This window comes from Leuciscus leuciscus, assembly GCF_965113295.1.
Source record: "Leuciscus leuciscus genome assembly, chromosome: 2".
Lineage (NCBI taxonomy): Eukaryota > Metazoa > Chordata > Actinopteri > Cypriniformes > Leuciscidae > Leuciscus > Leuciscus leuciscus.
The window spans coordinates 18,355,797-18,495,761 of record NC_138726.1 but is presented as its reverse complement, the minus strand read 5'-3'; the positions used below and the strand labels follow the sequence as shown (position 1 = coordinate 18,495,761).

Sequence of the window (139,965 nt, the reverse complement as noted above, 5' to 3'; positions counted from 1 at the left end):
CATTTAATAACCAAAGTGACAAAGGAACTGCATTAAGTGTTGTATTACAAATGTTTGTAATTTGGGCAACTTCAGAATTATCAGTAGTGTCAGACATCAACAATTCATGTGTGTTTCATATTTTCAAACGCAATACAGCATGAGATATCTTTATTTAGATATAGTTTATTTTGCGTTTAAATTATTTCTGCCCTTGAGCGGCCTGGCCCGCATTTGTGTCAGCTGTTGCAGTGCATTGTGGGATTTGTAGTATGAGTTTGTGGTGGTGGAGTGCGATTTACCGCGGGCCATTAATAGGCTAATAGACGTATGAAATTATCCGGCTAAAAACTTTTAGTCCCTACTGCAGATTCTATACAACAACCCATAACGTTACTTCATAGCTCCAAGTTGATTTCTGTTTATTTTACCACTTTTCTTAATGTAGCCTAGCTCCTATCTCATTTTGATTCTGCTGCAGTGACGTGATTTTGGAATCAATAAATATTTCAATTTAGGCTATATCATTCTGACATCGGTTAGCACATTGCTGCCAACTGCAGCTAACGTTAAATGTGGTGCTAGCCTAATGCTGAATAAACCCATATGTCATTGGACACATAAATTCATGGTGATATATAATAAACGAATGATGGCTTAACTTTATTATTCAGGTTCAGTTAGCATGTTGATTTCAGTAAGTTAGGCTACGTGTATTCAATACCTACCTTTCGAGGATGTCGTACAGTATGAACCCCTCATTCACTTCTGCTGACCTCGGTGCCTCTGATAAGGCAACCCACGTGTCAATTAGCGACATCGCAGCTACGTTGCGCACACACACACACACACACACACACACACACACACACACACACACACACACACACACACACACACACACACACACACACACACACACACACACACACACACACACACACACACACACACACAATTGTGTTTATAACAGGACATCATTCAAGCTTCAAAGTGTTTAGGCCTAGGCCTACTTATATTTGTGTAGCCTACACTCAATGCAATGAAACAACATTGTGCATTAGTTTTCAATTCTGTTTATTTTATTAATTATGTTACACATACTAAATTGATTAACAATTAAAAATATAACAAATTAATTTTAGATTCACGCAGGTATACCCAATATCAAGGTCTTTTTGTCTATCTATTCATTTAATTTGTAAATTAATTTATCTTGTTTTCATTATTTTAATTCTTTCTTCATTGACCCCATATTTCTAAGAATGTGTGGTCACTTATTTGCTTTTATTAATGTCTTACTGTTGTAGTATAATGTGAAGCACTTTGGGCTACAACGTTGCAATTAAATGTGCTATATAAACAAGTTAATAAACAAATTATATAAAACTTGTCACTGCACTACAAATAAATAGGTTCAATGCCTTTAATTTATATAACTTGTTTATTAAAAAAATGCAATGCCTAAGACATTTATTTTCCTCTCGTGGTAAAACCTGAGTCTTCTGCATTTTTGTTTTGCTTTTTCCTCCATTGTACCGAACTTGTACCAAACCCTGATGCTTGAACCGAGGTATGAACCAAACTGTGACTGTACCATTCCACCCCTACTGTCTACCGTAAACTGAACCCAAAGACCACTGTATCTGTAGGCATATTATAATCTGTGATTGTAAAATAAGATTCATTCATTGTAGGATATTTCCAGCAGGGTGCCTGGCTATAGAGGTTATGCCATCCAAAAAGGTGTAAATGGTGTAAAAATAAAGAAATCACCCATTGAACAAGACAATATTTAAAGTCTGATGCCAAAAATGTGTTTGTTATCCCCTCCGACCCATAGAAAGCCACCAATTAAGTATTTACAACTTCCAATAGGGAAAACCCTGTTTTTTAAAAAAAAAACTACAACTCCCTAGACCCCTCTTCAGTACTTGTGTTCTTCCGTTTTAGGGTTGTGAAAACATATATCTACCCAATATATCAAATATCACACACTGTCTAGTAAATAATTATACTACATGTATATGATCTATGATAAGAGGAGTCAAAAATATTTGTTTAATGCCGATATTTTTACTTAAACAGGAGACCAGCTCCTCTGCTCACGTGACGCAAAGCTGAGTGTCCTCATCTCCATAGTTACGGGTGTTGCCACTTCCGCTATCAATAATGTGAAAACAAAACACACATTTATTTTTATAAAACTGCGGTATTAAACACAAATATCTTAAAGACAAGAGATATTAATTTTACACATAATCCGCGTTTTTGTTTTACCGACGAGAGTCACATGACTGCTCACGTCAGCAGTTGACAGCCAAATGAATATGAAGCCTAAAATATCGACATTAATTAAAAATAAAACATAAAAATGAAGTGTAAAATATAATTTTCACCCTTGTGGGTTGCTATTGTACATGTAAAATGAGTTAACACTGACAAAGACAAAAAAAAATAACATACATTTTGATATATTAAATATTATTAATATATGAAATAATAATACATTACTTATACAATATTCATTTTAATTTTACAAGAGCGTCTGGCCCTGATAGTGTCTGCCGAGCAAAGTTCTGGCTGATGATCCCTGCCTTACAATATGGGCTTAATACTTACTAAAGACTGACTTGAAAGGAAAAACTTACACTCATTGGATACAACAGGAAAACTTACTTAAATTAAAATATTCATAAATCAAACAAAAGAGACATGACTATAGTTGAAACAGCAGTTTCTTTACTGGGTGAAAATAATAAAGAATAACGTGTGTGTGTGTACTCGTCTATCTATCTAACTGGGGACCTTGGTGTCGTTACACACTCACTAACAGGGGACCGTCGAGCCAAGTGGGGACATTTTTCAAGTCCCCTGTTGGTCATGCTTTAAAACATGTTAAAATCAGCCAAAACACGCTCTGGTTAATTTTGTACATTTTTGACCAAGTGGGGACTTACATGTGTGTGTGTGTTTAAGTCCATACTCAGCAGCGCTCCTGTAGGCTGGAGCAGGAACTGCAGTGGCCCATTAACACACGTCGTTCACACTTCTCTATTGTCTGAATGGCTGCTGTCCTAGAGAGGCTCTGAGACTGTAGAGTTGCTGTTTAACTGCTTCAGTAACACTTTATAATAACTCCACGCTATTAATCATTAGTTAAGCATTAGTAAACAGTTAATTCATTTATAAAGCATTAATATACACTAATAAGCAGTATATAAATGCAGTTATAAATGCTTTATTCCTGTTTTAAAAGCATATCTATATTTGTGTTTAATAATTGTATTTTCATACTTTATTAATGATCAATTTATAATTTCTAAATGAAGTATAGCATCATTTACAAAGCAGTTATTTAGGAGTTGTCAGTGGTTCATAAGATCCCTTAGAAAGTGTGAGTAAATGATTAAACTATTTCAATGTACATTCATACATCATACACTTATTATTCAGACATATAGTAATAGTTACTTAGTGTGTTAATAAATGCTTTAATAACATGTATTTCTACTGTAGTTCAGGTAGTTATAAAGCATTTAGTAGAGGTCAGTTCACTATTTTTTGTGAGCTCATCTAAAGTGAGGACTAGTTATGCTAGTTATGTAGGAGATTTAAAGGCTGTTAATATTTCTATGTTCTCTATCATTGTGTTGTGTTGTGTGTGTTTCCTTTTTCTGTTTAGAAGATAAATGAGTCTTTAAATCTCCTTTATAAATGCTTTAGGCATAACTAGTCCTCACTTTTGCTCACAAAATAGTGAACTGACCACTACTAAATGCTTTATAACTCCCTGAATCTACTAAATTTACTCTAAGTGATCTTATTAATCACTGACAACTCCTAAATAACTGCTTTGTAAATAATGCTATACTTCATTTAGAAATGATAAACTGATAATTAATAAAGTATGAAAATACAATTATTAAACACATTATAGATATCCTTCTAAATCAATAATACAGCATTTAAAGCTGTATTTATAAACGGCTTATTAATGTCTGCTTTATGAATTATGATTTAACTGTTTACTAATGCTTAACTAATGATTAATAAGATGCAGTTATTATAAAGGGTTGCCATATATATTATATTATATTTTTCATAATATAACTTCAAATATGCATTTTTTTTATAAAAAAATAAAAAAAACATGCCAAGAGGGGATCTGCAACTCAATGTCATAATTATAATGTAATTATTATTATATTATTAAGATATTAATAATGTGACTGATAGTATTGGCTGCCTATTAATTAAAACATAATTTCTACTCTTAAAAAAAAATCAATAGACATGTCCTTATTTTTCTGTTTCCTTTGTTTCTAGGATGTTGATGTACAGAGATATTCAGTGTTTGAAATATTGCTCAATTTAAATGCAACCAAACATATGTCGTTCGTTACCATCCAACAGTGGACCTTTCTTTAAGATCTAATTCAAAACTTTTGAGTTGACTTGTTGCATCTGGTCATTTTGAAGAAACAAAAATGAAATACACAATTTTCTTTTAAGGTCTTTTTTCATAATATAACTTCAAATATGCAAAAAATAATAATATTTTAAACATGCCAAGATGGAATATCATCTCTGAACGATTTCTACCTATACAAGAGGGGACTCGCAATAGCCTGCAATGGAACTGTGTGTGTGTGTGTGTGTGTGTGTGTGTGAACAGTTAAGTCTGTCTTTATTTTGTAACTATAGTTACAAAATAAAGACAGACTTAATTGAATTGAATTGCTTGAGGAAAGACCATTTAAATCTACAATGGGGTAAAAAATACAGACCGTCCGGCAGCAACAGTTCAAAAGCAGAGGCGAGAATATCCTCTTATCATTCATAATATAATTTTTTTACTTTCTATGCTTGGTTATGCAGTCCCTAACAATTTACTTGCCATTGTTATGTGTCATTGCACACACACATACATATCTATATTACTAACAGACCAATGTCGCTCTACACTGGCCGAGTGAGGACTCAATGAACGATCTCTATCTATACAAGAGGGGACTTGGCTGCAATGGAGCTGTGTGTGTGTGTGTGTGTGAACAGTGAAGTGAACTGGCAGTGAAGTCTGTCTTCATTATGTAACTATATATATATATAGTATATTATATAGTATATTATATATTACGCCTTTTATCATTCATAACATTATTTTTCTTATTTAACGCTTATTTTCTCTCTTCATAGATACTTTCTATGCTTGGTTATGCAGTCCCTTTAGGGTTTATAGGATTAATCAAACAGAAATAGCTCTTTAAGGTAACGATTTCAGGTCACTATAGTGACCTATATTTAGTATAGCGTAAAGCATACTTTATACAGTGAATAATGATTTTATTAATCAAAATGAACTTCGCGTCCCCAGTTGGATGGTAAAGAACGATACGTGTTTGGCTGCTTTGTACATTTCTTGCCATCCCAAACACACTGTAAAGATTTTGGAGGTCAATCTCAAAATGTTATGTCGACTTGCTGCACTGAACATTTTTAGTTGGTTCAGTTGAAATATATGAAGTAGGGATGTTCATTTAACATTTTGTTTTCTGACTGAAAGCTGATGGTTGTTACCCAGTCATCATTAACTGACATGATTTGAAGGTTAGATTAGAATTAAATGGACTTAGAATAGATAGGTGTCTGTGACCAATTCAAAAACCTAAAAAATGTAGATTTACATGTGCAAATAGCAGCATAAACAACAGAACATGAGGATTCACACATCAAGCACCCGCAGTGCTTCTGTGAACACAGTAAACCAGAATAAAAGTGTATATATAACTGTATATATAGTAAATAGGCCAACTTAAATGAACAATTAACAAAACTAAAGTGCAATAAAGAATGGACACTTCAGGGTCTGTTTACACGACATAATTTTCAATTTTCACCTGACAATGCAAGCTTTTGAAAACGAGTTTCAAAGTGCAAGGTTTTGAAAACGATGCCTTTACCATCTGCATGTAAACAACATAAACGTGAATTTGTGAAATTGGTATGTCATTCCAACCCGGTCACACTAAATGTGTCTCTATAGCACACATTGTGTTTATTGTACAATTTATACGCGAAAAGGAGTTTCTGTGTGCATATGATACGCATGGGTGGGTTTAGGGTAGGTTTAGTAATGGTGTGTAATATGTAATATGTATTATATGTTTGGTTAGGATTAGTGTTGTAGGGTGCATGACGTGTGTATTCACCTTATTTTCCACGAGGGTGACGCCATTACGTTCGTTTTGTCATCTTACTTCCGGCTGAGAGGGACCTCAACTTCCGTCTGAAAGGACGCTAGTTTCTAGACGTAATTCTATTGTTCTAACGGTAAAATATGTCAAGTATTATATGCTCAGTTAGGGGCTGCCATAACAATTGGATTAAGAGGATAGAACAATTTAACCAACAGTGTTACGAACACAATGTAAAGCGATCGGAATGTTGTGGAGTACTTTACGATTTACACCCGGATGTGCCGTGTCAGTTTAGCGGAAGTCGGATGACAAATTGCGGAAGCGCAAAGTATTAAAAGTGGGCGGGGCGGAATAAGGTGAATTACACGCAATAAAGTGCTATCATATGAATGTATTGAATGCATGAATAAGCCTTTCTGCATCTGACAGGGATAAAGAAGTTTGAATTCAGGCAATATTTTTAAGATGGAAAAATGCAGATTTTGAAAACATTTTGATATGGGCATCAAATGACAAATGCGGATCAAAGATAACACCTAGATTTCGCACTTGTGATGCTGGAGACAATAATTCAGAATCAGAAAACAGACTTAGACAGTTATGTTTGTGCAAATCTGTCAGCATACCAAAAAGTAACAGTTCCATTTTTGATTTGTTAAGCTTAAGATAGTTGTCATGCATCACTTACCTTTATTTCTTCCAGACATACGGTAAGAGCTGTAATTGCGAGATTTGGATCAGGGAGTGAGCTAACATAGATCTGCATGTCATCAGCATAACAAGGAAAAACCCCGTACCGTACTTTCTAATAATGTCACCAAGCGGCAACATATAGATGCAGAAAAAAGTAGGTCCTAGTACTGACCCCTGCGGGACGCCCTGCTGTACTAATGTTGCCTCCGATTTGTTCTTCCCCAAATAAATATACTGCAAAGAGATGCCAGAGGTGCCTAACAAAACACGCAACCTGTCAAGGAGGATCATATGACATATAGTGTCAAAAGCAGCGCTAATGTCTAGCAGAACCAAAATGCTGCAAGCACCCATATCAGCAGAAACATTAGGCGTTTCTCAATAGCAAGTACGCACAGTTTGGACTTGCCAAGTCCAGCTCAGGAGAATGACTCCCGAGGACGCGAGTCCGGTAATTCTGCTAATGGAACAGCACGTTCTTCAAAGCGTCAGTCAGCTCGCTCTGCTACTCCGGTTATCTCTGTATGTACATTTTAGGCAACAATAAAACAAAATATGTTATAAAACACCACACTGCCTCTTTTCGTTTTCATTTAAAGAAATCTTAAACATTATAGCCACACAAATGGTGATTGCCTGGATCTCACAACCTGGATCAAATTTTCATAAATCTTTATAAATAAACCACAGATTTGAGCTTTAAACAACTACATTCTCGCCTGAAAAACTCTTAAATTTACATTTCGTGACACAGTAACAGTAGTATTATATTTCAACTGTAAATTAAAAGATGGCGCTTCTTATGTTGTCATTCCCCTTGTAGCACGTGCAAGTGACGATTCTCTGTCAACCAATCAACGTCCTGCAGTTAGTCTAGCTCCACCCTTTAGTACCATACCACTGTGCTGGTACCCCAACGGAAGGGTACGCAAAAAGTGTTAAGGTTCGGCTTTTTGGTACCATTCACAACTTTTGACAGTGGAAACGGAAATAAATGCATACCGTACCGTACCGTACCGCTCAGTGAAAACAAGCCATTAGAGATTAGAGTCGAATCTTCCCTAACAATTTTTAAGTCTCTTTTAAAAAGGTATTTGTTTTCTCTGGCGTATTGATTTTTTTTTTTTTTTTTTTTATGTATATATTATATTATATTTTTGTGTATTAGAGTGTGTATATTTAGGATACGTATTTAGTTGTCTCGTACAGCACTTTGGCCAGTCTTGTGGCTGTTTTAAATGTACTTTATAAATTAATTAAACTTGAAACTACTGATTGTAATAATAGATCAAAATTCTTACTGTCAGTTAACCGGTTAGTCATAGTATTCTCAATGTATTTTAACACTGGCACTTTAGTTGAACCATCTGAATATTTTAAATGCAACAATCAACATAAAATTGAGTTTTGACCTTTGTGTATTTTTTTTACAGTGTATTTTTTAGGGCAATAAACCCAGACAGCAACATAGTGTTGGCCCAGATCCGGCCCACATCCGGGCTGTGTGGATTCCAGATGTGGGCCAGATCCGGGCCGATACTATGTAGCTGTCTGAGACTGGTGTTTTAGTGTTATTATGAACATCGCCATCACATTCAGAGATACTGCTAAATGTAAAAGCAATCAAACGTGTCATTCTTTATTATCAAACAGTGGACAAAATAAGTAAATTTGTGTAATGAAATGAATATAACATGTGCATGCATACTGCTGCTGCTTATCTTTAGCATGTACACTAACTTGTGTGGAAATGGGCATGGAATGGTGAAAAAATGCTGGCCTAAAAATGGTTACACTTAATTTAAGTGATATTACTTAACATTAATGAACCAACATACAATAAAACTACCAAAACACATCATTCATGTCTCAAATTAAGGCATTCTTTCAGAACTCTAGTGAAGGTTTCAGCCAACAAACATAAATTAAATATACAAAACAAAAAACACACAAACAACAGGCAGCAATATGCACTATTTTCTGCTGTTCAGAATTCAATGCAGTTTATGTTACATGGTTCATGTTTACATTAATGTACAAACCTTTTGTATAGATGGTGATGAAAATGAATAAAAATATAAATGAATATAAAAATGGGCTCTGAGTTTTGGCAGTGGTTGTGTCTAAGTGAAATATGTAGTTTGGAAGATGTAGTCACTGAATGCATTAATACAACATTGAATGACACAGACATTTGCAACACTTCTACAGTAATACTGTAGTAAAATATATTCAGAATCTAAAAAATTAAATACTATCAAAACAATTAGATGTAGCTGAACACATACAGGTATTAATCTTTCAGTTTCATCACCATCTATAAAAAGGGGAAACTTGGGGGAAAATGTGTACTGTACTGTAAACAATGACCATGTGACATATAATGCTGTGAATTCTGAACAACAGAAAACAGCAGAAATATTTTATAATGCTTCCTGTTATTTTTGTTTTTTTATTTAACGTGTGTTTTTTGGGGGTAAAACCTTTTCTAGTGTTCTGGAAGAATGAGTTGATCTGAGACATGAAGTTTCAGTGCATTTTGAATGTGAAATGAACTGCTGTCAAGCTGTAAGTTGGTTTGGAGAAGATATCATGGTCTTTTAACCTGATATCATTTAAGACATCATTTAAGACTGTGGTATAAATGATTGAATGATTTAACCATAACTGATATTCTAAAATAGGTATTTTTCATGTGTATGTAGACTCTAGTGTGTGTGAATTGAGTTGTTGCACTTCCCCCCCCACACACAATTTACATATCAATACAGGAAGGCCTTAAAGGCCAGTGTTTTTCTTAGGTGAGAAAACTGGCCAACAACCCCCAGAGTCCTGTTACCAATCTCTGTGCAACTTCTCAAATACACTAGAATAAACTAGAGAAAACGCTGGGATTTACCCTGCCAAATTTATTTTGTAAAGTTTTCTTTTGTAAAAATGTATTTAAAAAATAAATAAAACAAGAATTACACTATCTACTGTTCACTGCAGTTAATGTTACATTATCCACGTTTACAATACTGTACAAAAATATGAAACTGAGATTAACACTTGTATAGGTGTTTAGTTAAATATAATTTTTTTTGTTTTTGTTTTTTTTTAGATTCAGAATTTAAAACATCTGCAAATTGGCCTGTAAAGAACATAAATGTCTGTTGGTGTTTGTGTTAAGTGAGAAATAAATAAAAAAAATTGCCAAAGCAATAATAAATGATCCACAGTTTGGCTCACATAAGCCCCGTTCACACAGAGATTCCGGAAAATACACTGATAATTTGTCCCGCGATTGTTTGTTTTCTGTTCATTCACACTCCCAGGGATTTTCTGAAATCAGTATTATATATTATAATATAATATTTAAATATAAAATCTTGTTTACTTGTTTAGCACTATGTTTACAATGAAACTAAATTAATGATTATTCCAAACACAAATAAAATGTAAGTTTCTCAATACTAAAGTCACTTTTTCAAAACTCTGTTCACACAGTGATCACACCATCCGTCTATGTGAGCTAAACTGTGGATCACTGCTTTGAAAGATGTCATTGAATGCATTTTGTTCCATTTACATTAATTATTCTTAAACACAAACACCAACAGAACTTTATGTTCTATACAGGCTAATTTGCACATGTTTACATACTCTTTTTAAAACTGTTAATAATAATAGTACTGTTAAACTGTTAAAAATAACAAAGTAATTTCAATCACATTGAAATAGATATTCTGATTCTAAAATATAATATAATCAAAATAATTAGATGTAAGTGTTAGTCTTTCAGTTTCATCACCATCTATACAAAAGGGGAAACTTAGGAATATTTTAGGACAGTAATGTTAAAAAGTTAGTTTGTTAGTATACTTTACTTTATTGCCCTTTTTCAGGAAATTTGTCTTGGACTCAAAGCTGCATTAGTACACAACATATACATACACACACAAACCAAAAAGAGTTTTAAAAAAACGGCATTACTACATCTTGCTATTTAACATATTAATAGATACAGGAATAAATGATTTTTTTGTAACGGTTCCTCTTACTCAGTGGGACTCTATACCGTCTCCCTGATGGCAGCATCTGATACATTGGAAATAAAACATGGCTTGAATCACTCACTATTGTCTGTGCATTTAACAAAAAATCCACGATTCATAAATTGATTGAAGTGATGAGTACTCTCTTACACCCATAACTTACATTGCAGTTTTCACAAGACGTACAAGCTGTGATTTTAATTGGACCAAAAGATTGCCATATGAAGTGTGCATCCAATAATTTAAAAGACTACCTAAAACGGCATAATGAAATAATTCTCTGATTTACACCAAACAGCCTAAGTCTTCTTAAAAAATACAATCGTTGCCGGAATTTTGAACAAAGATAATCAATGTGGGCTTTCCAAGTAAATGAACGATCAATGACCACACCTAGATACTTATAGGTATCCACCTGCTCAATATTATCATAGATGATAACTGGGCTGTAATCAAAAAGGATCATGTAACATCAACTGCAGTGAATTATAAACAGTAGATAGTGTCATTCTTGTTTTATGAAAGCATTTTACAAAAGAAAACATTGTGTAATGCTCCTGTTGTTTGTGTTTATTTTTTATTTTTATGAGTGACAAAGTGTGTTTGTTGTTAAATCTTTTCTAATGTTCTGGAAGAATGAGTTGATCTGAGACATGAAGTTTCAGTGCATTTTGATTGTGAAATGAACTGCTGTCAAGCTGTAAGTTGGTTAGGAGAACTGAGTAAAGAGTTTTGAAAATGTACCTAAATATTGAGAAATGTGTCCAAGTGATTGTAAAAACCTCTAATTTAATTTGGCAGGGTAAATCCCAGCGTTTTCTCTAGTTTATTCTAGTGTATTTGAGAAGTTGCACAGAGATTGGTAACAGGACTCTGGGGGTTGTTGGCCAGTTTTCTCACCTAAGAAAAACACTGGCCTTTAAGGCCTTCCTGTATTGATATGTAAATTGTGTGTGGGGGGGGAAGTGCAACAACTCAATTCACACACACTAGAGTCTACATACACATGAAAAATACCTATTTTAGAATATCAGTTATGGTTAAATCATTCAATCATTTATACCACAGTCTTAAATGATGTCTTAAATGATATCAGGTTAAAAGACCATGATATCTTCTCCAAACCAACTTACAGCTTGACAGCAGTTCATTTCACATTCAAAATGCACTGAAACTTCATGTCTCAGATCAACTCATTCTTCCAGAACACTAGAAAAGGTTTTACCCCCAAAAAACACACGTTAAATAAAAAAACACAAATAACAGGAAGCATTATAAAATATTTCTGCTGTTTTCTGTTGTTCAGAATTCACAGCATTATATGTCACATGGTCATTGTTTACAGTACAGTACACATTTTCCCCCAAGTTTCCCCTTTTTATAGATGGTGATGAAACTGAAAGATTAATACCTGTATGTGTTCAGCTACATCTAATTGTTTTGATAGTATTTAATTTTTTAGATTCTGAATATATTTTACTACGGTATTACTGTAGAAGTGTTGCAAATGTCTGTGTCATTCAATGTTGTATTAATGCATTCAGTGACTACATCTTCCAAACTACATATTTCACTTAGACACAACCACTGCCAAAACTCAGAGCCCATTTTTATACACTCTTTTATACACTCAAAACTGTTAAACATAATTGAAAGATCTTATAAACATTGAGATCTTTCAATTTAAATGAATTAATTTCTCACTTAAACACAAAGACCAACAGAACTTGATTTACTATACAGGCTTATTTGCACATGCTTACATATTATTTCCAAGACTGTGTTATTTAATTTAAAAACCTAAGCTAGACTGAAATGTGTAATATTTCTACCGTATACCACATTGATATATATTATTCTGAAATATAATTTTTTTTAAATCAGAAAAAAATAAGATGTAGCTAAACACATACACAAGTCTTAGTCTTTCATTTTCATCACCATCTATACAAAAGGTTTGTACATTAATGTAAACATGAACCATGTAACATAAACTGCATTGAATTCTGAACAGCAGAAAATAGTGCATATTGCTGCCTGTTGTTTGTGTGTTTTTTGTTTTGTATATTTAATTTATGTTTGTTGGCTGAAACCTTCACTAGAGTTCTGAAAGAATGCCTTAATTTGAGACATGAATGATGTGTTTTGGTAGTTTTATTGTATGTTGGTTCATTAATGTTAAGTAATATCACTTAAATTAAGTGTAACCATTTTTAGGCCAGCATTTTTTCACCATTCCATGCCCATTTCCACACAAGTTAGTGTACATGCTAAAGATAAGCAGCAGCAGTATGCATGCACATGTTATATTCATTTCATTACACAAATTTACTTATTTTGTCCACTGTTTGATAATAAAGAATGACACGTTTGATTGCTTTTACATTTAGCAGTATCTCTGAATGTGATGGCGATGTTCATAATAACACTAAAACACCAGTCTCAGACAGCTACATAGTATCGGCCCGGATCTGGCCCACATCTGGAATCCACACAGCCCGGATGTGGGCCGGATCTGGGCCAACACTATGTTGCTGTCTGGGTTTATTGCCCTAAAAAATACACTGTAAAAAAAATACACAAAGGTCAAAACTCAATTTTATGTTGATTGTTGCATTTAAAATATTCAGATGGTTCAACTAAAGTGCCAGTGTTAAAATACATTGAGAATACTATGACTAACCGGTTAACTGACAGTAAGAATTTTGATCTATTATTACAATCAGTAGTTTCAAGTTTAATTAATTTATAAAGTACATTTAAAACAGCCACAAGACTGGCCAAAGTGCTGTACGAGACAACTAAATACGTATCCTAAATATACACACTCTAATACACAAAAATATAATATAATATATACATAAAAAAAAAATAAAAAAAAATCAATACGCCAGAGAAAACAAATACCTTTTTAAAAGAGACTTAAAAATTGTTAGGGAAGATTCGACTCTAATCTCTAATGGCTTGTTTTCACTGAGCGGTACGGTACGGTACGGTATGCATTTATTTCCGTTTCCACTGTCAAAAGTTGTGAATGGTACCAAAAAGCCGAACCTTAACACTTTTTGCGTACCCTTCCGTTGGGGTACCAGCACAGTGGTATGGTACTAAAGGGTGGAGCTAGACTAACTGCAGGACGTTGATTGGTTGACAGAGAATCGTCACTTGCACGTGCTACAAGGGGAATGACAACATAAGAAGCGCCATCTTTTAATTTACAGTTGAAATATAATACTACTGTTACTGTGTCACGAAATGTAAATTTAAGAGTTTTTCAGGCGAGAATGTAGTTGTTTAAAGCTCAAATCTGTGGTTTATTTATAAAGATTTATGAAAATTTGATCCAGGTTGTGAGATCCAGGCAATCACCATTTGTGTGGCTATAATGTTTAAGATTTCTTTAAATGAAAACGAAAAGAGGCAGTGTGGTGTTTTATAACATATTTTGTTTTATTGTTGCCTAAAATGTACATACAGAGATAACCGGAGTAGCAGAGCGAGCTGACTGACGCTTTGAAGAACGTGCTGTTCCATTAGCAGAATTACCGGACTCGCGTCCTCGGGAGTCATTCTCCTGAGCTGGACTTGGCAAGTCCAAACTGTGCGTACTTGCTATTGAGAAACGCCTAATGTTTCTGCTGATATGGGTGCTTGCAGCATTTTGGTTCTGCTAGACATTAGCGCTGCTTTTGACACTATATGTCATATGATCCTCCTTGACAGGTTGCGTGTTTTGTTAGGCACCTCTGGCATCTCTTTGCAGTATATTTATTTGGGGAAGAACAAATCGGAGGCAACATTAGTACAGCAGGGCGTCCCGCAGGGGTCAGTACTAGGACCTACTTTTTTCTGCATCTATATGTTGCCGCTTGGTGACATTATTAGAAAGTACGGTACGGGGTTTTTCCTTGTTATGCTGATGACATGCAGATCTATGTTAGCTCACTCCCTGATCCAAATCTCGCAATTACAGCTCTTACCGTATGTCTGGAAGAAATAAAGGTAAGTGATGCATGACAACTATCTTAAGCTTAACAAATCAAAAATGGAACTGTTACTTTTTGGTATGCTGACAGATTTGCACAAACATAACTGTCTAAGTCTGTTTTCTGATTCTGAATTATTGTCTCCAGCATCACAAGTGCGAAATCTAGGTGTTATCTTTGATCCGCATTTGTCATTTGATGCCCATATCAAAATGTTTTCAAAATCTGCATTTTTCCATCTTAAAAATATTGCCTGAATTCAAACTTCTTTATCCCTGTCAGATGCAGAAAGGCTTATTCATGCATTCAATACATTCATATGATAGCACTTTATTGCGTGTAATTCACCTTATTCCGCCCCGCCCACTTTTAATACTTTGCGCTTCCGCAATTTGTCATCCGACTTCCGCTAAACTGACACGGCACATCCGGGTGTAAATCGTAAAGTACTCCACAACATTCCGATCGCTTTACATTGTGTTCGTAACACTGTTGGTTAAATTGTTCTATCCTCTTAATCCAATTGTTATGGCAGCCCCTAACTGAGCATATAATACTTGACATATTTTACCGTTAGAACAATAGAATTACGTCTAGAAACTAGCGTCCTTTCAGACGGAAGTTGAGGTCCCTCTCAGCCGGAAGTAAGATGACAAAACGAACGTAATGGCATCACCCTCGTGGAAAATAAGGTGAATACACACGTCATGCACCCTACAACACTAATCCTAACCAAACATATAATACATATTACATATTACACACCATTACTAAACCTACCCTAAACCCACCCATGCGTATCATATGCACACAGAAACTCCTTTTCGCGTATAAATTGTACAATAAACACAATGTGTGCTATAGAGACACATTTAGTGTGACCGGGTTGGAATGACATACCAATTTCACAAATTCACGTTTATGTTGTTTACATGCAGATGGTAAAGGCATCGTTTTCAAAACCTTGCACTTTGAAACTCGTTTTCAAAAGCTTGCATTGTCAGGTGAAAATTGAAAATTATGTCGTGTAAACAGACCCTGAAGTGTCCATTCTTTATTGCACTTTAGTTTTGTTAATTGTTCATTTAAGTTGGCCTATTTACTATATATACAGTTATATATACACTTTTATTCTGGTTTACTGTGTTCACAGAAGCACTGCGGGTGCTTGATGTGTGAATCCTCATGTTCTGTTGTTTATGCTGCTATTTGCACATGTAAATCTACATTTTTTAGGTTTTTGAATTGGTCACAGACACCTATCTATTCTAAGTCCATTTAATTCTAATCTAACCTTCAAATCATGTCAGTTAATGATGACTGGGTAACAACCATCAGCTTTCAGTCAGAAAACAAAATGTTAAATGAACATCCCTACTTCATATATTTCAACTGAACCAACTAAAAATGTTCAGTGCAGCAAGTCGACATAACATTTTGAGATTGACCTCCAAAATCTTTACAGTGTGTTTGGGATGGCAAGAAATGTACAAAGCAGCCAAACACGTATCGTTCTTTACCATCCAACTGGGGACGCGAAGTTCATTTTGATTAATAAAATCATTATTCACTGTATAAAGTATGCTTTACGCTATACTAAATATAAATATAGGTCACTATAGTGACCTGAAATCGTTACCTTAAAGAGCTATTTCTGTTTGATTAATCCTATAAACCCTAAAGGGACTGCATAACCAAGCATAGAAAGTATCTATGAAGAGAGAAAATAAGCGTTAAATAAGAAAAATAATGTTATGAATGATAAAAGGCATAATATATAATATACTATATAATATACTATATATATATATATATAGTTACATAATGAAGACAGACTTCACTGCCAGTTCACTTCACTGTTCACACACACACACACACACAGCTCCATTGCAGCCAAGTCCCCTCTTGTATAGATAGAGATCGTTCATTGAGTCCTCACTCGGCCAGTGTAGAGCGACATTGGTCTGTTAGTAATATAGATATGTATGTGTGTGTGCAATGACACATAACAATGGCAAGTAAATTGTTAGGGACTGCATAACCAAGCATAGAAAGTAAAAAAATTATATTATGAATGATAAGAGGATATTCTCGCCTCTGCTTTTGAACTGTTGCTGCCGGACGGTCTGTATTTTTTACCCCATTGTAGATTTAAATGGTCTTTCCTCAAGCAATTCAATTCAATTAAGTCTGTCTTTATTTTGTAACTATAGTTACAAAATAAAGACAGACTTAACTGTTCACACACACACACACACACACACACACACACACACACACACACACACACACACACAGTTCCATTGCAGGCTATTGCGAGTCCCCTCTTGTATAGGTAGAAATCGTTCAGAGATGATATTCCATCTTGGCATGTTTAAAATATTATTATTTTTTGCATATTTGAAGTTATATTATGAAAAAAGACCTTAAAAGAAAATTGTGTATTTCATTTTTGTTTCTTCAAAATGACCAGATGCAACAAGTCAACTCAAAAGTTTTGAATTAGATCTTAAAGAAAGGTCCACTGTTGGATGGTACCGAACGACATATGTTTGGTTGCATTTAAATTGAGCAATATTTCAAACACTGAATATCTCTGTACATCAACATCCTAGAAACAAAGGAAACAGAAAAATAAGGACATGTCTATTGATTTTTTTTTAAGAGTAGAAATTATGTTTTAATTAATAGGCAGCCAATACTATCAGTCACATTATTAATATCTTAATAATATAATAATAATTACATTATAATTATGACATTGAGTTGCAGATCCCATCTTGGCATGTTTTTTTTTTATATATATATAAAAAAAATGCATATTTGAAGTTATATTATGAGAAATATAATATAATATATATGGTAACCCTTTATAATAACTGCATCCTATTAATCATTAGTTAAGCATTGGTAAACAGATAAATCATAATTCATAAAGCAGACATTAATAAGCAGTTTATAAATACACCTTTAAACGCTGTATTATTGAGTTAGAAGCATATCTATAATGTGTTTAATAATTGCATTTTCATACTTCATTAAATATTAATTATCAATTTATCATTTCTAAATGAAGTATAGCATTATTTACAAACCAGTTATTTAGGTGTTTACAGTGATTAATAAGATCACTTAGAAAGTGTGAGTAAATGTAGTAGATTCAGGCAGTTATAAAGCATTTAGTAGTGGTCAGTTCACTATTTCAGGACTAGTTATGCTTTGTAAATAATTTATAAAGGAGATTTAAAGACTCAGTTATCTTCTAAACAGAAAAAGGGAACAAACACAACACGATAGAGAACATAGAAATATTAACAGCCTTTAAATCTCCTTTATAAATGCTTTACAAGGCATAACTAGTCCTCACTTTAGATGAGCTCACAAAAACTCGTTTTCAAAAGCTTTCATTGTCAGGCCCCCAAAATGGCATTTTCGTTGAAATGAACGGCCAAAATGTTTTCAGTTTTCAGTTGAAAATGATGTCGTGTAAACAGACCCTAAAGCGTGTATTATTTATTGCACTTTAGTTTTGTTAATTGTTCATTTAAGTTGGCCTATTTATTATATATACAGTTATATATACACTTTTATTCTGGTTTACTGTGTTCACAGAAGCACTGCGGGTGCTTGATGTGTGAATCCTCATGTTCTGTTGTTTATGCTGCTATTTGCACATGTAAATCTACATTTTTTAGGTATTTGAATCGGTCACAGACTATTCTATTCTAAGTCCATTTAATTCTAATCTAACCTTCAAATCATGTCAGTTAATGATGACTGGGTAACAACCATCAGCTTTCAGTCAGAAAACAAAATGTTAAATGAACATCCCTACTTCATATATTTCAACTGAACCAACTAAAAATGTTCAGTGCAGCAAGTCGACATAACATTTTGAGATTGACCTCCAAAATCTTTACAGTGTGTTTGGGATGGCAAGAAATGTACAAAGCAGCCAAACACGTATCGTTCTTTACCATCCAACTGGGGACGCGAAGTTCATTTTGATTAATAAAATCATTATTCACTGTATAAAGTATGCTTTACGCTATACTAAATATAGGTCACTATAGTGACCTGAAATCGTTACCTTAAAGAGCTATTTCTGTTTGATTAATCCTATAAACCCTAAAGGGACTGCATAACCAAGCATAGAAAGTATCTATGAAGAGAGAAAATAAGCGTTAAATAAGAAAAATAATATTATGAATGAAAATAGGCATAATATATAATATACTATATAATATACTATATATATATATAGTTACATAATGAAGACAGACTTCACTGCCAGTTCACTTCACTGTTCACACACACACACACACACAGCTCCATTGCAGCCAAGTCCCCTCTTGTATAGATAGAGATCGTTCATTGAGTCCTCACTCGGCCAGTGTAGAGCGACATTGGTCTGTTAGTAATATAGATATGTATGTGTGTGTGCAATGACACATAACAATGGCAAGTAAATTGTTAGGGACTGCATAACCAAGCATAGAAAGTAAAAAAATTATATTATGAATGATAAGAGGATATTCTCGCCTCTGCTTTTGAACTGTTGCTGCCGGACGGTCTGTATTTTTTACCCCATTGTAGATTTAAATGGTCTTTCCTCAAGCAATTCAATTTTTGATAACTGATGATGTTCGTCATTCTTTTCTTTTTTTTACTATGCATATTGTGATCTCTGATGCCTAGGCCTATAAATATATATTTTATTTAATTTAATTTTTTTTGCATATTTGAAGTTATATTATGAAAAAAGACCTTAAAATAAAATTTTGTATTTCATTTTGTTTCTTCAAAATGACCAGATGCAGCAAGTCACCTCAAAAGTTTTGAATTAGATCTTAAAGAAAGGTCCACTGTTGGCATGTCTATTGATTTTATTAGAGTAGAAATTATGTTTTAATTAATAGGCCACAACAGAGAATGAATTTCTTAAAGCAATAACTTTGCTGTAATGTCCACAACATAACGCTTCTGATGTTTTATAGTGCTTTCATTGAAAGTGTGAAAATGAAAGAAAATGAAAAATATCAAATAATATTCTGTATTATTTATTGGTATGGAACTGCTACTGAGGTACAGACGAAATTATTAAGAAAAGTAGTAACAATAAATTGTTAGGGACTGCATAACCAAGCATAGAAAGTATCTATGAAGAGAGAGCGTTAAATAAGAAAAATAATATTATGAATGATAAGAGGATATTCTCGCCTCTGCTTTTGAACAGTTGCCGTCGGGCCGTCTGTATTTTTTACCCCGTTGTAGATTTAAATGGTCTTTCCTAAAAAAAATCATATTTTTAATTTTTTGATAACTGATGGGTTATATATACAGTATATATATATATATATATATATATATATATATATAGTTACATAATGAAGGCAGACTTCACTGCCAGTTCACTTCACTGTTCACACACACACACACACACAGCTCCATTGCAGGCTATCAAGTCCCCACTTGTATAGATAGAGATCGTTCAGAGTTTCAGGTCCCCACTTGGCATGTTTTTTTAAAAATAAAAAAATGCATATTTGAAGTTATATTATGAAAAAAGAGCTTAAAAGAAAATTTTGTATGTCATTTTTGTTTCTTCAAAATTACCAGAAACACTAGTCCCCTCTTGGCCAGTGTAGAGCGATAGTCCCCTGTTAGTAATATAGACGTGTATGTGTGTGTGTGTGTGTGTGTGTGTGTGTGGTGTGTGAGAGAGGGAAAATGTTAAACTACAGTAGGTACAGTATATACAGGTTTCACATACAAGTTATTAGAGCACTGACATTTGAGTTAATCTGAGAACATCTTCTTAGAGTCATACACGTCTTTTCCCTAATAACTACTCTACTCCAGTTCCTCATCAGTTGAGGAAGTATATTCCAAGTCTTCCTCTTCAGAGAAGTCATGTAAGGACAATGTTTGCAGTCCAAGAATACTTTTGTATGTTGTGCGTGCTGTAGCCAGCTGTGCTTCAACTTCACACAATCTTCTCTTCAAAACACACAGTAGTCCCTCACGGCTTGCTTTAAACAAATTAACCAATCGTATTGATAGAGCGTGACATGATAGTTACAATGATTCTATTTTGATGTGTCTGGCTTTATCCTATATCCTGTTGTATTTTTATATGTGGAGAGAATCGAGAGAGTATTGCTTGAGAGACTCCCGTCCGTTTTGAATAAACCCTCTGATGGACATTTACTGAAGTCTGTCTCATTCATTATATATGCTGCGCAAAAAAAAAAGTTAGGTTAGGTTATTAGACTCGGCTAGTTGATGACTGAAAACGCGAGAGCTGGAGTATAAAAGTTATTTAGTGTCGATTGTAGTGCTGTCACTTTTGAGAAAAATCTCATTCGAACAGATATCGGATATCAAGCAATGTATCCGATTATATTCGAATATCTATGAGCCTTGCTTATTTCCTTAATATTGTTTGGATCTTAATATTGTGGAGAATGTTCGGAGCTCTCACACATGTGTCTGGCGCACGTGCACGCACACGCGGCACACACACACACCTTATCTTTAACGGTTACTTTACCATCTTCGTTCGGTGTAGAACCCAAAATATTTGTCAACACTACTTTTTAAATGAGTTTGGGTTGTAATTGCATGTCTGCTCAGGCTGGCCGTTCTGTGCATTATCTCCAGAGCTAAAATCTCACGCATTGGATTGGTTTCACACGCCCACACCCTCGATTTATCATGCTGTAGTGTCAACCCAGTCGGTCTAATACCAGTTCCGGGACCGGGAATATCTCCCTCATATTGATAACGGCCTCCTGAAGCACACAAATGACTTCAAACAAAGCCCTTCATTAGACTTTCTCTGGTTCAAATCTCCCGGAATCTAGAGGGAGCGTGCATGTGAGACACAGAGACCGCTACAAACCGGGCAGCGCGCGCACGGCAGTGAGGAAGGATGGAATTACTAATTATAGACTGTAAAAATGCGCTATTACACGTCACTTTAAAAGCCGGATAGTTTATTAATAGTTCGGTTTCGGATATTTCACGTCATGTCCGAATGTATATTCGAATATCGAATAAAAAGTGACAGCCTTAGTCGATTGTGGACGCTCTGTGTCGATTGTAGATACAACAGTTTTATTTATTCAGTGTTGATTGTAGACGCAACATTTTTATTTTGGATAGTCAGATTTAGCGAAAATCCATTACAATTTCATAGGAAGTACTTACATTCCCATGGCCAAGAGTAGTTATCCACAGCCAGTAGTTCATTGGGAGGAGGCAGTTTTTCAACTTCCCCCACAGAAGCATTGTGGTCATTGATGGCAACTTCCAAGGCTTTCTTCTCAACAGCAATCTTTTTTCTCAGTTGATGCCTTCGCTTATTCCCACCTACAATGAAAAACACAAAAACGAGTATGCATTCACACGATGACTACACAACAACACCATACAAAATAAGACTTCACAATATGCATGTATGTGTTATGATTATTGTGAAAGAAGTTGTGTGATCATTTTTGCATCACAAGTTTCATTATCATTTGAAAAATTGTGGATTTTTTTTTAAAAAACTGAATCTTTTTTAAACAATCATATTATTTTTAAATAAAGGACAAAATTGGTATGTCAGGACAGACATATTGGAAAAATTTGGATATTGCACTCAACCTTGTTATGATTTTGACAGTCAAAAGATGTTTTTTATATAAATGGCATTGCTATTTTTACTATGTATAAATCATTACTGAATTGATTTTTTTTTTTACAAATCTGCATTACAAGTGGACTTTTCTGCTCTCACCAGACTGACGATACAGCTGAAATTTTCGCTGTTTGATGCCCAAATATAGCCCCTCGATGGTCCTCTGCAGGTCATTTTGGATTGTTGCACCTTTGGACAACAACAACAAACAAATGAATGAATGCCCATTTCAATTTACAATCAGTCTATTTTCAGATCCCCTGTACAAGAGCAGAGACAACAATTCTTTAAAATATGCCATCAAATCATTTTTTTTTTCAAACTACCTGAGGTCCACTGCTGAACATCAGACACCCACTGCTGGACTGTGTCTTGCTGTAGAGATAACTCTGCGGTGAGGTTCTCCAGGTCCTTTGTTGCCTCTGCAATCTTTTGTACAGTCTGTCCAAAATAAATATATGTGTTAACAAATGCTAAGACACATTTAAAAAAAAAAAATGTTATTATACATATTTGCCTAGTTAGTACCTTGACGTATCTTTTGGCCAGTGTCCGGTCAAGGTTTTCTGCCTTTCGCTTGTTCCAGCCACTTGCCTGGATTGTTAGCATGTCTGTACGAACTTGACACACAATGTATGTGCAGAAATTTAGGTAATTCATTCAAAATGAGGACCAAAGGTCAGATACTACATTGATAATTCTCTAATATTGTCACATAAACCTGGAAATAATCATACACTTAATCAGAAGTTAAATTATTATAAAGAAAATCCTGATCAGTGTAAAAGTGCTGACTAGACAGTTGTTTTCTAAGGGAGCAGCATGGAACTCTAAAATGCAAAGGCCAAGGATCAGTGTTAAAACCTCTTGGTCTCAATTTGGACAACTACATGAAAAATCTTACCGGCTTTTGACATGTACTTGGAACAAATGGCTGCTCGGGAGAGGAAGCTATTAACCTGTTCAACCTCCTCCCCGATTGTTGTTCCAGCTCCTTCTTGATTGCGCCCCCCCCCCCCCCCCATTTTAACTGTAACAAATTTACATGAATGTTATCACTTAGAAAACAACACGTAGAGTCAGAGGACAGACAGTCATAATGTGTGGTAAAAATGGTAAGAAATACATCTAATTGTCATTATTGGACATCGGTGTTTTAAGCCCCCAACGGGGCTTTCCAGGCAGCAAGGGGATGGTTAGGTTTAGAGTTGAGGTTAGGGTTAGCTATCTGGAAGGAGCCATTTGGGGCTTAAAACACCATTGAGCGTCATTATTACCTCACACATCCAGGAATGCGCTTTTGCATGCATGATGGAGTGAAATGGGCGCATATTCAGCAAGTCCTTCATCTCTGGACAGTGGTCCACAACTCTCTGCAGATATGGCCAATATTTGCAGACCACATCAGAGCAAAAAAACTGGACAGTCTGTGAAGCTAGCTGTTTCTGGAGATATAATGGGTATGCAAATATTTCTCCTCGGAACATATTCAGTGCCTTCAGCAAAACCCCATGACGGCAGACAGCAACTTCAACACCTTCCTCGTCTAGTTTGTTTGCAGACTTGTTAGCGGACTCTCGTGCTGCGGTCCACTGACCCAAACCACATCTCCCTTTCCCTGGATTCTAAAACAGATGAGGGCAAATACAGACATTTACACAGTTACATTTTACAAAATAAGCTGTACATCATGGTATTTTGGTATTTGAAGCAGTAATGCCACTCATTTACTTAAACCAAATAATGATTACATAAAAAAAAAAGGCAAGCATTCATAAAAATTTTAAACTGTGTTGTTACACAAAAAATTTATCTTACATGTCCAGTTGTTCCATGGATGTGGTCAACAAAGGAGGACACCTCAGCATCATTCGCCAAAAATACTCCATCGAAGAACCCATCAGGTCTTGAAAGAAATATACAGATTTGGGTTAAATTTATAAAAGTCATTTGTGGCTCACTAGCATTTTGTTGTACATGAATGTTACACACCCTGGTTGGCTTTTAAAACGGTACAATTTGCGATTCCCATCCACTGACACTGCCAGCATGGAGGGTGTGCATGCAGGACACTGAAAATGCTGGACCTGAGAGAGCTTGTCAACCTCGAATTTGGCATAGGCCCATTCAAGGAAGGCCCTCTGCAATGTGTCCCCACATATCTTACCACTCTGAGAGCAAAAGTGAAAAACAAAACAGTAAGTAAATGTTTTGAAGGTTGCCTTCAGATCTGTCAAGAAATATGTGCTGAAACTTTAGGGATTGTAAGAAGTCCTAACAATGAATTATTTATTTAAAGGTGATCCAAACAAGACAACTTAAATGATGAGTCCACTCACTCGCCCAAAGAGTTTTGTGCGACACTCGAGCATGCTGACAAAAGCTTGTCTCGACATCCCTGGCGCAGTGATTTTTAGATCCTCATACGTGGTGAACAAGTCCACCATATATAAGGTCTCAAAATTGACAGTGGCTGGCCAGTAACCACTTTCAACCAGATCGCTTATGGTCACTGGCAAGGTTTTTCCACAGGAGCAGTTCACTGATGGAAGGAAGAGGTTGTACCTTCCTGAAATTTCAGAGATTATTAAATTATCTCTTGTTCACAAGAAACAAAAAAAACACAATATGAATAAATAAATAAATAAACCTTACCATTCATTCCAATTAAAATGACTGGCTTTCCCTTGGAAAAACTTGTTTTACCAGTGGAGCAGTCACAGCAGGGAGTAACAATCGGTAACATGCAATCTAAAAATTAGAATTAGTTTACATATTAGAGTAAATGAAACCAAAAACTCAATGTGGTTGTTTCTATCAAACAAAACTTCATCCAGCATGTTTGTTGGAGTAAACCAGGGTGTGTGTAAAATGTAAAACAGCCTATATAATCTTAGACTTAAAAACGACCTTTTTCATGATAGGAGAATTTCCCTCCCTCATGCTGCTGAACAAAAGTGGATGGTGGCAGGTGTCTGAAGAACCCCTCCACCATGGATGCTCTGTTATGAAGCACCAGGGCCTCATGTGTGGAAAGGTCACAGGCTGTGCAGTAGAGTGATCGAGGTAAGCAGTCCCTACACATCACTACTGCAGCCTTGTGTCCACAGTGATGGCAAACTCCCTCCTTGGGCTTCTCTGATGACAACATATTGTTGACCATGAAGGGCCTCATTACGGTCCAATTCTCCAGGGAGGAAGTTTGCCTGTTTCTCCAGTGTGATGGGAGAGGTTTTTCAGCACCTCCACTTCCCAAGAGGTCTCTGACGTCTTGAATGAGGGAGTCTGAAAATGAAAATTGAAGGCAGCAATGGAAAATCTGGGCAATTATCACATCACAAATGAGAAAACAAGTAATAAGGGAGAAATACCAAAATTTTCTATGGTGACAGTGTCAGTTGTACTAGTAGAAGGATCACAGGAGGGCGTAGTAGCGCTTGCTGAAGAAACTGCAAAAATATGAATGCTGATTGCTCAATGAATAATGAATGCAACTAATGATAAAAAAACCATACAAAATACCAACCAGTAGCTGAATTGCGCTTTTGTTTCTCCCCAGCTCTACATCTTTTTGGATGAGGTTGTCCGTCTTTGTCCTCATCAAGCCAAACAATCTTTGTGGATTGTTTTGATCCACTCTCAGTGTGTCCATGCTGATCCACCTAAATAAACAATTTAGCCACAGAATAAACAGTTAAAAAAAAGAATAAAAGTTATTGCCACCTACAAACATCTCATTATAAAACCAATGTTATAATATTAAATTGAAAAAAAATCAGTCTAACAGTTGTGGTCCTGTACTGACAGATCTAGAAAAACCTTTATACATAAAAAAAAGGAAAGTGAAACGTTTTGACAGCATATTGAATGATACTCTAACTGGCTCTAACATGTGAACTAAGCTCAGCACTATAGCTTGCATTTGAATAAAGACATTAAACCAGTTAACTTACTATAATAATTGCACTTTGTTTGTAGTGTTTTTTGCACCTTAATACTTCTTCCCTGCTATATCTCAGATTGTGGTCTTAGACATTGTAATTAGTATGCATTTTCCTCCATTTATAATGTTATTTAGGTTAATTTGCTATATAATGTTATTTACCTTGCACTCATCCAGGAACGCATCGACCAGGAATATGGCATCTTCGGGGTCAAGGTCATTCATTTTTTCAAGTTATTTTAGATGCTTCCTTTTCCTCCTTATTTATAACTTTTCCTGCTTATTTTCCGTCGCTTCTTCTTCTTCGTCTTCTTCTTCTTCTTCTTCGTGGGGCCACGAGGCCATGACGCGACCAAACCCATAAAAGCAGAGCGCACCACACAGCGGTAGATTAAAAAATTAGTTAAACACAGCGGACGAAATCTCGGGCCAAACAAAACGTTACAGTTTCACATTATTCTGGCAAGATCTGAAAAATATTCGCAACAACGAGCAAGCGAGGTGATTCACTGAGTGAATATTATGAAAATAAAATATATATTTTTCGCTAGAAATGTAATCAAAACTTATTTTTATGCAGAATCTAACTCAAAATATGATAATTTTCACAAAAAATTAGAGAAATGTCCCCCATGTTTTTTGTTTTCGCAGCCGGAATCTTGAAAGTCACGTGATTTGGACGGAAAATAATAGACAAAGCAAAATGTAACAGTCATACAATTCAAGTCCCATAGGAAAAGAATAGGCAAAAAAAATGTAACAGTCATACAATTCAAGGAGAGCCGCTAGGGCAACGATAGCAGGGTCCATAGCAACCAAACAAAACGTTACAGTTTCACATTATTCTGGCAAGATCTGAAAAATATTCGCAACAACGAGCAAGCGAGGGTTTATGTACATTCACTGAGGGAATATTATGTAAATAAAATATATATTTCTGGCTAGAAATGTAATCAACACTTATTTTTATGCAGAATCTAACTCAAAATATGATAATTTTCACAAAAAATTAGAGAAATGTCCCCCATGTTTTTTGTTTTCGCAGCCGGAATCTTGAAAGTCACGTGATTTGGACGGAAAATGTAACAGTCATACAATTCAAGGTCCATAGGAAAAGAATAGGCAAAAAAAAATGTAACAGTCATACAATTCAAGGAGAGCCGCTAGGGCAACGATAGCAGGGTCCATAGCAACCAAACAAAACGTTACAGTTTCACATTATTCTGGCAAGATCTGAAAAATATTCGCAACAACGAGCAAGCGAGGGTTTATGTACATTCACTGAGGGAATATTATGTAAATAAAATATATATTTCTGGCTAGAAATGTAATCAACACTTATTTTTATGCAGAATCTAACTCAAAATATGATAATTTTCACAAAAAATTAGAGAAATGTCCCCCATGTTTTTTGTTTTCGCAGCCGGAATCTTGAAAGTCACGTGATTTGGACGGAAAATGTAACAGTCATACAATTCAAGGTCCATAGGAAAAGAATAGGCAAAAAAAAATGTAACAGTCATACAATTCAAGGAGAGCCGCTAGGGCAACGATAGCAGGGTCCATAGCAACCAAACAAAACGTTACAGTTTCACATTATTCTGGCAAGATCTGAAAAATATTCGCAACAACGAGCAAGCGAGGGGTTATGTACATTCACTGAGTGAATATTATGAAAATAAAATATATATTTCTCGCTAGAAATGTAATCAAAACTTATCTTTATGCAGAATCTAACTCAAAATATGATAATTTTCACTAAAAATGAGAGAAATGTCCGCCATGTTTTTTGATTTCGCAGCCGGAATCTTGAAAGTCACGTGACTTGGACAGAAAATAATAGGAAAAAGAAAATTTAACAGTCATACAATTCAAGGCCCATAGGAAAAGAATAGGCAAAAAAAATTTAACAGTCATACAATTCAAGGGCCGTTATTGTAACCACTCTACGTTTTGCACTTTGGACCAATGTAGTCAGTGTACGTTTTTATATGAGACTGGGTTGCTGTCTTCTAGCCAGGTTTCATTTAGAAGCATAAAATCCAGGTTGTTTGTGGTTATTAAGTCATTGACTAGAAGTGATTTATTTTTAAGTGAGCGGATGTTTAAAATTGCTAACTTAACAGTCTTACTTTTTTTCCCTACACCAATCTTAGTTAGACGTGCAATAGGCACCAGATTAGTTGAGTTTGCTGTACGGCTATTGAAGGCCTTAGACTTTCTATCTTGTAATAGAACAGCAATAGAGAAAGATACAGGCACACTGGGTTCCCGCTTGTTCTGTAAACATTTGAGAAAGTTACTGTTATCAAAGCGGGGACCCGACACACATCACTGAGAGCTGGTATCAGTTGTTTTTGGTTCACCTCGAGCAGATGGAGGAGGGTGTGGGCCCTGGCGTTGTGGCAGAGGCCGAACAGCTCTCACAGAGGCAGGGGGAGGGTGAGCTGGGCCTGCAGGCTTTGGTGGTAGCGGTGCCCGACGTTTTTTGGTTGATATCTGGGGGCTTGCAGCAAAAGAGTGTGATAGTCTGGTTCCAGCATGCACCAGTTCTTCCATTTTCTGTGAGAAGCACAGAAGTGGAGTTGCTGGCGAGAGGGAGAACGTGTCTGGTGAAAGGGGCTGTTGCTCTGGTGTTATAGGAGGCTGTGATATGCTGTCCTGGCTTCCCTGGCTGTTTTCCAGGAAGTCGTCCTTGGGTGCTGAATCTTGGAGCAGTTCTGATGTGTCTGTCTGTGGTGAGCTCTGTGGGCATGGCTCAGCTGAGATTGTGTCCGTGAGCAGAGGTTGTTGTGGCTCAGTGGTGTTATCATTGTCCTTGTGTGATATGTCAACATCATGTCCATTCTGAAGTGAAGTCCTGTGGTCATTCATACTGTGTCCAGGTGTGTGTGTGCCATTCTGATTGAGTGGATTGGCACACACTGCAGAAGGATGATTGAGGGAGAAGTAGATATTGTCCTTTAACACTCTTGAACCAAGTTTGTTTGGGTGATGGCCATCCCGATGAAATAGTTGTCTCTGACTCCAGAAGAGATTGAAGTTGTCAATGAAGTTTACTCCTTTTATATTGCAGGTTTTTTGCAGCCATGTATTAATTCCAAGCAACCGTGAAAACCTGTTTGTCCCTCTTGCTTTGTCCCTCCTGTTTGTCCCTCCAGTGGTCCACTGATGAATGTCTGAACTTTCAGTTTTTTAAGTGTTTCAAAAAGTTCATTGAAATCCTTCTTAAGGAGTTCTGACTGCTCTTTATGAATGTCATTCTTCCCCACATGAATGATGAGTCAATTTGCAGTCTTATGTTTCATTAGAATGTTCTGAAGTTCCCTGTTTATATCAGAAGTTGTTGCTTGTGGAAGGCAGCATGTAGTTGTATCCCTGCTGCTAATGTTTCTGATTATGGAGTCCCCCACTATCAGAGTCCTGGGCTCGGCTGCGCTCTGAGCAGAGTGCCGCTGTCTGCTCGACCTTGAGCGCCAGTTAGCATCAGTGTTAGCTACTGGCTGATACAGTCTGTGTTCGATCACATTCATCACGTTTGGGGATTCCTCATTTACATTCATTAGTACTTCAAATCTGTTCTCAAGATGTATAGGTGTTGGTAGGAGACCAGTGTTTGCAATCTTTGTCAGAGCTGTATCTGGGGTAGAGGATGCTACTGCGGCAATATGTGGGGCTCGTGACAATCTGATGTCTCGAGTGTCTTTGGGTCTCGCTCCCTGTTTGTGCCATCGATTTGTAAGTCGATCGGCTTGTTTCTCTACCTGTCGAGGAGCACTAGTTTCATGGGACTCACCGGCTATATGCTGAGGGCGTCCATGACGAAGCTCTGTTGTGTGTTCCGTCTGGTTTGGTGGTCCCGTAAATAACTTTGTTTCAAGAACTGCAATCCTTTGTAAAAGTCTGTGGCAGTTAGTGCAGCAAGTAGATTCCAGAAGAGGCATTTTCTCTCTTATCCTTGTAGGCAGTTGTGTTTTCCTTTCCCCGGAATGTAAGCTGGTCGGGTAGAAGAATTCTGCGTTTTTGTAGTAATCCAAACTTTGTCGTTTGAGCACTGTGCTGATTTGCTGAAGTTAAAATTAGGTGATAAAAGGAGCTAAAATTATAAAAGTATAGAAGATAAAATATAAAAGCGATAGAGCAAAGCGCGGAGCAGTAAGCAAGAGCGTCCGAACAGTAGCTGAGCAGGAAGCATGTCTGGTTTGTAAACAAACCAGCCTAGGTGGCTAAGCTAACCCAACCTAGCAGCCCTTCAGCTTAGGCTAAGCTAACTAATAACTTCAGCAGTTAACTGTTAGCATCATTTATATGAAGCCTTTAACTAAAGCTTGTGTGTATGCAGTGTGAAGTGATCTAAACCATTTTCCTTTAACCCCATTTCTGGTTTCTGAATTCTCACTTTCTCTTTCCTTAACTTTAATTCTTCTCATTTAATTTCACCTGCACTTTTCAGGTGCATTCCTTACTGAACGCTGTTCAGCTAAATTAACAGTTACTTTGTTAATTAATTCTAAATTTAATTACATGCAAACTGTTTAGCTAGAGAATCATTTTTATTGTTATTGGGAACTTTCAATGGCACGTTGACTAAACTTTATGGAGGGACAAACACATGTTGTGGTCTTGAACACGCAGCAGCTGTGACCAACTATAGAATGATGTCCAAAGCAAATCTAATAGTTGATCATAAGTGCTATTGATTATTCCCAATACCAGGTCATTCAGCTGTTTTAACCCTCTGAGGTCGAGAAACGCGCCGACGCGTTTTGCTGGATTTTTTTCACATAGCAGCAACATAAACTTAAATTACTCCGTCATTTATGGTTATACAGAAAAAAGAAATATAAAAAAATAATCTGTGATATTTCTACTTTTGTATGTGTCCACTTACAATCAAATCAAAACATTGTGCTTTTGTAAAATAAAGAAAATAAACAGGGTGTGCGTTCTGCCTCTCCGGCGCGGTGAACTTTTTTTTCTTGAGCACGTCTATAAACTGAAACAAAACTCAGCGAATACTTCTCACACATTTATGAGCCATATACCTTTATACACATTTAAGTGTGTACTTTTAAATGATCGGATTCAAACTGAAAACAAATATTCTCTGTTTAAGTAATTTGTATAAAACCAACAGGATGTCCAGCTTCTCAAACGCTTGCTAATTACTTTTAAATTCGACACGCCCACTCGCGCAAAAGAGATTCACATGCAAATCTCCACATGGAACGCGAACGCCCTTGTTACCTCAAACACAAAACACCAAAACACTTCACAAGTCTCTGCTTTTCGTCGAGTTTGGAAGACACGTCTGAGCTTATATTGGATTTACCTCAGAAGAAGAAGAACGCGATTTGAAGACAAGAAAGATGTAAGGTAAGAAATTCTTACTTATTAGTTTATGGTATTGTTGCATAAACTTCACATTGCAGTTGAACTGTTGCTAGATATATGGTGAATATTATACTATTTAGACCCGTGTTTCCTGTTAAATACTGTTTGTGGATATCTGCTCAAACATAGATATGTATAACCATAATGTTTAATATTTTGGAGCGCGATGGCGTTTGAATGTATCATATTTTGGAGCGCGCTGTGGGTTCTCTTACGAGAGGTCTCTCGTACTTGCGTAAGATATCTTACGCTAGGGGAAAACCTCTTTTCCTCGAGATATTGAAGCCAAAAATTATTCTTAATTTTGCAATAATGTAAAACGCATTGCAGCAGCATGCAGACATGGGCGAGACAGCTCGCGCGCCCATTGGCTGCTCTGCGGCAACTGCACCAGCCTATCGATAGAGGCTCCTCATGAGTCCCATGCCGACATGTTACGTCATGTCCCGCCAAAATCGGGTGGGGCCAGGGCTATAAATACGGCCCAGAGAGGCTGGTTTGGTCAGTTTTTCATCTCTTCAGCGGGCCTTCACATCGCTGGATCCTGAGAGGAAGCCGCGCTGTCTGAGTCAAGCACCCAGCGGGATTAGTGCATCTGAAGCTGCTGGTCGACATCTCGCCGCCTTCAGTCGCCGTTTCTGCTGACGCTTTCTGGCGTACATATCCTTTTCTCTGCTACTGTGTTTTGTGTATGTGTTCGCCGCCATGACACACACTCTCATTGCACTAAAAGAGCCGGGCGTCTTTTTCAAGACGCCCCTTTCCCCCCCAACCCGCAAAGCTCGCCGGTGCGCCCGCTTGCCTTGCCTGCTTGGAGGATGATACCTGCTCTCCCTCTGTTCGAGCCGCGCAAACCGCGCCGTTCACAGGGGATGTCAGGAGCGGACGGTCACGGGGCTAGCTTTCTCTCTCCCTCTGTTCGAGCCGCGCAAAATGCGCCGTTCACAGGGGAGGCTGGAAGCGGACGGTCGGGGTTAGTTTTTCTTTACGTACAAGAAAGCTACCCTGCCTCTGCGCCCCATTCACGCGTCAATCACCAGCGAAAGGAGAAAATAGCGTTTTAGTCCCGCCGAGGCTGGACTGACCTGAATTTTCTCACACATTTCTCAGTTCCCTGATCAGGCGACTGGAAATATAAATATTGCAGCGCCGGCAAGCAAACGCCGAAGAAAACATGTTGCTCGCGCACATGAACCCAGATCGATTGCGCATTAAATGTGGTAAATGTGCCCACTGCCCAGTGCCCACAAACACTACGTTCTGCATGTCTCAAGGTTTCTGTAAAACGAAACCAACATGCATTCGCTCTGCTCAGGCAGACAATGCTCTCAGTGTTGTAAATGTGCCCGCTATCCCACGCCCACATTCACACATAGACATGACAGGTCTTACGGGACTCGCCCAGCCCTCCCCTTCTCGGTTGACCACCGCAGAGGAGTCGAGCGCGGGCAATCTGCCCGCTGTTATCAGCGCGCCCCCTGCCTCAAATGTCATAAGCGCGATGCTTATGTTGCAGCACACTGAAGCCCCTCTGTCGCTGAGCGACCAGAGCGCGCTTCGCATTCAACCCCTAGCCATTCGTGCAAACGCATGGGCAAGGCTACCCAGGGTTTCGAAGTGGGTGCTAGACATTATAGAAAGAGGCTATTCGCTACAGTTCGGTCGACGCCCGCAACGCAAAGCGGCGCGAATCAATACTACGGTGAAAAAGGAAGTAGCACACCTACTTCGGGCCGAAATAGCGAAGTTACTGAGCAAAGGGGCTATAGAACCCCTATCACAAGCTCAGAGCGAAGGGGGCATGTACAGCAGATATTTTCTGGTACCCAAAAAAAAAAAAAGACGGGGGTCTCAGACCCATTTTAGATCTAAGACGACTAAACAAAGCACTTCTGAAACGACGGTTCAGAATGCTCACGACCAAGAAAATCCTCTCGCAAATTTGCCAAGGGGACTGGTTCATGTCGATAGATCTGAAAGACGCTTATTTTCAAATACAAATAGCGTCATGTCACAGGCGATTTTTGAGATTCGCCTTCGAGGGCCAGGCATACAGAGGTGGACAGTAACAAAGTACATTTACTTGAGTACTGTACTTAAGTACACTTTTTGAGTATCTGTACTTTACTTGAGTATTATTTTTTCTGGAAACTTTTTACTTTAACTTCACTACATTTGAAAGACAAATATCGTACTTTTTACTCCACTACAATTCTGTCAAGGTCCTTGAGTAGAAAGTAACATCAGTCAGTGGATGATATTGGTTGCAGGGGTTGCATTTTGGTTGGAAATGAAAGTCGGGTTGACGTCAGAACCCTGCATCTGATTGACATCAGATTGACGTTGGATATTGATTGAAAATAAAAGTCGGGTTGACGTCAGAACCCGACTGATGTTGGTTTCTGACGTCAACCCGATTTTCATTTTCCACCACAATACAACGTCTGTCCAATGTTGGAGATCAACGTCAATCTGACATTGGATTCTGACATAAACCTGATTTTCATTTTCAGCGTTCAGGTTTGGTCTTCTAAATGCGACTTTTGTCACTTTTTTGGAGCACACAAGCTTATAGATAACAGTAAGGCTAACATATTCATACTAAAAGCCAAAAAAACTTTAAATAGGGCAATATTTGAGGGAACAGCCATTTTGGTGTCCGAAACCATTGTGGACGTTATTGAGTGCATTTATTCAATCTCACATTCAATCCCACTACTGGAACTGTGTTCTAGAGATAAATTTGATATTGATATGAGGGTAGGTAGGCAGGCGTAGATTCAGAGGCATACGGTACTTTAAGTATTACATACAACAATGCAACAATAATAAAACAATGCATTGACATTTACTTTTTACTTTTGATACTTAAGTATTTTTAAAAACGAGTACTTCTGTACTTTTACTTAAGTAAAAATAGGTCTTTACAACTTTTACTTGTAACGGAGTAATATTTGACCAGTAGTATCTATACTTTCACTCAAGTAAGGAAGTTGTGTACTTCGTCCACCTCTGCAGGCATATCAGTACACAGTCCTGCCATTCGGCCTATCCCTGGCACCTCGCGTATTCACGATGTGCATGGATGCAGCGCTTGCACCCCTCAGGCTCCGAGGCATACGAGTGCTGAATTATTTGGACGATTGGCTGGTTCTAGCTCGATCACAGTCGGAGCTCATAGAACACAGGACCATGTTACTCGATCACCTCGAGAATTTAGGTCTCACAGTCAATTGGGCAAAGAGTTCACTGTCTCCCAGTCAGAAAATACCGTTAACCTCCCAGCGGGAGTGTTAAACACGATCACGCAGGCTAGAGCTCCATCTACGAGGCGGCTCTATTCCTCAAAATGGTCTGTGTTCACTAGCTGGTGTACAGCGAGTGGCACTTCACCCTCACGCTGTGGGGTGCCGGATGTTCTCTCCTTTTTACAAGAGCTTCTGGATAAGGGCAGAACCCCATCCACGCTCAAAGTTTATGTGGCGGCCATAGCAGCGTTCGCTGAACCACTGCTTGGCCAGTCATTAGGAAGGAACGATCTGGTCATTCGCTTCCTTAGAGGAGCTAAGAGGCTGAACCCTCCCAGACCTCCCTCAGTTCCCGTTTGGGACCTTTCCACGGTTCTGGAAGCCATGAAAGGTGCCCCATTCGAGCCAATACAGTCAATAGACCTGAAACTCTTGTCTTTCAAAACAGTGTTTCTTCTGGCTCTCGCTTCAGTGAAGCGCATAGGGGATTTGCAAGCGCTCTCAGTGAGCGCGACGTGTATGGAGTTTGGGCCGAATGACTCGAGAGTCATACTCAAACCAAAGCGCGGATATGTTCCTAAATCCCTCAATACACCGTTTAGGGCACAGGTGATCTCCCTGTCGGCCCTGCCGGTATCTGAAGAGGAAGGGGACGCAGGCTTCCTTTGCCCGGTCAGGGCGTTAAGGGCCTATGTGTCTCGCTTATCTGTTTTCAGACAGACAGAGCAGCTCTTTGTTTTGTTCAGCGGACGTTCTAAGGGACTAGCTGCGTCAAAACAGAGTCTATCCAGATGGATAGTTGATGCTATAGCGCTAGCTTACACATCCAGGGGCCTGCAATGCCCGATAGGTGTCAAAGCGCACTCCACAAGAGGCATGGCCTCGTCGTGGGCTTGGTCCAGTGGGATTGCCTTGCAAGATATCTGTATGGCGGCAGGCTGGGACTCCCCGTCTACATTTATAAGGTTTTATAACCTCGAGGTTCCCGCTTTGCAAGCTAGGTTGCTCTCGGTTTAATTTTTCAGTATTTCCCGCCCGATGCTATTGGCTCGGGATGCTGAAACTGCTAGAGCGTCGATCACGGATCGTCTGTATACTTCTGTGGGCAGTGCGTAAGTCCCCCATATTTACCAGTCCAGGCCGAGATCGCCCTGGCTGTGTGGAACACTTGATATAACATGCTCTTATCAGAGCTCCATATTACAGGAATGATGCTATTCTAGCCCCTCTTCCCGGATTCTCTGTGAGTCCCTTGTGATTAGGCACTGTATGAGCCCCGGGCACCTGCCCTTGGGACTTTAGTGTTATGTCTCAAGCACGCACGGCGTTTTACATTGTGTTCCCCTAGCGTAAGATATCTTACGCAAGTACGAGAGACCTCTCGTAAGAGAACGTACTCGGTTACTAACGTAACCTCGGTTCTCTCTAGAAGAGGGAACGAGTACTTGCGTATCTTGCCGTGCATGCGTCATGTTCTGATTCGCTTCAGTGATGAAAAACTGACCAAACCAGCCTCTCTGGGCCGTATTTATAGCCCTGGCCCCACCCGATTTCGGCGGGACATGACGTAATGAGGAGCCTCTATCGATAGGCTGGTGCAGTTGCCGCAGAGCAGCCAATGGGCGCGCGAGCTGTCTCGCCCATGTCTGCATGCTGCTGCAATGCGTTTTACATTATTGCAAAATTAAGGATAATTTTTGGCTTCAATATCTCGAGGAAAAGAGGTTTTCCCCTAGCGTAAGATATCTTACGAGGTTACGTTAGTAACCGAGTACGTTTTAATGTATCATATTTTGGAGCGCGATTGCGTTTGAAAGGAAAAATGCACCAAACATTAGGCTTTATGTTTTTACTATTATCTCATTTCATATCATCATAACGAATGGAAACATTTGAAGTAACATATGATAATCAATATATTTTTCTCTAGCGTAGTTGTTCTTGAAATCTTTTGGAAGATTTAATTTATTGTTATTATTATTTTATGCAGCACTGCGTAGCCTATGCCTACAAGGCACAACAAACCTGGTGTTCATTATATATTGTTGGAAACGTGTGTGTGTGTATTCTGTGAATTTTAAAAAGAAATTTTAACCAGAAAAATCTAAAATCTATCCCCAAAATCGTGCAGCCCTATAGTTTCTCTTGATATCAGTATGTTCACAGTTTTTTTCTTTTTTCTTTTCTTTCAGGGACCAGATGCAACTGAGTCCTGCTGACTTCAACATTCACATGAGTCTCTGTACATGAACATGGTAAAGTGAAAATCAAACACCTTGGAAATGAAAGGTATGTACAATGTTTTTAGGAATGGCACAAAGGTCTCTGTCTTTGGATCATTGTTTTCAATGTGCTCTTTTGTCATTTGTATTTTTGGATTGTGTTGTGTTGTAAATAAATCCAAACAATCTAAAAGCCATTCTTTTTTAAATCTCCTCATTCTTTGTGCAAGGTTGCTCTGAATGACAGGGCCTGATCGCTCCTTAATAGGGCAGTTAGGGGAGTGTCTTTGTCTTTCTCAGGTGTTAAAGGCTTACATATTAATGAGATGATCACGCCTCTTCGCATATGGCTTTGTCACACAAAACACGTCTTAGAAATTTTTAATCAATATATTGTCTTATCTGAACGAGCAGTCAGGGTGATTTTCACATAGTTTTGGAGCAAATATTCTAGGCTATGTCATACAATTTTCAAAAGTCTTGTGAAGAAATAATCAGTATGGGTTTCATGGCCTTATTTCAGTGAGAATTTTTTTGAGTATTTTCACAAACCACGCATAAATGTCATTATCTCAAAACTACAAACTTTTACATACATGCTGCTGATATGTTATTGTAGCAGAGTTTGTGCTGAATACTGTGTAATTAGACTTTAGCCATGAAAATGTCACTAGTAACAGAAAAAAACACAAATGTCAGAGCATGTCAGAACACCTCGAGCGCCCAGAAAACAGCTCAGACCTCAGAGGGTTAATCACTCCTTTAAGTCTTTTTATTAATTTGAATCATAATAGAAGTCAGCTATTCATTTTTTCATTTAACCCTCTTGTTCTAGTGTGGTTTTATTTCCCCATAAAACCGCAAAAGTAACTAGACAACTTTCCATATTGATTTTGTTTATTTTCAACAGTTGCTTCAATGTTATGAGCCAGCTACACAAGTAATCTAGACGATTGCTATGGCATAATTTTTGAGCACCACTAATAGACACAATCTAATCGGAAAGCTCTCTTCTTCCTCTTTCTTTCTCTTCTTTATTTGTTCAGAGATCAACCCTGTTGTATGCTATCAGTAAGTTCTGATAAAAAATTTGACCATAAGAACATCTTAAGTCATTTATTAAATCTAGGCTTACGCTGTTTTAGCAAAGCCACTCAGATCCACACAAATCTGAGCATCCTGCTATTTGCAGCTAAGATAGTAATAATCAGGTACACATTTCACTTGCTAACCACACCTGGCAAAACCTAGCTGTGCATTATACACCTTGCTGTCTCACTTTGCCTTTAGCTCCAAATTCTGTTTGATCTTGCATTAGTCTCTTGCCCTTACTCTCACCACAAGTGTGCCAGAATGTTGCAGATGCTCAGCCTAACTGCCCAGATGGCAGACCAAAAGGACTGGCTAGGTGTTTTGAGGAACACACTTTTACCCATGGCTGCTGACAACCTTCAGCACAAGAGCCAAAAGCAACTGGAAAACAAGGGAAGATAACTAATGACAGATGACTCAAAGCAGAGGTATGACCACAAATATCTGACTGAGGTTATCTTCCTGGCCCACAACTTCACAGGTTTGAAAAAGGAGGTAAACAACCTCATACGCCAGATCACAGAGTCCCAAAAGGAGCTGACAAATGCTAAAAGCCACATTGACCAGCTAGAGATGGAGGCTCAGGACAGACACAAGGACCCTGGCAGAAGGGAGTCACAGGAGGAAATCCACAGTCTTCAAACGGCACTGACAGCTGCTAAACAACAAGAGCAGTTTGAAAAGACTGCCAGAGAGGACCTGGAAAAGAAACTCTTTCACAAAGAGTCACTGTTAAAAGCAGCAAATTCTGAAATCTTGGAAAAAGATGCTAGAATCATGGCCTGTGAAGGTCAACTGAAGGTGCCCAGAGCTAGAATTGAGTAGCCGACCCAGCAGCTGGACAACACCAAAGATGAACTTGACATGGTCCAACGAGAACTGAGACACTCTTACCTGCTGCTAAAAGAACCACAGCAGGAGAGACATCTCACTCCCCCTCTTGCAATCAGCAGAGAAACCTCCCCCAGCCAAGCACAGAGCTACCAAGGGGGGAGACAAACCCCTCTGCTTAACACGTCATCGGATGGTTTCCTGAAAGCTTCTGCAGCCGCAGAAGGAAAAGGATTGATTCAGACGAATCCTAAAACGACACGTGTAGTGACACTCAAAGACCTCAACCGAATGACCAGACAGATCCCTGTATTTACACCAGAGCTTGCAGGAGACCACGACGTCCACGCTCACCTTTGAGACATTGACTTTCACCTGCAGTCTTTGATGAGTGTGCACCATCAAGATAGACTCTATCTGATCTGGATCACATCCAGCCCAGAGGTGCGATGCTTTCTGGCTCGACAGCCAGAAAACATCCAGTCTAACTACCAGCAGCTGAAACAAGCCATCATAAAGGAATTCTCAGAGTCTGAAACCGGACTGATCGCTGCCCTAGACACCAAACAGGGTCGGCATGAAACTCCCTATGTTTACTACCACAGACTCAGACAAGCTTACTTCGGAGCTCGCAACGAACCTGGGATGGAGGAGGACACCAGCTTCAAGAGCCTTTTCCTCCGAAACCTCCATCCTGTTGTAACGACAATGACTATGACATGCGGTCACATGCTGTTCAAATTAGTAAATCCCGATCTCCAAACACGGCGCCTCCAAGTCTGCTTGAACGGTCACAATTGCATCTTTGTGGCTCCCCCGAGGGACATTTGAGTCACATAAGGAAACCCTGTTTTGGAGAATCCCCTCTAAAACCCCCACTTCAGCATGGACTCCCTGTGACTTTTATAGACTCGTGACATTCCAGAACACACACACACATACACATACACACACACACACACACACACACACACACACACACACACACACACACACACACACACACACACACACACACACACACACACAAACACACACACACACACACACACACACACACACACACACACACACCAACATCCTTTTGTGTTTAACTTTTAAGTATGTAACTCAGACTTGTATCTGAACTTCCTGTATGCATGTGTGATTAATGTTGTTTTGATCATATAGTTATGATCTTCGAGTGTTTGGATCTGAAATGTATTTTTGAAGAATGTTCTCCCAGTAGAATCGCATTCCGTAACCCGAGCTCATTGGCAGGTCATAAAATTTGACCACAGAGCTATCCAGCCCTATGCATGAGATAACAGGGTCGCAACATCCCAAACACACAAACACACTCTGGACTTTGAAACAGAAACCCCCTACAGAAAAGGACTTTTACCCATAAAGTCACTCTTAAATGTACTAAATATATATATTTGTGTGTTAAGAGGTGTGTGTAAACCATAGGAAAATACATGTCCTATTTGTAACATTAATAGAACTGCAAATGCCTATACAACTGCATAATAATGTATCTTTGCCTCGCTACAACGCCTATATTCTATTTTTTATATCTCTGTAATCCTCTCCAGCTAACGGAGTTGAATTCCGATAGCAGAATTCAGTGATGCGCATTGTTTTATAAGTTCATATGTCTGGAGAAAATCCTCTCAAGTTAAAGTAAATCATGACTCATTCGAGTGGGCGTGTCTAACCGGACAAAGGAATCTTCCCGCTCGAAAAATCTCGACAGCTGATTCGTCCTACACGAAGGAGGGGACGGCACATGGGACACTGATAAAAGTCCAAACCTTCAGTTTAACACTCTCTCTCATCCAACTCAGCTCTCTCTCTTCCAACTCAACTTCCTCTCTTCGGACCTTCTTCTCCCCGGCGCAGCGCTTCTCCAAGGAACATCTGGAGGAGGCCCTGGCCTTCTCCATCGAGCGAGCACATGTTCGAGTCGTAGCTGCGTCCCTTGCAACAAAGACCTTAAACCTCTCCCATCCCAGGAGATGAACTTTATTTTCCGGTAACATTACATTCAGTGAGCCTTTCAAGCTTCCCGCGACACCGGAAGACGCAGCAGAAACAGGACACCATCCTCGCTTCCTGCATCAGCTTCAGCCTGACCAGAAAGAGCACTCGCAAGTATATTGATTCCTATAAAAGCTGTTCCAGGTGTCTAGGTCTTAGGTCTGTGAACTAAGTTACCCTCTATCTTCCCTCTATATCTTTCTCTCTTTCATTTCATTTTCGTTCTGATCACGCTATGTTTATGTTTTTGTTCGGTTAAATGTTTATTTGTTTGTTTGCATTTTTACGTACGTTTATGTTTGTAGTTTATATAATCTCTAGTGTGTGCCATTTTATTAATAAATCCATTTATACTTTTAATTGTCTCTGTGTTTGAAAACCCACCTTATAAAGTCAATGAAATTTTAAAGATCTAAGCTACAAGCTCGATATAAACTACATTTAGTAGTTCTTAATTCAGAAACTCAGTAAGTTTGATATTTGTGGCCAGAAGATAAAACTTTCTTGGAGTTTGAAAAGGGATACCCCCTTCTTAACTGTAATGATCAGACAGTACAGAACAAGGTAATCTCGATAATTGATAAAATAAATGTACATGCGACTTATGAATTATGACCATGAGTCATATTTATTAATATTTCCAAAATTCCCTATATTCTTGAGCTAATTCACATTTACCCAGAGTCGTTATTGTTACACTGTTGTAAGTCACCATTTAGGCATTATGGCCTGCCCCTTCACAATGCCTATCCAACAACTGCGTGACCTGACACAGAAGGCCTTTAACAAACACAAGGCCTCCTCAAAAAGGGTTTGTAAGACCCCAGCGATTCTGAACTGCAAAATCCAGAATCCAAAGCTGGCACCAGAAGTCACCCACCATTGCCAGGATGCAAGAGCCTTTAACAAAAAGCGTACTCGGTTGCTAACGTAACCTCGGTTCTCTCTAGAAGAGGGAACGAGTACTTGCGTAAGTATCTTACGCTAGGGGAAAACCTCTTTTCCTCGAGATATTGAAGCCAAAAATTATCCTTAATTTTGCAATAATGTAAAATGCATTGCAGCAGCATGCAGACATGGGCGAGACAGCTCGCGCGCCCATTGGCTGCTCTGCGGCAACTGCACCAGCCTATCGATAGAGGCCCCTCATGACGTCAGAACCAATGAGGGTGCTTCGCGCCCATTACGTCATGTCCCGCCGAAAGCGGGTCGGGCTAGGGCTATAAATACGGCCCAGAGTGGCTGGTTTGGTCAGTTTTTTCATCGCTGAAGCGAATCAGAACGTGACGCATGCACGGCAAGATACGCAAGTACTCGTTCCCTCTTCTAGAGAGAACCGAGGTTACGTTAGTAACCGAGTACATTCTCTTACGGGAGGTTCTCTCGTACTTGCGTAAGTATCTTACGCTAGGGGAACACAGTGTAAAACGCCGTGCGTGCTTGAGACATAACACTAAAGTCCCAAGGGCAGGTGCCCGGGGCTCATACAGTGCCTAATCACAAGGGACTCACAGAGAATCCGGGAAGAGGGGCTAGAATAGCATAATTCCTGTAATATAGAAAAACCTTATAAATGTAGACGGGGAGGCCCAGCCTGCCGCCATACAGATATCTTGCAAGGCAATCCCACTGGACCAAGCCCACGACGAGGCCATGCCTCTTGTGGAGTGCGCTTTGACACCTATCGGGCATTGCAGGCCCTTGGATGTGTAAGCTAGCGCTATAGCATCAACTATCCATCTGGATAGACTCTGTTTTGATGCAGCTAGTCCCTTAGAACGTCCGCTGAACAAAAACAAAGAGCTGCTCCGTCTGTCTGAAAACAGATGAGCGAGACACATAGGCTCTTAACGCCCTGACCGGGCGAAGGAAGCCTGCGTCCCCCTCCTCTTCAGATACCGGCAGGGCCTACAGGGAGATAACCTGTGCCCTAAACGGTGTATTGAGGGATTTAGGAACATATCCGTGCTTTGGTTTGAGTATGACTCTCGAGTCATTAGGCCCAAACTTCATACACGTCGCGCTCACTGAGAGCGCTTGCAAATCCCCTATGCGCTTCACTGAAGCGAGAGCCAGAAGAAACACTGTTTTGAAAGACAAGAGTTTCAGGTCTATTGACTGTATTCACAATCCAAGATGGCAGCATGTCCGCGTTTGTGTGCAGCATGTCTCAGTTTGTCTTAATTTTATGTCAAAGATAATTTTATTTGTTTTATGTTTATCGACTTTTACCTATGGAGTTCGTCGTCTTATGTTAAGACAAGCCGGGGATTGTTTATTGATCGTGTGTGGTCTTTTACCTCCACCAATGGAAGAGAAGAGCTGATCTGCCGATCGTGCTGTGATTTCTTTACTAACGGAGGGAAGACGCCGACCCACTGGATTAATGTATTAGGCTCTATTTCGCTAAGGAAAGTGCTTATTTCATTAACGCTTGTGGCCTTGTCCACAAACTAGCGTTTCGAGAAATTGGTCGCTGTTTGTTGATCTGGCACTGATCCTTTTTTTTTTTTTTTTTTTTTTTTTTTTTTTTTTTTCGGTGCGGGACGCGGTTTGATGTTGCGTGGATCCCTCTTTCTGCTTCGTGGTGTCGGGCTGGGCAGCGCTCTGTGAAAAGAGTTGGAGTACCACAAGTCTACACGTCAGCAAAGAAACCTTCATATTTTATTTTGGTTGTCGCTCAGCTGGACTTTGAAAGGACTATGCGGTTTGTTTCTTCTAATCGCGCAGCTCTGGTGGCATTTCTGGTTGTGATACTCTACCAGGGAAACATCGGCTACAGGTATGACTCAGACTTTTCGTTACATAACGATACATTCTCAATTTTAAAATGGACAAATTTGACGGGGATTGGTATATGTACAAACTTCAACGTTCTCTCGGACTGCCGTTTGAAGTCACTACTTTCAAACTTTGTGTACGAGGATTCCATAGTTTTTGCTCAAACAAATAAGGAGCCCAGCATCAAATGTTCCATTTGTTTGAATCTTTCTGTTGGAAATATAAGTGAAACAGTAAGGCGTCGGAGTTTTATAATTCTTATGTTACTGATATCAGGAAATGTATTACCAAATCCTGGTCCTTTTAATGACACTTCCCTAACGTTCAAAGTTCCTGCAGATTTTAAATCTAGATCAGGACTAGGTTTTATTCATTTGAATGTGAGAAGCCTGCTTCCTAAGTTGGACTTGGTGCGTATCTGGGCAAAAAATACCAGTGCTGATGTTATAGTAATATCTGAAACATGGCTTAAAAAAACAGTTTCAGATAATGCCATAGACATTGATGGTTATACCGTTTATAGGACCGATAGACCAAAAAGGGGAGGGGGGGTAGCAATTTATGTTAAGGACAGTTTTGAAGTTTCTGTGTTGCTCTCTGAGTCAGTAGTTAAAAAATATGAATTATTAGCTTTAAATCTTATCGTTTCCAAGACTTTACATCTTACTGTTGTTGGTTGCTACAGACCCCCATCAGCTAGTACTGATGCCATTTCCTCTCTGATGCACTCGGTGTCTTCTTTGAATTATAAGGAGCTTGTTCTCCTCGGTGATTTTAATGTGAACTGGCTACAGTCAGTATCTGATTGTTTCAAAGCAATTTGTGACTCTTTAAATCTCTTTCAGCTAGTTGAGACATCTACTAGACCCAATTCGAAGGATCACAAAAAGTCCACATTAATTGATCTTATTTTCAGTAATTTGCCTCATAAGTACTCTTTGGCCTCTGTATTTGCTAATGATGTTAGTGATCACTGCGTCGTTGCTGTAGTCAGAGATACCAAATTACCCAAGCACAAACCACGTATTATCACTAGACGATGTACACGGCACTTTAATAAACAAGCCTTTCTTTTTGATGTAGCACGCTATGATTGGGACAGGATTTTTCTTATTCCCGATGTTGAGTCTGCCTGGAATTACTTTTATAATGGATTCTTATCAATCATCAACAGGCATGCACCTTTTAAAAAATTCCGTGTTAAAGGTAGGGATAATCCCTGGTTTTCTGAAGCCCTTTCTCTTCAAATTCGTGAGCGGGATGTGGCTTGGGCAAAAGCTAGACATTCGGATGTTGGCTCCGATTGGATCCGTTTTAGGCAGCTCCGGAATAAATGTACAGTGGCTATTAGAAAAGCAAAGGCTGATTATTTTATTGAAAAAACCACCATTAATTCAAATAATCCCAAGAAATTCTGGCAGAATATAAAACTGATATCAGGTAGTAAAAACAAGTCTAGCTTCCCATCATGTATAAAAATGAATTCCACTAGCATATCAGATAAAGAACTTATGCTCAATTGCTTTAATAAGCATTTTGTTGCCTCTGGGTTTCTATTTCAACCACTAAATCTTACAGGCTCTGATTCTGATTTTATTAATGCAGAAAGTCATCTAGAAAAGGAAGAGTTTAGATTTAAACAAATTAAGAGTACTAACGTTTATAAAGCACTCTGTCTGCTTGATATAAACAAATCTTCAGGTCCTGATTGTGTGGAGCCTGTGTATCTGAAACTGGCAGCAGATTATATTATACCTGCTTTAACTTATATCTTTAATCTTTCTTTAGACACTGGTGTTATTCCAGAAATTTGGAAATCAGCATTTGTTGTTCCTTTACTAAAAGGGGGGGATCCCACTATAATGAATAATTACAGACCAATCTCAAAGCTCTGCGTTTTATCAAAGATATTAGAAAGCCTTATTAGTGAACAGTTGACATGCTATTTGAACGTAAACAAAGTGTTGTCTATTAATCAATCAGGGTTTCGCAAAAAACATAGTACTACAACGGCTATTTTGAAAGTTTTAAATGATATTGTAGGGTCAATGGATAATGGTAAATTTTGTGCCTCGCTTTTTATTGATTTATCAAAGGCCTTCGATACAGTGGATCACGGAATCTTGCTGCACAGATTGAAGGTGGTTGGTTTATCAAGTCACGTTATTCCTTGGTTTAAAAATTATCTGAGTGGAAGAACCCAGTGTGTTCAAGCCGAAGGTAAACAATCTGATTTATTAGAGATTTCCAAAGGTGTTCCCCAAGGATCGGTGCTGGGGCCCCTTTTATTTACCATTTATATAAATAGCCTTGATTATGACATTCAGGATGCCAACTTTCATTTCTATGCCGATGATTCTGTTGTGTATAGCAGCGCTTCCTCTGGACAGCAAGCCTTGTCTAAGCTTCAGTCAGCCTTTGATATTATTCAGTTAAGGCTTCACAGTTTAAAACTTGTTCTGAATACTGATAAAACCAAGTATATGTTATTTACCCAATCAAAAAAACTTGAAAATAATTTAGTATCTCTTCAGACCTTTCAAGGTACAGTGATTGAATCAGTAAAAGAGTACAAATATCTAGGCATCATAGTTGATGATGCCCTATCTTTTAGTTCTCATATCACTCAACTGAAGAAAAAGTTGAAAATCAAGCTTGGGTTTTATTTCAGGAACAAGTTTTGCTTCTCTTTTAATGTAAAAAAGAAATTAGTCTCTGCTACTTTTCTCCCTGTTCTCGATTATGGTGATGTTGTATATCAATTTGCACCTTATTATCTTCTTTCTTCCTTAGATGCCGTTTATCATGGCGCTCTAAGGTTTACATCAAATTGTAAATCCTCAACTCATCACTGCACCTTGTACCATAGAGTAGGTTGGCCTTCTTTGTCTACCAGAAGAAAAACGCACTGGTACTTAATTATTTACAAAGCCATCTTGGGGTTGTTGCCTTCTTATCTCTGTTGTTTTGTGCAGCAGAAAATTATCAAGAACTATTCTCTTCGTTCGCAAAACTTTTATACTCTTTTTGTTCCTTTTGCTCGAACTGAGTTTGGTAAGAAGTCTTTTATGTATGCAGCGCCGTTTGATTGGAATCTCCTCCAATCTAAATTAAAATTAGAAAATCTACTGACTCTGGACCGTTTCAAATCAGTTATCCGGCAAATGGAAGTTGATCTAACATTATGCAATTGCTTTTAAGGTTTTTTTTTTTTTTCTAATCTGTTTGTGTGATGTTTATCTGTGATGTAACTGAATGTATTGCTGCACATTTTGGCCAGGACACTCCTGTGAAAGAGATTTTTAATCTCAGAGAGCTATTTTCTGGTTAAATAAAGGTCTAATAATAAAAGTATTGGCTCGAATGGGGCACCTTTCATGGCTTCCAGAACCGTGGAAAGGTCCCAAACGGGAACTGAGGGAGGTCTGGGAGGGTTCAGCCTCTTAGCTCCTCTAAGGAAGCGAATGACCAGATCGTTCCTTCCTAATGACTGGCCAAGCGGTGCTTCAGCGAACGCTGCTATGGACGCCACATAAACTTTGAGCGTGGATGGGGTTCTGCCCTTATCCAGAAGCTCTTATAAAAAAAAGGAGAGAACCTCCGGCACCCCACAGCGTGAGGGTGAAGTGCCACTCGCTGTACACCAGCTAGTGAACACAGACCATTTTGAGGAAGAGAGCCGCCTCGTAGATGGAGCTCTAGCCTGTGTGATCGTGTTTAACACTCCCGCTGGGAGGTTAACGGGTACCCGTTGATGGCCCACACATGTAGGGACCAAAGCTCCGGGTAAGGATGCCAGATCGAGCCGTTTGCCTGCGAGAGGAGATCCTCACCGGTATCGGCCACAGGGCGGTACTCGTCAGCTGCATCAGGACTGGAAACCAGACTTAGTTTGTCCAAAAATGGGGCGACGAGTAGCACCGGGCATCCGCTCTCCCTGATTCGCTCTAACACCTGGGGTAGGAGCGTGACAGGGGGAAACGCATAGAGCGGTCAGCGGGGCCACGTGAGACCCAGCTGAAGCACTGAGGATGCTGAAGCCATGAGACCCAGCATCCTTTGAAACTTTTTGAGCGGGACTAAGGCGCTGTGGCGAAAAATCTCTGTCATCCGCTGAATACTTAGTCTGCGCTGCGGCGACAGCTGTGCTGTCATAGACAGCGAGTCCAGATCTGTGCCCAGAAAATATATTGTATGACTGGGAGACAGCGAACTCTTCGCCCAATTGACTGTGAGACCTAAATTCTCGAGGTGATCGAGTAATATGGTCCTGTGTTCTATGAGCTCCGACTGTGATCGAGCTAGAACCAGCCAATCGTCCAAATAATTCAGCACTCGTATGCCTCGGAGCCTGAGGGGTGCGAGCGCTGCATCCATTCACATCGTGAATGCGCGAGGTGCCAGGGATAGGCCAAATGGCAGGACTGTGTACTGATATGCCTTACCCTCGAAGGCGAATCTCAAAAAATCGCCTGTGACGTGACGCTATTTGTATTTGAAAATAAGCGTCTTTCAGATCTATCGACATGAACCAGTCCCCTTGGCAAATTTGCGAGAGGATTTTCTTGGTCGTGAGCATTCTGAACCGTCGTTTCAGAAGTGCTTTGTTTAGTCGTCTTAGATCTAGAATGGGTCTGAGACCCCCGTCTTTTAGGGTACCAGAAAATATCTGCTGTACATGCCCCCTTCGCTCTGAGCTTGTGATAAGGGTTCTATAGCCCCTTTGCTCAGTAACTTCGCTATTTCGGCTCGAAGTAGGTGTGCTACTCCCTTTTTCACCGTAGTATCGATTCGCGCCGCTTTGCGTTGCGGGCGTCGACCGAACTGTAGCGAATAGCCTCTTTCTATAATGTCTAGCACCCACTTCGAAACCCCGGGTAGCCTTGCCCATGCGTTTGCACGAATGGCTAGGGGTTGAATGTGAAGCGCGCTCTGGTCGCTCAGCAACAGAGGGGCTTCAGTGTGCTGCAACATAAGCGTCACGCTTATGACATTTGAGGCAGGGGGCGCGCTGATAACAGCGGGCAGATTGCCCGCGCTCGACTCCTCTGCGGTGGTCAACCGAGAGGGGGAGGGCTGGGCGAGTCCCGTAAGACCTGTCATGTCTATGTGTGAATGTGAGCGTGGGATAGCGGGCACATTTACAACACTGAGAGCCTTGTCTGCCTGAGCAGAGCGAATGCATGTTGGTTTCGTTTTACAGAAACCTTGAGACATGCAGAACGTAGTGTTTGTGGGCAGTGGGCACATTTACCACATTTAATGCGCAATCGATCTGGGTCGATTTCATGTGCGCGAGCCCTGTGTGACGGGCTGTGTTTCTGTGTAGGAATGAGCACTGGGCACCAGAAAATACACTCTTATGGGATTTATCTGGGTAGCCGTAAAAGCGGCGTTTGTGTGCAGGCAAGCGGGCTGTGTCGCCGACTTGTTTACTGCAGAATACACTGGAACAGACGCATTTACTGGAACTGAACGAGCGAGAAGTTGCCATAGAAACAGAGAGCGTCAACATGCTGGCGTTTGTTTGCAGGCGTGCGTGTATTACAATAGGCTCGTCCACTGCAATATTGACATTTCCAGAGAAATGTGTGAGAATGGAGATAGATCCAGCAGCTGGACTAGGAACACACTATTTTCTCCTTTCGCCAGTGACGCACGGAAACCATAGAAACGGTGCTTGGGTGCAGGCGAGCGGGTTGTACAACGCGCTCGTTGGCTGCAAAAATACACATCTGCAGTCGCCTTTTCAGGGAACTGACAGAGCGAGCATTGACGGCATAATTTTATCTGCCGGTAGACCCGGGATCGAACACGGGTCTCTCGCGTGAAAAGCCTGAAAATCTGCCACTGGGCCACAGGGGAAGACACATAATCATTTAGTTAGCGCGAGTATTATCGGAGAGTGTCAACATGCTGGCGTTTGTTTGCAGGCGTGCGTGCATTACAACAGGCTCGCTCACTGCAGTATTGACATTTCCAGTCGCCTGAACTTCAGAGGGGAATGAGAAATGTGTGAGAAATAGAATTCGGCCCGGCCGCAGTGGGACATAAACGCTCTTTTCTCCTTTCGCCAGTGACGCACGGGAACCATGCGGAACCATGCTTGAACAATAGGTCATAAAAGAATTTCCCTCCAAAGGAAAACACGTCTTATTGGCTCAAACACCTCCAGAGGGTGTGACATCTTCACACTTTAAAAGTCACTGATCACAAGATCAGCGCTCCCTCTCTTAGTCTCTTTTCTGAAATGCTGACGTGAAGATGATGCTGAATTAGAAGTTTCTAAGAACCCTCCAAGTTTGTGCCAGGCTGCGGCCTTGTCTTTCCATTCACCAAAGATACTCTGACTACCACTGGTTCTCTCTCATCAAGACCACATCAGAAAAGATCAACTGGAGCCTCAACAAATTGCATCAGGACAGTTTAATTCAAATGGGCGAGACATGCAAGTATCAAACTTAGTCTCATTATTTGATACATTAAGTATCGTTACCCTTTTTAAAGAAGGGAGTGTTAGAACTAGGGTTGGGTATTGGTTGGGTTTTATCCGATACCAGTACCTACTCTGTATTTTTCAAACGGTTCCGGTGCTTAAACGGTTCTTAAACCGGTACTTAAGAAAACGAAACCGCACACACTTTATCAAAAAAATAAAACCTGTGTGTGTTTTCTGAAAAAGATTTTCTGATATCTGATTAAATAAAAAATTGTGCCGTTTAAAAGACTACTGATGTAGCCGAAAACACTTAAGTTGAGATCAAAATTTTGTCTTCTCATATTATTTATATATATATATATATATATATATATATATATATATATATATATGTATATTATATTACATATTATAGACTTTTACAAAACAGAGAAATATCTGACACTGAGCAGAAATATTTAACACACATAGTATAGCCTCATATAAATATACTTGATATACTTCATACTTGATATGCAAGATTTGCAGTTGGCATTAAAATACTAGACTTGACCGAAAAGGGACACTGCAGCTGAACTTGAACTTTAGTCAAGAGTGTCAGAGGTTTTGGGTTGTAATCCGCATTCGTAGGTTTTTTTTTATTTTATTTTATTTATTATTTTTTTAAACCGATTATGCTCATCAGTGGTTGTATATCAAGCAGGGACACTTTGTGTGCATTATATTTTGTGATTTCACCAGAACGAATAGATATGAGGCGCCGTCTAGGGCTTAAATCGAACTTCATTCACGCACACATAAAACGCTTGCATACACATATACTATGTAGTCACACATACATGTATACTGCTGAATGCTCCAACTATATGAAATGCACAACGTCACATCTAAAGTCGCTCACGCACACACACGCAAACTCTACACACACGAGACGCGCGGAACTCTCCGCGCACATACTCATCTGAGACGCGAGCACACACACGCACAAACTCTCCGCGCATACTCATCTGAGACGCGAGCACACACACACACACACACACACACAAACTCGCGCACATACTCATCTGAGACGCGAGCACGCACACACAAACTCTCCGCGCACATACTCATATAGACGGCGCCTCATAAATAGATCGATCTCTGCAACGTATTGAAGCGTGCGTCCGAGTGAAGACAGTGCGGTGTGCGCGAGCCACAAGAGAAAACACTGTATCAGCGCCACTGATCGCAGCGGCAATGAGCACTTTGATCACTTGATTTAAAAAACACAGTTCAGCGCTAGATCGTCTCTTACTTAACAAACGAACTAAATGAATGTTCTGCTGGTTAACTGGAGATGTTTTGTTATTGGATCATTTGTGCCGCGAGATGTTTTATAGGGGGCGGTGAAAAAGTCAGGCACCGAAATCAGGCACCGAAAGTTTCGTTCTTATTCGGTCTCGTTAGTTACTACCGTTTACGTCGGAACCGGTTCCCTATTGGAACCGGGTTTCGGTACCCAACCCTAGTTAGAACTAAACTGATGGTTTGCTCAAGGCTGTTGATCTGCTGAATTTCAAACAATGCTATAACTTCTTGCTTTCCTGTATTCTGCTTCAGCTCTCTTTCCATTGGTAAACTGTATGCATGTATGTGTGTGTATGTTAGAGTAGTTTAAGTGTTTAGACAAGTTAATAAAATCTTGTTCATGTCACACGTAAAGTTGTCCATGTCTCAAGCTCTTAACTGGAGTCACTAATCATATAGATTTTGGCTACTGCTCAGAGTAGTACTGTAAATTAAGAAAGACATTTCCCAGGCCCCGGAAATGTACATTTCTTAAGAGTTAATAAACAATTAATCCTGAGTTGTTCACGGGACAAACAGGTTAATTGATTGTAATATTAATTTACGACATTAAGTTAATTAACTGATCCAAATATTCATAATCAATTATAACCAGTTATTATTTATTGTTAATATTTCATAGAGATATTTGCTACAAGGGACATGATGGATGGCAAACATAATAGCAACATAAAGCCGCAGAATTGGCACAGCTGTGTTGAGATGGCAGTAGTATGTCGGGTTCACTGCCTGTGATGCTTTGTTAGAACAATACATTTGAATAAAGTTGTTGTACAATGTGTTGTTGACTTGTATATGTATTTTTTCATTGTGATGGTTACTTTTATTTATTGATTTGCTCATGTTTCCTATTGTTGTCAGTAAAATAAAATATAATAATTTCATTAATTCATACATTAATTCATTGCTTGATTGAAAATTGATGTATTCACATCGACTGCATTTGTCTAGTTTGTATTCATACATAGCTATGTCATGACAATACAATTAAATTACACTTTGCTTGTTTTACTAAAATATATAATTTTAAAAAACATAAGAAGATATGTAATATAATCAAGTATTGGTCAGCATTTATGATTATTATTGTGCGTAAGTGTTGGGGTGGGCTAGCAATGCAATTCATTCTGGGGTAATCTTTATCTTTAATAGTGATACTTAATTTTTTTGAATATAAAATCAACAGTCTTCTCCAAAGGCGAGATCTTCAAGCTTTTATACAGCTGGCCAACATCTACTTTGTGCAAACATTGCAAACGCTGACGAAAACCGTACTAGGTAGGGTTGTCGAGTTGCTGATGCAATCAGGTTTTACATTTACATTTACATTTACATTTAGTCATTTAGCAGACGCCTTTATCCAAAGCGACTTACAAATTAGGACTAAATTCAGCGAGTCATCATAAAGAGGCAAAAGCAACAACAACGCAGGAAGTGCTCAAAATACGAAGTTCATGTATTATTCAGAGTAGCATAAGCCTGATAAGTGATGTTTCAAAGGGAAAGGAATTTTTTTTTTTTTTTTTTTTTTTTTTTTTTTCTATAAGGTTAAGTGCTCACGGAAGAGATTGGTTTTCAGCGGTTTTTTGAATGTTTTCAGGGATTCTGCGTTCCGGATGAGGGTGGGGAGAGCGTTCCACCAGCATGGAACTGTGAATGAGAATGTTCTGGAAAGTGATTTTGTGGCTTTCTGTGATGGAACCACGAGACGTCGCTCGTTGACCGATCGTAGGTGTCTGGTAGGGATGTAGACTCGTAGGAGTGAGTGAAAGTAGGAGGGAGCTGAGCCTGTGATAGTTCTGTAAGCAAGCGTCAGTGCCTTGAACTTGATGCGAGCAGCTAGAGGTAGCCAGTGCAGAGAGATGAACAGAGGAGTGACGTGGGCCCTCTTGGGCTCGTTGAAGACAAGACGAGCTGCAGCATTCTGGATCATCTGTAGGGGTTTGGTTGCACATGCTGGGAGTCCAGCCAGAAGGGCATTGCAGTAGTCAAGCCTAGAGATGACCAGGGCCTGGACGATAAGTTGTGTTGCATGCTCAGTTAGGAAAGGCCTGATCTTCCTGATGTTGTGCAGTGCAAACCTGCATGATCGAGCTGTCTTTGAAATGTGATCTGTGAAGGTCAGCTGGTCATCAAACGTTACTCCAAGATTTCTGACCGATCTTGACGAAGACGCATAGGCTTGACGAATGGGCAGACGTACAGTGGGTACGGAAAGTATTCAGACCCCCTTAAATTTTTCACTCTTTGTTATATTGCAGCCATTTGCTAAAATCATTTAAGTTCTTTTTTTCCCCTCATTATTGTACACACAGCACCCCATATTGACAGAAAAACACAGAATTGTTGACATTTTTGCACATTTATTAAAAAAGAAAAACTGAAATATCACATGGTCCTAAGTATTCACACCCTTTGCTGTGACACTCATATATTTAACTCAGGTGCTGTCCATTTCTTCTGATCATCCTTGAGATGGTTCTAAACCTTCATTTGAGTCCAGCTGTGTTTGATTATACTGACTGGACTTGATTAGGAAAGCCACACACCTGTCTATATAAGACCTTACAGCTCACAGTGCATGTCAGAGCAAATGAGAATCATGAGGTCAAAGGAACTGCCTGAAGAGCTCAGAGACAGAATTGTGGCAAGGCACAGATCTGGCCAAGGTTACAAAACAAATTCTGCTGCACTTAAGGTTCCTAAGAGCAAAGTGGCCTCCATAATCCTTAAATGGAAGACGTTTGGGACGACCAGAACCCTTCCTAGAGCTGGCCGTCCGGCCAAACTGAGCTATCGGGGGAGAAGAGCCTTGGCGAGAGATACTAGGCACTGCTCATCACCTGTCCAATACAGTCTCAACAGTGAAGCATGGTGGTGGCAGCATCATGCTGTGGGGGTGTTTTTCAGCTGCAGGGACAGGACGACTGGCTGCAATCGAGGGAAAGATGAATGCGGCCAAGTACAGGGATATCCTGGATGAAAACCTTCTACAGAGTGCTCTGGACCTCAGACTGGGCCGAAGGTTCACCTTCCAACAAGACAATGACCCTAAGCACACAGCTAAAACAACGAAGGAGTGGCTTCACAACAACTCCGTGACTGTTCTTGAATGGCCCAGCCAGAGCCCTGACTTAACCCTCTGAGGTCGGCAAACGCGCCCCCGCGTTTTGCTGGATTTTCTTCACATTGTAGTACAATAAACCTAAATTACTCCGTCAGTTATGGTTATACAGAAAAAAGAAATATAAAAAAAGAATCTGTGATATTTCTACTTTTGTATGTGTCCACTTACAATCAAATCAAAACATTGTGCTTTTGTAAAATAAAGAAAATAAACAGGGTGTGCGTTCTGCCTCTCCGTCGCGGTGAACTTTTTTTTCTTGAGCACGTCTATAAACTGAAACAAAACTCAGCGAATACTTGTCACACATTTATGAGCCATATACCTTTATACACATTTAAGTGTGTACTTTTAAATGATCGGATTCAAACTGAAAACAAATATTCTCTGTTTAAGTAATTTGTATAAAACCAACAGGATGTCCAGTATCTCAAACGCTTGCTAATTACTTTTAATTCGACCACGCCCACTCGCGCAAAAGTGATTCACATGCAAATCGTCCACATGGGACGCGAACGCCCTCGTTACCTCAAACACAAAACACCAAAACACTTCACAAGTCTCTGCTTTTCGTCAAGTTTGGAAGACACGTCTGAGCTTACATTGGATTTACCCCCAGAAGAAGAAGAACGCGATTTGAAGACAAGAAAGATGTAAGGTAAGAAATTCTTACTTATTAGTTTATGGTATTGTTGCATAAACTTCACATTGCAGTTGAACTGTTGCTAGATATATGGTGAATATTATACTATTTAGACCCGTGTTTACTGTTAAATACTGTTTGTGGATATCTGCTCAAACATATATATGTATAACCATAATGTTTAATATTTTGGAGCGCGATGGCGTTTGAATGTATCATATTTTGGAGCGCGCTGTGGGTTTGAATGTATCATATTTTGGAGCGCGCTGTGCGTTTGAATGTATCATATTTTGGAGCGCGCTGTGGGTTTGAATGTATCATATTTTGGAGCGCGCTGTGGGTTTGAATGTATCATATTTTGGGGCGATTGCGTTTGAAAGGAAAAATGCACCAAACATTAGGCTTTATGTTTTTACTATTATCTCATTTCATATCATCATAACGAATGGAAACATTTGAAGTAACATAAGATAATCAATATATTTTTCTCTAGCATTGTTACTGAAATCTTTTGGAAGATTTATAGGCTGCTTTGTAAAATAAAATTATTTTATGCAGTACTGCACATAGCTTATGCCTACAAGGCACAACAAATATGGTGTTCTTTATATTATATATTGTTGGAAACATTTGTGTGTGTGTGTGTGTGTGTGTGTGTGTGTATTCTGTGAATTTTAAAAAGCAATTTTAACCAGAAAAATCTAAAATGGATTCCCAAAATCGTGCAGGCCTAGTTTCTCTTGATACCAGTATGTTCACTTTTTTCTTTTCTTTCAGGGACCAGATGCAACTGAGTCCTGCTGACTTCAACATTCACATGAGTCTCTGTACATGAACATGGTAAAGTGAAAATCAAACACCTTGGAAATGGTATGTACAATGTTTTTAGGAATGGCACAAAGGTCTCTGTCTTTGGATCATTGTTTTCAATGTGCTCTTTTGTCATTTGTATTTTTGGATTATGTTGTGTTGTAAATAAATCCAAACAATCTAAAAGCCATTCTTTTTTAAATCTCCTCATTCTTTGTGCAAGGTTGCTCTGAATGACAGGGCCTGATCGCTCCTAATAGGGCAGTTAGGGGAGTTTCTTTGTCTTTCTCAGGTGTTAAAACCTTACATATTCATGAGATGATCACGCCTCTTCGAATATGGCTTTGTCACACAAAACACGTCTTAGAAATTTTAAATCAATATATTGTCTTATCTGAATGAGCAGTCAGGGTGATTTTCACATAGTTTTGGAGCAAATATTCTAGGCTACGTCATACAATTTTCAAAAGTCTTGTGAAGAAATAATCAGTATGGGTTTCATGGCCTTATTTCAGTGACATTTTTTTTTTGTATTTTCACAAACCACGCATAAATGTCATTATCTCAAAACTACAAACTTTTACATACATGCTGCTGATATATTATTGTAGCAGAGTTTGTGCTGAATACAGTGTAATTAGACTTTAGCCATGAAAATGTCACTAGTAACAGAAAAAAACACAAATGTCAGAGCATGTCAGAACACCTCCAGGCCCAGAAAACAGCTCAGACCTCAGAGGGTTAAAGGGCACCTATTAAGACCCTTTTCACAAGATGTAAAATAAGTCTCTGATGTCCCCAGAGTATGTATGTGAAGTTTTAGCTCAAAATACCCAGCAGATATTTTTTTACAGCATGTTTAAATTGTCATTTTTTGGGGCTCAGAAAAACGCGCTGTTTTAGTGTGTATCCCTTTAAATGCAAATTAACTGCTGCTGCCGGCCCAGGGGGCGGAGCCTCACAAGCTTGCGCTTCAGTCAGGACAGGGGTCGGCAACCCAAAATGTTTAAAGAGCCATATTGTACCAAAAAAAAAAAAAAAAAATCTGTCTGGAGCCGCAAAAAATTAAAGCCTTATATAAGCCTTATAATGAAGGCAACACATGCTGTAAGTGTCTATATTAGCTTTATTAGCCCCCTAGTATCAAAATGATAAGTAGCCTAGGCTACAAATACATAATGAGCATTCATGATTAAATGTTTATTTTCCCTGCAGCGCATCCTGGAGAGAATGACGCACCACGTGACTACTCTACGATGGTGCTTTAAGTTTAACTTCCATTATAATTTTAATGTATTACGTTTTATTTATTTGTGTATTATTTTTACAACGCTGAAAAACTTTAACCCTTTCACACGTAAGTTTAAAATATTCTGACTGACCCCCCAAGGCGACCGTTATTTAGAATGTGTCACTTTATGGTTTCCAAGGTGACGCGTCATTGCGTGTCACGTGACACACCGCAGCAACAACAGAGCTGAATGAATGATGATCTGCTTTTATGTCATTTTTCCTTTTTATTCAAAATATTCACACATTTGTTAGATATGGCATGAAATATCTGATATTCCGATTGTCAAATATATGCAAGTGGAAGTGTTTTGTTGTTTAAACACCTTTATAACGATCGCGTTAGTTGAGCTGTATGCGCTGCCATCTTAGTTTGTGCCGCAGACGCAGTTCAGAGAATCGGATCTGTTGGATTTACAACACGTGAATTCATCCACTTCTCCCGAAATACATCAAAGTAAGTGGCTGGTGAACTGGGAGAAGAATAGAGTAAACTTTAAAGTTACTTACACAATGTATATCTGATATGAATAAAACGTGTCTAATTATAATGGAAAGGATTATTGCCTTTTCCTTTAACATCAGTGTGTATTTTACAAACTCTAAATGTATTGTTTTTTTTTTTGTACTTATATGTCTGAAACCTAAAATAAACATTATGTGGTTGAAAACACTGAAAAGTTGTGATATATGACAGCTGAGCGCGCCTGTCTCTGGCTCAGCGCCAGCCAACGTGCGAAAGCACATTTGAATTTAGCAGTTGATCACGTCATGCACTGACTGTTCTGATCACACCGATGCGATCGTACGTGCGAAAGGGTTAAGAATGTTTGTCATGTTTTTCCTCCTACAGAAATTATATTAAAACAAAAAATATTTTTTCCATTTTCATATTTTTTAAAAAGCTCCAGGGAGCCACTAGGGCGGCGCTTAAGAGCCGCATGTGGCTCTAGAGCCGCGGGTTGCCGACCCCCGAGTCAGGACAATCTCATCTGATAATATCAAAACAGAAACTCTCAGTAGCGTGTTCATTTTGACTTGGAGTCGGACAATAATGCCCACAGCGCCAGAGAATATATACTGTATGGAGATTAAACGGGTATAGTTTAGCTTAATTATGGTTATAACTTATTTGTCATCTGCTTTTATCCACTATTAATACAAGCCTGCTGAAGCAGACCTTGTCCGAATGATGACCAAAATATACTGATGAGTTCAATGAAGTTTATTGTACATCACACAAAAGATGAAGCGTTAGTTTTACTCCAGAGAATCACTGTAAGAACAGCTAAATAAACACAGTATAAGATGTGAGCATTAAAGTCTTATCCATAAACTCTCTCTCTCTCTCTCCCTTTCATTATCATGGAACATACACAGCGAAGTACACAAAACACTCGTTACAACTAACAGCAAACAAATATATACACACCTTTTCAGTCTGTGCTTAATAAACTGGTACACTGTAAATCCGTAAAACTATTCGTTGAGCTGTCATAAAGTGTGCGCTCTCACTTTCATTTCTGCCGTGGTCAGCAACGTTAATCCTGTCGCTCCGGAGAGTGTAATCTGGATCACGAACAGTTGGTACAGATCCATCCTCGAGTAAGAACGAGAGTAAATGAAGACTGATATGTTCATTCTGACATCCAACAACAAAACACCTCAATCGCTTAGGACAGTGGTTCCCAATTCCAGTCCTCGTGACCCACTGCTCTGCACATTTTGTATGTCTCCCTTATCTGACACACCTGAACCAGATCATCAGCTCATTAGGTGAGACTCCATGAACTGAACTGAGTGTGTCAGATAAGAGAGACATACAAAATGTGCAGAGCAGTGGGTCACGAGGACTGGAATTGGGAACCACTGGCTTAGGAGACTTTCTTGTCTACAGCTTCTCAAGCGTCGAACAATGGCGGACTGTGTCCAGCTCACTCAGGGCGTGTCTATGCTCAAACTGAAGTGTCACTCAACAGTCGTGGGAGGGGCCTGCGCAATTCTATGTCACATTGCGCTGAATCTGAGAACAGCTCATTCTGAGACCGTGCTTATGATTTATTGAGATTGTAAAAAAAAACACTGGGTGGATTTTTATCATTCTAGGGTAGTTTTGCTCACACACTGCCAACACACATTTATGTTCAAACACCATGTAAAAGTGAATTTTGCATAATAGGTGTCCTTTAAACCCAATTGAGCATCTCTGGAGAGACCTGAAAATGGCTGTCCACCAACGTTTACCATCCAACCTGACAGAACTGGAGAGGATCTGCAAGGAGGAATGGCAGAGGATACCCAAATCCAGGTGTGAAAAACTTGTTGCATCTTTCCAAAAAAGACTCATGGCTGTATTAGATCAAAAGGGTGCTTCTACTACATACTGAGCAAAGGGTCTGAATACTTAGGACCATGTGATATTTCAGTTTTTCTTTTTTAATAAATGTGCAAAAATGTCAACAATTCTGTGTTTTTCTGTCAATATGGGGTGCTGTGTGTACAATAATGAGGAAAAAAATGAACTTAAATGATTTTAGCAAATGGCTGCAATATAACAAAGAGTGAAAAATGTAAGGGGGTCTGAATACTTTCCGTACCCACTGTAGATGCAGGAACAGGTAGTAATTCCTCGGGAAACCACAGGAAATCCACTGCATGGAAACAGGACTGGAATGCAGGAGAAACACGGTGAGTAGATCCCTGGTGAGCCTCAACAACCATCTGACAAAGACAGGACGAGGTAACAAACAATATATAGGACATCCTCATTCAAAACAGCTGGCGCTGATCAGCCCATCAGCTGTAATGATAAGCCGTGCTGATGAGCCGCGCCCACTCACACAACAGGCACACACATAGCGAGGGCGAGTCAATGAATCGATGAACCGCGACAGCACCCCCCGTCCTGGCGCTCCCAGGAGAACTTACCCGTTGATTGTAATCATCAATAAGGGAGTGATACAGGATGTCCCTAGCAGGAACCCAACTTCTCTCCTCCGGACCGTAACCCTCCCAGTCCACCAAGTACTGAAATCCGTGGATTAATGTGGGAATGAAACACTGGTTTTATTTTAGACACATGGAAAATGGAATTAATTCTCCTGTACGCCGGAAGGAGTTTGAGGCGGACTGCCACTGGGCTAATGATCTTAGTGACAGGGAACGGGCCAATGAATTTGGGAGCCAGTTTATTACTAACGGAGTGAAGAGGAATGTTCTTGGAAGAAAGCCACACCTTTTGACCGACGACATATACGGGAGGCTTCAGCCGGTGGCGATCAGCCTGAGCCTTGGTGTGCACCCCCACTTGGAGGAGAGTCTCACGGGCTCTTCTCCATGTGTGACGACACCTCTGGACGAAAGCGTGAGCAGAGGGGACCACGACTTCGGATTCCAGACTAGGAAAAATAGGTGGCTGGTAACCTAGACTACACTGAAAATGGAGAGAGGCCCGTGGACGACACTGGTAACGAGTTATGAGCGTACTCAACCCAAGAGATAAGCTGACTCCAGGAGGAAGGATTCTGAGACACCAAACATCGTAAAACTCTTTCCAAATCCTGGTTGGCTCGCTCAGCTTGACCGTAAGTCTGGGGGTGAAACCCAGCAGACAAACTAATGCTCGCCCCCAGTAACCGACAAAACTCTCTCCAAAATTTGGATATAAATTGGGGCCCTCTGTCGGGAAACCACGTCAGTCGGGAGGACATGAATGCAAAATACGTGATCTACGACAGTAACCGCTGTCTCCTTAGCTGAAGGTAATTTGGGTAAGGGAATAAAATGTGCCGCCTTCGAGAACCGGTCCACCACAGTAAGAATGACTGTGTTGCCCCTAGAAGGTGGGAGACCCATGACGAAATCTAGTGCGATATGGGACCAGGGTCTCGAAGGGACAGACAACGGTTGAAGCAACCCATCTGGGGGCCGATTAGAAGTCTTACCACAAGCACAAACTCAACAAGCCAAAACAAAATCCCGAACGTCACGAGCCATAGCGGGCCACCAGAATCGTTGCTTGATCAAAAATCTGGTACGACTGACTCCTGGATGACAAGCCACATTGGAACCATAACCCCATCTGATAACGTCGGACCGGACTCCCTCCGGCACGAATAACCGACCCGGTGGGCAATCGGGCGGAGGCGTTACCCCTTCTAAGGCCATGCGGACCTTCGACTCGATCTCCCATGTGAGTGTAGATAAGTCCATAAGTCTCTCAGGTAGAATGCACTCGGGAATAGATGGGCGTTCGGAGCGATCAAAAATGCGACAACGCATCGGGCTTGATGTTCTTGGAGCCCGGCTGGTACGAGAGCGAAAAATCTAAACGACCGAAACAAAGTGCCCACCGAGCCTGCCTGGAGTTCAGTTGTTTGGCGGATCTGATGTACTCAAGGTTCTTATGATCGGTCCAGACGATAAAAGGTTCCCCCGTACCCTCTAACCAGTGGTGCCATTCCTCCAATGCTAACTTGACTGCCAACAACTCTCTGTTACCAATATCGTAGTTACGGACGATAAGCGATGAGAAAAAAATGCGCAAGGGTGCATCTTGTCGTCCGCGGAAGACCGCTGTGAGAGAACTGTGCCTACCCCCACCTCTGACGCGTCGACCTCCACCAAAAACTGACGTGAGGAATCAGGGGCTATGAGAATGGGAGCTGAAACGAAGCGGCTATTGAGGTTGGTAAATGCCGCTTCCGCAGCATTAGACCACCTGAACGCCGTTCTGGGGGAGGTCAAGGCTGTCAGAGGAGCGGGTAGTTGGCTGAAATTACGAATAAAACGTCTGTAAAAATTGGCGAATCCCAGAAACCTCTGTAGGGCCTTACGGGAATCTGGAATAGGCCAATCAACCACAGCCTTAACCTTGTCAGGATCCACGCGCACTCCCTCGGACGAGACTATGTACCCCAAAAACGGGACTGACAGTGCATGAAACGCGCACTTCTTCGCCTTGACAAAAAGCCCATTCTCGAGCAACCTTTGAAGCACTCGTCTGACATGTTGAACGTGTTCCTGGAGAGACGAAGAAAATATCAATATGTTAACCAGGTAAACATATATGAACTGGTCGACCATGTCTCTCAACACATCATTGACGAGTGCTTGGAAAACGGCGGGGGAGTTGGACAGGCAAAACGGCATAACCAAGTATTCAAAGTGTCCCCTGGGGGTATTAAACGCCGTTTTCCACTCATCCCCCCTTCTTATGTGGACCAAATGATAAGCGTTGCGCAGGTCCAGTTTCGTGAAAAGAGACGCTCCCTGCAACCGCTCGAAGGCTGAAGACATTAGTGGCAAAGGATAGGTATTCTTTACCGTAATGTTGTTCAGCCCTCGGTAGTCAATGCAGGGCCGCAGGGAGCCATCCCACGAAAAAGAACCCCACGCCTGCGAAGGACGAATGATCCCGGTTGCCAAAGAATCAGAAATATATTTCTCCATGACCTCCCTTTCAGGAATAGAAAACGAATATAACTTGCCCTTAGGCGGAGAGGTACCTGGCAGTAAATCTATTGCACAGTCATAGGGATGATGCGGAGGAAGAGAAGCAGCCCGGGACTTACTGAACACTTCCTTCAGGTCGAGATACTCCGGTGGAACGTTTGACAGATTCACTGGTTCCTCCTGCAACACAGAACGAGAGACAGACGAACAAGCCGACGAGAGACATGAGGCATAACATTGAACACTCCAGGTGGAAACAGAGTTCTGACCCCACTCTATCCTGGGTCCGTGTTTCACCAACCACGGGTGCCCCGGGACAACGGGAACCAGAGGTGACTCAGTGAGGAGGAACAAAGTCTTTTCAGTGTGGTTACCGGAAGTAGTGAGAGTGATGAGACCAGTGGAGTGAGTGATACCCGGGAGTTCTTGCCCATTGAGTGCGTTGACGGAGCTGGCGTGTTCCAAAGCGCCAAGCTGTGACAGGAATGTGAAGTCTCTGGGCCAACGAAAAGTCCATCAAGCTTCCCTCTGCCCCTGAATCCACCAGCGCTTGGCAGTTGTAGGATTGGTCTTCCCTTTGAACACGGTCAGCCAACCCATGCAGGAACATGTCCCACTGCGCCTCCTCGTTCCATCTGCACTTGGCCGCTAACGTCCGGAACTCAATGGAGTAATCGGAGACGGTCTTGTTGTTCTGCCGAAGGTCGGCGAGTTCACGAGCCGCTTCACGGTCAGCCAACCCATGCAGGAACATGTCCCACTGCGCCTCCTCGTTCCATCTGCACTTGGCCGCTAACGTCCGGACCTCAATGGAGTAATCGGAGACGGTCTTGTTGTTCTGCCGAAGGTCAGCGAGTTCACGAGCCGCTTCGCGGCCAGCGACCGCGCGGTCGAACACCCGCCTCATCTCCTCCCCGAGTGCATGGAACGAGGAACAGCAAGAGTGTTGGTTCTCCCACACCGCCGTTCCCCACAGAGCCGCGCGCCCGGAGAGCAAAGTCATAACTAGTGCCACTTTAGATTTCTCAGAAGCGAACGTCACTGGCTGGAGAGAGAAGAAAATGGAACACTTTGTCAGGAAGGATCTGCAGAGATTAGGTTCGCCGGAATACATCTCTGGTGTAGGGATGCGCGGCTCTGGACGGTTGATGTTGGAAGAATCCGGGGGAACGGGCGGCGGCGTTGGCGCAGTGGGAGCTCTCAGTCTTTGTAGTTGAGTGGTGAGCTCGGACACCTGCGTTACCAGAGCCTGTATCGCTCGACCAGAGGCAACTGGTCAATTCAATTCGTCCTGCCGATCCATATGGGCGCTCTTGCTGGTGAACATCTCCTCTAATCCTGGGGCACTCGCTGAATCCATCACTTGGTCAGATGGTTCTGTCATAACTCTGAAGGAAACAGTCAAAAGGATTCAGTTGCGAGTGAACAGTAGAATTTATTAACACAATTGTAGTAGATAATAGAATTGAAGCAGGCAGAGGAAGACTCAGGCTCGGTAACGCAGGGATGCAATGGGCAGATGTAGATGCAGGAACAGGTAGTAATTCCTCCGGGAAACCACAGGAAATCCACTGCATGGAAACAGGACTGGAATGCAGGAGAAACACAGTGAGTAGATCCCTGGTGAGCCTCAACAACCATCTGACAAAGACAGGACGAGGTAACAAACAATATATAGGACATCCTCATTCAAGACAGTTGGCACTGATCAGCCCATCAGCCGTAATGATAAGCCGTGCTGATGAGCCGCGCCCACTCACACAACACACACATAGCGAGGGCGAGTCAATAAATCCATGAACCGAGACAATATAGAACATACTCTTTTAGTGTTCGCTAAGTACTTGAAATTGAAAATAAGGACCTACTCAGTGAGTATGCAGTTTTGAATGCAGCCAAAGAGTAAAAAAATGAAAAGACAGAATTAGTGATATTCAGCTGGTCAAATGTGCAAACAGCATGAAGTATTTCAATGGTTCTAATCCTGGTGATGCACCACTCTGCACATTTTGTACGTCTCCCCTATTTAACACACCTGATTCAGATCATCAGCTTGTAAGAGAGCTCCATGAACTCAATTTAGTGTGTCAGATAAGAGAGAAATACAAAACTGGCTAGTTAACTGCCAAAATTATCATTTTCATTCTTTATATAGCTGTTCGGCTGGCTTTTTTCAAGTTTGTGAATTCTTGAATGGAAAGTCTGCCATTGCTGAATTCCAAAATCTTTCAAAATTATCCAATTATATTGGATATATTCAGATTTATATATATATATATATATATATATATATATATATATATATATATATATAAAAGCAACAGTAAAACTTGATTAATATAAATGTAATGTATCTTACTATGATAGAGTTTAAATCTCTTGAAAAGCAGTGATAGTGCTCAAATGGCGAGTGAGGGGCGACTCGTTTTTTTTTTTTTTTTTTAAATGAGAACGCGGGATTCGCAGGAAGGCACACATGGTAATAATTTTGGCTCTTTTGGAAGGTGATGCAAGTGCTTTCCTTTTGAGCATCCTTTTTTTTTTTTTTTTTTATACAATAAAAAGAAACAAATCAAGGATCATGGATTCAGGCCCGGACTGGCCATCGGGAGCACCGGGAGAATTCCCGGTGGCCTGCCGACTAATTTGGCCTGCTGCCAGCCAGCGTTTTTTTTTTTTTTTTTTTTTAAATCTATTATTATAAAAAAAATATATACTACTACCTTTACCAGTGTCCAGTGATCATTTTCGAATTTGTCATTCAATAAAATTATTATTATAAAATAAAATCATGAATCTGTCAGTCTTGACTGGCAAGGCTACGATTCCACTTTAAGCATCAGCCAAACGGTTAAACAGAAAATGCGAGCATCACCCGATGATGGAGAGAAAACAGCCAGGTGGAGCAGAGAGGGAAAAGACAACAAAAAAGAAAGCACTCAGAGAACAAGCAGCAAAATGTTGCAAAATGAATGACCTGTTCAGGGCTTCAAGTGCAGGTCAGTTTCATCTGTAAATACTGTACTTTTTTCTTCGTTAACTTAGTATTGAAATGCTAGCAAATGTTAGCGGTAGCACCCCTATTAGTCACTCAAAATACTGTATGCTCAAGGAGATTAATAATATTTAGTGTAAAGTTACATTAGTAATTTAGCGGACAAATATTAACATGTATGTGGTACTGGGAGCAGGGAGACAGGAGTGATAGTGCAGACATCAACAAAAAATAATGCAATAACATTTTATTAGACAATTTAGAAAATTATATCTGCCCATTTGTGAGGTTTAAAACTTTTTTCCGTTTATTATTATTATTTTTTTAATCAAATGAAGGTGGAGACAGTCAACCTAGCACTAGCTGTGGTGCAATGATCACACACATTCAGCCAGGGAGTGAGATGACATGTAGAAGCAAAATACGTTGGTTTTTTTTTTTTACATAATATGTATTAAATATAGCCTAGTGTTGCTAAATGTTGGATATTTAAGTAATTTTAAGATGAAATCAACATTTTGTCATAAATATAATACTCTGATTTTTTCCTAACATAAATGTAGATTCTTGGCAAACAAATTACAATAAGGTGGTTGTTTTACTGTGGAGGACAGTTCTGTTTGTAACATGAGGCCAGAACAAGTGACAGGTGAAGAAGTGACAGGTACAAGAAAAATACGCACACTTTATACATGCACACATACACACATATATATAACACTAGTACTCCACTTTAATTAGTGTATGAGGCTGATGATACAGGTGGAAGTGAGAGACATAGAGATATTAGGGTAAATGAAGAGAAGGAAAAGGGAAGTGAGGATACTGTTCAAGAGAAAGCCTTTAATTATTTTACACGGCCCCAGCCTAAGGATTTAGACCAATAAATGTAATTTAGGAAAAAATAGGGTTGTCCATGTTTCTAAATTTTATTTGGGTCCATGGGGTGGCCTGGATGGGTGTGGGATTTCCCGGCCTGAAATTGTGTCCCAGTCCGGCCCTGCATGGATTATTATTATATATTAACCCTCTGGGGTCTGAGGGGTTTTTGGGGTCCTTGAGATGTTCTGACATGCCCTGACATTTGTGCTTTTTTCAGTTGCTTATAAACATATTAATAGCAAAGGTATAATTACACTCTATTTAGCACAAACAGGGCTACCATAATATGTGAGCAACATGCATGTACATGTTTGTATTTTTGAGAGAATAATGTTTATGCATGGTTATTGAAAAAACTAAAAACTAAAGTTTCTGAAATAAGGCCACAAAACACATACTAAATATGTGACAATAAGACTTTTGACTAATGGATGTCGTTGCCTAGAGTTTTTTCTTCAAAATGATGTGAAAATCATCCTGCCCTTATCATTCACATAACACAATACATTGATTTAAATCTTGTAAAACACTTTTTGTTTGTAAAGGCAATATGCGCAAGGGGCGTCAACCATTCAACAGCATCATGCATATGTTGTGGTTCAAACCTGAGGAGACAATGGGGCCCGCATACTTAATGAGCCATTCATTCAGGTGTGTCACCTATAGCCACAAGAAAGAATGCAAGAGCAATATATATATATATTCTACCAAATTGGTTCACAGTTGGAAGCATGTCAAATTTATTTTTTATTTTTTTCACAAATTGTGCTTGCAAATTGTATAATATCCAAGGAAAACATGTCTAGTAATTGTGCAGTTAATTCTCATACTGTATTTTCAGTTTTGGAATATGTATCCTCTCCCCAAATTTGTCAATAATAAAACACAATAAAAATTATTTAAAGAAAAGGCTTATATTTACCTTTTAAAATTTGTTTACATCTACCTTGTAAATATATTTTTTTAATTAAAAAGGTTACAATTACAACAACAATTGAAGGGTAATCTTTCTTTGTAAAAACTAAAGTATACATTTTATCATACATATTTCAAAGTTAAGGATTCATTACTTCGAATATAGCCTACATTGACAAAACATACTATTTAACATATTAGCAAAAATTGGCAAACAAAAGCTCATTTGAGGTGGACGATATTTTACAGTAAAAATGTGTAATCTATCCAAAACTAATCAACGAAATGTTGTCTTTCATTTGTCTGTAACATAGGTCTTTCGTTTTTATTATAAGGAATATAAATGTTAATTTGCAGTTTAATAAGTTGCTTATACAAATACATTTTATTTCAACATATTTCAGTCGATTTTTACTCAGTATTGATGAATATCAGATGATGTCACCAACGTCTCCTCACTGACGTCACTCCCTTCTAAAACTTGTCTGCCGCCATCTTGAGTATCTAGTCGCAAAGCAAAGGAACTAGCTATGCCTTCAATATGTTGTGCGGTGGGGTGCAACAACCGAAAAGGAGACCTCAAAATATCATTTTACAGGCTACCGCAGGATGAAAAAAGACGCCATCAGTGGCTTGCAGCCGTCAAGAGGGCAGACTGGACACCAACTGCCAACACTCGCCTGTGCAGTGCTCATTTTGTCTGTGGTAAGTGGATGTAACGTTAAATATATTGTTAACGAGTTAACACTAGCTGCTCGCTGTCACTAATCGCCAACCTAAAGATAATAACATAGCCTACGAATCTTTCCAAACAGTATCAAGCAATCGGTGTGAATTGGACGGTTCATATATCTTTTGTCTAACAGCATGAGTTTAGCGTCAAATGGTCAGTTTACCGTTTAATCTTCACTCGGATGTGCGCGGTTCAATCCGTTGTGGAGAGACTCTCTATTCGTCGGTGAAATTACAAAACATAGGCTACTGCACACAAACGTGTCCCTCCCTGATATAACGTTACAAACACTGATAAAAATAATCGGTTTTGATGAGAAAAAAATAAATAAATAACTATATGAGTGCGGATTAGAAACTAGAAACTCTGACACGCTTGGCAAAAGTTCTGCCCCTGGACCATTTAAATAAGCACTTAAAATAATCGGATCAACATCATTAAACGACTAATTAAACCCAATCAATGTACTATTTCACGATGCTGGACATCGTAATGTTATTGTACATACATCTGTTTTATGATTTAGCATTGTGTTATTTATCAAATAAAATGCAGAACCACCACAAATTTCTGTTAATTTTTGTTCTGTTGTAGTTAGTAACTGAAATGTTGATTAAAATTGTAGAATTATATTAAAAACAGATGATTGAAATAAATGATAATGTTGACATTTGAGATATGAAATCTTTGTCTCACCAGGTGCGAAGAGCCAGAACCCTCTGAACCCTGACTTTGTCCCTACAATATTTCCATACCTCAGCTCCCCTGACAAGAGGAAGAGGATTAATCAAATGACGCGATTCAAACAAACACAGGAACTGAAGAGAAAAAGAGCATGTAATTTGGACAAACGAGAGACTGGAAAAGAAGAAGAGGTAGTGGAGATGGACAAAGATGACAGGCAAGAGCTTGACAGAGAAGACGGACATGAGTTGGACGAAGAAGATGGACAGGAAATTGACAGGGGAGATGAAGAGGGGTTGAGGGGAGATGAAGAGGGGTTGAGGGGAGATGAAGAGGGGTTGAGGGGAGATGAAGAGGGGTTGGGGGGAGATGAAGAGGGGTTGGGGGGAGATGAAGAGGGGTTGGGGGGAGATGAAGAGGGGTTGGGGGGAGAAGACGGACATGAGTTGGATGGAGAAGAAGATGGACAGGAGATTGACAGAGAGGAGCCTGGATTGGAGACTAGCAGTGCTGTAGGCCTTGCTATGGACCGTTCCTGTGGAAATGCCTTTTGTGAAGCCACAAAGAAACAATTGAAAGAGGAGTGCATAAGATTACAGACAGAAATTTGGAAGCTCAAAGGTCAAGTAAATTCATTGTCTTTCAACCAAGAAAGTTTGAAGGACAAAGATGATAAAGTACATAAATTAACAGGCCTGCCTTCATATGTAAAACTAATTGTTATTTTCTCTTTTATCTCATCATTCCTAAAGTTGAAATCCAGTTTGTCCCCTTTTCAGCAGTTTCTGTTAACATTAATGCGCCTGAGAATGAACTTGCCACTTTTCTTTTTAGCTCATGTGTTTCATGTATCAACGTCAACTGCTGGTCGGGTTTTCAACAACACACTGAATGTAATGAATATCAGGCTGTGTAATATCATAAAGTGGCCAAGCAGAGATCAGATCCTTTGTAGTCTCCCAATGTGTTTTAGAAACGGCTTTGAAAATTGTACCAGTATTATTGATTGCTTTGAAATATTTATCGAAAGACCAAAGGAAATGAGAGCAAGAGCACAAACATATTCTCAGTATAAGCATCATAACACAGTGAAATACCTCATCTCCATAACTCCACAAGGGGTCATCAGTTTTGTTTCGAAAGGTTGGGGCGGGAGGACAAGTGACAAGCATGTGACTGAGCACAGTGGATTTCTTGAGTTATTGTCCCCAGGAGATGTTGTTCTTGCAGACAGGGGGTTTAATGTGGCAGACTCTTTGGGTCTTGTTAATGCTCGACTCAAAATACCAGCATTTACAAAAGGAAAACAGCAGCTTCACCCAGCTGAAGTTGAGTCATCGCGGGGACTGGCAGCAGTGCGCATCCATGTGGAGAGAGTTATAGGCCTTGTACGAAATAAATACACCATTTTGCAAGGAACTATACCAATAACACTGTGCTACTCAACCCCAGATGGACTCACACCTCTGGACAAGATGGTGAAAGTGTGCTGTGCCCTCTGTAACCTTTGTCCCCCTGTTGTTCCACCAGAGTGAATAAATTATGAATTGTGTCAAACCATACATCAAAGTCTATTATGTTTTTTATGTGACAATAAGACACACAGGAGAGTTTTTATGGCTGATACAGTACAAATATTTTATTTATCAACTTCTTAAAAACAAGAATAAGACCAGTAAAACTCACTGCTTATTAATTAATTTAGCAGGATACTGAATTGAATAAATAAGATATATTTTCAAGATGTAAGGAGTATTTACAATTTGTCAGACACAGAGAACTTGATACAGTCAATGTGCTGGGTGATATGGAGAAAATCAAACATGACATTTTTGACCAAACATCAATGTCGATATTGAAGGGTTCACTATTAGTGCTTTCACAAAATATTTACACAATGAGAGTTTTGATAAATAATCATCAATAATGATACCATGGCAAATTATAAAACAGTAAGTAAGTAATACTAATACAACTAATAGAACCTGAAGCATAAAGCCTTATTCTCCAGGAGTAACAGTCTACCGTACTGGGCTGTGTGTGTGTGTGTGTGTGTGTGTCTGTGTCTGTGTCTGTCTGTATGTCTATGTGTGTGTGTGTGTGTGTGTGTCTGTGTGTGTCTGTCTGTCTCTCTGTGTGTCTGTGTGTCTGTGTGTGTGTGTGTGTCTGTGTGTGTCTGTCTCTCTGTGTGTGTGTGTGTGTGTCTGTCTGTCTGTCTGTGTGTGTCTGTCTCTGTGTGTGTGTCTGTCTCTGTGTGTGTGTGTGTGTGTGTGTGTGTGTGTGTGTGTGTGTGTGTGTGTGTGTGTGTGTGTGTGTGTGTGTGTGTGTGTGTGTGTGTGTGTGTGTGTGTGTGTGTGTGTGTGTGTGTGGTCAACACTACAGGGAATCTGAACTAACTTCATTTTTTCTGAATTTTCCTGCATTCATAACATTTCCACACTTTTGGAACTCTAGTCAACCGCAAGCAAGACCTGTGAAAGTGCCCTCTTTTGCACTGTTTAGATGTACAGATTACTACATTCACTGGATCTCCAGCTGGTTCACCACAATAGCACCCTGACTGGGGCTGTTGCTCTGAGGTTGGGGAAACCACTGGACGTGGCACTGTGTAATATTTCCCAAGAAGTTCTGGCAAAATTCTAGTTTTAATAAATTGTTCTACTCTTTGGTATGTCTCATTGAAGAACTCTTCAACAAACTGAATGCGCTGAATAAACATTTCAGTGGGACTCCACACTACAAAGTCAGCATACTGGACCTCAGCAATGCACATCTGTAGTTGGACTTGTGCCATATATTTGTGATTTGGCTTTAGCGCTATCACATTGTCCTTTGCCATTAGACAGAAGTTTGTGTCAGCATTACAGCTGTTGATGATTGACTGGTGTTTAAGAGTAAAAGGGCATTTTATCTCAAGCACACCTTTACCGTGGCAAGCACAGGTAATAATTCCATCCGGCGATGCACCGATCCATGGCAGTGATGTGTTGATGATTAGGCCTGTTGTCTGCACTCGAACATCGGTGTGATGATCTTGCAATGCTGTGATGTACTGTGTCCTTGCTGTTGTCTCACTCACATTTCCCCATCTAGAAAAATAGAGAATAAGGTATTGTTTAGACAGACTCCACATACTTCATTAGCACACTACATTATACCACTGCAAATCCAGAATAATGTATTAATTATTCTCTATGGAGTGCACACACTATTATGTTCATGTAATGGCAGCCTCTTTTGACAACCATGGAAAAGTTGTATATTTAGGATTGGGATCATATTCTGAGCTTGTATCATTTAAGTCCTTTAAGTGGGATAGTAAGAACATCATTGTTTCTCTGAAATATGTCTATGACAAATGAAATGAAAACCAGCCCTGGGCAGCATACTTTGATATGTAGTCTTTCTAGTACATTTCTATCGTTACCTCATTGCCTCTGTAGATACCTGACAGGACCGGGGATAGCAAATCCTCTTTAACAAGGATACAGCACTGTCTGACCTGCCTGCTTCGTGGAAGACTGACGCTGTTACTCTGCCTGCTCTTTGCTCAAACCAAACCTTACTGGCAGACTGCGCTCTGGTTGCCTCTTCTACTGCTAATGACTGAAAGTTGACAAATGTAATGCTATTTCAACAAAATAAAGCTATTAATGTAAACATTAAAACTGAATACAAATATTGGTTAATGATCGATAAAACTCACAAAATATTAATTACAGTACAAGACTTACAATTTGTCAGTACATACCTCTTGCTCTGTTATCTGAAGATTGTCAAAGATGCTTTCACTCTCTACTAGTAAGGACGCGAAATCAGCATGCAACTTTGCCTTTGAATATAATTTAGAAAGTGGTTCTGGCAAATTCAGTTGGAGGGTCTTTGGTTTGTATCTGTGAGAGTGGCCCTCGATCACAGACAAGATAGCAGTTCCCTTAGTACTTTCTTCCTGAACATCACATTCATAAAGCTTTTGGTAGAACTCCATATACTCCTCTTCTGTAGGGACAGGAATGCTGGGTAGTGGCGAGTATGTTACAGTCTTCTTCATGAATGAGATGTTGCTGATTTCCTCGTACTGCACCTTGCCGGTTTTGCTCGGAAGAACCCATGCACAGGGCATCTCTGTACTGGACAGTCCATCTTTTAGATTTACCGCTGCTAAGACAGCATACATGAGAGCAGCAGCATGCGAGCATGCTTCGCCCAGTCCTGCTTTGCAGGTGCAGTGGGCCACTAAAATTGTCCCATCATCATGGACCACGATCCATGGTTGTGTGGGGGTCATGTTGACGGCCTGAGAGTGGTTCACCTTAAGAGAAGACAGCAGACCAATTAGTCTAGTAAAATCAACTCATTTGTCAATCAATGTATTTAAACCATTTTACAACTGATTTTTTTTTTCTACGGGAGTGGAGACACCAGATCATGAGATACTACTAAATGAATGTTGAAAAAGCCAACAGATTCATTAAAACCATCATGGTCATTGACTGTTAGTTTTGAAAGGTATATTTGTTAGGTTATTAAATAAATTATACCAGACCTACATATTATGTGCTAGTTGAATTTCAACAAAGGTCCAAAATAATCTATGTAAAGACTTCGCTGACACAGTAGAAAAGAGAGAGACAGTGCTCTTAAAGGAATAGTTCACTTTAAAATTAAAATTCTGTCATCATATACTCACCCTCATGTTGTTTCAAAGCTGTATGAATTTCTTTCTTCTGCTGAACAGAAAGGAAGATATTTAGAAGAATATCAGTAACCAGACAGTTTTTGGGTTCCATATACCACTGCATAGTATATGGAAGTCAATGGGACCAGAAACTGTCTGGTTACTGATATTCTTCTAAATATCTTCCTTTCTGTTCAGCAGAAGAAAGAAATTCATACAGCTTTGAAACAACATGAGGGTGAGTATATGATGACAGAATTTTAATTTTAAAGTGAACTATTCCTTTAAAACAGACCATACCTGTTATTTCCTCCCCAAAACATGAAAACACGACACTTTTCATTTAGAAAAAGAGCATTTCTAAGGTCTTTTTTGTTGTTGTTGTTGCAAAGTGTGCAACGTTCTTGTAGTTTGTTTTGAAACCATGACCAGATGATTTAGCTACCCCTTGTGCTGACATACTATGCTAGAGAACAGCTAAAAGTTAGTCTATCCTAGCCTTGAGTTGTCAGGCTAGCTGCTGTTTACAAAGTTGGATTAAAAGAACACTTACCTTTCCTTTCACGAGAAACATCTTCTTCTTGTGAAGGTGCCATATTTTCGAATCAAGGACCCACCCTGCAACAAAGTATCGATATGCCTCGGTACTCTTGTACGCTTTGAGGCTTTCACCGGTGTATGGCGACGGATTATGTATAAGGTATATATATATATCATTGAATGACAGGATTGGTAGTTCGGTAGCAGCGGACAGAGGCTGGAAGTACACATCAGGTATCGCGTAGGGATCACACCCTAACGATGATATTTTTTGTAAATAGCGTTTCTTTTCATGGCAGTCGAGGTGTGCAATGTTGTCTTTTGTAGCCATTTCCTGTATCCGTAAGCATGAACGAAGTGTAAGAAGTGTACGAAGCTGTAAATCGTAGCAAGCTAGCTAGCTATGGACAGTGCTCGTAGGTACTATGGCGGCAGTCAACAAAGGAAATGGCGGCAGTCAACAGGAAAAAGAGCGGATGACGTAAGAGGTCACGTGACTGATATTCATCAATAGCAAAATAGTTTGCTAAAAGCAGATCATTCATTCACACACAGAAACGCAATTCAAATTTAAACCGTCTTTTAGCGAGTTGTGGTAAACAGCGCATCTCTGCCGTTCATTCATTCACACAGAAACGCGATTTACTTGAGAATGAAAAAAAACTTACTACAGTATTCCATCCGTTGCTCCTCGAAATACCAGCACTTCTGAGGTACGTTTTCCATTATTATATTTAGTATAATTTTTAATAATTATATTTTATATTTTTATTTAATAATTTTATTATTATTATCAGATTATAACTCTAGGTTTGGGAATAATTGATGAAGGGCTGCTGAATTATTTGAAAAAATAATGCACATCCGAGGTTGTAATGCAGGCAGCCACGACTCGAAGTGCAATTCAACAGCTCGTCATCAGTTATTCCTCATCGGTGACCACACCTCAAGGCATTTCTTATTATCAGATACCAAGCCTCATTTCAAAATGTTATTAGAGCTAACAGAGAAGTGATTCAAGAAAAGCGACATTACTAAGAAATGGTACGATTTTGTACGATTTTTAATTTTAAAACAATTTTATTAATAAATTTACCGTTTACGGTCTATGTGCAACAGTGCGAGTGTGTGCTTGCACTATATCTTTGTGCGTTTGTATGGGATAAAGAGTGGGATAAAGAGAGTATGTGTTCCATAGATGATAAAACATGAAAAAGGTATCTAATTTCTATCCTGTTATTAGTTATATTTATTTGCTTGATACATTTTTTGTGGGTTTTGGGTATTTTGCTGTTCTAGGCCCTAAGGACCTTTGAGATAACTGAAATCGTTTGGCGGCGTGATATGGAACTGTAATGCGTCAAAGATGCCTGGAACTACTTGGACCTGCCTGGAACAGCTGGAACAATATTACAAAGAGGTAATATTGCAAGTGGTTTGGTTTTCTTTTATAGGATGTATTTCCGATTTTGTATGATCAGAGTCCTGTATAAAATTTGTGCGCACATGCAGTACCATTTATGCATTTGTGAGGCACATGCAAATTCACATGCATGTTTCCAGTAGCATACAGAATACACCCATAGTTTACAGACACACACTCAATCATCTAATTATTCAATCCTCTCTGGCTAACTGGAAAATCAATTCCTTTTACACACAGCTAAACTGTCATGTCTTGGCCCCCGTTTCTGTTAGGATGATATTTTGTTGTTTTCTCTACGGTAACAAACCTACTCCCTCATTTATTTACTTAAAGGGATAGTTCACTCAAAAATTAAAATTCTGTCATTAATTACTCAATCTTATGTCATTCCAAACCAGTACGACCTTCGTTCATCTTCGGAACACAAATTAAGATATTTTTGATGAAATCCGATAACTCAGGGCGGGGGCTCCATTGACAGCTATTTAATGAACACTTTGAAGGCCCAGAAATGTAGGAAAGACATCATTAAAATAGTCCATGTGACTACAAGGTCATGCATGTGCCATGTGTGCTCTCGTGAACGTGGGTCGGAGACTGATACAAAAGAGAAGAAATTGTTGAATAAAGTCGTTATTTTGTTTTTGTTGCGCACAAAAAGTATTCTCGTCGCTTCATAAAATTAAGGTTGAACCACTGTAGTCACATGGACTATTTTAACGATGTCTTACCATTCTGGGCCTTCAAAGTGTTTATTAAATAGCTGTTCATTTCATTTAATCAAAAATATTTTAATTTGTGTTACGAAGATGAACAAAGGTCTTAAGGGTTTGGACCGACATGAGGGTGAGTAATTAATGACAGAATTTTCATTTTTGGGTGAACTATCCCTTTAAGTTTCTAATTTCGTTCATCTACTTACTAAACAGTTAATTTTATGTTTAATTAAGTGTGTGCAATGTTATTTATAAGTATCGTTTGCCATGTGCTATATATAATCACTAACATTTATTTTTTCTTCTCAGACCTGGGTGTGTTGACCAGTTTCGACAGACGTCTTGCCAGATCTATCCAAAGTGGGTGTAACATGTTGTTTTTTTTGGTCTCTTAAGGTTAATTCACTCACTAGATCCTCTCATTGGGCTGGGCAATTTACACTTTTCTCTTAGACATTGTTTTATCCTCTTAAAACTGTTATCATAATATTTAAAAATATAATGCAGCATCATTTCAAAAATAAAGATTCTCATTATTTATTTACCCAGATGCCTTCCAAGGTGTATATGACTTTCTTCATCAGAACAGAAATGCATATATTTAATCTGGAGGAAATTCAAGCTCTGTAGGATGCATACAATACAAGAAAATGGGTTCCAGCATTATGATTAATGTAAGAAACAAATCAATAAGTAAAACATTCTCTACTTTAAACTAGTGCTTCTGATACCGTTTGAAATATCAGAATTTTCATATGAAGTTCATTCTTCTGTTTGCAATCAAAGCATCGTTTTACTCACATGAACATGCCAACATACTTGCGTTGCACAGCTACGCAATGAATTTAGTGCAGACAGGAAGAGCTTTTTTGTTAAATCTTTATTTGTTTTGTTTACACCCATTGTTTTGCTACATAAGATATTAATTGATCAGGTTCATGTATTACTTTTGGACTTTCCAAATTATAGTCTTTCATTTTAATGGTATGCATCTAAAGATTTTGAATTTCTTTCTAAAAATGTTTGTGTTCTGCTGGATAAAGGCAGTTGTGCACATCTGGGATTGTATCAAGGTAAAAGAATCATGAGAATTACATTTTTGGACAAATTCTTTAACCCTCTGGGAGTCACACTTGTTATCTTCGCGGTCAAAATTGAACGAAGAACACCAGAGCGTTAAAGGATTTGTGTTAAAGCAAAGTGCTATTTTCCTTTTTAATTTACTATTTGTATTTATGCTGAGATTCAGTTTGGGTCAGTTTCAGCCAATTTGTAAATGCCTATTTTTTTTGCTTGTGTTTTAATAAATAGAAAATGATGTACCATAATCTAGTTCTTCTGTATTTATTTTCTCTCCATCTTGTGAAAAATAGTTTTATGTCGGTATACTACATATACTAGAAATGTTAATTATGTATTATGTATAATTTTTTTATGTACTGTAGAATTATTGCTGTAACCATTGCTGCAAGTACAATTTAAAACTCTATTGAAATGGTAGAATTATGGTAAATGGCTGGAACCACAGCTGCCAGTACTTTACTGTGAAATTGCAGCATTGTTGATACCGTAAAATTGCGGTAAAGGGCTGGAACCACAGCTGCCAGAATTTTACTTACAGTGTATGGTTTCCTTATTAATTCATTCCGTGTTTTCCTTATTTGAACAGCTTGAACTTTTAACAAGTCTACACAATCCACATTTCATTTCAATTTCTATCCCATTTTAGAATTAGCACCATTTTTTATAAATAAAATTGATTTATTTTATAATTTTTTACCTCATCTTAACTGGCTCATAAAAACAATTTTATTGTATGTTTTTTATTATTTATTTACATATATAGGCCACATGTATGTAAGCAATATGCTATGCATATATGTGTAGTTTGTATATTGAACATATATACAATGAAATATATGTCATGTATATTGATAATTATATATGTGACATATATATAAAAAACCTGTATTATACATACATAAAATATATGGGCTAGTTTTATATGTTAATATATGAAATTGTTCCATTTTCTAATAGGTTTTATATATGGGCAGATATATATGTACATATATGTTTACATTTTATATGTGGATATATTTAATATATGTAAATTTCATATGTGTACATATATTACATTTCCGTATGGGGAATACTTGATGTGTTTTCTCGAGCTGATATGTGGGCATTCACAGTTTGTATGGGATCCTCTCAGTCATTTGCGTTTGAATAGCGCGCGCTCTCCGTGGGCGGGGCAGATTAAAACGTAATGAGCTGAGATGAGCTCGACTGGAATCGCTCTCTTTTAATACAGATTTCACAAGATGAGAATATTTGTTTTTTATATAAATTATTTCATTTAAAAGAAGAGAATTCAAGCTTCATGCCCGTGTGTCTGTATGCCTGTTTGACTGAGTATTCGCTGAGTTATTGTTCATTTTCGGACGCGTTTCAGAATGGACTTCACTGGCAGAGAGAAGGCAGAACTCGCTTCGTGTTTATTTTTCTTTATTTGGCAAAAAGCACAACACTTTGTTTTTATTGTGAGTATACACAAAAATAATACACATTTAACAGAATCGATTGATGTATGAAACTCCTATGGAAAATCAAAGTCAACAGAGTATTTATGAGTTTCTTTTACACTGATAAAAAAAAAAGCGAGCTGGTATCGCCTCAAATAAACAATAATGGGGCTTACTGGGGCTTACAACATTATGCTTAGATGTCCATATTTTATATAACACAACACACCATATTTTTATGACAAGTCTTTACCCAAATAAATAATGTCATGATGATAAAATTCTATTGATGCCAAAGGTTTCTCACTGAAAGCAATGCTCAAGGCCAATTTTGGTATTAATAGTGACGTGCGGCAGTGAGAACAGGCAGTTGTGATACTTTCATGGTGTCTTGACATAGTCATTATAAACTGCAGTTGTATGAATACAAGTTCTTAAACATCCTCTTTTTGTGTTTGACAGAAGAACTGTGGACTGACATGATGACAAAATGATAATTTTTTAGATTAACTTTCCATTTAAAGACGCTGTGGAGTTGCCTTAGTCTTAGATCTATTACCGCGTTTAGAGGCGATGATGAAAGAGGCTGGAAATCAGCCGTGTGTATCCTATTATATCTGAGAGAGATCCATGATTTTGACTCGCAAGCCAAATCCACAATTATTGCATTACTCTTCTAAAGGGTAAAATGACTTGTTATGAAAACGTTTATGGTTATGAGACTTCACAGACTTTGAAAAGCATTTTATGATGTCATGACTTTGTGAACAAAGTGTGACTAGTTTCAGAAGCTTGTGTGTTTTATGGGCGGTTCTATCAGGCATCTGTACATAAATCTGAGGCTCTGTCATTAAGAGCATCAAGTGGCATCATGTTAAAATCGAAGGAAAATAAACTACAGCCTGATGGCAATAAAGCATCTATTGGCCTTCACAGAGCGATTCAGTCATCACTCACGCACATAAATAATGCCACTCTAGTCACTCGTCTGCCGTCCTCTTAAAGAGCCCGAGCGCAACATCTCTCCAGGTGAGCCGACACGTACAGTTAGACTAGTTACAGTTAGCCACCTCTAACCGAGTTTTGTATGGTTTTAGACCCCACATTACACCATATATGCATGTCTGTGACACTGCCGACAGTATTCATGCTAAGCATCTTATAGTAAACTGCTGTTTGAGGATATTATAGTAATTTACTGGCCTTCTAGTAGTTGTCTGCTATTGATTTTTCTTTAGCCGATGCCAGTAACTAAAGAGCTGCATGGTTGATTTATACATGATATGCTATTTTATAATAGACTTTGACATTTAAATGGCAAAAAAAATAACAGAAATGTTTGTTTTTTTGGCTGCCACCAATAATCTCAAAATGGCACAATATTATATTTTCCTTTCTATCTATAGAAAAAAATACAGCCAGGGTTAACTGTTTGTTTACTGCAATTAATAAAGAAATATTAATCATGTATTCTGTCCCATATTGCATTTCCCAAACAATGGGGTTTCTCAGCACATTGGAAAAAAACGTGCCTGTGGTGGCATTTCTGCAAAAGGATTATTTCTGCCACTTTAGATGCTTCTAGTCAAGTCAAGTCAAGTCACATTTATTTATATAGCGCTTTTTACAAAACAGTATATATATATATATATATATATATATATATATATATATATATATATATATATACAGCCGCTCTGGAGTAAACCGTGATGTCACCGTCCAGCTCAGTTCAGTTCTTGTATAATAGCATCAATGCAGGCAGATCAATATTATTGTTGAATATTAATGTTGTGTGGGTGCTTACACTTACCACAAAGTACTAAAATATCTTAATAAATACTCCTTTTATTGACACAACTTCTTTAAAATCAGTTTGAAACATCCACCCTCACTCAGGGATGGCCTGAAACAGATAACAAATCCAAGAAAACCAAACAACTCAAAATAAATAAACTCTAAGTAAACAACTGTATCATTCAACAAAAATAGGACAAATAATACTAAAACATGAAACAAATTATTCTGAACACCCGGTAGAAAATATATACATCTATAATTAGTCATACTTACAGGTTGTGATTCTGAGGAGCAAGTTGGTCCAAATAAACTGGGTACTGACCCATCTTTCTAGAGCAAGCGAATTCCGTGATGAACTCCTAGATTTCCGAAGCAGTCGTCAGTAAAATTAAGGGAACACAGCAAAAGTTTGGGATTATACTGCTGTGGTATGTGGTAAAGATGAATTTTAACCACTGATTCTTCACAGCCTCATCGTTGGGCTCCAGACACCCTAACAAAACAGCAAAACCAAACACCAAAAGTTCAGGAGGGTGGTGAAGCAGAGGCAGTCTTGGGGGAGGGATGGAGGGCCAGGCCCGTGAAGGGGGACAGGACCAGAACCAAGGCATAAGCTAGGAAGCCTCCAGGGCTTTGCCGGCAGACTAGGACACCCCCAGGGCAACATTGGCAGTGCAGAGAGCCAGGGAGGAGCAGGCAGTTCAGGGAGCCAAGGAGGTGGAGGTAGTTCAGGGAGCCAGAGAGGCGTGGGCTCCGTGGCCTTGACATAAAGCCTCCCCCCAATTTCAAACAATGTGCATCTACTTTATTATTTCTCTATTCCTTTGTTTTGCATGCTTGTTTTTGTGTTTGATTTGTATTGTTACTGACTCTACTTAGATCTATTTTCTACATTCTTAAAAAGTGCAATATTTATTAAGAATTTTCTAATTAACAATGTTCCAACAACATTTAGAAGATTTCTTTAAATACAAGTGACATGAACATGAGCTAGAATGTCACACTTTATACATAGCCCATGCCTTGCATTCATAACTCAATGCTTACATAGCACCTTGCATTCTTTCTGGGAACGAAGGCAGATGAGATGGACAATTAAAGAAATTAGAAGCACCCTTTTTATAATGGTGACATTAATTATACATTGAGTTGTAGTCGACAGCATAGTCATCTGACCTGGGACTTGTGCTTCATCTCCTGCTCTCTGATTACTGCTTTATCAGGTAATCAATCATTCCTAAATCAGTATTAAGCGTGAGAAATGTAACTGATCTCCATTCAGTTTAGCTAGTTCTGCTGAAACACAATCACAAAAAACTACATATTGTGTTAATGAGAAAGTGACACATGTGGCTATTTTGTGATATTTAAAGAGATTACATAAGGTGTACATAAGGTGAATCTGCAGCTTTAAAGAAATGGTCAGTTGTCAATAGCTCATTTATTCTACAAGATAAACTTGGAACACTTGTCACTTGAATGCTATGTGTAATGTTGGGTCCAAAGAATGCAGGAGATGAGGCAGCTCTAAGTGCAGGAGTTTGATGAAACCTAAGAGCAGATTCCAGACGCTCCACATAAAAAATAAATTTAAAAAAAGTCCAAAGAGGTTGGTGGAGCAGAGGCGGAATGGGGTAGGGGTTCAGAAATGGTCTATGTGGCCACAACTGAACTGCCAGGAGACACAGAGAGTTCAGAGACGGTGTACACAGCCGTAACAAAGTCGTCAGGGAACACAGAGAGTTTAGACACGGCGCCCGTGGCCATTAGAGAGGTGTCAGAGGAAACAAAGAGTTCAGAGGTGAATGTCACCGCCTTGATAGAAACAGGTGAGGTGTGTGCAGCCCAAACACACAAAATGGCAACTGCCATCACATGGAGCACAGAAGCCGCTGGACTTCAGAGCGCTGAACAGGGGAATGCGGCTGCTCACGCCGATATCAGCGGCAAATCCGCCACACTACACATCAGTCTCGAACTCCTTAGATTTGCCATTGTAGCTTCGGGTATGGGGGACCAGACCACTGGAAACTCTGGCGTGGTGGCCATGATGGCTGGAGACTCTGGTGTGGCGGCCATGGTGGATGGAGACTCTGCCATGGTGGTCATGATGGCTGAGGACGCTGCCATGACAGCTGGGGTTCGCAGTGGCCCAAGCTCTATGGCCATCAGAGCTTGGGTTGTATATCCCCCCCAAAAAAATGTTTAGGCGATGGGTCGTCTTCGCCAACAGTGAAGGGGGAGCCGCTTAGCTGAAGCACCTGCTCCACTAACTCACAAAATGTCTCTTGAAGACCAACACAGGAAAGTTGAGTTCTGAGAGGTTCATTGAGTCCAGAACGATAAAACATTATGGGTGTATTGCAATTTGCAATGTGTTAGTAATGTGTTTTTATGAATGTTTGGCCTGAGTTTTTGTTGCATTTCCACTGTTCTGAATAGCAGGGGTCACCAGCGTGTGGTGTTTCAAATGTTTCAAAACAGTTAATCATTTTGCGAAGTAATTGGTTCTATCGATTCAAAGCTTTGTAAAGCTTAGTTTCTCCAATCACTAAACACTAGGGATGGCTGACGCGAAACAGTCGTTCCGAAGCTTTGCGAGATCCCGAAGCGCAGATGTTTCGAAACACTGATCCGAAGCGTGATTCAAAACACCCATGTCACGTGACTATGGCCAAACGAAGCCTCGAAGTGTTTCACTATGTGTTTCATCAGGTGTGGTCCGCCGAATCAGCGTTTGATTGACTGGGTCGGGAATAGACCACACGTACAATCGCGCATCTGTATAAAAGTGAAATCAACGCATATTAACCTCGTGGGTTTTTGTGAGAGGAGTTTGATTTTGAGATAGCAGATTTTTGGTGATATAGTGACATAGTGCGATTTGATTAGTTATAGGCTATTTAGGCTTACATTTAAATTTACACAACACATTGACTGATAGGCTAGAGACAGACAGAGTATACATATAGTGACACATTAATAGATAAATAGATATAAATATATATATAGCAAGCTAGATTAATAGATAGATACATATATAGATAGATTATAGAGACATATATAAATACATAGATAGATTATAGATGGATACTAGGGGTGTAACGATACGCGTATTCGTATCGAACCGTTCGGTACGAGGCTTTCGGTTCGGTTTTCGGTACGCATTACGTACCGAACGGTTCGTTGGACCATTTTTTCTGCCGACCAAAATTTCGTTATTTCAAATGAAGGCGCGTCGCGGGTGGCAAGCGCGCTCATAGAGGCTGGCGCGACCACAACATCAACCGGCAAATGCAATGTAAGGAACGAAACTGAGCTACTCTTATTGTGTTTGTGTGGACCGTTTATCAGTTTTGAACTGTGAAGCGGGACTCGCGAGCCCTATGCGCGAGCCTGATCAAGCAATACCACACAGCGCTAAGAGATCCAGACCAGTAAAGAAAGCATTTGAATTTCAAATGCTTTTTGAATTCGCCACAGCAGTAATAACATCGCTGCGAGATCTAGTGAGAAACATTCACATTTCTCTGTTATTAACGGATCAAACAGCGCTGACGTGGAAACCAGGAAGAAACATCGTGCCATGAATGAACTGGCCGGTGTCCACAGATCTGCAACATTCACCGTGGAATGGATTTGCTGTAGTAACACTAACTGCAAGGTATGGAAGTTTGTCAGGAATAGTGGGCTATAATGCTTTCAAGTAACATTACGTCTGTTTTATTTTGACATTATGAAAATTAATTCAAGGAAATTTCTCTGGCATTTATTTATTTTTGCTGTAGCCTATGGAAAACGTACCGAACCGAACCGTGACACAAGTGTATCGTATCGAACCGAACCGTGAATTTTGTGAACCGTTACACCCCTAATGGATACATATATAGATACATAGATAGATTATATCTAGATACATAGATAGATTATAGATATATATCTAGATACATAGATAGATTCATATAGATAGATACATAGATAGATCGATTTGGATAGATAGATAAAATGGAGGCTCCCCAGAAGAGATGCCGTACATCTGTGGTGTGGGAGCATTTCCGTTTAGAAACCCCAAATAAAGTGAGATGTGTGTATTGTGATCGGCTGCTAGCCTACTGCAACAATACATCATCCATGATGCGCCATTTGAGAATTTGAAATTTGATATGCGAGAAACACCTGGGGAGACTAATCAACATAAAAAGCTACAATAAACTACAATATGGCACACAAAACAGGAAATATAACAAAAGTCCCAAAACACTCACAGGGAGTATATGGCACTATGTAGTTTCATGGAAAATAAGCTGAGATATAGTTTATGGTGTTCACATCCCATACTTAAGTCCTGTGAATAATGGCCATAGCTAATCATAGCAATAATAATAATAATAATTATTATTATTATATATATTTTTTTCATCAGTGTTCATCAGAGGGGTCCAATACCCTAGGACAGTGGTTCAAAAACTTTTTACATTAAGTACCACCTCAGAAAATATTTGGCTCTCCAAGTACCACCATAATGACCAATATTAAAATACAGTAGTGTGGTAGGCCTAACTATTCAGCTATAGCTATGCACAGCTCAAAAATGAGGCAGTTTTATTTCCAATAAGAATATTTATTATTGTCAGCCCCTTTTTATACAGTGTAAAAACTCAGTTTGAACATTAAACACTGCACTGTGCTGCTTACACACAGGTAAAAAAAAAACTAAAAAAAAAACTTAAAGATTAAATGAAAATGTATTGTACTTAAAAGTTAAATAAAAACTGTACTGTACTTAAATGTTAAGTAAAAAAAAAAAAAAAAAAAGTACTGTACTTACTACTACTAAACTGTACCAAGACAGACAGTGGACCTAATCAACCAAAAAGCCAGCTGAAAAGAAAATATGATTGCATTAGTTGAGCTATATGCACGATGGGCGCCGCCTTGTTAGTTTGTTCCGCTGTTCGGAGAATCGGATCTGTTGGATTTACAACACGTGAATTCCTCCACTTCTCCCGAAATACATGAAAGTAAGTGGCCGGTGAACTGGGAGAAGAATAGAGTAAACTTTAAAGTTGAATAAAACATGTCGTCTAATTATAATGGAAAGGATTATTATTGCCTCTTCCAAAGACATCAGTGTGTAACTCTAAGGGACTGTTCGTTTTTTATTTAAGGAGTTTTGAGATCTGTTGTCAAAAAAGACATGACCCTCCCTTCGCCAGCAATACATTTTTCTATGACCCTCCAAAATGTTTCTGAAAAAAGGCATGACCCTCCCCGATAATTTATTGATTAGCCTACTTCTGTACTGGTTTGCGCTTGGCAAAGATGTTCAGATAGCCATTGTTTTTTTGTTTTTTTTTGTTTTTAAACCATAAACTCTTGCTTTCTCATCTTACTAGGGCTGTAACGATAGACCAAACCTACGATTCGGTTCGTATCACGATTTTTGATTTTAGATTTGAAAAAAATCATGTTTTCGGTGCTGATGTTTGTGACTCGTTCAACATGTGGGTGGGGCTGCCAATAAAGCATCTAAAAGCTGTCACAAAGAACCAGCAAAAGTAATGATTATTAATATGTCAAATATAGCAAGGAAACATTTTAACTGTTTATTAATAAACAAGTGTTTTCTGTGTCGACTGCAAAGATGAAGTTGACGATGTGTCGCGATCTTCTCAGAACGCGGCAGAGAGAAATGCACATTTCATAAGCAGAAAGCAGAAAACATTTTATTATGTTAACTTAAATAATACTAATAGTAATTTAAAGATGCGGTAGCCCTACATCTTACACATTGTGGAAAAACAAAATAAGAATGGAACTAAAATATGGTAGTATCGCGCTACAGCGCACATTCTATCAGCAGCAGTTCTGGCGCCTCAGTCGCAATACTGTAAATCTCAACATTCACATCACATGTTAATGCAGTGGTAGAGTTACACTCACAGGACACTGTGCACTTATTCGCAATCACAAAAGTTCATTATTTGCTCGTGCTTTAAAGCTTTGCCGGGTAAACATTTCATTGGCATTCTGTTCTGACATGATGCATTTTTTCTAAGCGCGAACTGAAGTGCGCGCGCACTGTCAAACAGCGCCAAACTGGATTTTTGTTGGGTCAGACCCATCTGATTTCGAAGGGGGGCTGATAACGCGAGATCAACATGGAGCTAAATGGAAAAAAATATCACCAAACAAGCCACTTTGAAATGTTGCTGTTTTCATGTATATAAAAGTTGGGTGACCCTCCCCCTAGACAAAAAAAAGTTGAATGACCTTCCCCTCAACAAAGAATAAAAAGATATGACCCTCCCCTATTTTCCTCCGGTGGCCCCTTCCATGAATACTGAACGGTCCCTAAACGTTTTTTTTATTTTTTATTACTTATGTGAATTTAAATGTCTGAAATCTAAAATAAACATTATGTGGTTGAAAACACTGAATAGTTAATGTGAATATATGACAAGCGCTGAGCGTGTCCGTCTCTGGCTTAGAGCTTTAATTCTCTGCCCGAGCCCGAGCCCGGACCGATATTTCCCGCCACTGTCCTCGGGCCGGGTCGGGTCGGGTCGGGCCCTTGATAAAGCACGTCACGTGTCATGCGCAGCGTCTTGTCCACTCGCACTCGCAGTCTCGCACGCGTGACGCATCACACCTGCTGTGGTGCTGTAGGGTATTCTGTTGCTATTCTAAGTTGCTATTCTAAGTGCGACATGGATCTTGAAGAAGCAAAGAAAAAATTAAAACAGGAGAATTAACTTTGAGCAAGTTTGGAGGAAAATCGGAGGTATGGACACATTTTAAACTAGTCGTGGGGAGTGACAACATAATGTGTTGGCTTTGTCTCGTGCATTAAATGCGCACGCTGCTCGCCTATGACAGCAAAAAAAAAAAAAAAAACGGGGACTTCGACGATGAACAGACAAGCAGTCTTGCCATGACAGAAATTATTATAGTAGTCAGCCTCAGGCCTCAATATCCGCTTTTGTTATTTTTCCGATCCATTCAACTATTTCTGAATAAACAAACAACGCAGTTTGCATGCTTCTTCCTTGTCGCATTAGGTCTATTCATTAAGATAATTGCACGCACAATTATGAACTTGATAAATGTTACAGATGTGTTTTACTATGCACAAACAAATGCCTTTCAACTTACATGTGCAAAATTCAGAATTAAATGAATGTGCTGCAATTTGTACAAAATGAGAGTCTGTAGTAGCCTACGTGTTTTAGCCATTAAATAAGCACATAGTTTCAAGTTTGTTAAGTTTTGTTTTGAAGAAAGCTTTTCTTTAAAGTGAATTTCGTTTAGTATAAATTGTATCTTAATTTTAATACATTTTTCATCAACCAATTATCTGGATTTTAATACATAAAAAGCAATATAGCAGACATTATAATCATGACATGAAGTCGCCGGCGCGCCGCGGTCACACCATTTGAAACTCGTAACACACGCTGTCACCGAATTTACAAATGCACATCTTGCTTGTTGCACATATTATGTTGAAATAACAATATGTTGAAGTAACATTATTAATAATAATACATCTTTAAGAATATTTGATTGAATGCTGAATGTTGTGCTTGTTCAATTTAATAAAATTAAAACTTTAATTGTGATAATTAAAATGATTGAATATTGAATATTGAGTGGCCAATTTTTGCTAATTTATTAATAGTATTTATATAATATATATATATATAACTGCGCAGCTCCCCCTGTAGCCTAAATGAGCACAGCAGCACCTGCTTAAAAAAATTCTGGCGCCGCCCCTGGTTATAACGGCCCACATATTAAAAATGGTCGGGTTTAAATCGGGCTCGGGCTCATAATTACAGTAAACGTGTCGGGTCGGGCCGGGCTCGGACACAACGTGCTCGGGCTCGGGTTGGGTCGGGCTTGATTTTTTGGGCCCGATTTAAGCTCTACTCTGGGTCAGCGCCAGCCAACACGCGAAAGCACATTTGAATTTAGCAGTTGATCACGTGATGCACTGACCGTTCTAATCACACCGGTGTGATCATACACTCAAGGGACCAGCCAAGACTGATCACACCGGTTGATCATATGTGCGAAATCAGTGATTCCTCTGTGTACCATTAGAGGGAGCCTGCGTATATTCAAAATATTCAAAGTGGTAATCCGGAGGTTATATTATTTCATACACTGGTTATAAGTACAAACAAAGAAAACAAAAGTTACAAGACCTAGTTAATTCCATCATCGGGATTGATAGGCAGCTTCATAATAATCCTACCCCTGAGCTGCGTGCTAAGAAATTGGAGTTAAAATCTGACTTTGATTTGATCAGTACAAAAAATGCTGAATTTATGCTGTGAAGAACTAAAGCTACTTATTATGAGCATGGAGACAAAGCTGGTTGGTTCCTGGCATCCCAGATTAAGGGACTAAAGGCCTCTCGTCTAATTACTCAGGTATATGATTCTTCTGGTTCCTTAACTAAAAATCCATTGGATAACAATGATGTTTTTTCTCTTACTATTCCAATCTTTATAAATCCGAGCCTCCTAAAGATTATTCCATCATGGATGATTTCTTAGACAGTTTAAATATTCCTCGTTATTGATGCTGCGGTAGCAGATGATTAACTCTCACTCAGGCCTCTATTTAACTCATACTCAAGCAGGATAAGAATCCAGATGAATGTCAAGTCAAGTCAAGTCACCTTTATTTATATAGCGCTTTTTACAATACAGATTGTATCAAAGCAGCTTCACAGTGATAACATGACAATAATTGAAGAAATTACTAGAAGAAAATTGCGTCATCGTCCACCTTAAGTAATGCAGATCAGTAATATTGTTGAATATTAAATGTCCCAAACTAAGCAAGCCAAAAGCCAAGACAACAGTGGCAAGGAACCAAAACTCCATCAGGTGACAGAATGGAGAAAAAAACCTTGGGAGAACCCAGGCTCAGTTGGGGGCCAGTTCTCCTCTGGCCAACGAGTGAACAGTGTATGATTATGATCCAGGCAGCATTACAGCATTACAGTCATTTTGGATCAGAACATTCAGAATATTTATCCAGTTCCATCTGGTTGGAAGTCGGAGTCATCACGCCAGTATGGAGACGAGTTTGTTGAGGATCAGTGCCGATGGCTGTCGTGTCGATGAGGCCTTCACAGGGCTCCACGGCCTGGATCCGGCTGACTTCAGTAAACAGGGGAGGGACTGGTTGACACTTCAGGACTGCGTTGTCATCGTGTCCAGGCGCAGATCCTTCATCAGATCTGGATACAGCCAGGATCCGGCGGACTGCGGTAAACCTCGGATAAACAGAGAGACTAATATTAGCGTAGACACTATCCTTCTTATGATGTAACAAGTACATCAGGATTTATGGGGAGTGTTCCCAGTTCCGGCTGAACTAAACTATGCAGACTAACATTGAATTATAGAAGTCTATAATGTGTTATGTGTTTGCTTGGCCAAAGAGATGTGTTTTTAGTCTAGATTTGAACTGACCGAGAGTGTCTGCTTCCCGGACAATGTTAGGAAGATTGTTCCAAAGTTTTGGTGCTAAATAGGAAAAGGATCTACCGCCAGCAGTCGATTATCAACTGGCTGGAATTTTGAGATCGCAATAGACGTGAAGGACTATAATGCATTAAGAGCTCGCTCAAGTGCTGGTGAGCTAAACCATTTAGTGCTTTGTAAGTGATCAGCAATATTTAAAAAATATATACAATGTTTAATAGGGAGCCAATGCAGTGTTGACAGAACTGGGCTAATATGGTCATACTTCCTGGTGTCACGGTTCATGAATGCATTGTTTCCTGCTTGTCTCGTGTTATGTTGTTATGTGTGTGTGTGAGTGGGCGTGACCGGCCATCATTGTTGATCAGCGGTTCAGCTGATATCATTCACGGCGCCAGCTGCAGCTAATCTACTTACCTTTAAATACTCACCCATTTCTCATCTCCTTTGTCAGATCGTTGTTTGAGGTCCTTTGTGCTGAGTGTTTGTTCCCGTTCGGCGTTTTCCAGTCTCGTGCTTCAGTGTTCCTGTTCCGTGTTCTCTGTGGATTATGTTCGTTGTCTGGATCCGTCACTACCTTTCACCTGCACACTCAACTCACCTTCTCATCTGTTCGCGTTGACCATCGAAGTCCCTGTGCCACCTGACCTCATCCAGATCTGAACATTTATTCTTCTCTGTCTCAATAAAGAGTTAACTTGCTATTGCTTCCTGTCGTCCATCATGACAGAACGATCTGACCAAGAAATGGAAGCAGCGAGTGATCCATCAGCATCGCTGGAGGAATTTCTCAACAGCAGCGTCCGTCGAATGGATTCCTAGGAGAAGAATCTTAACGACAAGGGTGGCGCAGGTGTCCGAGTTCACCCAGCACCACCAGAGAACCTCTCCCAGTCGGAGCCCCGCCTACCAGTTCCTGAGACATATTCCGGTGAACCTAGTTACTGCAGAGCTTTTCTAACACGATGCTCCATGCATTTTTTCTCTCCAACCGAGGACCTTCAACAGTGAGCGAGCCAAGGTCACATTTGTCCTGACGCTGCTGACTGGGAGAGCGGCACTATGGGGGACGGCGGTGTGGGAGAACCAAGATCCATGCTGCGCCTCATTCCAGACACTCTCCGCTGAGATGAAACGAGTGTTCGATCGGGCCGTCGCCGGGAGAGAGGCGGCCAGAATACTTGCGGACCTGCGACAGGGAGAGAGATTGGTTTCTGACTTTTCCATCGAATTCAGAACCTTAGCGGCAGAGTGTCAATGGAACGAGGAGGCGCAGTGGGACATGTTCCTGCATGGGTTGGCTGACCGCGTCCAGAGGGAGATCTACGCCCTGGACCTTCCGACATCCTTAAATGGACTCATTGAGTTGGCTCTGAGAGTAGATGCACGACTGTCCCGAGTCGAGCGACGGGCTCTGCCCAGCCGCACTCCTGGAGGAGCTAAGGGTCCACGATTCAGCGGCGGGGACGCGGTCAGCCCCGTCTACGATCACGAACCCATGCAGGTAGGGCAAGCTCGGCTTTCCCGGGAGGAGAGGGAAAGGCGGAGATCCCAGGGCCTCTGCCTCTACTGCGGTGGAGCAGGCCATTATGCTTACAACTGTCCGGTAAAAGGCCAAGCCCGATAGTAAGTATGAGGCTACTATCGGGTGGGATCTCCGCCGAGAAGACCTCATCCACATCTACGCTCCTTCCGGTAAGACTGAGATGGTCAACCAACACCCACGACTGTCAGGCACTTCTGGACTCCAGAGCCGAAGGTAATTTCATGGACCACACATTTGCGCACAAACTTCAGATTCCCCTCAAGCCCCTCACACACAAGATTGCTGTACACGCCCTCAACGGTCAAGAACTTCCCACCATTTCACTCACCACTGGAGATATCACCCTCATCACGTCAGGCAACCACTCCGAGATCATCTCCTTTTATATACTGGACTCTCTTCTTGCACCCATCGTTCTCGGACATCCCTGGCTCATCCGTCACAACCCTAGAGTGGACTGGCAACTGAGATCTGTCTTGTCATGGAGCAAAAAATGTCATGAGTCTTGTCTTGTGTCTGCCTGTCCGTCTGTTTCTGTTTCTGTGTTTCAGGAGGAAGCAGTGGATTTGTCTAACGTGCCCGCGGAGTACCTCGACCTGAAGGAGGTGTTCAGTAAGTCTCGTGCTGCTTCTCTTCCTTCGTATCATCCCTGACACTGTGCCATAGATTTACTGCCAGGTAAGTCTCCGCCTAAAGGCAAGTTATATTTGCTTTCTGCTCCAGAAAGGGAGGCTATGGAGAAATATATTTCTGATTCTCTAGCAACGGGGTTCATCCGCCCTTCCTCTTCTCCAGCAGGGGCGGGGTTCTTTTTTGTGGGGAAGAAGGACGGATCTCTGCAACCTTGTATTGATTACCGGGGGCTGAACAGCATCACGGTAAAGAATATTTATCCTTTGCCGTTGATGTCTTCAGCCTTCGAGAGGTTGCATGGAGCGTCGATCTTCACGAAATTGGATTTACGTAATGCTTATCATTTGGTCCGCATTAGGGAGGGGGATGAATTGAAGACCGCTTTTAACACCCCCAGGGGGCACTTTGAATATTTGGTCATGCCGTTCGGTTTGTCCAACTCCCCAGCGGTCTTCCAGGTGGTCGTCAATGACGTGCTGCGAGATATGGTCGATCAGTTCATATATGTCTACCTGGATGACATATTGATTTTTTCCTCTTCTCTCCAGGAACACGTGCAGCACATCTGACGAGTGCTTCAGAGGTTGCTAGAGAATTTGCTTTTTGTCAAGGCGGAGAAATGCGCTTTTCATGCACAGTCTGTTCCTTTTCTGGGGTACATCGTTTCGACTGAGGGAATGCGTATGGATCCTGAAAAGGTTAAGGGTGTGGTAGATTGGCCAAGTCCAGATTCCCGTAAGGCCCTACAGAGGTTTCTGGGGTTCGCCAACTTCTACCAGCGTTTTATTCGCAACTTCAGCCAACTAGCCGCACCTCTGACCGCCTTGACCTCCCCAGAACTATGTTCAGGTGGTCAGACACAGCCGAGGCTGTGTTTGCCAAACTGAAAGGTTGCTTCGTTTCAGCCCCCATCTTAATTGCCCCTGATCCGTCACGTCAGTTCGTGGTGGAGGTCGATGCGTCAGAGGTGGGGGTAGGTGCAGTGCTATCCCAACGTTCTCCCACAGACGACAAGATGCACCCTTGCGCGTTTTTGTCCCATCGTTTATCTCCTGCCGAACGTAATTATGACATTTGTAACAGAGTTGTTGGCAGTCAAGTTAGCATTGGAGGAATGGCACCACTGGTTAGAAGGCTCGGGGGTACCTTTTATCGTTTGGACTGATCACAAGAATCTGAAATACATTAGAACCGCCAAAAGATTGAACTCCAGGCAGGCTCGGTGGGCACTTTTTTTTGGTCATTTTGATTTTACTCTCTCGTACCGCCCGGGTTCCAAAAACATCAAACCCGATTCTTTATCGCGCATTTTTGACCGTTCCGAACGACCGTCTATTCCCGAATGCATTTTACCCGAGACCCTATTTATCTCCACACTCACATGGGAGGGCGAATCGAAGGTCAAGACGGCCTTAGAAGGGGTAACGCCTCCGCCCGATTGCCCACCGAATCGGTTATTTGTGCCGGAGGGATTACGGTCCGACGTCATTCAGTGGGGGCATTGTTCCAATGTGGCTTGTCATCCAGGAGTTAATTGCACTAAATTTCTGGTCAAGCAACGATTCTGGTGGCCACTTATGGCTCGCGACATTCACAGTTTTGTTTTGGCTTGCTCGGTTTGTGCCACTGGTAAGACTTCCAATCGACCCCCAGATGGGTTACTTCAACCGCTGCCTGTCCCTTCGAGACCCTGGTCCCACATTGCGCTAGATTTTATTACCGCCCTCCCGCCCTCTCAGGGCAACACGGTAGTTTTGACGGTGGTGGACCGGTTCTCGAAGGCGGCCCACTTCATTCCCTTGCCCAAATTACCCTCAGCCAAGGAGACAGCGTTGACCGTCATAAATCATGTCTTTCGCTTACATGGCCTCCCGACAGACGTGGTTTCCGACAGTGGACCCCAGTTTGTGTTCAAACTTGGGCGAGAATTTTGAAGATTGTTGGGAGCGACTGTCAGTCTGTCCTCTGGGTTTCATCCCCAGAGCAATGGTCAAACTGAGAGAGCCAACCAAGATTTGGAAAGGGTGTTGCGATGTTTGGTCTCCAAGAATCCTTCCTAATGGAGCCAACAACTGTCAATGGTGGAGTACGCCCACAATGCGCTACCAGTGTCATCTACGGGTCTATCTCCGTTCGAGTGTAGTTTAGGGTACCAGCCACCAATTTTTCCCAGTCTGGAATCCGAAGTTGCGGTCCCCTCCGCTCACGCCTTCGTCCAGAGGTGTCACCGCACATGGAATAGAGCCCGTGAGACTCTACTCCAAGTGGGGGCGCGCACCAAGGCTAAAGCCGATCGCCACCGGTCTAAGCCTCCCGTATCCGTCGTTGGTCAAAAAGTGTGGCTTTCTACCAAGAACATTCCTCTCCGCTCCGTTTCTAATAAGCTTGCTCCCAAATTCATTGGCCCGTTCACTGCCACCAAAATCATTAGTCCGGTGGCAGTCCACCTCAATCTTCCTCCAGCGTACAGGAGAATTCATCCCGTCTTTCATGTATCAAAAATAAAGGCCGTGTTTCGTTCTCATATTAATCTGCCTGCTTGGGATCAGATCGCAGCTCTGGCCATGAACAGCCGTGATCTGTTCGAATTCACGGACAAGTTTTGTTTGCTGGTGGCGGACAGTACCCTGTGAGATGATACCATCATAGGGTGTTACAAGATCGCGGTCCAGTACATCGACCCACGACCATTACCTGACGTCACTGGGATGGACTGGATGGATGCGATCGCCACATGTTGGGATAGCTTTATCCCCACCTGGGCTATCTCCAATCCCAAGTCTGCCCGTCTCTCCAGCCCAGCCAAATCCAGTCAGCCCAACCAGGCCCAGAAAGGAAACGGTCCATCACCGCTCCGGACCCGTAGCTGAGATCACCTGGCCTAGGTCACGGAAGCTGGTGTCGATTAGCGCTGATCTGGCGTCGAAAATGTTTGATCCAGCCATTATGTCTGTCTGTGGGGCCCGCAAGTGTGCTGCTTTTGCCAAACCCGCGCATTGTGCCTACCCAGTCGAGCCAGTCGCCTGCCCAGCTGATCCAGTCGCCTGCCCAGCTGATCCAGAGCCAGTCGCCTGCCCAGCTGATCCAGGGCCAGTCGCATGCACAGCTGATCCAGAGCCAGTCGCCTGCCCAGCTGATCCAGGGCCAGTCGCATGCACAGCTGATCCAGAGCCCGACGCCTGCACAGCTGATCCAGAGCCCGACGCCTGCACAGCCAACCCAGAGCCATCATTCGCTGCAGCGCCCCCTCGCTCTCGTAAACGGAGGAGGAAGAGGACTTCCTGCATTCCCCAAATTCTGGAGGCCACCCCTGAGCAGTCTGCTCTTCATGTCTGTTCTGTTGAGGTTGAAGAGGCTACCCTTTCCCTGTATGTTGCTGCTATTATGTGTGTCTGGGCCGCACATGCCTCCCTGTCGGCTACCTCAGCTCCATCCTCTCCTGAGCCACATGTTTCCACCCTCAGTCCTGCCGAGCCTTCACTTCACGTCAGTCCAGCCGAGCCTGCACTTCACGCCAGTCCAGCCGAGCCTGCACTTCACGCCAGTCCAGCCGAGCCTGCACTTCATGCCCGCCGAGCGTACGAGAAGCATAGGCTATTGGATGTTCTTGTCCATCAGGTGTTGTGTGCTGAATAACGGCTCCAATTCCGTACACTGAAGCGTCACATGCGAGAGAAAGCTGCAGGTTCGGATCATAGTGAACTAACACCACTGAGCAAGCGACGTCTGTGGATGTACAAAACAGGTTGATATCAAGTCCGCCCGTCCAGGCCATGATCTGAACGTCCATTGACAGCCAGAATTAGTCGATTAATGACACTGAGAAATTATGTCCAATCTGGCCATAATCTAAACGTCTACTGACAGCCAGAACTAGTTCAGAAAAGACGTTCATACTGACTATAATCTGGACGTCCGTTGACATCCAGAAACAGTCCATAAATGACGTGAATAAAGATGTCCAATCCGGCCATAATCTAAACGTCCACAGACAGCCAGAACTAGTTCAGAAAAGACGTTCATACTGACTATATCCTGGACGTCCGTTGACATCCAGAAACAGTCCATAAATGACGTGAATAAAGATGTCCAATCTGGCCATAATCTAAACGTCCACTGACAGCCAGAACTAGTTCAGAAAAGACGTTCATTCTGACTATAATCTGGACTTTCCGTTGACATCCAGAAACAGTCCATAAATGACGTGAATAAAGATGTCCAATCTGGCCATAATCTAAACGTCCACTGACAGCCAGAACTAGTTCAGAAAAGACGTTCATTCTGACTATAATCTGGACGTTCCGTTGACATCCAGAAACAGTCCATAAATGACGTGAATAAAGATGTCCAATCCGGCCATAATCTAAACGTCCCCTGACAGCCAGAACTAGTTCAGAAAAGACGTTCATTCTGACTATAATCTGGACGTTCCGTTGACATCCAGAAACAGTCCATAAATGACGTGAATAAAGATGTCCAATCTGGCCATAATCTAAACGTCTACTGACAGCCAGAACTAGTTCAGAAAAGACGTTCATACTGACTATAATCTGGACGTCCGTTGACATCCAGAAACAGTCCATAAATGACGTGAATAAAGATGTCCAATCTGGCCATAATCTAAACGTCTACTGACAGCCAGAACTAGTTCAGAAAAGACGTTCATACTGACTATAATCTGGACGTCCGTTGACATCCAGAAACAGTCCATAAATGACGTAAATAAAGATGTCCAATATGGCCATAATCTAAACGTCCATTGACAGCCAGAACTAGTTGAGAACAGACGTTCATACTAATCTGGATGTCCGTTGAAATCCAGAAACAGTCAATGACTGACAGCCTGAACTAGTTCAGAACAAAATGACAAACAATATCTGTAAATTAATTAACTGACTGTTACGGACTATATCATTAACTGTTAAATTGATCTTGCTGGTCAGACACCAACAGGGTTCATGATGCACACAAGGCACTTTTAAGTTTGTATTCATGAGGTTTTACTATTTTTTTATTTTATTTTTTTATGTTTTAAATTAATTTATGAAGCCACTGTAAAATGTATCATTAGCCTACATGTTCTATTGTTATACTATAACACTGTCATATTTTGTGCAGGCATTAGCTTACTTCATCGTAAATAGAAAAGCCTGACAATGTAACTGCTAAATACCCAAGTATTGTGGTATTCCACAATGTTTCTCACTGACACACTCATAACTCAAGATTGTGGATTAAAGAAAATCCCAAGCTTCCTACTCATATTTTCATCATTGTGGCGGCGTTCATGTGTGTTCAATTTGTAAATACGATCTTTATGATACTAGGTATGTCTTGAATGCATCAATAGCTCTAGTTTAGGGACAATCCATACAAACAATCTTTACTAAACAGACTGTCACAGTGAGAAGATTTGTGTCCTTTATCAATGCTAAAGGCCTAACCACTGCAGTTAAATAAAAGTCTGTAGACAAGTCTTAAGGTTAGGGTTAGGGTTAACCTTAACCCTTAATTTCTAACCCAGACCCGGTTTCACAGACAGGGTTTAGATAAAGCCAGGATTTGTCCTTAGTTCAATTTGGGTATTTAATTATAGCTTTTAAAAATGTGCCTTAGAAAAAAAAAACATTACTGGCGTGCATCTTGAGACAAAACAATGGCACTGCCATAAGATATGTCAGTACAAGTTGCTTTCAGGTAATACAGCTCAAACATGCATTTTAGTCTGGGACTACAGGCTTGCCTGTGAAGTGTGAAACCCGGGGTATTATGTTGTAACTTGTATATAATTATGCCAATGTTACCAAAGTGTTGCGTTGGACAGAGGATTAACTCTAAACCAACAGGTTGTGTACCAGTGCCACACAGGGTGAAAAGGGATGTTGACATTATTAGGCATAAGAGTGTTTCTAAAGGAAAGGTCAAGAATTTGTGAAAGTGTAAAAGGGTCATTATGGGTCACATGAATGTAACTGTCACCACCATGATACCAATTCATTAGATTTTCATATAGATCTACATACAGAATTGTATGCAGTGTTTGCTCTGTTTAATATACTGTTTGCTATATTAAATTGCACTTTATCAGAAACAGTGGTAAATAAATATTATATGGTCAGTTACCGTAAGTTACAGTATTTTTAATCTTTCATTTTTATTGTTTAATTTTTAATCATGCACTGCAATGAAAAAAACAATTTAACCAATTGATTAAATATAACAGCCAGCATACAAATACAACCAAATAAATAGCACATAATATATTTTATATATATACATATATATACACATATTTTCCTGTAATTGCAATGTTGCCACACTATTGGCTGTCTCTCCTAGCTGTTTTGAGCATGATTGGTTATTCTCTGTTTATTCTGACTGTCATCCAGGAATCTAGCCAATGACAACTATGCGCGCCTTTACGAGTCAAGTTTGAATAAACGTCAGTTGAGTGAGTCGGTGTTTGCTTTGCTGCTGCGCGGGATCTTCAATATTTGCCTATTCTTTGGGTTTTACATCGTTTAAAACATGGATTATTTTTCATCGGACTGATAAATGTTTATTTTGAGCGAGTTGCTGGGTGTTGCTGGATGTAAATGAAGAACAAACAAGGAATATGGACAAAGAATTTTATCAATGGACATATTGCAATCTACGGAAGGTAAAACTTTATTTTATACAAATTCTTCTACATCAAGATATAGTGTATTAAATTGAGAATCTAAACGCGATTAGAGCATGTTGTTAGTGCATACGGTATTCCAATGTATTAATGTTATGTGCTGCTAGCATGTGTATCAGAATCAGAATCAGAATCAGAAAGAGCTTTATTGCCAAGTGTGCTTGCACCCACAAGGAATGTTTCTTGGTACTGAAGCTTCCAGTGCACATATACAAATACAAATACAACAAGAAACATAGTAATACAAATTCTAAGAATAAAATATATATATATAAAAAAAAAAATAGTATAAAAAGTTAAAAAAGGGGTCACAGTTGGGTTCTGAATAAACATTTACAGATTATGAACATATTTACAGTATGTTGAGTAGTATGAATTATAATATAAATATAAATATCACCTGAGTTAGAGAATATTACACTAGACAGTGGGAGTCTAGTGCATGTTACAGATTATGAACATATTTACAGTATTTTGAGTAGTATGAATAATATAAATATAAATATCACCTGACTTAGAGAATATTGCACTAGACAGTGGGAGTATTGCACTTACAGGCATATGCATTGGGGGGCATGTTAAGTGTTCAGAAGGGAAATGGCCTGTGGAAAGAAACTGTTCCTGTGCCTGGATGTTCTTGTGGCCAGTGATCTGTGTCGCCGTCCTGACGGTAACAGTTCAAACAGGGGGTGTCCAGGGTGAGTGGAGTCTGTGATGATTTTACCTGCTCTCTTCCTCACTCTGGAAGAGTACAGGTCCTGGAGGGCTGGCAAGGGGGCACCAATAATCCTCTCTGCAGTCCGGACTGTCCGTTGTAGTCTCCTGATGTCCGATTTGGTAGCTGAACCAAACCAGACAGTGATGGAAGTGCTTAAAACAGACTCAATGACGGCTGAGTAGAACTGGATCAGCAGCTCCTGTGGCAGATTGATCGTACGAACAAGATGGCGCGTAAGAACAAGATGGCGCCGCGGATGGCTGCCTCGGTGTGGAGCTCTCCAGTTATTGTGTTGTTTTTGTTGGTTTGTTCTGCGTTTAGTCATTCTTTTCCTATCAGTTTCACCAAAGACGAACTACTGGACATTAGGAAACACACACCAGACAACTTTTTTACAGATTTTGATTACTCAGACGTTTTACTGGACATTCTCGTCGGAGGGGCAGCGGTGTTGTTCAAACGCGCGGTCAGACGCAAACGCGGGAAGCGCGCTGGCGCGCTGGTGAAACTCCGCGAGCGCGGCCTCCGCACTGCACTCCCCAGTATTCATCTTGCAAATCTCCGATCTCTTCCTAACAAAATGGACGAACTTCTTCTCCTCACCCGCACTAACAAGGATTTTTTAAACTCCGCTGCTCTGTGCTTCACTGAAACCTGGCTGAGTGAAGCCATACCGGACAACGCACTACATCTGCCGGGCTTTCAACTGTTCCGAGCGGATCGCATCGCGGAACTAACGGGGAAAACGAGAGGTGGTGGATTGTGTTTCTACATTAACGAAAGTTGGTGTTCAGATGTAACAACACTGAAGAAGATGTGCTCTCCTAACTTAGAGGTGCATTTCATAAACTGTAAACCTTTCTACTCGCCACGGGAGTTTTCCTCATTCATTCTCGCGAATGTTTACATTCCTCCAGACGCGTGTGTGAGCGCGGCGATACAACAGCTGGCTACATTACGTATATATATGTATACATTACATATAGCTGAAATGGAACAAAGGTACCCAGACTCTCTTTTAATCATTCTTGGGAATTTTAACAAAGCAAATCTCTCCCGTGAACTGCCAAAATACAGACAGCATGTTACATGTCCTACCAGAGACAGTAATATATTGGACCACTGTTACACCACGATAAAGAATACGTATCACTCCGTCCCACGGGCAGCTTTGGGGCTCTCTGATCACTGTTTGGTTCATCTTATACCGACCTACAGGCAGAAACTGAAATCAGCTAAACCTGTAATAAGGACTGTAAAAAGATGGACCAACGAAGCAGAGCAGGATCTACAGGCCTGCTTCGATTGCACTGATTGGACTGTTTTTGAAGCTGCAGCCACCGATCTGGATGAGCTCACAGATACTGTAACATCATATATCAGTTTCTGTGAGGATACATGCATTCCTACCAGGACATTCTTATCGAATATTCACTAATGATAAACCATGGTTTACTGGGAAACTCAAACAGCTTCGTCATGCCAAAGAGGATGCTTACAGAAGTGGGGATAAAATCTTGTATAACCAGGCCAGAAACAGACTGACAAAGGAGATCAGAGTTGCTAAAAGAAGCTACTCTGAAAAGCTGAAAACCCAGTTTTCAGCCAACGACCCGGCATCAGTCTGGAGAGGCCTGAGGAACATCACCAACTACAAATCACCATCCCCCCCATCTGTGGAGAATCAACAACTGGCTGACACTCTCAATGCATTCTATTGCAGGTTTGAGAAGCCCAGACTCACACCTCACACCCGCTCTGATGTGCACTTCACACATCCACCATCACCTCCTGCAACCCCTCTCCTCCCCCCTTCTGCCATCCAACCTGAGCTTAAGGTCTGTGTGGAGGACGTGAGCCGAGTCTTCAAAAAACAGAAGACTAGGAAAGCTTCAGGCCCAGACGGCATCTCATCTGCTTGTCTAAAAGCCTGCGCCGACTGTATAACTTTGTCTAACTTAATTAGTTTATGATAAAAAAAAATATTTTTAAACTCAGCATGGGAGCTTTACAACGAGTGAACTGAGAATATATATTGTATATTTAGACAGAAAGGAACTGTCACAGTCTTATACTATAAGAATCTGCAAACTAGGCTTATGAATCTATTGATCGCGGGATGGCTAACCGATCAGTTAAATTAACGAGTCGTAATAATATGTTTTGGAGCTGGTGAGTCAATTTAGCAAGCTTTTGCAAATGTCTCCGTAAGTAAGTAAAACAAATAACTAATATTGATGTGTATGTGTGTGTTTCCTTCATGATCCAGGCATTTGGGGAATAAATATTATCCAGCCACACGATGTTCAGATGCGGTGAGTATTGTCATAAAATACACGTGAAATAGAGGCAGAACATGTGAATCTGCTCAAATGCACTGGTTCAAACCCTCCAGACAAGCTTTATCTTCTTGAGTTTACAGGCCTAACGTTAGCTGACCCAAAAATAAATGTCTTTCAAAATGAAAGTATTTTCAAACCTGTATAACTTACTTTTGTGAAACACAAGAATTTTGGGAATAAAACAACTGTATGCATTGTAGCCTATGACAAAAATAAAAGGCATTTTTCAAGATATCTTAATTATGGTTCTACATAAGAAACTCATACAATTTCAACATATGGGTGAGTAAGCTACATAATGAGAGAACTTTTTTTTTTTTTTTTTTTTTTTGGATGAGCTGTTCTTTTAAAGGATTAGTTCACCTCAAAGTTGAAAATTGTGTCATCATTTACTCAACCTCAAGTTGTTTCAAACCTGTATGCATTTCTTTCTTTCTTTCTTTAACATTTGCTAAATTAACCATGTTTTTTATTATAGTGTAGAAACCATGTTTTATGGTGGATTGATTTCAATATTTTATTAAGTGAGTATAGGAGCAGGCTTCACTGCATATATTAATAAACTTTTAGAGTGCTGGCCTGGATAATTGTAATACGTAAAATAGGAAAGAGGCCGCACTATGCATAAACTTTTATTTGCAAAAATGCGCTTCGGCGCGTGCCTTCATCAGTTTGCACGCGCCGAAACGCATTTTTGCAAATAAAAGTTTATGCATAGTGCGGCCTCTTACCTATTTTACGTATTACAATAATTTATTACCATTTGGTTAGTGTCGCAAAACATTGTTAATTTTTAGCAGAGGTGTGGACTCGAGTCATGTGACTTGGACTCGAGTCAGACTCGAGTCATGAATTTGATGACTTCAGACTCGACTCGACAAAATGTACAAAGACTTGCAACTCGACTTGGACTTTAACATCAATGACTCGTGACTTCACTTGGACTTGCGCCTTTTGACTCGAGAAGACTTGCTACTTCCCATGAAAACTGGGGAAAAAATGTTCACACGGCCGCGCCACTCTCAGTTTATCTGCATCTGTGGAAAAAATGTGCACCACCTGTATGCATGCAGAGAGCACGCGCGCTGCCTGCACGACATCCAATCACAGTAGTCCCACGTTGTTTTGATTCGACAGCATCTAAGCAGGCACATTGCAAGACAACCAATGAAGCACAACAAGCAACAACGCATGCTACGAATTTGAACGAATGCTAAGCACCTTATCGGATGTACTAGCTGACATAGCTGCCAACTCTCACGCATTCACCGTGAGACACACACAATTGACACTTTTCACACGCTCTCACGCCACACATCCATTTTCTCACGCACAGAAAAATCGCGAGGCAAAGAGGACATGGAGATCGACAGACTAGACAGAGCAGGTTAGTTATGATATAAAAAAATCTCAGCTCTCAGATTCTGTAAATTTTATTACGAAATCCAGACAATAAATACCGTTTTTGGTGCTTGTAAATGTGACACGACAGATCCCTAGCGGCACGTGAACCGATCATCTCTAGCTGATAGTAAATAACGTTAAACACGAATGAACACTGTTGAAAGATACAGTACAACTTACCGAAATGTATATTCCTCATTCATAATATCGACCCATCAATCAAAGGGGTCAATAAAACAGTTGGAGAACAATTATGTCACATAACATTTACTTCAGGAAAGCCATTTAATGACCATAATAGGCTATTGCACGTTAGTTGGCTAGAAAAAAAGAGCTATAGAGAGTATTTTGCTAAATATGTGTACTATATTGCATGTTTATTATATTTTTACTTATATTTGTGTTATTTTTAACCTTACATAATCCTGCCAGCTGATAGGGCTCTCTGTATGTTTACAGCATTAGGTGAGTTGTTTTTTTCTTGAGAAAAATGAATGCCTATATTGTGTAGCCTACCTAATATTTATCCAAATGAGTCAATATTAAATCAAATCACAATAATTGAATTGAACTAAAATAATAAAAAAGCGTAGCTTACCAGAAATTGAACCATGTAAACATTGTAACATGTTGTCACTAAACCTAATAAAATTCAGTTTAGTTACTAAAATGTTTTGACAATCACAATACACTTATTGTGATGCAAAAATTACATCACAATTATTAATAATTGCATCACAATTGCACCCCCCCCCCCCTGTTTTTTATGTATTTTATGTATATAATTTTCTGTTTTTTACTGTATTTGATTAATGTCATTGTATAAAAAGAGGTTTAAATAAATGGTGGTGGTGGTGGCGCAATGGATAAGACACATGCCTTTGGTGTGAGAGACCCGGGTTTCGAATCCACTGTGAGACACCAATGTGTCCCTGAGCAAGACACTTAACCCCTAGTTGCTCCAGAGGCGTGCGACCTCTGACATATATAGCAATTGTAAGTCGCTTTGGATAGAAAGCATCAGCTAAATGAATAAATGTAAATGTAAATAAATACAAATCTTACAGACATACATGATTTGTATACATTTTATTTCTGTGGTAAGAGGACTTGAAATGACTCGAAACTAAAATGGTGGGACTTTGGACTCGACTTGAGACTTGTTGGCTTTGACTTTTGACTCGACTCGGGACTTGCCTCATCTTTGACTCGACTTGACTTGGGACTCGAGGGCAAAGACTTGAGACTTACTTGTGACTTGCATAACAATGACTTTGTCCCACCTCTGATTTTTAGTAAGGGTTCTCCAGATTTATATAACACTTATGGAACATAAAAAAATGGTCCTATGGTACGCGATCAATAATCCTATTAACACACTTTAAAAAAAAAAATAAAAAAAAATTAGATCAAGCATTGGACTTACGGAGCAGAATAGGCACCAACAGAGAAACAAGTCCATCACTAGTAAGTATCCACTGCAGTATCTGGTTACACTTTATTTCGATAGTCCACTTTCACTAACATGTCAACTAACTCTCATTAGAGTATTAGTAGGCTGTAGTAGACAGTCAATAGGCTGGTAGGTTAAGTTTAGATGTTAGGATTCGGGTTAGGAGAATAAGTTGACTTGTAGTTGCCAAGTAACTTATAGTCAGTAGAATGTCTGTTGGGGGACCAACAAAACAGAGTGTTATTAAGCAGACAGTCTACTAATACTCTGATGACAGATAGTTGACATGTAGTTGCAAAGTTACTTATAGTTTGTAGAATGTCTAAAGTGGACTATCGAATTAAAGTGTTACCCAGTATTTATATCCGCAGTCAATTTTAAAGGCACAATGCACTCCGAAATTAAAAAATGATCTCTTTTTTTCTTCTCTCGTGCCATTCCAGATATATATATATATATCTGACTTTCTTTCCACAAAGATTTTTTGAAAAATTATCCATTATTGTAACCAGAAACTTCATACAGCGTACTCACAGCTTGCTGTGTTGTTTACACAAGATGTTTTCTGCACTTATCATGTGAGCTTTACAATGTTCTTGGACTTTTTAGTAGCGCCGCGGCTGTCCATAGGTAAAACTTTTATTAATAGATGCGTTAATGTAACTACCTGCAGGGTTAAAAGAAAAGACGTCAAGAACACACAAACTTAAGGAACTTTTACACATCAACAATGTACTAAAAACAGAAGAGTTTTTTCTTTGTACAGATGACAATGTTATTAAAACGATTACCGTTTGGACAGATCCACTGTGTTAATCTACATGTTCCTTCTTTTGGTGATGCACATTTTTCTATCAGACATAAGTTTTAGATACCAGACAAAACGAATGAAATGTGACCCATGCTAATTAATTCCCCCCTTTTACCTCTCTCTTTTATCTTTCTGTGGCCAGGATCCGTCATTCATCAGAACAGCTACCAAGAGAAGTGAGTATTCGTCCTCTACCTCCTTTGTCTCAATGTTATTTCAACACAATTGGTCTCCAAAGTACTATATGTAGCCTATGTGTTTATATTAGGGGTGTAAGATTAAGAAAATGTCATAATTCGATACAATTGCGATTTTCGATGGAAAAAACGATTCACAGTATGTAAATGTAGTTACTTTTCCTATGTAGGTATTAGGGATGTGCATCTCCATAACTGAGGCCGATACGAAACGCATCTCGATGCATAGCCAACGATACAATACATTAATGATACATATAAGCAGCTGCCAGCTACCGATGCAATGCAATACGATTCACTTTTATTACGATCCGGTGCGATTCGATTTCGATCCAACGCATTGCAAAAATATGATGCTATGCAATTCAATATGGTATAGATAGTTAACTTTTATTTCTTTTGTTCAGACATAGGGCAAATCATAAAGTAGCTTAAGTGCCATCTGACTTTTAACACATGGCTCTCTCACAATCAAAAGATTTGGTTTCCACAAAAAAAGCAGGTACTGTAGGCTAACTGACCAGAAAGCAGGTGCTGTTATTATGTGCTTCACGGGCCGTTTATCAGTTTGGACCAGTGCAGCGCGAGCCGATCTTGATCAAGCGACACTGTTACTACATGGCGCTAAGAGATCCCCACTGAAGTAATAACATCGCTGCGAGATCTAGTGAGAAGCATTCATATATCTCTGTTATTAACGGATCAAACAGCGCTGACGTGGAAACATTGTGCCATGAATGAACAATCCAGTGTCCACAGATCAGCAACATTCACCATGGATTTACTGTAGTAAAACAAACTGTAACCATGGAAGTTTGGCAGGAATAGTAGGCTATAATGCTTTCAAGTTACATTACGTTGGTTTTATTTTGACATGAATAAAATTACTGCCCTCAAAGTTAATCTGAACTAAAATAAACCTTTGTTTATAACTACAATATTACATTACATTTTTTTTCAAGTAGCTGTTTTAAGAGTCTAAGAGTCAATTATAGCTTCATCATTCCTCAAAGTAAAAAAAAAAAAAAGGCATTTCTTTCTTTTTCCTGTATCGAAAACGTACCGAACCATGACACAAGTGTATCGTATTGAACCGAACCATGAATTTTGTGAACCGTTAACTTACACCCCTAATATGTGTGTGTGTGTGTGTGTGTGTGTGTGTGTGTGTATATGGGGCTGTTTAAACCTGGCCACTTGATGCGTTTTCTCAGATCGGATAGCTATCTGTTTTATCACAACAATTCCATTTACACCTGGTCACATACATGTGTTTTTGCAAAACGGATATAAATCAGATCTTCGATTCCCTCGCTATGCAAATTTAATGGCGTTCACGTCACCGAAAGCAACAGATATGAACTGCATTTTGTTGATCATCCGTAAAAATTTCTAAATCAAAGACCGCAATAGGAGAGAGCGGCAACAGCCCTGGTAAGATCATTTCGTTTCTTTACTTTTAATGATGATAACTGTGTGTTAAGCATCGGGGACTTACTTTCACTTTAATTTGCGATAGTTTGCACGTTGGCTTGATGAATAACGTTAGATGGTCAGCGGCGATGCGGCAGTAGCGTCGTCATAACTTGCTATAACATGACATATAGCCTATAACACGCTCTCACAACTTTATTTTAGAGCGTTTTTGGGAGGAGTAAAATTTACATGTGGTTTCAACAACCAGATGCATTTACACTTGTCCAGTTTCTTCTGGAATGCGGCCCAGACCACCTCCTGAAGTGGTTTGAGCAATCAGATTCAAATGCGTCACGAATGCGTTTCGGAGGGCATTTACACCTGGTCTTTTCAAGATCATATAGCTATCCGATCACTAAAATCGCATGAAGTTGTAAATGGCACCTATATGTGTGTGTGTGTGTGTGGAATGCCTTATATCAGGCTTGATGTAATTTTACTTGATTTGTGATTTATTTCATTTAATTGATTCGAGTACTCAAATGTTCAACTATGTATCTCTGCTATAAGCTAAACCACAACAGTGGCATTTGTATTTATTTATTTAACATGTGGATTTTTTTGCTTTGATTGTAGCTGCTGTCATGAAATGGGACCCAGCTGCAATAGAGGTCCAAATAAAGTCTGTAGCCGATCACCTGAAACTGCTTGCTGCTATAAATGAAGCTTGTGAACCTTATAGCAGCCATATTTTGTTAATTGTTATGTTATTGTTTTAACAACATTTTATAGACTATTTAAAGGGAAATTGTGTTAATTTACAACTTTACTGTTCAGGCTTTTAAGTTGTATTGTGTTAATTTATACTTTAGTCTTCCGGCTGTTAAGTTTTGGTCCAGCAGAACAAAATAGTAATAAAAATATATTTTGAGATTTAAATAGTTGATTTCTTGGAGTGATTAGTTTGTTTTACAGGAAAATGGTAAGCAGTTTATTACAGTTATATTGTTAAGATATACAAATGCAAGTATATACATGACTACACAGTTATTCAATTGAATATTCAATATTATCAATATTCTTTAAAATCTTATTTAGGTCTATGGTCTGTGTGTCTGCAGTTTCATGACACGACAACCATTAACATTGAGTAACTGGGTTTTTTCTCGGTGAGAACTAGCTCCCTTACTGCCACTGTTTTGTAAATATTTGTAAGTAAATATTTTTTAAAGTTGGATCCTTGAAAAATGCACATATAGGATTTCCATGTCAGTATGGGTCTTTAACAGTCTTTGACATTTCTACTACAGAAAACACGTCTAATACAACTTTTATTCTGACTGCCTTTAGATGTCTAACAATTTCGTCTGTAGCAAGTCTTTACTTGACATCTATAGAATGTCCAGAAAAGACGTAAAAAAAACTTTCATTCTGGCTCCTGTGAGGACGTCTTCTGGATGTCTAAGAATGACGTCTTTAGCACGTCTTTAATTGACGTCTATACAATGTCCAGAAAAGACGTATAAAAAACGTTCATTCTGGCTCCTGTGAGGACGTCTTCTGGATGTCTAAGAATGACGTCTTTAGCACGTCTTTAAATTACGTCTATACAATGTCCAGAAAAGACGTATAAAAAACTTTCATTCTGGCTCCTGTGAGGACGTCTTCTGGATGTCTAAGAATGACGTCTTTAGCACGTCTTTAATTGACGTCTATACAATGTCCAGAAAAGACGTAAAAAAAACTTTCATTCTGGCTCCTGTGAGGACGTCTTCTGGATGTCTAAGAATGACGTCTTTAGCACGTCTTTAATTGACGTCTATACAATGTCCAGAAAAGACGTATAAAAAACTTTCATTCGGGCTCCTGTGAGGACGTCTTCTGGATGTCTAAGAATGATGTCTTTTAGACGTCTTCTAGACGACTTTTTGCTCGCTGTGTCACTGGCTAACATTTCTTTGCACCTATCAAAAGCGCTCTGTTCCACTTTACTCCACCCCCATTTTGTTTGGTCCTTCAGCAGTCTGTAAAGTGGGGCCAAAACAGTACTTTGCTGCGGCAAAAAACCACCATAATAGTTAACTAACCCCAGGAAAGCTCTGAGCTCTTTGATGTTTGTGGGTGTTGGAGCATCATGCATGGCTCTGACCTTGTCTTTAGAAGGGGTAGACTCCTTTTCCATCCAACATGTGACCTAGGTACTCGATTTGTGTTTTCCCCAAGTCACACTTTGCCTTTTTTACTCTCAGGCCATTTTCTTGCAGCCGCTGTAGAACTCTGTCCAGGTTCATCAGATGCTCAGTTTCGTCCCTGCCCATCACCAGCAGGTCATCCAAATAGACCACGATGTTGAGGTCCTTCATCACGTTCTCCATGATCCTTTGGAAAATACTGACAGCAGAATTAACCCTCTGGGGTCTGAGCTGTTTTCTGGCCCTGGAGGTGTTCTGACATGCTCTGACATTTGTGCTTATTTCTGTTACTTGTGACATTTTCATGGCTAAAGTCTGATTACACTGTATTTAGCACAACTCTGCTACAACAATATGTCAGCAGCATGTATGTAAAAGTTTGTAGTTTTGAGATAATGACATTTATGCGTGGTTTGTGAAAATACAAAAAATAAAAATGTCACTGAAATAAGGCCATGAAACCCATACTGATTATTTCTTCACAAGACTTTTGAAAATTGTATCACGTAGCCTCGAATATTTGCTCCAAAACTATGTGAAAATCATCCTGACTGCTCATTCAGATAAGACAATATATTGATTTAAAATTTGTAAGACGTGTTTTGTGTAAGAAAGCTTTATGCTAAGAAGCGTGATCACATCATTAATATGTATGGCTTTCACACCTGAGAAAGACAAAAGCTGTGTCCCAATGTGAAGGCTGCATCCTCCGAAGGCCGTATTTGAAGGCCGATTGGCCGCATTTGAAGGCCGATTGCCTCACAGCGGCGCGATGAAGGACGTCCCAATTCAAAGGCTGCATCCTTGGAAGGTCGCATTTGAAGGCCGATTGCGTCACCGCGGCGCGATGAAGGCTGTCCCAATTCAGTTGTGCATCCTCCGAAGGCCGTATTCGAAGGCCGGTTGCGTCATCGCGACGCGACGAAGGCTACCCTGATTCTAAAGCGACGCCAAATGCGCCCTTCGTTTCCCCGTGAAAGGAAGGATACATAAATGGACACTTAACGGCCTATCCTACCCTATTCTACCCCATAAGTCATTGCACGTCGGTGACGACAGCATTTTTTATTTATTTTTAAAGGCGGCCGAGACTAGAGATCGGTGGTGGACAGCAAATTCACATTTAAATGTAAGTATTATGTTTTCATTAACCCTCTGAGGTCTGAGGGGTTTTTGGGGTCCTTGAGATGTTCTGACATGCCCTGACATTTGTGCTTTTTTCAGTTGCTTATAAACATATTAATGGCAAAGGTATAATTACACTCTATTTAGCACAAACATGGCTACCATAATATGTGAGCAACATGCATGTACATGTTTGTATTTTTGAGAGAATAATGTTTATGCATGGTTATTGAAAAAACTAAAAACTAAAGTTTCTGAAATAAAGCCACAAAACACATACTAAATACGTGTCAATAAGACTTTTGACTAATTGATGTCTTTGCCTAGAGTTTTTTCTTCAAAATGATGTGAAAATCATCCTGCCCTTATCATTCACATAACACAATACATTGATTTAAATCTTGTAAAACACTTTTTGTTTGTAAAGGCAATATGCGCAAGGGGCGTCAACGATTCAACAGCATCATGCATATGTAGTGGTTCACACCTCAGGAGACAATGGGGCCCGCATACTTAATGAGCCATTCATTCAGGTGTGTCACCTATAGCCACAAGAAAGAATGCAAGAGCAATATATATACAGTATATATATATATATATATATATATATATATATATATATATATATATATACTGTATATATATATACTATATATTCTACCAAATTGGTTCACAGTTGGAAGCATGTCAATTTTTTTTTTTTTTTTTTTACAAATTTTGCTTGCAAATTGTATAATATCCAAGGAAAACATGTCTATTAATTGTGCAGTTAATTCTCATACTGTATTTTCAGTTTTGGAATATGTATCCTCTCCCCAAATTTGTCAATAATAAAACACAATAAAAATTATTTAAAGAAAATGCTTATATTTACCTTTTAAAATTTGTTTACATCTACCTTGTAAATATATATTTTTTTATTAAAAAGGTTACAATTACAACAACAATTGAAGTGTAATCTTTCTTTGTAAAAACTAAAGTATACATTTTATCATACATATTTCAAACTTCGAATATAGCCTAGCCTACATTGACAAAACATACTATATTTAACATATTAGCAAAAATTGGCAAACAAAAGCTTATTTGAGGTGGCAGATATTTTACAGTAAAAATGTGTAATCTATCCAAAACTAATCAACGAAATGTTGTCTTTCATTTGTCTGTAAAATAGGTCTTTCGTTTTTATTATAAGGAATATAAATGTTAATTTGCAGTTTAATACGTTGCTTATACAAATACATTTTATTTCAACATATTTCAATCGATTTTACTCAGTATAGCAAAATAGTTTGCTAAAAGCAGATCATTTATTCACACACAGAAACGCAATTCAAATTTAAACCGTCTTTTTGCGAGTTGTGGTAAACAGCGCATCTCTGCCGTTCATTCATTCACACAGAAACGCGATTTACTTGAGAATGAAAAAAAAAACTTACTACATTATTCCATCCGTTGCTCCTCGAAATACCAGCACTTCTGAGGTAAGTTTTCCATTATTATTATTCCTCACAGCGCTGCGAGACAGTGTAGACAACTACACTGATCTGAATAAACTTGATGTGTTTTCTCGAGCTGATATGTGGGCGTTCACAGTTTGTATGGGATCGTCTCAGTCATTTGCGTTTGAATAGCGCGCGCTCTCCGTGGGCGGGGCCGATTAAAAGGTAATGAGATGAGATGAGCTCGACTGGAATCGCTCTCTTTTAATACAGATTTCACAAGATGAGAATATTTGTTTTTTATATAAATTACTTCATTTAAAAGAAGAGAATTCAAGCTTCATGCCTGTGTGTCTGTATGCCTGTTTGACTGAGTATTCGCTCAGTTATTGTTCATTTTCGGACGCGTTTCAGAATGGACTTCACTGGCAGAGAGAAGGCAGAACTCGCTTCGTGTTTATTTTTCTTTATTTGGCAAAAAGCACAACACTTTGTTTTTATTGTGAGTATACACAAAAATAATACACATTTAACAGAATCGATTGATGTATGAAACTCCTATGGAAAATCAAAGTCAACAGAGTATTTATGAGTTTCTTTTACATTGATAAAAAAAAAGCGAGCTGGTATCGCCGGCGATACCGTAGACCTCAGGGGGTTAACTCAAATAGCTAGCGAAACCAGAGTTAAAGTTTATTATAAACTTCATCTTAACTCCTTCATAACCATTGCGTGGCTTCATTTGTCAGGTAGTTTTAGGCAAAACTTGTGCTAACTAATATTATTAGTTTAACGATCTATTTGTAATATTTGCACTAGTCTATCTCACTTGTGTATTATAAGAAATATCACTCAGCCTATAAAGCCCACAACAATAAGAAAAGCAGTTGATAAGGGAATGGGGCTTCACTTTTATGTGTTTTTGTAGTGCTGTCATGAAAGCTATGTGGTTTTAACCAAATTTGAGTATATAGAAATATGATTTCTTAAGTATTTTGTATGCATGTCTTGATGTGTCATATTTTGCAGTGTTAACAATGCACTTAAGATTGCACCCATGTGTTAAGCTTTTTTAGAGCAATTCAAAAAAAAAAAGTTAGAAAGTTAATACACACGTCTTTGCTGAAATGTATTGTGCTGTTGTTGTTAACAAGCCATGGTTCATTTTCTCTGCCCTTAGGATTGCAAGTGTCCTGGGACAGGTAAGGGTGTGAGTGGGAAACCCACTGCTGAAACTTGGCCCTGGTTTGTCCTCAGGGCCGAGTTCAGCAGTGGGTGCCCACGGTGAGGAGGAGCCAGCACCAGCACGAAGGCAGAGGCGAGGAGAGTAGGGAGAGGATGGACAGACTGTTTTCTCTTCTTGAGAGAATGATTGAAAAATATATATTTTTTCTACATATTCTTGTTTAACTTTGTTTGCTTGTTTAAGGAAAGAAAAAATCTGTACATTATTTTTATGCAACTTTAAATGTGTAAATAAAAGAGAATGAATTGTTCTGGATATTGTTTATTTTTTTGACAGTCATAATTTCTAAATGTAAATGAAAATCATTTGTTCCACAGGCTACATTAAAGTACTTTTTCCAACTATTAACAACATACGTTAAACATATCAAAATCAACAAACATTTACAGTAGCCTACATAAAATAAGAAAAAAATGATGTAGACTTTTATTCAGCTGAGCAGGGAGACCCTGGAGCTGCTGGACTGGAATGGACTGCCCCTGGTAAGGCCTCCTGCTGGTGGGACATCATCTGGGAAGGTCTCCAGAGTGTTTGAGTGTTGTCTACCAACAGGTTTGCAGGGCTGACTCAATCGATGGCTGCCATGTCACTGAGGTTTTTTTTTTTTTTTTTTTTAAGAGTAATTTCTGAAAAAAAGTACTTTTAATAACAAGTTTTTAGTATCAAGAGTAAAACTAGAGGTATGTATTCTGCAGGGGAAAAAACTCCTTATCCGGGTTTTTATTATAGTTTTGTATTTATATTATGCTACTACTGTGTTACAGGTACCGGCTGGTATCATGTAAACAGCTTATATGCTCTCGCTCTGAAACAGGAGAAATAAATGAGACAGGGCAAAGTCTGCGTCCGTTTCTCATCTCTTAGCAGAAAGAGCTCCAAGAGGATTTATTACACAATCACAGTTAAAATCCTACTAGGTTACAACACACAATGTCTTCTGATGAAATAGACAGTTTCAAAAATAAAATACAATTTGTCTTTTCTCAACATTCAGCAATTACTGAGATATAAATTGTATTTGATCAAATAAATCAAAATGATAACCACTGTTACCTTGTAAGTTGTCTCTTTTCAACTTAATATAAAACCTAGCTTATGTTACCACTTGCATATAATTCCTAAATGCATTTTCCATTTTCAATTAGCAATCATTTTGACTCTTCCACAATGCATGAGCTGACAGACTTCTAACTTGTTTTTAAACCACTTTTAGAATATATAACGTTTGGTTCTCTTACGAGAGGTCTCTCGTACTGCGTAAGATATCTTACGCTAGGGGAAAATCCTTTTCCGCGAGATATTGAAGCCAAAAATTATCCTTAATTTTGTAATAATGCAAAACGCGTTGCAGCAGCAATGCAGACATAGGCGAGACAGCTCGCGCGCCTATTGGCTGCTCTGCGGCAACTGCAGCAGCCTATCGAGCGAGGCCTGGCGTGACGTCAGACCCAATCAGGGCACTTCGCGCCCGCTGCGTCACGTCCCGCCGAAATGGGCGTGGTCTAGGCCTATAAATATCGCTCGCAGGCAGCTATTATCTGATTTTTTTCATCCTTCAAGCGAAGCACACGCATCGCTGGAGCTGGATTAGAAGCCGCGCCGTCGAGAGAGAGCACCTTCAGCGGGACGAGTCACTGAAGTCGCTGGCCGCGCCGCCTTCCTGCCTTCCTGCTGCGCTTTCCGGCGCTTATATCCTTCTCTTTATTGCACTGTATTTCTGTGTGTGTGTGTCGCGGCGGCGACACACATTTCTAAAAGAGCTAGCGTCTTTTTAAAGATGCCTTCCTGCGGCTCGTGCAGAGCCACACTCAGCGACGGGGACCGCCACGTGATCTGCGTTTCCTGCCTGGGTGAGGAACATGCAGCTCTCGCGCTCGCTGACGGCGGATGCCCTCACTGCGAGCTGATGGCAATGGCGACTCTGAGGACTCGCCTAGCCGTCTTCACCGAGACTGCTCCCCCGCCCGCCGCGGCGTCGCGCCGTAAAAAGCGCCGTGCCCAGCGGGCCTCGGAACCCTCCCTCAGCCGCCAAAGCTCGCCGGTTCGCCCGCTTGCTTCCCCGGCTTCTTCTGTTTCGCTTCCTGACGGACAGCGGCCGCCGTCTGCCGCCGCTTCCGTTGATATCGCGGATGAGGAAGCCCTGCTGGGAGAGGATGATTCCTGCTCTATCCTGGCGTCAGGCAGTGAGGATTGGGCGGGCTCTGAGGACCCCGCGCCCCCTGCCCGCACTTCGTCAGGCAAGAGAGCTTCCATCGAGACGGAACTCATGCGAGTACTCGCACAGGCCGCGGCGAGCCTCGGCCTCGAGTGGTCTTCGCCTGAGCAGCCCGCTCACAACCGGCTGGATGGATTTTTCCTGCCTGGGGAGCGCGCTTCACCTGTGTCCAGACCGGCGCCTTTTCTTCCTGAGTTACACGAAGAAGTCGCCAAGTCCTGGAGCGCCCCCTATTCTGCTAGAGTGCGTCCTGCTGTTTCTTTGGCATTCTCCGCTGTTGACGATGCCAAGAACAAAGGATACCTCTCGCTGCCGCCGGTTGAAGAGGCGATAGCGGCCCACTTATGCCCGCCCTCCGCTGGACGGCGCGCTAAGCCGGCCCTACCCTCTAAAGCTTGCCGCACGACGTCGAGCTTGCTCCACCGCGCTTTCTCCGCCGCCGGGCAAGCTGCGTCAGCGTTGCACACCATGGCAACGCTCCAGATCTTCCAGGCCGATCTCCTCCGTAAGCTGGATGAGGAAGGACCTGACGCGATCTGCGTGCCGGACTTAAGGAGTGCCACGGACCTCGCTCTTCGTGCTACTAAGTCCGCAGCGCAAGCCATTGGACGGACTATGGCTTCTCTCACCGTGTCTGAGAGACATCTATGGCTGACGCTCTCGGAAATGGCCGAGTCTGAGCGCACCGCGTTCCTCGACGCCCCGCTTTCCGCCGCAGGCCTCTTCGGATCCTCCGTCAAAGATTTCGCGGAGAGATTCGCAGAGGTACAGAAAGCGTCTCAGGCTATGAAGCACTTCCTCCCGAAGCGCTCCAGCTCTGCAGCAGGCCGTGCAAAACCGTCTGCTCAGAGCTCACAGCCACAGCCACCGTCCACTGCCTCCACTTCACAGCGCCGCCAGGCCAGAAGCGCGAGACCGCGCTCCCGCTCATCCGGTCGCCGCCCCGCAGGACGCGGCTCGCGACCTAAGGTTACGGTGAAGCCCGAGGCCCCGAAGTCGTCCTAGCACAGCTAGGAAAACGACGGTGTTCCAGTCCCGCTGCGGCCGGACTCACACCAAAGCTATTCGCTCGTCCAGTTCCAGAAAATGTGACTGTTCCAGTGTTTTCTGCAGCCAACAAGTCGGTTCTGTCACCCGCTTGCCTGCACACAAATGCCGTTTTCACGGCTACCCAGATAAATCCCCAAAAGAGCGTATTTTCTGGTGTCCCGGCCACGGCCGATGGTGTTTCGTGTTTAGTAAGAATGCCCACTGCCCAGTGCCCATCCCTACACATAAGCACAGCCTGTCACACAGGGCTCGCGCACATAAAACCGACTCAGGTCGGTTGCGCTTCAAACATGGTGAATGTGCCCACTACCCAGTGCCCACTAACACCACGTTATGCATGTCTCACGGTTTCTGTAAAAACGAAACCAACGTGCACTCGCTTCACGCAAGCGAACGATGTTTTCGGTGTGATAAATGTGCCCGCTGTCCCGCGCCCACATCCACACATAGACATGACAGTTCCCACGGGAACCGCCCAGCCCTCCCCCTCGCGGTTAACCACCGTAGAGGAGTCGAGCGCGGGCAATCTGCCCGCTGTCATCAGCGCGCCCCATGCCTCAAATGTCACGAGCGACACGCTTGTGTTACAGCACACAGAAGCTTCTCCATCGCTGAGCGAGCGGAGCGCGCTTCGTATTCGACCCCTAGCTGTCCATGCAGACGCATGGGCAAAGCTGCCCGGGGTTTCGAAGTGGGTGCTGAACATTATAAAAAGAGGCTATTCGCTGCAGTTTCGCCGACGCCCTCGCCGCTATGTGGCGCGCGTCGAGACCACGGTAAAAACAGAAGTAGCACATCTACTTCGAGCCGAAGTGACGAAACTATTGAGAAAAGGGGCCATAGAACCTCTCTCTCAAGATCAGAGCGAGGGAGGGCTATACAGCAGATACTTCCTGGTACCGAAAAAAGACGGGGGTCTCAGACCCATACTAGATCTAAGGCAACTGAACAAAGTGCTTGTGAAGCGACAGTTCAGGATGCTCACGACCAGGCAAATCCTTGTGCAGATTCGCCAAGGAGATTGGTTTGTGTCAATAGATCTGAAAGACGCGTATTTTCAAATACAGATAGCGTCACGTCACAGGCGATTTTTGAGATTCGCCTTCGAGGGCCAGGCATATCAGTACACAGTCCTGCCGTTCGGTTTGTCCCTAGCACCCCGTACATTTACGAAGTGCATGGACGCGGCGCTCGCACCCCTCAGAATGAGAGGCATGCGAGTGCTGAATTATTTGGACGATTGGCTGATTCTAGCACAATCTCGCGCAGTGCTCATAGAACACACGACCATTTTACTCGATCACCTTGAGGATTTGGGTCTGAGTGTCAATTGGGCGAAGAGCTCCCTGTCACCCAGTCAGAAAATATCTTTCCTGGGCACAGAACTGGACTCACTATCCATGATAGCGCGACTATCACAACAGCGCGCGGTAGACATTCGACGCACAGCGAACTCTTTTCGCTGCGGCGCGTCTGTCCCGCTCAAAAGATTTCAGAAGATGCTAGGTCTCATGGCCTCAGCATCGTCAGTACTCCAGCTGGGTCTGCTCCGCATGCGCCCGCTGCAGTTTTGGCTGAAAGCGCGAGTCCCACGCAAAGCGTGGGCACCCGGTTTGCTTCGCCTCAGGGTCAATCAGAAATGCGTTACAGCTCTGAAACCCTGGAAAGCGAACGACTGGTACCAATCAGGTGTAAGCCTGGGGACTTCCTCGAGGGTGAAAGTGGTGTCCACGGACGCGTCCACCTCGGGATGGGGAGCGCTGCTCGAGGGCAGACCGTTCTTCGGCCAGTGGTCAGAACGGGAGAAGCTCCTGCACATAAACTGCCTCGAAATGCTGGCAGTAGACAACGCGCTGACGCGCTTTTGTCCCCAAATAAAAGGTCACCACGTCTTGGTCCGTTCGGACAACATGTCTGTGGTATCCTACATAAATCGCCAGGGCGGCATCAGATCCGAGAAACTGTACAGGCTGGCAGAACGCCTCCTGGTATGGGCTCAGTGCAACCTGCGCTCGCTCAGAGCAGCGCACGTGCCAGGGATCATGAATATAGGACCAGACAGACTGTCCAGGAACAATGTTCCGGCAGGCGAATGGTCCCTACACCCACAGACAGTCCAACTGCTGTGGAAGAAATTCGGCAGAGCGGAAGTGGACCTGTTTGCGTCTCAAGAAAACGCTCACTGTCAAGAATTTTTCTCCAAGAGCAGGAGCGCGCTGTCCCATGTGTGGCCCCGCCGCCCGCTCTATGCTTTTCCCCCCGTCTCTCTCCTGCCTCAGGTGATAGAACGGATCAGGGAAGAAGGATGCTCAGTACTGCTGGTAGCACCGTTCTGGAAAAACCAACCTTGGTTCCCAGCCGTGATGCAGTTAGCAAGTACTGCCCCGTGGCCAGTACCAGTGAGGAGAGATCTCCTCTCACAGGCCCGCGGCTCGATCTGGCATCCTCACCCGGATCTATGGTCCCTTCATGTCTGGGCCATCAACGGGTACATGTTGGACTCCCTAAAGGAGTATTAAACACGATCACGCAGGCTAGAGCTCCGTCTACAAGACGACTCTATTCTTCGAAATGGTCAGTGTTTTCGGGCTGGTGCACAGCCCGTGGTGTGTCACCCACAAATTGTGATGTGACGGAGGTGCTTTCCTTCCTACAAGAGCTGTTGGATGGGGGCAGGGCCCCCTCCACGCTCAAAGTTTATGTGGCGGCTATAGCAGCGTTCTCAGAAACAACGCTTGGTCGGTCAATAGGAAGGAACGATTTAGTCATCCGCTTCCTTAAAGGAGCTAAGAGACTGAATCCTCCCAGACCTCCCTCAGTCCCCGTATGGGACCTTTCTACGGTTCTGGAAGCCATGAAAGGTGCGCCATTTGAGCCTTTACAGTCAATCGATTTGAAACACCTGTCTTTCAAAACGGTGTTTTTGCTGGCTCTCGCTTCGGTGAAGCGCATAGGGGATCTGCACGCGCTCTCTGTGAGCGCGGCGTGCATGGAGTTTGGGCCCAATGACTCAAAAGTTATACTCAAACCTAAGCACGGTTATGTTCCAAAATCCCTCAACACACCGTTTAGGGCGCAGATTATCTCTCTGTCAGCCCTACCGGTCCCTGATGAGGAAAGAGACGCGAGCCTCCTTTGCCCAGTCAGGGCATTACGAGCTTATGTGTCTCGCTCGTCTGTTTTCAGACAGACGGAACAGCTCTTTGTTTCGTTTAGCGGACGTTCTAAGGGACTAGCCGCGTCGAAACAGAGCCTATCCAGATGGATAGTTGATGCTATAGCGCTGGCATACGCCTCCAAGGGCATGCAGTGCCCTTTGGGTGTCAGAGCACATTCCACAAGAGGCATGGCCTCTTCGTGGGCTTGGTCAAGTGGGATTGCCTTGCAAGATATTTGTATGGCGGCAGGCTGGGCCTCCCCGTCTACATTTATAAGGTTTTATAACCTAGAGGTTCCCGCCCTGCAGGCCAGGCTGCTGTCGGTCTAAACTACCAGTATTATCTGACCTGATGCGTTCAGCTCAGAATGCTGCGTTTACTGAGCACAGCTCAATTTTTCGACAGTTTAAAGCTGGGCAAACTGTGTAAGACCCACATTTTTTCCCATCAGTTCAGGCCGTACCCCGCCCTGTCTGTATGATGAAATTTGCGTCCCTTCGACACTATTTTATGTGGAAAAGTGAGGCTGCACCCCTCCTTCTTCCCGGACTCTCTGTGAGTTCACTGAGTGATTGTGCACTATATGTACCCCGGGCTTTCGCCCTTGGGTCTTTGGTGTCAGATCTCAGCATGCACGGCGTTTTACACTGGGTCCCCTAGCGTAAGATATCTTACGCAGTACGAGAGACCTCTCGTAAGAGAACGTACTCGGTTACTAACGTAACCTCGGTTCTCTCTAGAAGAGGGAACGAGTACTGCGTATCTTGCCGTGCATGCACACGCTCTGGTTGCTTCGATGATGAAAAACCAGATAATAGCTGCCTGCGAGCGATATTTATAGGCCTAGACCACGCCCATTTCGGCGGGACGTGACGCAGCGGGCGCGAAGTGCCCTGATTGGGTCTGACGTCACGCCAGGCCTCGCTCGATAGGCTGCTGCAGTTGCCGCAGAGCAGCCAATAGGCGCGCGAGCTGTCTCGCCTATGTCTGCATTGCTGCTGCAACGCGTTTTGCATTATTACAAAATTAAGGATAATTTTTGGCTTCAATATCTCGCGGAAAAGGATTTTCCCCTAGCGTAAGATATCTTACGCAGTACTCGTTCCCTCTTCTAGAGAGAACCGAGGTTACGTTAGTAACCGAGTACGTTTTAACACTAGCTTTTCACATATTACACAATATCATACATTTCAAAACTATTAAACCTAGAAATAATATAATAATAACTAAAAATAAAATTCTGTTCGACGTGACGTAAATTACAGATTGACGTCACCGGGCGTGAAAGTACAACTGCTGCTATATATACATATATATCCACATTTTCATAAAACAGCCTTGTTACATGGACCTTGAAACATTCAGCGACATGTAAAAATATTACATTTCAGTTATTTAACTTAATTTACCAATCTACCAACCTGAAACAGGAGAAATAAATGAGACAGAGCAAAGTCTGCGTCCGTTTCTCATCTCGCTCAGCAGAAAGAGAAAGACCGCAAATTGGGACAAACTGACGTAACGCCCCGGGAGCACAATAAGCGCCACACTGCCCCCTGCTGACGAACTCCAGAATTACTCCTGATTTCTATATAAAATATACTAGCGCAAATAAATGGTAGAAACAGGTTAATTACCCCTGAACAAAGTTCAAAAACATTTCTTTATAAAATTACAAAAATTACCACAAATGTGATAACAATTTACTGGGCATCACAACTGCATTTTACTTCTGAATATTTTCAAGGTTGTTACATTATATACTGTAACAATAGACGACTCGGGTAAATGTGAATTAGCTCAAGGATATAGGGAATTTTGGTAATATTAATAATTATAACTCATGGTCATAATTCATAAGTCGCATGTACATTTATTTGATCAATTATCTAGATTTCCTATGTTCTGTAACTGGTCTGACCAACATTTAATTCGTCCAGCGAATAAATGTAAGATCATTAAAGTTAAGAAGGGGGTATCCCTTTCTAACTCCGAGAAAGTTTTATCTTCTGGCCACGAATATCAAACTTACCGAGTTTCTGAATTAAGAACTACTAAATGTAGTTTATATCGAGCTTGTAGCTTAGATCTTTTAAATTTCATTGACTTTATAAGGTGGGTTTTCAAACACAGAGACAATTAAAAGTATAAATGGATTTATTAATAAAATGGCACACACTAGAGATTATATAAACTACAAATATAAACGTACGTAAAAATGCAAACAAACAAACAAACATTTAACCGAAACACAACATAAAATATAGCGTGATCAGAATGAAATGAAATGAAAGAAAGAAAGATATAGAGAGAAGGGAAAAGCTAGTAATTATTACATACAGAAACCTAAGTTCACAAGACACCTGGAACAGCTTTTAGAGAGAGTACGTTACTTGCAAGATTCTGTGCTCTTTCGGGTGAGGCTGAGGCTGAGGCAGGAAGCGAGGATGGTGTCCTGTTTCTGCTGCGTCTTCCGGTGTCGCGGGAAGCTTGAAAGGCTCACTGAATGTAATGTTACCGGAAAATAAGGTTCATCTCCCGGGATGGGAGAGGTTTAAAGTCTTTGTTGCAAGGGACGCAGCTACGACTCGAACATGTGCTCGCTCGAGGGAGAAGGCCAGGGCCTCCTCCAGATGTTCCTTTGGAGAAGCGCTGCGCCGAGGAAGAGGGTCAAGAGAAGTTGGAATGAGAGAGAGAGAAAAACTGAAAACTTGGACTTTTATCAGTGTCCCATGTGCCGTCCCCTCCTTCGTGTAGGACGAATCAGCTGTCGAGAATTTTCGAGCGGGAAGATTCCTTTGTCCGGTTAGACACGCCCACTCGAATGAGTCATGAGTGACTTTAACTTGAGAGGATTTTCTCCAGACATATGAACTTATAAAACAATGCGCATCACTGAATTCTGCTATCGGAATTCAACTCCGTTAGCTGGAGAGGATTACAGAGATATCAAAAATAGAATATAGGCGTTGTAGCAATGCAGAGATACATTGTTATGCATTTGTATAGGCATTTGCAGTTCTATTGATGTTACAAATAGGACATATGCTTTCCTATGGTTTACACACACCTCTTAACACACAAATTTATATATTTAGTACATTTAAGAGCGACTTTATGGGTAAAAGTCCTTTTCTGTAGGGGGTTTCTGTTTCAAAGTCCAGAGTGTGTTTGTGTGTGGGTTGGTGGTCAACTTTTATGACCTGCCAATGAGATCGGATTACGGGATGCGATTCTACTGGGAGAACATTCTTCAGAAATACATTTCAGAGCCAAACACTCGAAGATCATAACTATATGATCAAAACAACATTAATCACACATGCATACAGGAAGTTCAGATACAACTCTGAGTTACATACCTTAAAGGATGTTAAGTTACACAAAGGATGTTTGTGTGTGTGTGTGTGTGTGTGTGTGTGTGTGTGTGTGTGTGTGTGTGTGTGTGTGTATGTGTATCTGGAATGTCACGAGTCTATAAAAGTCACAGGGAGTCCATGCTGAAGTGGGGGTTTTAGCGGGGATTCTCCAAAACAGGGTTTCCTTATGTGACTCAAATGTCCCTCGGGGGAGCCACAAATATGCAATTTTGACCGTTCAAGCAGACTTGGAGGCGCCATGATCAAACTCGTTGTCTAAGGAGACAACGAAGGATGTGTTTGGGAGATCAGGATTTACTAATTTGAACAGCATGTGACCGCATGTCATAGTCATTGTCGTTACAATACTTTTGTGTAGTTTAATGTAAAATCATATGTGAGGGAAAAAAAGTACTTCAGTAGGTTACTTCACATTTGAACGTGAATACTCAACGAAATATGCAGTTCCGAAAATTAAAGTAACAAAATGTAGGCCTATTGTCACAATATTAACCCTCTGGGGTCTAAGGTGTTTTTGGGGTCCTTGAGATGTTCTGACATGCCCTTACATTTGTGCTTTTTTTCAGTTGCTTATAAACATATTAATGGCAAAGGTATAATTACACTCTATTTAGCACAAACATGGCTACCATAATATGTGAGCAACATGTATGTACATGTTTGTATTTTTGAGAAAATAATGTTTATGCATGGTTATTGAAAAAACTAAAAACACAAAACACACACTAAATATGTGTCAATAAGACTTCTGAATAATGCATTTTGTCGCCTAGAGTTTTTTCTTCAAAATGATGTGAAAATCATCATGCCTAACCATTCACATAAAACAATACATTGATTTAAATTTTGTACGACACTTTTTGTTTGGAAAGGCAATATGCGGGTGGGTGTGGTTCACACCTGAGGAGACAATGGGGCCCGCATAATGAGGCTGCATACTTAATTAGCCTTTCATTCAGGTGTGTGACTGAGCCACGAGAAAGAATGCAAGGACATATATATATATACATAATTGGTTCACAGTTGTTGTTTTTTCCACAAATTGTGCTTGCAAATTGTATAATATCCAAGGTAAATATTTCTAGTAGTTGTGCAGTTAATTGTTCTCATACTGTATTTTCAGATTTGGAATATATTCTCTACCCAAATGTGTCACTAATAAAGCATAATACAATTATTTAAAGAGAAGGCTTATATTGACCTTTTAAGATTTTGTTTACATCTATCCTTGTATATATATTTTATTTTTATTAATTTTTTTATTAAAAAGGTTATACAATTACAACAACATTTAACATTTCCAGTGTAATCTTTCTTTGTAAAAACTAAAGTATACATTTTATCATACAATTCATACAATTCAATTCATATGAGCAGAAATTGGCAACATTATAAGCTTATTTGATGTGGCAGTATTTTACAGTAAAAACTTTATAATCTATCCGATTTTGTAGTCGATTTTTACTCATCTCAGTATAGCAATAGAGTTTGGTAAAAGCTGTTCATTCATTCACACACAAAAACGCGATTCATTTTTAAACAGTATTTTTGCCAGCTGTAGTAGCAGCGTGCTACTGTGCGCTACTGTACGAACACAACAGCGCGCATCTGTGCGTTCATTCATTCACACACAGAAACGCGATTCATATTTAAACAGTCTTTTTGCGTACAGACACTTGCGATTAGAACAAAGCAAATAAAACTGACCTATTCCTCTTCTGAGGTAAATTTTCCAGGATTATTATCAAGATAGTATTATTCCTCACAGCGTCGTAAAGTACACGAGTCTGAAAGTGAACTCGCGGTGTGTGTTATCCAGCTGATGTGGGCATTTCACAGGTCTGTATGGGATCGCCTCACATTTGCGTTTGAATAGCGCGCGCTCTCCGTGGGCGGAGTCACATTAAATTTAATGAGCTGAGATGAGAACGACTGACATCTCTCTCTTTTCATACATATTACATAAACTGTGAATATTTGTTTTTTATAAAAATTACTTCGTTTAAAAGAAGAGAATTCAAGCTTCACGCCTGTGTGTCTGTATTTGACTGAGTATTCGCTGAGTTACAGTTCATATTCGGACGCGTTTCAGAATGGACTACACTGACAGAGAGAAAGCAGAACTCGCATCATGTTTATTTTTCTTTATTTGGCAAAAAGCACAACATTTTGTGTTTATTGTTAGTATACACAAAAATAATACACACTTAACAGGATCGAGTGATGTATGAAACGTGTATGGAAGATAAAAGTCAACAGAGTATTTAGACTTTCTATTGCACTGATAAGGAAAAACGCGAGCTTTTAGATTGTTTGGGATTTATTTACAACACAACATAATTCAAAGATACACAACAAATGACAAAAATGCACATTATTGAAAACAATGATCCAAAGACAGAAACCTTTGTGCCATTCCTAAAAACATTGTACATACCTTTCATTTCCAAGGTGTTTGATTTTCACTTTACCATGTTCATGTACAGAGACTCATGTGAATGTTGAAGTCAGCAGGACTCAGTGGCATCTGGCAAGTCTGCGTCCGTTTCTCATCTCGCTCAGCAGAAAGAGAAAGACCGCAAAGCGGGACAAACTGACGTAACGCCCCGGGAGCACAATAAGCGCCACACTGCCCCCTGCTGATGAACTCCAGAATTACTCCTGATTTCTATATAAAATATACTAGCGCAAATAAATGGTAGAAACAGGTTAACTACCCCTGAACAAAGTTCAAAAACATTTCTTTATAAAATTACAAAAATTACCACAAATGTGATAACAATTTACTGGGCATCACACGCTCCCTGACAAAAAAAAAAATGGCTTCTGACATTTCCAAAAATCTTTATCTCAAAACTGTTTAACCCTTTTAACTCTTAACTTTCATTCTCAAATCTCTATTCAATGAACAAGCATAGTAGGTGGAATGTATGTGGCTGGAGCTTGGTAAGTATGGTGTCTGAGGGTAATGGAGTGGATACGGATATGTCATACAATAAGGCGGTATGTACGGAAAGAGTGAGTGCGAAGGTGTAGTGTGATGAGATGCTTCTATGACAGGTACATAAGGTGCTGTGTAACCAGTCATTGAATTAACTGTGGCGTGTGCCTGAACTGATGGTTCACCTAATGTCTCATATGTGAGGAAATGGCGTGGCCTTCTCTCACGAGCGGACCTTCTAACATCTGACTGAGTGTTTTCTACAGGAGGGGTCAAAGGTCGAACTTCTGAGTCAGAGTCTTGGTATCCATTATTTTCTTCTTCCTCCACAGGTTCAGTGCATAAAGGTAGGTTTTCATCACCGTTGTGTCTTGTCTCAGTAGGGTTTTGTAAGTGTTCAGGTACAGTATGACTTTCTCTTCTTACAGATGTAGGTCCTGACCCCTGAATCTCTGGATACCTGGTGTGTTGCTCCTGGTAGATATCAGGTCTTTCCTCTGTCCTTACGATTGGTCTCCTTAGCCAGTATCCCGAGCCAGAATCAGCATCTGAATCATTTTCACTATCCTCACTCGTGTCTGCTTGTCTTTGAGTGTCTGTCATTCTGTCTTGGTTTTGTCTGTTATGTGTTTTCTTCTCAGGGATAGGTCTGGTGTCAGATGAAGTAACCTCAACCGGTAAGTCGTTCACCAGCAACAGGAGATTACGGTGCAGTGTCCTGCTTTTCTGTTTGTTTCCAGTTTCAGGGCAGACAACGTCCACTGGATTCACGCCAAGTTGACGTTCGACTATGTATATAGTCTTCTCCCAGTACGCCCTTAGTTTCCCTGGTCCTCCACGTTCACTAAGGTTCCGGACCAGAACTCTGTCCCCTGGTTGCAGTACCACCCCTCTTGTCTTCTTGTCATATGTCACTTTTCCCCTTGTACTGGACTTTCTACTATTCTCACTAGCAATACGGTAGGCTTCTGTCATCTTTTCAGCCCATTTCTCTGCAAATCCTCTAGGTGAGTATGGTTCCCTTTCTCCAACCAATCCAAACAGCAAGTCGACTGGGAGATGTGGGTGACGGCCGTAGAGGAGGAAAAACGGTGAGTAGCCGGTTGACTCATGTCTGGTGCAATTGTATGCATGTATAACATGTGGGAGGTGATCCTTCCACCGTAGTTTCTCACTATCAGTCAATGTTCTTAACATCTGGAGAATGGTGCGGTTCAACCGCTCAGCTGGGTTGCCTTGTGGGTGGTAGGGCGACGTCCGCGAGTGGCCAACCCCTGATAAACGCTGCAATGATTGGAACAGTTTGTTCTCAAATTCACGACCCTGGTCATGATGTAGTTTGGAGGGGTACCCCAACCGGGGTATGAAATCATTGAAGATGCGCTCAGCAGCTGTTTTCCCGCTCTTGTTCTTTGTGGGGTATGCCTGAGCAAATCTAGTGAAGTGGTAAATTACTACTAGGATATATTAATATCCTCCACAACTGGTTTCCAGATGCAAGTGATCAATACACACAAGCTCTAAAGGGAAATTAGATGTGATACTGCCCATAGGAGCTCGAGTGTGTGTTGTGGGTTTCTTAGATCTGATACAGGGACATCTTCGGATGACATGGTCTTCAATTTCTTTCGCCATAAAGGGCCAGTAAAACCTTTCCCGAGCAAGATGGAGTACTCTTTCTGTGCCTACATGACCCATCTCATTGTGTAGGTACTTCAGAGCTATTGACCTGTGTTTCAGAGGGAGGACTAACTGCTTGTGCTGGGTCGTCCTTCTGTACAGGAGGCCGTCTTCAAGGTGCAACTTACTCCACTCATGCAGCAGCTTTCGGGTGGCTCCACTTACAGTTTGGCTTATGTCATCCGTCAGTTTTGTGTTTGACTCCTTTAATTCAATAATCTTGCCTATTGCTTGATCCTCTCTTTGAGCTTTAACAAGATCATCATGGCTGATAGTTGGCAGGTGACAATGAGGTTGCGGAGGATTCGGGGAACGCATGTTAAGTGCTGCAACCCAGGCCACATCCTTCCGTTCTGCTGCCTGACTCCCATCCCATGTAGCACGTACTGCCTCGTTCGAGAGCTCCTCTGTACAAACCACCTCATATTTCCCCATTTCCAATGGGAGCCGAGACAGTGTGTCTGCATCTCCATTTGATTTTCCAGGCCTATACCTTATGTCGAACCGGAAGTCTGATAGTTCTCCCACCCACCGATGACCAACGGCGTTGAGTTTTGCTGTACTCATGATATAGGTCAGGGGGTTGTTGTCTGTGTACACAGTGAAATGGGGAGCGTAGTACAGGTAGTCCCGGAACTTTTCACACACCGGCCATTTCAGTGCGAGGAACTCCAGTTTTCCACTGTGCAGGTGATAGTTACGTTCAGCCGGTGTCAAAGTCCTCGAGCCATAGCCAATGACTCTCAGCTTTCCATTCTGGCGCTGATAGAGGACAGCCCCCAGGCCCTGGTCTGAAGCGTCTGTATGCAGCGTGAAAGGTAGGTTGAAGTCAGGATAGGCTAAAACAGGTGGAGTTATAAGGAGGTCTACCAGTTGCTCTAAGGCTTCCTGATGTTGAGGAGTCCAGTCAACAGGCTCTCGGGAAGGCAGCTGTGGGCGTTTGGTGGTTTTCCCACGTTTTGGAATCTGGGCTTTCCCTGGCTTGATTTGGAGCAACTCATAGATTGGTTTTGCGATCCTGGAAAAATCCTGGATATATGAGCGATAATATCCTAAGAAACCCGTCAGTTTCCTTACCTCACCAACTGTCTGTGGTGTCTTGCTTGTCAAGTTTTTGACTGCCTCAAAGTCCCTTGGGTCTATCTTGACACCATCAGCTGACACAAGGCGCCCGACGTACCTGACTTCTTGTCTGAACAGTTCACATTTTTCAGGCCTCAGTTTTACTCCATGTTGTTGAAGAGCCTGGAGCACTTTACGGAGAGCCTCCACATGCTCATCGAATGTTCTGGCATAACAGAGCACGTCATCTAGATACGGGATGCAGAACTCATCCCTGAGTGTGCCTAGCACCTCCTCCATGCTCCGCTGGAATGCTGCTGGGGCGTTTGAGAGTCCGAATGGGATACGGACCCATTCGTAGAGGCCCCACGGGGTGATGAAGGCAGTCAAGTGACGTGAACCCTCGGCGATGAAACCCTGATGGTAAGCTTTTCCCTGGTCGAGGATGCTAAACCAGGTATAGCCCCCCAGTGTTTCTGTCAGGTCTTGTATTCTGGGCAGCGGATGTCGATCAGGTACAGTCTTTCTGTTCAGGAGGCGATAATCAATACAAAGCCGTAGGCTGCCATCTTTCTTCCTAACACAGACAACTGGGGCAGCATATGGGGACTTGGACTTGACTATCCAGCCTTTCATCAGCAACTCCTGCACGTATTCCTTTACCTCTTTAAACAGTGGCTTCGGGACTGCTGAGTATGCTCTCTGCACAGGAATTTCATCTGTGAGGGTGATCGACATTTGTAGGCTTGGTAAACATCCAATATCATTGCTGTCACGTGCGAAAGCTCCGGCTTCTTCACACAGCATTTTGTTGACTTTTTCCCTTTGTATCTCATCAAGGTGACTGAGGTTGATGGAAGGTTGCCATGACGATGGATGGGCGTCCACAGGTGTTGATACAGCACTGTTGACAGTCACTGTGGGCTTGGGTGTTTCAGGTGAGTCTATGGCGGTCACTTTTTCAACGCAGTGGATGCTACCAAGTGCTGTCTTTCTCGGCAGAGTTACTGTATGTTTAGTGTTGTTACCCACAGGTACAGCTACATAGGGTTTTCTTGGATTTTGTACCTCCAACAGACCTTCACCCACATCCAGTTCTGTCACTTGCACATTGTTGTCATCAGGCTCAAATAGGAAGACTGTGTCAGATGTACTCATGTGAGGAGGAAGTTGGCACTTGACCCAGACTACCTGACCTGCTGGGATAACAATGTCCTGTCTGCCTGTCCGTAGGCGCCCGCACTGCACAGAGGGTTTGCTGGCTTGGATGAAGCTCACCATTAGCTCTGCCTTCTCTGCTGGTATACACAAGGCATTACAGAGTAGGACGACGAGGGTTGAAATCAGCTTTTCAGGTTGTTCTTGTACCATCTCTTCCAGCACGTTGAAACCTAGCAGTGGTCTCTCCAGAGCAAGACTGCTGACAAGAAAAGACACAGTGATTGACAGATTAGGGTCCTCATTCCCCATCAAATTGACTGTAAGGGCAACCCACCCATCAAACGGGAGGACGTCACCGTTCACCGCATACACTCTTAACTCGTCTTCTTCGCCAATTATTTCACTGAGTGGTCTGACAGGAGTGTCAGGTAAATATCTACTCTTCCAGTCTCTATCAATCATGCTAACTTGAGCGCCAGTGTCTAGCAGAGCACTGACTGCTAATCCATTTAGGTTACAATGGGTGAGAGCTCTCCTTCCAATTAGTTTGGCTAGGCGTTCCCTTTTGCTGTGTGGTAAGTCTGGAGTGAATGGACTGGTTTTCTTGTTTGGTTGTTTCTGTTTCTTTTCTGTGATTTTATCTTTTGTGTGAGTGTTTGAGTCTTTTGTCAGTCTTTCATTTTCAGGTTGATCAATATAACAAGTGTCGGGTTGGGACAATCGGTTCCAGTTTCCCTGACGTGTTGGTCTCTTTAGGCAACCCACTGCCCGGTGGCCTTCTTCACCACAGTGAAAACAATGAGGACAGTCGGGACGATTTTCTTCCACACATTTGTCACGGCCATATGGTTTCTCTCTCCTGCGGTCTCCTCTGCCTTTCCCATTGTAGCTGAACTGTCCTGCCACCAATGTCTGCATTGACTGTCTCATGAGCTCAACCATACCTGTAAGCTGTTCAAGTTTTTCTGTTAACTGCTGGATCACATCTGTTTTCGGCACCTTATCCTTTACACTAGAACACTGTGCAGCGTTGACTTCAGACTGAGCACTGTGCACATTTGTTAGTCTTTGGCGGGTGGCGGGACCTAGCCTTCGCTGCCTTTCACTTTCATCACACATTACCTTCTTCATCTGTTTCAGGATTGCCTCATCCGATACTCTGGTGTCTACAAGCAATGGCTTCAGCTCTCTGCGGACATCATCATGTTTATGACCTAGGCCCTGATACACGGTGTGGAGAAACACATCCTGCACTGTGCATGCACTGTACTTGACATCTGTGTCAGCATGTTTGGAGGCCAGCATGATCTTCTGCTTAAGTCCTATGACTCTGTATAGGAACTGTTGGGGTGTCTCAGTGTCTTTTTGTTTGGTGCACATGAGCTCCTGGAACAGCTCGGTGTTACTTTGCTCACCCAGGTGGGAATGGAGGAAGGCTTTTAACTCTTCTACAGTCAGATCATCCTTATTCATCAACATGTCTTTAACCCTCTGGGGTCTGAGGTGTTTTTGGGGCCCTGGAGGTGTTCTGACATGCTCTGACATTTGTTTTTTTTTCAGTTATTTATAAACATGTTAATAGCAAAAGTGTAAATTCACTCTATATAACACAAACAGGGCTAGCATAATATCTGATCAACATGCTTGTAAATCTTTGTATTTTTAAGAGAATAATGTTTATGTGTGGTTATAAAAAAAAAAAAAAGAAAGTTGCTGAAATAAGAACACAAAACACATTCTAAATATGTGCCCACAAGACTCTTGACTAATGTATGTTGTCGTTTCTAGTTCTGGCTTCAAAATGATGTGAAATTCATCCTGCCTGATCGTTCTCTTAAAACAATACATTGATTTAAACATTGTAAAACAGTTTTTTTTGTCAGAAGAGGTTTATGCGTGGGAGGGGTAATCGCTCATCAATATTTATGAGATTCAGACCAGGGGTGTGACATAGACACTCCCCCAGTGACTAATGGGCCATCAAGAGAGGCAGCCTGAACAAAGTAGAGGAGATTCAAAGGTTTTGTTTTTCACTGTTTTATTGTAATTCCTCTATGAGGAGGAACTAAATGTTTTAAATTTGCAATGTTTTAAACTCAGCTGTGGTCCAGGTTTCCGTGCAGGCAGGAATCTCAGAGTCTGTGGAACCATATCAATGTCAGTCTCTGTTTTCCATGACAGAGTAGACTGCTTGTTGCTTGTCTGAATGTTTGTCTTGGCCCTCTTTGCAACAGGTGTCTGATGATCACCATCACCTTTATAGCTGTAAAACAAACAAACAACTGTGAGCATGTTTATTACACAAAATATAACAACTGCATTTCAATCATTATAAGTAACATTGGCCAGATGCAAAGCCATACAGACACATAATGTTTGTATGGACTATGTAAAACCAGAATATGTAAACAGAATTATACTAATATCTGAAAGAAAGGGAATAAGTGTACTTACTTTTCAGTTGTTCTCAAAACTGAACGACACCTGTCGCGTGACCTCCCAGTGCGAGTTGCAGGTGAGGTTGAGAGTGATGCTACCACATTCCTATAAAAATAATAATATTAATATTAATAAAGGTTGAACAAATTACTATGCCAGCACATGCATAACTGATGGACAGTCAGCATTTTGGTAAAACAACAAAAATAAGCTCTTTTTTACTAACATTACCAATCACTAATTGTAATATTGTGCATACATAACACCACAATTTTTGCAATTGTGTCTGGTAATTGTGTTTTGCAATTGTGTCTGGCAATCCAGACAGGCACATGTACATTTGTAGCATCTCTAAGTATATAAACAAAATTGGTCTAACATCTGTAAAATAGTGGGTAAATATGTACTTACTCCTTCTGATTTCTGTCTGTGTTGCTGCGTGCCCTCTTAGTGCGAGTTGCAGTGAGAGGTGAGAGTGAGCAACCTACATCATTCCTTTCAAAAAAAGTTGAAAACTATTATTATCATATAGAGTACTATTCCAGCACATGCACAACTGATGGGCATTAGCATGCTGATAAGATAGCACAAAGAAAAAATATGTAACATTATCAACCAACCTCCAAAAATAAATAAACTCATGCAGGCTCATATTGTAATAAGTATATAAACAAAATTGAACAAACATGGGTAAATATGTACTTACTCTTTCTGATGTTCAACTGTGTTGCTGCGCGCCCTCCGAGTTGCAGATGAAGGAGATGCAGCATTCCTGTTTTAAAAAAAGTTGAAAACTATTATAACATAAATATTTCAAAGTATAGTAGCCTATCATTAGTCTATATGAATAACTGATGCAAATAATTGTAGACACGTGCTGTAGGCATATATTGCGTGTAATGGGCCATTACCGGAGATAGCACAACGCAAACATTAACACATTTGCAATTCATCAGCTGGGCATATTTACACATTTCAGCACATACACACATTTGCAATAGATATTTGCAAGCACTCTTCGTTGATGATAATGAGGCAGCATAAACACTAGTCAAAATATAATCTAAACATACATAATATTTTCTAAATTAATTTCAAAATTCTAACTTTCATACAGGCCTATAATCTAAACGTTGTACATATATACAGCATGTCTAGGCTATGCTGTATAAAGTCTTCTGAAGGCACGCGCCGAAACGCGTTTGTGCAAATAAGTTTATTTATGCATGAAGCCTCTCTCCTACTTTATACAGCATAGCCTAGACCATTTAAATATAAATTACTCTGAATGGTCTGGAATGTATGGAAATGGTCCAACCAGTAAAATCTGTAGCCTACGTTTATTTAAAATAGCTTGTCAACTAATTTCTCTGTACTGTAGGCTAATTGGCCTATGTGTTGTAGCCTAGTCATTAAATAAGACAAATTTAGTTCATATTTAGGTTTAAATAAAATCATAATTTTTTTATTTATTTCATTTATGTTGATTATATGAAAAGTGAAAAGCATGAGTAAGATCATGCGCAATCGCGAGACAAATGGAGTGGGCAGACAAGATTTTGACCATTTCATTAAGTTTATTTTTTGTATAAAGCCTTTCTTTAAAGTGAATTTCGTTTTGTATTAATTGTATCTTCATTTTAATAGTTGTTTCATCAACCATTTGCCTGTATACATAAGAATTAAAAATAGCAGGAACTGGAGGCCTCATAAATGAACCCAAACTCATAAGCTTTGCCTAAAATACCAGAGAAATATATAGAAAGCTCGAAATGTGTTATTTTAAACAAAACTATTAAAAACGAAAGAAAACAGACTGCATGAAGCCTCTCTCCTACTTTATAAAGCATAGCCTAGACCATTTAAATATAATTACTGTGAATGACAAGTATGGAAATGGTCCAACCAGTAAAATATGTAGCCTACGTAAATACAAAATAGCTTGTCAACTAATGCAAGTAAATTTAAAAAGACTTACTCATCCGAAATATTATCAACGCCTGGATCAAGTCGCTCTTCAAAAATACAAACGTTCGTTGTCAGAGTCCTGTTCTTCTTCTGAGGAAAAAGTGAACTCTTCATTGCTATCCAGGACTAGCTGAAGGGCTGTGTGTCATCTTCCAACGGCGCAGGAAAGTGAATGAATGAAACTTGCTGGTTTTAAAGCATTTCAGGGGGCTTTTTACCTTATTTTGCATAGATCACCTCAGCACATTATCTTATGAATAGCGCGCTCTGCGAGTGGGTGTGAACTCATTTCAGGGGGCGTTTACCTTATTTTGCATAGATCACCTCAGCACATTATCTTATGAATAGCGCGCTCTGCGAGAGGGCGTGAACTAATTACAGCTAATTAGATGAGACGGGAGAAACTGTACTTCTCTTTAGTTTCATACAGATTACATTGCAGGAGAATATTTGTTTTGAATGTGAACTGTTTTATTTAAAAGTAGAAATTTAAAGCTTTCTTTAGACGCATGTTTCATGGTTGTGTGATAAGTATTCGCTGAGTTGCAGTTCATTTTCCAGACTTGTTTCAGAAAGATTTTTGCGGAGACAGAGTGAGCTGAAAGCGCACCCTGTTTATTTTATTTATTTAAAAATAAAAACAAGGTTTTGATGTTAATGTGAGTGTACACAAAAAAAGAAGACCCTCTATAGTTTATAATCATGTATTTATTTTATTTATATGACCATAAATGACGGATTTTTTTAAGTTTATGTTGCTGCTATGTGAAAAAAATCCAGCAAAACGCGTCGGCACGTTTCTCAACCTCAGAGGGTTAAAAGTTCCTGGCTTGATGACTCTGAGGACAGCCCTTACAACCTCTGCATCACTGAACTGCTCCTTTAAACCATCTTCCATCTGCCGACAGACACTGTTATAGCTGAGATCTGACCCCTGGTCCCCAATCTGACCCCCCCTGAACCTTCAGTTCCCTGCGATGAAGGTAAGACAACTCTCTTAACGAGAGCAACTTGTCATGTGTCAATGGTGTCGAGTTTTCACTTAAACCTCTGGTGCCTGCTACATTACTACTCTGTGAGGGGAGTCTTATCTTTACAGATGACTGAGGTACAGACTGTGGAGTGGGTGTGTATTTGCACTGCATAATTTTCTTACTCAGCTCCTCACAACTAGTAAGTATTTTCTGCAGCTCTGTGTCATGTGCGTCACTAGCCGTAGAGGGTGTCACGTGGGTTGTACTAGCAATCCCAAAATCAATAGCATCACTTCCATCAGTTGGGTTAACATTATCATTAACATGACTTACATCCCCACGGCCAGATACATCAATTGCTACTGCAACTTGTGAAGTACGACCCTGAATAACTGTGTTGATTACCTCCCTTAAGTTTAATAGATGTGCCATCCCAGAATCCTCTAACTCTAGTAAAGCCCCACTGGACATGAAACTGCAAATGTACTCAAAACAACCCTCCTCATCTGTAGGATTGACACGAGACTCATCCGTTCCTGGCACTGCACCCACTGACTTGGCAATCTGGAACAGTTCATCTACGGAAAGAGTGAGCAGGGTCTTTTTGATGTCCCACACCAGCCTTTTCCTCTCACTATCCGCCATAACTGCTTCCCAATTCCACGCACTTGGTCACCAAAGTCCAGGATTACAATTCACGCGCTGTTCTTGTCGAGTGGTGATTTCAGCACTGCACAGTCATCATTCGTTGTTCATTACCGGTAACCTCTTCATTAGTAGACAGGATCGATGTTATTTGTAGATTTCTTTCACTGGCTGCAGCTCGCTGGTTGCATCAGGTCACTTTTGGTCCGAGGTTGCAGTATCACTGGATCAGCTTCCGGCCACAAGGTGGGAGTGATCCCGGACAACGAGCCCCCAATAAACTGTTACAGGTACCGGCTGGTATCATGTAAACAGCTTATATGCTCTCGCTCTGAAACAGGAGAAATAAATGAGACAGGGCAAAGTCTGCGTCCGTTTCTCATCTCGCTCAGCAGAAAGAGCTCCAAGAGGATTTATTACACAATCACAATTAAAATCCTACTTGGTTACAACACACAATGTCTTCTGATGAAATAGACAGTTTCAAAAATAAAATACAATTAGTCTTTTCTCAACTTTCAGCAATTACTGAGATATAAATTGTATTTGATCAAATAAATCAAAATGATAACCACCGTTACCTTGTAAGTTGTCTCTTTTCAACTTAACCCTCTGAGGTCTGAGGGGTTTTTGGGGTCCTTGAGATGTTCTGACATGCCCTGACATTTGTGCTTTTTTCAGTTGCTTATAAACATATTAATGGCAAAGGTATAATTACACTCTATTTAGCACAAACAGGGCTACCATAATATGTGAGCAACATGCATGTACATGTTTGTATTTTTGAGAGAATAATGTTTATGCATGGTTATTGAAAAAACTAAAAACTAAAGTTTCTGAAATAAGGCCACAAAACACATACTAAATACGTGTCAATAAGACTTTTGACTAATTGATGTCTTTGCCTAGAATTTTTTCTTCAAAATGATGTGAAAATCATCCTGCCCTTATCATTCACATAACACAATACATTGATTTAAATCTTGTAAAACACTTTTTGTTTGTAAAGGCAATATGCGCAAGGGGCGTCAACCATTCAACAGCATCATGCATATGTAGTGGTTCACACCTCAGGAGACAATGGGGCCCGCATACCTAATGAGCCATTCATTCAGGTGTGTCACCTATAGCCACAAGAAAGAATGCAAGAGCAATATATATACAGTATATATATATATATATATATATATATATATATATATATATATATATATTCTACCAAATTGGTTCACAGTTGGAAGCATGTCAATTTTTTTTTTTTTTTTACAAATTTTGCTTGCAAATTGTATAATATCCAAGGAAAACATGTCTATTAATTGTGCAGTTAATTCTCATACTGTATTTTCAGTTTTGGAATATGTATCCTCTCCCCAAATTTGTCAATAATAAAACACAATAAAAATTATTTAAAGAAAATGCTTATATTTACCTTTTAAAATTTGTTTACATCTACCTTGTAAATATATATATTTTTATTAAAAAGGTTACAATTACAACAACAATTGAAGTGTAATCTTTCTTTGTAAAAACTAAAGTATACATTTTATCATACATATTTCAAACTTCGAATATAGCCTACATTGACAAAACATACTATATTTAACATATTAGCAAAAATTGGCAAACAAAAGCTTATTTGAGGTGGCAGATATTTTACAGTAAAAATGTGTAATCTATCCAAAACTAATCAACGAAATGTTGTCTTTCATATGTCTGTAACATAGGTCTTTCGTTTTTATTATAAGGAATATAAATGTTAATTTGCAGTTTAATACGTTGCTTATACAAATACATTTTATTTCAACATATTTCAATCGATTTTACTCAGTATAGCAAAATAGTTTGCTAAAAGCAGATCATTTATTCACACACAGAAACGCAATTCAAATTTAAACCGTCTTTTTGCGAGTTGTGGTAAACAGCGCATCTCTGCGTTCATTCATTCACACAGAAACGCGATTTACTTGAGAATGAAAAAAAAAAACTTACTACATTATTCCATCCGTTGCTCCTCGAAATACCAGCACTTCTGAGGTAAGTTTTCCATTATTATTATTCCTCACAGCGCTGCGAGACAGTGTAGACAACTACACTTATCTGAATAAACTTGATGTGTTTTCTCGAGCTGATATGTGGGCGTTCACAGTTTGTATGGGATCGTCTCAGTCATTTGCGTTTGAATAGCGCGCGCTCTCCGTGGGCGGGGCCGATTATAACGTAATGAGATGAGATGAGCTCGACTGGAATCGCTCTCTTTTAATACAGATTTCAAAAGATTAGAATATTTGTTTTTTATATAAATTACTTCATTTAAAAGAAGAAAATTCAAGCTTCATGCCTGTGTGTCTGTATGCCTGTTTGACTGAGTATTCGCTCAGTTATTGTTCATTTTCGGACGCGTTTCAGAATGGACTTCACTGGCAGAGAGAAGGCAGAACTCGCTTCGTGTTTATTTTTCTTTATTTGGCAAAAAGCACAACACTTTGTTTTTATTGTGAGTATACACAAAAATAATACACATTTAACAGAATCGATTGATGTATGAAACTCCTATGGAAAATCAAAGTCAACAGAGTATTTATGAGTTTCTTTTACATTGACAAAAAAAAGCGAGCTGGTATCGCCGGCGATACCGTAGACCTCAGGGGGTTAATATAAAACCTAGCTTATGTTACCACTTGCATATAATTCCTAAATGCATTTTCCATTTTCAATTAGCAATCATTTTGACTCTTCCACAATGCATGAGCTGACAGACTTCTAACTTGTTTTTAAACCACTTTTAGAATATATAACGTTTGGTTTTAACACTAGCTTTTCACATATTACACAATATCATACATTTCAAAACTATTAAACCTTACAAAAATGTTCAAAGAACTAAAAATAAAACGTACTCGGTTACTAACGTAACCTCGGTTCTCTCTAGAAGAGGGAACGAGTACTTGCGTAAGATATCTTACGCTAGGGGAAAACCTCTTTTCCTCGAGATATTGAAGCCAAAAATTATCCTTAATTTTGCAATAATGTAAAACGCATTGCAGCAGCATGCAGACATGGGCGAGACAGCTAGCGCGCCCATTGGCTGCTCTGCGGCAACTGCACCAGGCTATCGATAGAGGCTCCTCATGACGTCAGAACCAATGAGGGCGCTTCGCGCCCATTACGTCATGTCCCGCCGAAATCAGGTGGGGCCAGGGCTATAAATACGGCCCAGAGAGGCTGGTTTGGTCAGTTTTTTCATCGCTGAAGCGAATCAGAACATGACGCGTGCACGGCAAGATACGCAAGTACTCGTTCCCTCTTCTAGAGAGAACCGAGGTTACGTTAGTAACCGAGTACGTTCTCTTACGAGAGGTCTCTCGTACTTGCGTAAGATATCTTACGCTAGGGGAACACAATGTAAAACGCCGTGCGTGCTTGAGACATAACACTAAAGTCCCAAGGGCAGGTGCCCGGGGCTCAT

General features: G+C 40.4%; 5 protein-coding genes and 1 long non-coding RNA gene across 7 annotated transcripts; 3 read left to right on the top strand and 3 right to left on the bottom strand.

The window, feature by feature from the left end:
- Positions 1–22,075: 22,075 nt before the first annotated feature.
- On the bottom strand, positions 22,076–26,892 carry LOC309489459 (uncharacterized protein). 2 transcript variants are annotated; one of them, XM_082158252.1, is made up of 14 exons: positions 26,688–26,892; positions 26,109–26,244; positions 25,954–26,031; positions 25,493–25,867; positions 25,238–25,333; positions 24,922–25,151; positions 24,575–24,753; positions 24,401–24,488; positions 23,865–24,207; positions 23,487–23,612; positions 23,111–23,202; positions 22,909–23,023; positions 22,682–22,771; positions 22,076–22,269 (listed from the first exon to the last, which is right to left on the bottom strand). In XM_082158252.1, exons 1-14 carry the CDS (start codon positions 26,748–26,750, stop codon positions 22,091–22,093), a joined length of 2,190 nt encoding a protein of 729 aa, XP_082014378.1. In that variant the 5' UTR covers positions 26,751–26,892; the 3' UTR covers positions 22,076–22,090. The 2 variants fall into 2 exon arrangements, with proteins under 2 accessions (XP_082014378.1, XP_082014379.1); XM_082158253.1 differs by having other exon boundaries at positions 24,575–24,687.
- A 3,749-nt stretch (positions 26,893–30,641) lies between these two features.
- LOC309485761 (uncharacterized protein) lies at positions 30,642–117,061 on the top strand. Its single transcript, XM_082152786.1, has 2 exons — positions 30,642–30,725; positions 116,007–117,061. The coding sequence occupies exons 1-2, from the start codon at positions 30,719–30,721 to the stop codon at positions 117,044–117,046; spliced, it is 1,047 nt and encodes a 348-aa protein (XP_082008912.1). The 5' UTR covers positions 30,642–30,718; the 3' UTR covers positions 117,047–117,061.
- On the top strand, positions 68,538–71,844 carry LOC309492785 (uncharacterized protein). Its single transcript, XM_082161799.1, has 2 exons — positions 68,538–68,719; positions 69,447–71,844. The coding sequence occupies exons 1-2, from the start codon at positions 68,545–68,547 to the stop codon at positions 70,964–70,966; spliced, it is 1,695 nt and encodes a 564-aa protein (XP_082017925.1). The 5' UTR covers positions 68,538–68,544; the 3' UTR covers positions 70,967–71,844.
- LOC309492786 (uncharacterized protein) lies at positions 71,043–75,068 on the bottom strand. Its single transcript, XM_082161800.1, has 3 exons — positions 74,663–75,068; positions 73,183–73,743; positions 71,043–72,520 (listed from the first exon to the last, which is right to left on the bottom strand). The coding sequence occupies exons 1-3, from the start codon at positions 74,978–74,980 to the stop codon at positions 72,503–72,505; spliced, it is 897 nt and encodes a 298-aa protein (XP_082017926.1). The 5' UTR covers positions 74,981–75,068; the 3' UTR covers positions 71,043–72,502.
- On the top strand, positions 102,168–106,443 carry LOC309486425. Its single transcript, XR_014201538.1, has 3 exons — positions 102,168–102,513; positions 105,353–105,411; positions 106,164–106,443. It is a non-coding gene; the product is annotated as an uncharacterized lncRNA (long non-coding RNA).
- Positions 117,062–132,510: 15,449 nt separating the features above from the next.
- Positions 132,511–135,650, bottom strand: LOC309486070 (uncharacterized protein). Its single transcript, XM_082153170.1, has 5 exons — positions 134,891–135,650; positions 133,619–133,684; positions 133,324–133,407; positions 132,928–133,017; positions 132,511–132,736 (listed from the first exon to the last, which is right to left on the bottom strand). Exons 1-5 carry the CDS (start codon positions 134,992–134,994, stop codon positions 132,526–132,528), a joined length of 555 nt encoding a protein of 184 aa, XP_082009296.1. The 5' UTR covers positions 134,995–135,650; the 3' UTR covers positions 132,511–132,525.
- Positions 135,651–139,965: the final 4,315 nt, after the last annotated feature.

What these genes read in the sequence shown, in the direction of transcription:
- LOC309489459 (XM_082158252.1), bottom strand. Translation starts at nt 26,750, where the DNA reads ATGAATGACCTTGACCCCGAAGATGCCATATTCCTGGTCGATGCGTTC. An exon ending in TCCATGGAACAACTGGACAT is followed by an intron (nt 24,208 to 24,400) that starts GTAAGATAAATT and finishes CATCTGTTTTAG; the next exon opens with AATCCAGGGAAAGGGAGATG. An exon ending in TCAGCTGTATCGTCAGTCTG is followed by an intron (nt 22,270 to 22,681) that starts GTGAGAGCAGAA and finishes TTTTCATTGTAG; the next exon opens with GTGGGAATAAGCGAAGGCAT.
- LOC309486070 (XM_082153170.1), bottom strand. Translation starts at nt 134,994, where the DNA reads ATGAAGAGTTCACTTTTTCCTCAGAAGAAGAACAGGACTCTGACAACG. An exon ending in GTTGATAATATTTCGGATGA is followed by an intron (nt 133,685 to 134,890) that starts GTAAGTCTTTTT and finishes TTTTTAAAACAG; the next exon opens with GAATGCTGCATCTCCTTCAT. An exon ending in ACAGACAGAAATCAGAAGGA is followed by an intron (nt 133,018 to 133,323) that starts GTAAGTACATAT and finishes TTATTTTTATAG; the next exon opens with GAATGTGGTAGCATCACTCT.
- LOC309492785 (XM_082161799.1), top strand. Translation starts at nt 68,545, where the DNA reads ATGCCTTCAATATGTTGTGCGGTGGGGTGCAACAACCGAAAAGGAGAC. An exon ending in CAGTGCTCATTTTGTCTGTG is followed by an intron (nt 68,720 to 69,446) that starts GTAAGTGGATGT and finishes TTGTCTCACCAG; the next exon opens with GTGCGAAGAGCCAGAACCCT.
- LOC309492786 (XM_082161800.1), bottom strand. Translation starts at nt 74,980, where the DNA reads ATGGCTACAAAAGACAACATTGCACACCTCGACTGCCATGAAAAGAAA. An exon ending in TGTTTCTCGTGAAAGGAAAG is followed by an intron (nt 73,744 to 74,662) that starts GTAAGTGTTCTT and finishes TCTTCTCTTAAG; the next exon opens with GTGAACCACTCTCAGGCCGT.